This window comes from Coregonus clupeaformis, chromosome 21, assembly GCF_020615455.1.
Source record: "Coregonus clupeaformis isolate EN_2021a chromosome 21, ASM2061545v1, whole genome shotgun sequence".
In the NCBI taxonomy this organism is placed as follows: Eukaryota; Metazoa; Chordata; class Actinopteri; order Salmoniformes; family Salmonidae; genus Coregonus; species Coregonus clupeaformis.
Genome location: NC_059212.1, coordinates 36,655,181 through 36,798,096, shown reverse-complemented (window position 1 = coordinate 36,798,096; position 142,916 = coordinate 36,655,181). Strand labels below are relative to the sequence as shown.

The 142,916-nt window shown below is 42.8% G+C and overlaps 5 protein-coding genes across 14 annotated transcripts; 2 read left to right on the top strand and 3 right to left on the bottom strand.

Annotated features, from left to right (window-relative positions):
• Positions 1–24,049: 24,049 nt before the first annotated feature.
• On the bottom strand, positions 24,050–38,450 carry LOC121535333 (serine/arginine-rich splicing factor 11). 6 transcript variants are annotated; one of them, XM_041842294.2, is made up of 12 exons: positions 38,163–38,450; positions 37,710–37,843; positions 34,827–34,984; positions 31,512–31,604; positions 30,119–30,168; positions 29,360–29,493; positions 29,160–29,238; positions 28,915–29,040; positions 25,975–26,064; positions 25,775–25,858; positions 25,283–25,451; positions 24,050–25,090 (listed from the first exon to the last, which is right to left on the bottom strand). In XM_041842294.2, exons 1-12 carry the CDS (start codon positions 38,282–38,284, stop codon positions 24,887–24,889), a joined length of 1,443 nt encoding a protein of 480 aa, XP_041698228.1. In that variant the 5' UTR covers positions 38,285–38,450; the 3' UTR covers positions 24,050–24,886. The 6 variants fall into 6 exon arrangements, with proteins under 6 accessions (XP_041698228.1, XP_041698229.1, XP_041698231.1 ...); XM_041842295.2 differs by having other exon boundaries at positions 34,869–34,984; positions 38,163–38,449; XM_041842297.1 differs by lacking the exon at positions 38,163–38,450 and adding an exon at positions 35,132–35,387 and having other exon boundaries at positions 37,710–37,779.
• Positions 38,451–45,681: 7,231 nt separating this feature from the next.
• Positions 45,682–53,322, top strand: LOC121534650 (retinoid isomerohydrolase). Its single transcript, XM_041841231.1, has 13 exons — positions 45,682–45,773; positions 46,281–46,363; positions 47,834–47,984; positions 48,088–48,195; positions 49,777–49,918; positions 50,173–50,320; positions 50,495–50,576; positions 50,737–50,869; positions 51,058–51,209; positions 51,475–51,604; positions 51,780–51,989; positions 52,181–52,292; positions 52,726–53,322. The coding sequence occupies exons 1-13, from the start codon at positions 45,763–45,765 to the stop codon at positions 52,869–52,871; spliced, it is 1,608 nt and encodes a 535-aa protein (XP_041697165.1). The 5' UTR covers positions 45,682–45,762; the 3' UTR covers positions 52,872–53,322.
• A 2,767-nt stretch (positions 53,323–56,089) lies between these two features.
• LOC121535335 (RING finger protein 11) lies at positions 56,090–64,374 on the bottom strand. The gene is made up of 3 exons (XM_041842300.2): positions 63,745–64,374; positions 58,515–58,684; positions 56,090–58,276 (listed from the first exon to the last, which is right to left on the bottom strand). Exons 1-3 carry the CDS (start codon positions 63,862–63,864, stop codon positions 58,105–58,107), a joined length of 462 nt encoding a protein of 153 aa, XP_041698234.1. The 5' UTR covers positions 63,865–64,374; the 3' UTR covers positions 56,090–58,104.
• Positions 64,375–64,760: 386 nt separating this feature from the next.
• On the bottom strand, positions 64,761–128,753 carry LOC121535336 (voltage-dependent R-type calcium channel subunit alpha-1E). Of its 5 annotated transcripts, XM_041842301.2 has the most exons (50): positions 128,574–128,753; positions 125,415–125,892; positions 118,815–119,078; positions 115,275–115,380; positions 112,462–112,601; positions 104,508–104,611; positions 104,207–104,365; positions 101,524–101,714; positions 99,836–99,939; positions 99,603–99,718; positions 98,721–98,774; positions 97,860–97,931; positions 97,413–97,616; positions 96,988–97,100; positions 96,448–96,560; positions 96,072–96,203; positions 95,618–95,687; positions 95,014–95,131; positions 93,126–93,193; positions 91,098–91,165; positions 90,409–90,414; positions 88,480–89,274; positions 88,001–88,344; positions 87,676–87,829; positions 87,211–87,340; positions 87,057–87,116; positions 86,631–86,737; positions 85,305–85,316; positions 84,807–84,903; positions 84,240–84,400; positions 83,819–83,956; positions 83,296–83,497; positions 82,746–82,910; positions 82,392–82,502; positions 82,170–82,250; positions 81,406–81,525; positions 81,150–81,215; positions 80,959–81,050; positions 80,606–80,780; positions 78,597–78,724; positions 78,290–78,386; positions 76,342–76,459; positions 75,972–76,079; positions 75,776–75,876; positions 73,903–74,012; positions 70,711–70,813; positions 68,931–69,041; positions 68,202–68,337; positions 67,324–67,493; positions 64,761–67,090 (listed from the first exon to the last, which is right to left on the bottom strand). In XM_041842301.2, exons 2-50 carry the CDS (start codon positions 125,855–125,857, stop codon positions 66,545–66,547), a joined length of 7,383 nt encoding a protein of 2,460 aa, XP_041698235.1. In that variant the 5' UTR covers positions 125,858–125,892; positions 128,574–128,753; the 3' UTR covers positions 64,761–66,544. The 5 variants fall into 5 exon arrangements, with proteins under 5 accessions (XP_041698235.1, XP_041698237.1, XP_041698236.1 ...); XM_041842303.2 differs by lacking the exon at positions 85,305–85,316; XM_041842302.2 differs by lacking the exon at positions 90,409–90,414.
• An 878-nt stretch (positions 128,754–129,631) lies between these two features.
• LOC121534651 (centrosome-associated protein 350-like) lies at positions 129,632–140,646 on the top strand. The gene is made up of 8 exons (XM_041841232.1): positions 129,632–129,708; positions 130,968–131,023; positions 131,156–131,414; positions 131,522–131,686; positions 131,816–132,271; positions 139,877–140,017; positions 140,138–140,269; positions 140,367–140,646. Exons 1-8 carry the CDS (start codon positions 129,691–129,693, stop codon positions 140,523–140,525), a joined length of 1,386 nt encoding a protein of 461 aa, XP_041697166.1. The 5' UTR covers positions 129,632–129,690; the 3' UTR covers positions 140,526–140,646.
• Positions 140,647–142,916: the final 2,270 nt, after the last annotated feature.

Genomic DNA, 142,916 nt, shown 5'->3' with positions numbered 1-142,916 from the left:
CGTGTTCGTCATGTTGTGATTTACTTTGTTTATCTTATAGTTTACTGGATAACCCTCATCATATCCCCCCTTTGGGACTTAATAGTCCCATATCAATACAGCCAAATACTTCAAATGTATATAGTGATTAATATATGAATACTGTGACATAGAAATCAACATGTTCATGATATAAGGCACAATCCTTGCATTAACATTATATTTTTCAAACAGTAAGATTCAAAAGTTTCTACTCGAAATAAACCATATATGTGTATCCTAACACGTTAAAACTAACGTAGCGTTGTTTTAACCTTAATATCTATTTAAGGCAGTTATCTTGCGATTGTATACGCAATACCAGAGCATGTTGAGAAGTGTCAACATCTTTAGCTCACATAACTGTAGCAACTAAATATATTTCAACGGAACGATTTGATTAGTGTAAAGTTAGCTAGCTACATAGTTGCCTTGGTATCAAAGACAAAGGTGTAGAATAGAGAAACTATCGAGGTTAGCTAGCCAGCTACATTTTCAAACAGTCAACACCGCAGCCACTGCTATCTAGCCAACATTACCAGCTAGCAGTACTGTATCATTTTAGTCAATGAGAATTTTGCAACGTAAGCTTCACTTTCTGAAACATTCGAGATGTGTAGTCCACTTGTGTAGCTAGCATGACTGACTTTGTGCTAGCTAGCCAACGTTTAATAACTTCTGCGTTATGAAAGGAACTAGACACAGACATGAATGATCCATTGGTAGTTTGTTGTAACCAAGTATTGGTGCTAAACCGTGTGTTATTGGACGCTAGCATGCTAGTTAGCTATGGCGTCATAGGGTACAGTGCCCTGGGCGGTTTTCACAGAAGAATACTGTACCAAGTTAGCTAGCTGAATAAACAAAGTTAGTCTATTCCTGGAAACATTGAACTACTGTAGATTACAGCAATTATAATTTCTAAAGTGGAAGTTGGAAGAGTTGTATTTGAGTGTTTCAGTGAAAGGTTAGTGAGGGAGGCCTCGTTTCCCCAGATGTTTAGTTAATTTCATTCCGATCTCCTTTGCATTAGTGTAGCCTTTTCTGTTGCCTGTCAACTATGTGTCTGTCTATCCCTGTTCTCTCCTCTCCGCACAGGCCATACAAACACCTCACACCGCGTGGCTGCTGCCTCTAACCTGGTGGCCCCTGCACGCACGACCCACGTGGAGTTCCAGGTCTCCGGCAGCCTCTGGAACTGCCGTTCTGCGGCCAACAAGGCAGAGTTCATCTCAGCCTATGCTACCCTCCAGTCCCTCGACTTCTTGGCACTGACGGAAACATGGATTACCACAGAAAACACTCCTACTCCTACTGCTCTCTCCTCGTCTGACCATGTGTTCTTGCATACCCCGAGAGCATCTGGTCAGCGGGGCAGTGGCACAGGAATCCTCATCTCTCCCAAGTGGACATTCTCTCTTTCTCCCCTGACCCATCCGTCTTTCTCCTCATTTGAATTCCATGCTGTCACAGTCACTAGCCCATTCAAGCTTAACATCCTTATCATTTATCGCCCTCCAGGTTCCCTTGGAGAGTTCATCAATGAGCTTGACGCCTTGATAAGTTCCTTTCCTGAGGATGGCTCACCCCTCACAGTTCTGGGTGACTTTAACCTCCCTACGTCTACCTTTGACTAATTTCTCTCTGCCTCCTTCTTTCCACTCCTCTCCTCTTTTGACCTCACCCTCTCACCGTCTCCCCCTACCTACAAGGCAGGCAATACGCTTGAGCTCATCTTTACTAGATGCTGTTCTTCTACTAATCTCACTGCAACTCCCCTCCAAGTCTCCGACCACTACTTTGTATCCTTTTCTCTCTCGCTCTCCTCCAACACTACTCACTCTGCCTCTACTCAGATGTTAATGCGCCGTCGCAACCTTCGCTCTCTCTCTCCCGCTACTCTCTCCTCTTCCATCCTATCATCTCTTCCCTCTGCTCAATCCTTCTCCCTCCAATCTCCTGATTCTGCCTCCTCAACCCTCCTCTCCTCCCTTTCTGCATCTTTTGACACTCTATGTCCCCTATCCTCCCGGCCGGCTCGGTCCTCCACTCCTGCTCCGTGGCTTGACGACTCATTGTGAGCTCACAGAACAGGGCTCCGGGCAGCCGAGCGGAAATGGAGGAAAACTAGACTCCCTGCCGACTTGTCATCTTTTCACTCCCTCCTCTCTACATTTTCTTCCTCTGTTTCTGCTGCTAAAGCCACTTTCTACCACTCTAAATGTCCCTAGGAAGCTCTTTGCCACCTTCTCCTCCCTGCTGAATCCTCCTCCCCCTCCCTCCTCCCTCTCTGTGGATGACTTCGTCAACCATTTTGAAAAGAAGGTTGACGACATCCGATCCTCATTTATTAAGTCAAATGACACCGCTGGTCCTGCTCACACTGCCCTACCCTATGCTTTGACTTCTTTCTCCCCTCTCTCTCCAGATGAAATCTTGCGACTTGTGACGGCCGGCCGCCCAACAACCTGCCCTCTTGACCCTATCCCCTCCTCTCTTCTCCAGACCATTTCCGGAGACCTTCTCCCTTACCTCACCTCGCTCATCAACTCATCCTTGACCACTGGCTATGTCCCTTCCATCTTCAAGAGAGCGAGAGTTGCACCCCTTCTCAAAAAACCTACACTTGATCCCTCCGATGTCAACAACTACAGACCAGTATCCCTTCTTTCTTTTCTCTCCATAACTCTTGAGCGTGCCGTCTTTAGAATGACCTTCTTGATCCAAACCAGTCAGGTTTCAAGACTGGTCATTTAACTGAGACTGCTCTTCTCTGTGTCACGGAGGCTCTCCGCACTGCTAAAGCTAACTCTCTCTCCTCTGCTCTCATCCTTCTAGACCTATCTGCTGCCTTTGATACTGTGAACCATCAGATCTTCCTATCCACCCTCTCCGAGTTGGGCATCTCCGGCGCGGCTCACTCTTGGATTGCGTCCTACCTCACAGGTCGCTCCTACCAGGTGGCGTGGCGAGAATCTGTCTCCGCACCACGTGCTCTCACCACTGGTGTCCCCCAGGGCTCAGTTGTAGGCCCACTCCTATTCTCTCTATACACCAAGTCACTTGGCTCTGTCATATCCTCACATGGTCTCTACTGTCATTGCTACGCAAATAACCAGGTGGCGAATTGCATCTCTGCATGTCTGGCATGTCTGCGTTCATCCACCTCTGGCCTGCTGGCCCCCCTACCTCTGCGGAAGCACAGTTCCCGCTCAGCCCAGTCAAAACTGTTCGCTGCTCTGGCACCCCAATGGTGGAACAAGCTCCCTCACGACGCCAGGACAGCGGAGTCGCTCACCACCTTCCAGAGACACTTGAAACCCCACCTCTTTAAGGAATACCTGGGATAGGATAAAAGTAATCCTTCTACCCCCCCCAAAAAAAAAGGTGAATGCACCAATTTGTAAGTCACTCTGGATAAGAGCGTCTGCTAAATAACGAAAATGTAATGTAATGTTAGGTGAGACACAGTATGCTATTGTACCATGTCTTCTCATCTGTCAGGAGAAGCCCTGAGATTAGGAAGTGCACATTCTTGCAGCTTGTTGTAGTCCACTAGTTTCAGAGACAGGCCCCCTTTGTACTTTGTCTCCTGCCACAAATACATTTGCACATAAAACATTCCATCTAACCTATAACACATTAATTACTACTGCTCATATTCTTAATACAATTTGCATATTTACCAAAAGGCCCCAGGGGACCAGTAATTCCTCCCTTTGGACACATGACTCACATCGTGATTCATGTGTTAAAAAAAACAAAAACAAAAACAAACAAAAAACATTGCCTGTTAAACCAAAACAATAAATGAAATTAGAATGACAACCTTTCAATATATCTTAACTTAATTGTATCCCATAAGGTCATTCAGGGAAATAGTAAAATTGACAAGCGACACGTGTCACTTATTCAGGGCTAGCGCTCTCTCTCTGTCCTTGTCATGGTCCGAATTATATATACGACTATGAACTATAAACTTCTTCATAATTATCAGTATTACAAATGACCCTCAACTCGGTATAATAAATTACCTTAAATTCATCATCACACTAGAAAGTCAGGACAGAGGTCAGAGGTCATTCAAACCCTTCATAGAAGTGTTTCATTCTATAGTAGACTAATCATTAACAACAGTCAAAACATTTCATACATTTCGTATCCCAAGTGTACAGTATGTCCTTAGTACAGTTATTGTCAAAAGAAATCACGTGTTTACTTAAAACTCACTCAGAAAATAAAAACTTCAGAAAATTCCATGTGTGTGCCCCTTTAAGATATATCATTTCTAACCCGTGAAAACCCCCTAAAATAAAAAATGGAAAACCCTATACAACTAACATTTCATAGTAGGTGGGTTGTTTGTGGTTATTTGAAAACCATATAGTAAAAACAAACAAAAATGACCAGGCTTTATTTAATTGACCTAATCCGGATATCTTCATACTTATCAAACTGCTGAATGTAACTAACATCTCTTCCCAAGACAATAGTCTCGGGAAACATTTCAAAGAGAGAGAAAACCACTACCCCCATTCTCCTGGAAGAAAAAGTGCACATTTCGTTAGTTTCCATTTTGCTACCTCTTAACCAGTCCAAACAATTCAAATTAGAAATTCGTACTTCTCATTGAATTTACCAGTCCACATCGCCGCCTCCCCCAACTCAGAAAACCCTCAAGAACATCACTCGTGACTCCTCCCCTCCCCGTCAACTCCACAATCCAGTGCAGAATAAAACGAAATAAAGTCTCATGAGATTAAAACCCCTAGGCTTTTCCTGAGTCGCACTGCTCCCACTCGATCAAGCCCAACATGCTACGTGATTTCGAAAACTCAAACCCCCAAATACAGTGGGGAGAACAAGTATTTGATACACTGCCGATTTTGCAGGTTTTCCTACTTACAAAGCATGTAGAGGTCTATAATTTTTTATCATAGGTACACTTCAACTGTGAGAGACTGAATCTAAAACAAAAATCCAGAAAATCACATTGTATGATTTTTAAGTAATTAATTTGCATTTTATTGCATGACATAAGTATTTGATACATCAGAAAAGCAGAACTTAATATTTAGTACAGAAACCGTTGTTTGCAATTACAGAGATCATACGTTTCCTGTAGGTCTTGACCAGGTTTGCACACACTGCAACAGGGATTTTGGACCACTCCTTCAGGTTTCGGGGCTGTCGCTGGGCAATACGGACTTTCAGCTCCCTCCAAAGATTTTCTTTTGGGTTCAGGTCTGGAGACTGGCTAGGCCACTCCAGGACCTTGAGATGCTTCTTACGGAGCCACTCCTTAGTTGCCCTGGCTGTGTGTTTCGGGTTGTTGTCATGCTGGAAGACCCAGCCACGACCCATCTTCAATGCTCTTACTGAGGGAAGGAGGTTGTTGGCCAAGATCTCGCGATACATGGCCCCATCCATCCTCCCCTCAATACGGTGCAGTCGTCCTGTCCCCTTTGCAGAAAAGCATCCCCAAAGAATGACATTTCCACCTCCATGCTTCACGGTTGGGATGGTGTTCTTGGGGTTGTACTCATCCTTCTTCTTCCTCCAAACACGGCGAGTGGAGTTTAGACCAAAAAGCTCTATTTTTGTCTCATCAGACCACATGATCTTCTCCCATTCCTCCTCTGGATCATCCAGATGGTCATTGGCAAACTTCAGACGGGCCTGGACATGCGCTGGCTTGAGCAGGGGGGACCTTGCGTGCGCTGCAGGATTTTAATCCATGACGGCGTAGTGTGTTACTAATGGTTTTCTTTGAGACTGTGGTCCCAGCTCTCTTCAGGTCATTGACCAGGTCCTGCCGTGTAGTTCTGGGCTGATCCCTCACCTTCCTCATGATCATTGATGCCCCACGAGGTGAGATCTTGCATGGAGGCCCAGACCGAGGGTGATTGACCGTCATCTTGAACTTCTTCCATTTTCTAATAATTGCGCCAACAGTTGTTGCCTTCTCACCAAGCTGCTTGCCTATTGTCCTGTAGCCCATCCCAGCCTTGTGCAGGTCTACAATTTTATCCCTGATGTCCTTACACAGCTCTGGTCTTGGCCATTGTGGAGAGGTTGGAGTCTGTTTGATTGAGTGTGTGGACAGGTGTCTTTTATACAGGTAACGAGTTCAAACAGGTGCAGTTAATACAGTTAATGAGTGGAGAACAGGAGGGCTTCTTAAAGAAGAACTAACAGGTCTGTGAGAGCCGGAATTCTTATGTCATGCAATAAAATGCAAATTAATTACTTAAAAATCCTACAATGTGATTTTCTGGATTTTTGTTTTAGATTCCGCCTCTCACAGTTGAAGTGTACCTATGATAAAAATTACAGACATCTATATGCTTTGTAAGTAGGAAAACCTGCTAAATCGGCAGTGTATCAAATACTTGTTCTCCCCACTATATGCTATCTCTTGCCTCGCTAGTTGTACTTTCCCACATGCCTTTTGGCCCATCTCTACCAAAATAGTTTACTAATGTGATGAAGGTCTGGCCTATCAGTGTTCTCGTCATTCGACACCCATAACAATTCACTACAACACAGAACCCTCAAATTCACACCCTTCAGCGATTGTTTAAATGCATATTTTAATGCCACTTTTTAGAATCCACTGTCTGACACTCGCAAGGGTACTCCTACCCCACTAAATGTTTTTAAAAATCCTGTCGTAAATATAGTCAATTTCTCAGCGTAAGGAATCAGTGATATTTGATCCCAAGAATCTATTCAAAGGTTGTTTGAGACGTGGTCTCCTACGTCTCCCTTAACATACATACTGTAGGGAACTTCCATCAATCCTGGAAGAAAGAATCCTACTCAAGACACATCAGATAATACCGTGTTTAATTAAGGGGAAAAGACACCTTGTAAAATAAACAAACCCATAATCCCTTTCGGTAATCTAATCACCGCAACCTGTTGCATTGATTTAGTTACAAGTATAAACCTGTTGATTAACAAATCTAGAACCTTCAAAAAGTTTGTGCTGCCCCATCAGCATAATAGTCAAAACTACCTGCCATCCACTGTTCCACATAATAGAAACAGATTATCGTTTTAGAATTCATTAACTGTTTGCATAAATTACAGGTGTTACGCAAACTATAGAATTGAGTAATAGTAATTAGAAATTGTCAAAGAACTTATCCAATTCACACCTCTGCTTCAATTATCCCACTGCGTACCTTACATCTCTATATTTACAATTTTTACATTTTAGTCATTTAGCAGACGCTCTTATCCAGAGCGACCTACAGTTAGTGAGTGCATACATTATTAATATTTTTTTTCATACTGGTCCTCCGTGGGAAACGAACCCACAACCCTGGCGTTGCAAACGCCATGCTCTACCAACTGAGCTACACAGGACTATATAGCCCAGCAAGTACGACTCTCTTTCACCTGCGGACTAAATCATGGCATTAGTCAAGTCTATCCACAAACCACCAATAACTAATAACATATTTGCATTCACATTACTAGAAGGAATTGTTTTAATTCCAGTCTACTCAAACAATTCAATTTGACATTTCTCATCTCCCAATTAACCTACTTTCCTTTTAACCCAGAAAGCCCTCTACAATCTCTATCATCCTCCATCTCTGTTTTTCCGTCCAACGTTACTTTACCAGGTGAACAATTATTTTTTAAATTATAGTCAAAACATCTATTCACAGGGAGACCACTTTAATTACTATGTTATCCTAGGCCGCCATGTGTTGGTAGGACAATCCCTTCTTGTATGTCCTGATTGATTGCACCCCAAGCAGACACCTAGAAATCTTCCTGGTCCACCATTTTGGTATGTCTGGTCCTTTCTTGTCAGATCTTCCAGCTGCATCTGTCTCAGTTTTCTCTGAATGTCTCTCCCATGCTCCGCCAGTTTTCGTTCGTCCCTTGCGTGGATAACATGGTCACAGAACTCCTTGCGTGACCTTGACGTTAGTCTCACCACATCTTCCAGTCTGCTTCTGACAGGCGTTGGCATCGCTCCCATCAATGATGTCCTGAACAGTGTTGTCATCAGTGGATCCCCCTCTGGGTCTCTTTCTGTTTCTTGTCGCCACCTTTTCAGCTGGTCGTCCAGGTAACTTGACGGGTTTTCGTTATCCCTCAATGGTCCCCTCTCAGTGCTTTAGGGTCTATTTTGGCTGGATACTCTGTTCTCAGAGTTAACCATAGTCGTGGCCTGTAATTATCAAATGTCTCTCCATCCAGCATCACACTTTGCACCGCCCTTCTAAGGCCACTCATCAGCATCATGTCCTCCATTTTGGCCCCTCCCACCACCCTGGCCAGCAATGCCTTCAAGTCCCCCACTGCCAGTAGTGTCCCCATAGGTTGTTCTTCAAATGTTCTAATCCATTTTCCTGCTCCTTCATGCAGGTTAGGCAGTCTAATCACCAGGCCTTCCAGGTCCTGAGATCCCCAGGGCACATAGTGAACCTGTGTCCCCTTTACCAAAATGGGACATTGAGCTTCGTATTTACCTGGCTTTTTTATTGTCTTTCTGTTTCTCAACTGTCTTTTTGATTTGCCTCCCATAGCCCCTTGCTGTGACTCTTGGTCAGAGTCAGCACCCTGTCTTAGTTCTTCCCTTCCCTCATTACTTGTATCGTCCCACTCACTTCACCTATCATCACTTTGTTCACTTATCGCATAATTTCCTAGGTCTGCTATTATGCCCCTCAGTCCCCCATAGCCGTCCATGTCCAAGTGTGGTTCCCTTCCTTTCTTTGGGGTGGAAGCCTGTGGCCTCATTCTTCCGTCATTTAACTCTACATTCCCTGCTATTGAAACTAGGCCTGTGACCTGAGGATATTGTTCCCCTTGTGTGTATGCTGGAGGTATAGTTGAACCAGCCTTTTCCGGTCTTTCTCTTTTTCTTTTAATATCATTCTAGCTTTGGCCATGCTCTCTCTCCATCCCTTTCCTTCATCCCAGAACATTTTCAAAATGTCTCTCACTTTCCCTCTCTTCTTCCTTCTCTTTTCCCCTTTCTCTCCTGCTCTATAGTTATTTATTATGGTATCCATTTCCTCACACACTGCCACATCAAACATCCCTTCCTTTGGCCATCTAGTTGTATCAAATCTCTAGTAATCGATTACACACACATAAAATTCACCATATCGTCATATATTCACATCAACCAATCAGTTCGCGTTTTTAATGATTCTCCATTGCCGCTACTTTCTAAAATAACATCCCATCCTCGATTCCTCCCCGTGATATTCTATGATGGGCAGCGACGTACGGAACCCCAAGATAATGTTATATCAAAAGTTTATTATCCAAATCCCAATCATTATATTATACATATTTCTATATGTTATTATCCAAACTTCAGATTAAAACTCATTCCCATATTTACCCAACTCTCATATCACATTCACACAATGCTATTTGCATAACCTGCAGGTATATTGTCTTCTATTAACGGGCTCAAACGTGGAATGTCAAATCTATCACATTAAACATTTTACTATAACCAATTTGACCATAATCCTAAATCTCCTCTTAAGGTTTCCAACTATAACGGCCGAACCACATCCTAAAAGATTGGCTGAAATATGTCTAGATGTCATATAACTACACCGGTACAGATGAGCAGCCGCTCGTGCCGACATGAATCGAACAGAATGGCTAGCAGGACGAACAAATGAATCAGACGAATTGAACAAATGTACCAGAGGAACAACCGAGTGACCTTGATTAATTGAATGCCCGAATTGAGTCAGACCAGTTGACCAAGATGAACGGATTGCTTTCGCAAACTCAAACGGGTCCAATAAAACCAGTCTTGTACAAAACGAGTCAGACAAAACAATCGAATCAAGCAGATTGATCAAACTGACCAAATGAGCAACCTGAATGAGACAAATGAACAACCCAACTTAATCAAACTGAATGAATCACATCCGTCCATGCAAACTATCCATCCAACACGGGCTGAGCAGAACTACTACTCCACCTAACGCTCTCGCTATGTAGCACAGCCTCCCTTGCAGCTCTTCTATTTCCTAACTATTCCCCGTTTGTTCAGTCCTCTGGTTCTTACACCAAAGTTGTATCCACGGTCCTTATATACAAATACTATTCCCCTTATCTTACAATAATGCCTACCCGTATAACCCCCTTCCTGATTTACACAGAGACGGCTATATCCATAGGACATCACTTATCTTACAACGCCTAACCATGCAGTCCGCTATCGATACTTCTTCTAACAGAATAGCGCGGTAGCCATAGGACGTAACTCAGTCAACATTGCATGCATGCTTATTTCTCATTCCAACAAAAACTCTGTACTTTTCCTAAATGTAGCCCTTAATACTGGAGAGACCCGGTACCTGACATTCAGAATCAGCTGAGCGAATCACACAATTTCTATGTCTAAAGTAAGAACGTTGCATACCTCTTGTTACAGCGGCCACTGTTGTGTGTGATTCGTTCAGCCTCCTTCCAAATAGCGCAGCACCCCTATGGTCTCTTTTTCCAGTCCCTTCGTGGTCGGCAATTATGTTGTGGCAAATTTGTCCTTATACTGATCAAAGAACCAAAGTATTTCAGAGTTTTTGTTGAATTAAGATAGACTTACATAAGCAATAGAGCCGAGGTGGTTTGCAAAGCATCTCCCTTCCACCTCTCAGCTCTCAGTTTATATAGTCATTTTACATACATTTTAGCTTAACCCCTCCCTCTTGGGTTCCACCACCACTGTCTCCAGTTTCCACCTCTTGACCGCTCCGCCCACTTCCTTAGTTTATGATAGTGGTGAAATCTGACTACTCCTCCTATGTATTCAGTTTGGAAAAAATTGTGGTGTAACCAATCAAGCTTTGTCATGCACAAATAACAGCCCTGTCATGTAAAAATAATAATGTTCAGTTTGAACTTTGTTCAACCCTGGCTCACCCTGGCTTGACCTGGAGATTGATTGTGGACATGGCAGGTCCACAATCAATCTCTCAAACATACCCAAGCCTAACCCCTCTGTCCCACCCTGTCACGCTGTAATTTAATTAGGAAGACGGTCAAGGAGAGACAAAGGGTTCAGCCTGGTTTCAGTCACTGATAAGATAAGACAACCGAAGACAGGTCAGATGACCAGAGAACAAACACATAAACCCAGTGAGAGAAACCAATTACGTTCTTGCCTAGCAAAAGAGATATCAATGTTTAACCCTGGCTCCGTGTTCGTCATGTTGTGATTCACTTTGTTTATATTATACAGTGGGGGGAAAAAAGTATTTAGTCAGCCACCAATTGTGCAAGTTCTCCCACTTAAAAAGATGAGAGAGGCCTGTAAATTTCATCATAGGTACACGTCAACTATGACAGACAAAATGAGAAATAAAATCCAGAAAATCACATTGTAGGATTTTTAATGAATTTATTTGCAAATTATGGTGGAAAATACGTATTTGGTCAATAACAAAAGTTTCTCAATACTTTGTTATATACCCTTTGTTGGCAATGACACAGGTCAAACACTGTTGCTGGTATTTTGGCCCATTCCTCCATGCAGATCTCCTCTAGAGCAGTGATGTTTTGGGGCTGTCGCTGGGCAACACAGACTTTCAACTCCCTCCAAAGATTTTCTATGGGGTTGAGATCTGGAGACTGGCTAGGCCACTTCAGGACCTTGAAATGCTTCTTACGAAGCCACTCCTTCGTTGCCCGGGCGGTGTGTTTGGGATCATTGTCATGCTGAAAGACCCAGCCACGTTTCATCTTCAATGCCCTTGCTGATGGAAGGAGGTTTTCACTCAAAATCTCCCGATACATGGCCCCATTCATTCTTTCCTTTACACAGATCAGTCGTCCTGGTCCCTTTGCAGAAAAACAGCCCCAAAGCATGATGTTTCCACCCCCATGCTTCACAGTAGGTATGGTGTTCTTTGGATGCAACTCAGCATTCTTTGTCCTCCAAACACGACGAGTTGAGTTTTTACCAAAAAGTTATATTTTGGTTTCATCTGACCATATGACATTCTCCCAATCCTCTTCTGGATCATCCAAATGCACTCTAGCAAACTTCAGACGGGCCTGGACATGTACTGGCTTAAGCAGGGGGACACGTCTGGCACTGCAGGATTTGAGTCCCTGGCGGCGTAGTGTGTTACTGATGGTAGGCTTTGTTACTTTGGTCCCAGCTCTCTGCAGGTCATTCACTAGGTCCCCCTGTGTGGTTCTGGGATTTTTGCTCACCGTTCTTGTGATCATTTTGACCACACGGGGTGAGATCTTGCGTGGAGCCCCAGATCGAGGGAGATTATCAGTGGTCTCGTATGTCTTCCATTTCCTAATAATTGCTCCCACAGTTGATTTCTTCAAACCAAGCTGCTTACCTATTGCAGATTCAGTCTTCCCAGCCTGGTGCAGGTCTACAATTTTGTTTCTGGTGTCCTTTGACAGCTCTTTGGTCTTGGCCATAGTGGAGTTTGGAGTGTGACTGTTTGAGGTTGTGGACAGGTGTCTTTTATACTGATAACAAGTACAAACAGGTGCCATTAATACAGGTAACGAGTGGAGGACAGAGGAGCCTCTTAAAGAAGAAGTTACAGGTCTGTGAGAGCCAGAAATCTTGCTTGTTTGTAGGTGACCAAATACTTATTTTCCACCATAATTTGCAAATAAATTCATTAAAAATCCTACAATGTGATTTTCTGGATTTTTTTTCCTCGTTTTGTCTGTCATAGTTGACGTGTACCTATGATGAAAATTACAGGCCTCTCTCATCTTTTTAAGTGGGAGAACTTACTTTTTTCCCCCACTGTATTTATATACTTTATATCTGGTTTTAAGTTGAACGTTTTTAATGTCACATGCACAAGTACAGTGAAATGCCTAACTTGCAAGCTCTAAACCCAACAATGCATTAATAACAGTGTAATATTAAAAATAACATAAGGTAGAACAAAAACACACAATAAATAAAAATGAGAAAGTAAGTAAGCATACTATATACAGGGTCAATCAGTTACAGTATCATATTTACAATGTGCAGGGAAACTGGAGTGATAGAGATACAGTGCATTCAGAAAGTATTCAGACCCCTTTCCTTTTTCCACATTTCAACAGTTACAGCCATATTCTAAAATTGATTTCTTCACATCAATCTACACAACATACCTCATAATGACAAAGAGAAAACAGGTCTTTAGATTTCTATTTAGAAAATAGAAATACCTTATTTACATAACTATTCAGACGCTTTGCTATGACACTTGCAATTGAGCTCAGGTGCATTCTGTTTCCATTGATCATCCTTGAGATGTGTCTACAACTTCATTGGAGTCCACCTGTGGTGTATTCAATTGATTGGACATGATTTGGCACACACCTGTCTATATAAGGTCCCACAGTTGACAATGCATGTCAGAGCAAAAACCAAGCCATGAGGTCGAAGGAATTGTCCGTAGAGCTCCGAGACAGGATTGTGTTGAGGCACAGATCTGGGGAAGGGTACCAAAAAATGTCTGCAGCATTGAAGGTCCCCAAGAACACAGTGGCCTCCATCATTCTTAAATGGAGGAAGTTTGGAACCACCAAGACTCTTCCAAAAGCTGGCCAAACTGAGCAATCTGGGGAGAAGGGCCTTGGTCAGGAAGGTGACCAAGAACCCAATGGTCACTTTGATAGAGCTCCAGAGTTCCTATGTGGAGATGGGAGAACCTTACAGAACGACAACCATCTCTTCAGCACTCCACCAATCAGACCTTTATGGTAGAGTGGCCAGACGGAAGCCACTCCTCAGTAAAAGACACATGACAACCCGCTTGGAGTTTGCCAAAAGCCTCATAAAAACTCTCAGACCATGAGAAACAAGATTCTTTGGTCTGATGAAACCAAGATTGAACTCTTTGGCCTGAATGCCAAGTGTCACGTCTGGAGGAAACCTGGCACCATCCCTACGGTGAAGCATGGTGGTGGCAGCATCATGCTGTGGGGATGTTTTTCAGCATCAGGGACTGGGAGACTAGTCAGGATTGAGGGAAAGATGAACGGAGCAAAGTACGGAGAGATCCTTGATGAAAACCTGCTCCAGAGCGCTCAGGACCTCAGACTGGGGCGAAGGTTCACCTTCCAAACAGGACAACAACCCTAAGCACATAGCCAAGACAACACAGGAGTGGCTTCAGGACAAGTCTGAATGTCCTTGAGTGGCCCAGCCAGAGCCCGGTCTTCAACCCGATCGAATATCTCTGGAGAGACCTGCAAATAGCTGTGCAGTGATGCTCCCCATCCAACCTGACAGCGCTTGAGAGAATCTGCAGAGAATAATGGGAGAAACTCCCCAAATACAGGTGTGCCAAGCTTGTAGCGTCATACCCAAGAAGACTCAAGGTTGTAATCGCTGCCAAAGGTGCTTCAACAAAGTACTGAGTAAAGGGTCTGAATACTTATGTAAATGTGATATTTCAGTTTTTTTTATTTGTTATAAATTTGCAAACAATTTCTAAAAACCTGTTTTTGCTTTGTCACTATTGGGTATTGTGTGTAGGTTGATAATGAAAAAAACCAATGTAATACATTTTTGAATAAGGCTGTAATGTAACAAAATTTGGAAAAGGTCAAGGGGTCTGAATACTTTCCGAATGCACTGTATGTATAGGGGTAAGTTGACTAGACATCAGGATATATGATAAGCAGAGTAGCAACAAAGTATGATGATTGCATGTGAGTGGGTGTGTGTGTCTGTAGAGTCAGTATAAATGTACAGTATGTGTATATTATGTGTGTGTTAGCAAATAATGGAGTGTTTGTGGGTACTGGAGTGTTAGTGTGTAGGGCCCTGTGAGTGTGCATATAAATATAAATGAATACAAAAGTCAACTTTGTTAGCGACACTGAACAAAAATATAAACGCAACATGAAAAAAAAAGATTTTACTGAGTTACAGTTCATATAAGGAAAATCAGTAAATTGAAATAAAGACCCTAATCTTTGGATTTAACATGACTGGGAATACAGATATGCATCTGTTGGTCACGATACCTTTAAAAAAAGAGTAGGGGTGTGGATCAGAAAACCAGTCATTATCTGGTGTGACCACCATTTGCCTCACGCAGCACAACACATCTCCTTCGCATAGAGTTGATCAGGCTGTTGACTGTGGCCTGTGGAATGTTGTCCCACTGCTCTTCAATGGCTGTGCGAATTTGCTGGATATTGGCAGGAACTGGAACACGCTGTCATACAGTGAGGGAAAAAAGTATTTGATCCCCTGCTGATTTTTTTATGTTTGCCCACTGACAAAGAAATGCTCAGTCTATAATTTTAATGGTAGGTTTATTTGAACAGTGAGAGACAGAATAACAACAACAAAATCCTGAAAAACGCATGTCAAAAATGTTATAAATTGATTTGCATTTTAATGAGGGAAATAAGTATTTGACCCCCTCTCAATCAGAAAGATTTCTGGCTCCCAGGTGTCTTTTATACAGGTAACGAGCTGAGATTAGGAGCACACTCTTAAAGGGAGTGCTCATAATCTCAGCTTGTTACCTGTAGAAAAGCACCTGTCCACAGAAGCAATCAATCAATCAGATTCCAAACTCTCCACCATGGCCATGACCAAAGAGCTCTCCAAGGATGTCAGGGACAAGATTGTAAACCTACACAAGGCTGGAATGGGCTACAAGACCATCGCCAAGCAGCTTGGTGAGAAGGTGACAACAGTTGGTGCGATTATTCGCAAATGGAAGAAACACAAAAGACCTGTCAATCTCCCTCGGCCTGGGGCTCCATGCAAGATCTCACCTCGTGGAGTTGCAATGATCATGAGAACGGTGAGGAATCAGCCCAGAACTACACAGGAGGATCGTGTCAATGATCTCAAGGCAGCTGGGACCATAGTCACCAAGGAAACAATTGGTAACACTCTACGCCGTGAAGGACTGAAATCCTGCAGCGCCCGCAAGGTCCCCCTGCTCAAGAAAGCACATATACATACCCGTCTGAAGTTTGCCAATGAACATCTGAATGATTCAGAGAAGAACTGGGTGAAAGTGTTGTGGTCAGATGAGACCAAAATCGAGCTCTTTTGCATCAACTCAACTCGCCATGTTTGGAGGAGGAGGAATGCTGCCTATGACCCCAAGAACACCATCCCCACCGTCAAACATGGAGGTGGAAACATTATGCTTTGGGGGTGTTTTTCTGCTAAGGGGACAGGACAACTTCACTGCATCAAAGGGACGATGGACGGGGCCATGTACCGTCAAATCTTGGGTGAGAACCTCCTTCCCTCAGCCAGGGCATTGAAAATGGGTCGTGGATGGGTATTCCAGCATGACAATGACCCAAAACACACGGCCAAGGCAACAAAGGAGTGGCTCAAGAAGAAGCACATGAAGGTTCTGGAGTGGCCTAGCCAGTCTCCAGACCTTAATCCCATATAAAATCTGTGGAGGGACCTGAAGGTTCGTGTTGCCAAACGTCAGGCTCGAAACCTTAATGACTTGGAGAAGATCTGCAAAGAGGAGTGGGACAAAATCCCTCCTGAGATGTGTGCAAACCTGGTGGCCAACTACAAGAAACGTCTGACCTCTGTGATTGCCAACAAGGGTTTTATCACCAAGTACTAAGTCATGTTTTGCAGAGGGATCAAATACTTATTTCCCTCATTAAAATGCAAATCAATTTATAACATTTTTAACATGCTTTTTTCTGGATTTTTTATTGTTATTCTGTCTCTCACTGTTCAAATAAACCTACCATTAAAATGATAGACTGATCATGTCTTTGTCAGTGGGTAAACGTACAAAATCAGCAGGGGATCAAATACTTTTTTCCCTCACTGTACATGTTGATCCAGAGCATCTCAAACATGCTCAATGGGTGACATGTCTGGTGAGTATGCAGGCCCTGGAAGAACTGGGACATTTTCATCCCCCAGGACTGGTGTACAGATCCTTGGAACATGGGGCCGTGCATTATCATGCTGAAACATGAGGTGATGATGGCGGATGAATGGCACGACACTGGGCCACAGAATTGCCATCGATATAATGCAATTGTGTTCGTTGTCCATAGCTTATGCCTGCCCATACCATAAACCTACCGCTACCATGGGGCACTCTGTTCACAACGTTGACGTCAGCAAACCGCTTGTCCACACGATGCCATCTGACCGGTACAGTTGAAACTGGGATTCATCCATGAAGAGCACACTTCTCCAGCGTGCCAGTTGCCATCGAAGGTGTTACTACGCCGAACTGCAGTCAGGTTAAGACCCTGGTGAGGACGACAAGCACGCAGATGAGCTTCCCTGAGACCGTTTCTGACAGTTTGTGCAGAAATTCTTCGGTTGTGCAAACTCACAGTTTCATCAGCTGTCCAGGTGGCTGGTCTCAGACGATCCCGCAGGTGAAGAAGCCAGATGTGGAGGTCCTGGGCTGGCGTGGTTACACGTGGTCTGCGGTTGTGAGGCTGGTTGGAAATACTGCCAAATTGTCTAAAACGACATTGGAGGCGGATTATGGTAGAGAAATTAGCATTCAATTCCCTGTTAACAGCTCTGGTGGACATTCCTGCAGTCAGCATGCCAATTGCACGCTCCCTCAAAACTTGAGACATCTGTGGCATTGTGTGTGACAAACTTCACATTTTAGAGTGGCATTTTATTGTCCCCAGCACAAGGTGCACCTGTGTAAAGATCATGCTGTTTAATCAGCTTCTTGATATGCCACACCTGTCAGGTGGATGGATTATCTTGGGAAAGGAGAAATACTCACTAACAGGGATGTAAACAAGATTCACATTTTGTATAATCTTTTAATTATTTTTTTTGCAGTGGTGGCTACGATTTATCAGTGGCAGTGCCCCGCTGCTAAATGCATATAGGGGAAACACTGTCTCAGTTTGTCTTTTATGCAGTGTCAAGCCTTCGAGACTTTGGCCATAAGCCCCCCATATACCATATACTTACTTTTAGTACCAGCCTATGTCCTTGACTTAAATGTCATTTTATTTGTCACATACGCCGAATACAACAGGTGTAGACTTTACTGTGAAATGCTTGCTTACAAGCCTTTTCCCAACAATGCAAAGTTAAAAAGTAAGAAAATGTTGCTAAATCAAAAAGGAAATAGTAACACAATATAACAATAAGGAGGCTATATATAAGGAGTACCAGTACCGAGCCAATGTGCAAGAGTATGAGGTAGTTGAGGTAATATGTACTGTACATATACTGTAGGTAGGGGTAAAATGGACTAGGCAATTAGGATAGATAATAAACAGAGTAGCAGTAGCATATGTGAAGAGTGTGAAAGCATGTCTGTGTGTGTGTGTGTTTTTTGTGTGTGAGCGTATGTAGTGTGTGTGTGTGCTGGAGTGTAAGTGCAGTATGCGTGAGTGTGTGGGTAGAGTCCAGTGAGTGTGCATAGAGCCAGTGCAAGAGAGTCAATGCAAATAGTCCGGGTAGCCATTTGATTAACTATTCAGCAGTCTTATGGCTTGGGGGCAGAAGCTGCTCAGGAGACCCTTGGTCCCAGACTAATGCCGCGTTCACGTCATGTCGGAAACCCGGAAATGTCTGACTTGCTAACCTAGGCGGAAGAGTCGGATCTCGAGATTCCCACTTGGGAGGTATCAGAATCAACCAATAGGAAGCTCTGAACAATAACTTGTGTTAATTTTAACTCAGCGGTCCCAAGTTTCTGATTCCTATTGAGCCAACACATGAAGCGTTTACCGTGAATGCATGCGGTCTAATAATATATATGCGGAAACTGTTTAGACTGGAAACCATAAGCCTTAAGGTGTCCGCATACTAGGTTTGGTTTGCTCCTAGCAGAACTCGGCTAGGCAGCGAACGTCTGTGCCTCACATACTCCCTTAATCAAAGACATTCGCTTGAAAAACTAGAAAGAAAGCAGCAATATTACTGTTTTTCCCTCTTGAGATGCCATAGCAACAACAGACAGTAACACCTCCTCAAAATAGTCAATCTATGATAAATTAAGAAATCTGTCATTAATTTAGACATTTTTGCAGAGGAAGTCTTAGTCGCGCAATTTTACATCTAACAAAGATGTTTGGTGCAGTATTTCTCAAGTGAAAAAATTTGAAATAAAACTAGTAATCTCTCATTGAATGACAACACTTAATTGAAAGAATCCCTACTGTTGACCAATCACCGACAAAGGGACGTAGACTTCAGCGACCAAACTGTTTTCCACTAGATAGCACAGCCAAAGTCAAAATTGGCTATATTGTAAAAATAAATAACAAAAATTCACTTTTTTGTCTTAATTTAAGGTTAGGGTTAGAGACCTACAGAACTTCGGCTTGCCTCAAGAAAACATTTACTCTGCTCAAACAGCCTGAAAAAAACCTGCCGAAAACCAAAACGTCACAGAATGTCGTCATAATATAAACTTTAGAAGTGTACAACGAGACACTCTAGGCTATGGCTATAGAAATATGACACTCAAATTGAAAATCATTTAACAAAATGACTTACACTGAACAATAAAATAAACATGTAAAGTGTTGGTCTCATGAGCTGAAATAAAATATCCCATACGCACAAAAAGCTTATTTCTCTCAAATGTTGTGAACAAATGTGTTTACATCCCTGTTAGAGAGCATTTCTTCTTTGCCAAGATAATCCATCCACCTGACAGGTGTGGCATATCAAAAAACTGATTAAACAGCATGATCATTACACAGGTGCATCTTATGCTGGGGACAATAAAAGGCCACTCTAAAATGTGCAGTTTTGTCACACACAATGCCACAGATGTCTCAAGTTTTGAGGTAGCGTGCAATTGGCATGCTGACTGCAGGATTGTCCACCAGATCTGTTTCCAGATAATTTAATGTTAATTTATCTACCATAAGCCACCTCCAACATTATTTTGGAGAACTTGGCAGTATATCCAACCGGCCTACAACCACAGACCATGTGTAACCACGCCTGCCCAGGACCTCCACATCCAGCTTCTTCACCTGCGGGATCGTCTGAGACCAGTCATCCGGACAGCAGATTAAACTGTGAGTTTGCACAACCGAATAATTTCTGCACAAACTGTCAGAAACCGTCTCGGGGAAGCTCATCTGCTTGTGCGTCATCCTCACCGGGGTCTTGACCTGACTGCAGTTCGGCATCAGCATTTGCTCATCGAAGGGCACACCAGATACTGACTTGTTTTCTGATTCACGCCCCTACCTTTTTTTTCTGTGCCAACAGATGCATATCTGTATTCCTAGTCATGTGAAATCCATAGATTAGGGCCTGATTAATTGATTTAAATTGACTGATTTCCTTATATGAACTATAACTCAGTAAAATCTATATTTTTGTTGAGTGTATATCAGCCTAATGGAGGTGTAAATTACATCACACATTTGTGTTCGAACACAGCTACTTGGGATTTATACTGTGACTCAGTGCATCCAATGGCAATGTCCTAGATAGGTATAACACCGGGAGCGTCTTGTGGATTTGCCAGCACCAATGCAGTTGCACCTCCAACACTGCCTAAACAAAAGCAATGATAAGCTATGCGTATGTCGGTTACCACGGATTAACGCTACTCTGATTGAATCCTGGCCTAATTCTCTATTGATCAACCATACTATTCAGGCCACCAACAGAGTTCAGCATTTGCTACTGGGTCAAATACAGCACATTCGGAAAGTATTAAGACCCCTTGACGTTTTCCACATTTTGTTACAGCTTTATTCTAAACTGGATGAAATTGTTTATATCCCCCTCATGAACCTACACACAATACCCCATAATGACAAAGCAAAAACTGGTTTATAGAAATGTTACAAATAAAACTGAAATAAGTATTCAGACCCTTTACTCAGTACTTTGTTGAAGCATCTTGGCAGCGATTACACCCTTGAGTCTTCTTGGGTATGAAGCTACAAGCTTGGCACACCTGTATTTGGGGAGTTTCTTCCATTCTTATCTGCAGATCCTCTCAAGCTCTGTCACTGCACAGCTATTTTCAGGTTTCTCCAGAGATGTTCGATCGGGTTCAAGTCCCGTCTCTGGCTGGGCCACTCAGAGACTTGTCCCGAAGCCACTCCTGCGTTGTCTTGGCTGTGTGCTTAGGGTCTTTGTCCTTTGTCTGAAGTCCTAAGCGCTCTGGAGCAGGTTTTCATCAAGGATCTCTCTGTACTTTGCTCCATTCATCTTTCCCTCGATCCTGACTAGTCTCCCAGTCCCTGCCGCTGAAAAACATTCCCACAGCATGACGCTGCCACCACCATGCTTCACCGTAGAGATGGTGCCAGGTTTCCTCCAGACGTGATGCTTGGCATTCAGGCCAAAGAGTTCAATCTTGGTTTCATCAGACCAAATAATCTTGTTTCTCATGGCCTAAGAGTCCTTTAGGTGCCTTTTGGCAAACTCCAAGCGGGCTGTCATGTGCCTTTTACTGAGGAGTGGCTTCCGTCTGGCCACTCTACCATAAAGGCCTGATTGGTGGAGTGCTGCAGACTTGATTGTCCTTCTGTAAGGTTCTCCCATCTCCACAGAGGAACTCTTGAGCTCTGTCAGAGTGACCATTGAATTCTTGGTCACCTCCCTGACCAAGGCCCTTTTCCCCCGATTGCTCAGTTTGGCTGGGCAGCCAGCTCTAGGAAGAGTCTAGGTGGTTCCAAACTTCTTCCATGTAAGAATGATGGTGGCCACTGTGTTCTTGGGGACCTTCAATGCTGCAGAAATGTTTTGGTACCCTTCGCCAGATCTTTGCCTCAACAAAATCCTGTCTTGGCGCCAGGGGCGGTGTGTTCATTAGGGCGATATGGGCGACGCACTGCCAAACGGGAAAAGGAAGGGATTTTTTTCTAATCAATTATATCACGGCAACAGTAGTTATCAGTGTTCTAATCTAGACGTCTGATCTGCCACTAAATGTCCAATCAGGCTAAAGTCGTGCTTCAAATGCCCCCCCCCCCCCTTTTGGGGCGATTTCAGTCAGGTTGAAAATCGCCCCAGAAGTCTCATGTAAAAAATTTTTTTTTCAAATATCAGAGCTTTCAATACAATCTCTATGGGTTTCTGAGGGCTTGCACTTACGCGCTTTCGTCATACGTAACATAACCATGAACGTAACTAAGAAAAGAGCGGGTAGCAGCGTCAATCAATTCACGTACTACTATCAAGATGGCTAACGTTCAGTGCAACTCGATTGTCTCTTTGAAAGAAGTTCACATCAAAGACCATTCAAAACGAGCTACTGGAGTGTATGCTAGCGGTCATGAGGGAACATATTGTGGAGGAAGTGAAGTCGGCGAACTTCGTAGCTATCCAAGCTGACGAGACCACGGACGTTTCTACACAGACACAGCTGGTGCTTGTGCTGAGGTACATAGATAGCAACCACAAAGTGCAGGAGCGCTTTTTTGAGTTCCTTCCCATCTCGGAATCAACCTCAGTCTCAATCGCCAGTGTGCTTTTGGAGAGACTGAACGGTATTTTTGCAGATGACGAGAAAGTCAAACTGTGGTGCACTGGCACTGTACCAGGTTCTCATGAGCTACAACCTCCAGGAGACGTTCTCTGAGACTGTGACTCTGTTGAACATCCTCATAACTACTCCAATGACAACAGCTGAAGCTGAGAGATGTTTCTCAACTTTGACACGAGTTAAGACATTCCCGCGAAATTCAATGGGCCAGGAACGTCTGAATGCACTGGCCATGCTTTCCATGGAGAGGGAACTAGTCCTCAGCATGCCTGATTTCAATGAGAAAGTCATTGACCGCTTTGCTGCATTGAAAGAGAGAAGAGAACAGTTTCAGTACAAGTAATGTAGCCTCTCTCTCTCTTTGTCCCTCCCTGTCTGTCTCTTTAACACACACACGCCCAAATCAGTTCACAGTTGATGTTGTTTAAAATAGTTATTTTTCATTTTTAAAAAATAATAATAATCTGTTCATGTTCATTTTTACAAATCTATACAATTGGCCAGAATATGGTTGTTCATATTTACAAATCTATACAATTGGCCAGAATATGGTTGTTCATTTTTACAAAGCCATACAGATAGCTGTGTTTACCTTTTCTATAAATTATTTTCAAATTCTGTTTTCAGGCAAAATGTCTATCACTGTTCATTTTCACAAATATATACAAGAGGGCAGAATATGGAAGTCTATAAAAATTTCTTATTACCAATAACTTGCATCAATGTTTTCAGTAGCCTCTATCAAAAGCTCCTGCTTGCTTGTTGTGAATTATGCTCAGGTGCACATATTTCCAATTCAACCATGAGGCAAAAAATGTGGTAAAAGCTCTTGTTGATCCTGCAATCTGAACAAATACCAAGATGCTGTATTTTCAGCTGATATTTCATTTGTTTATGGAAATGCATATTGTTTATGCAGTGTTGAGGAATGTGAAAGAACACCCTTGATTATTTTTACTGTGATAACTTATTTTGCTTTTGTAAGCCAACACTTTTGAGATCAGTCAATAAATGCTTCTGGCATTGACTTATATGCTGCCCCTGTCTTCGTGTTGTTGCTGGACATATCTTTTTGAAAATGTGTGTAGGTCACCTAAATCATCAGAAAAATTGCCCCCCCTGAGAATTTTTTCAGGAGCCGCCACTGCTTGGCGCTCTACGGCCAATTCCTTCGACCTCATGGCTTGGTTTTTGCTCTGACAGGCACTGTCAACTGTGGGACCTTATATAGACAGGTGTGTGCCTTTCCAAATCATGTCCCATCAATTGAATTTACCACAGGTGAACTCCAATCAAGTTGTAGAAACATCTCAAGGATGATCAATGGAAAGAATGCACCTGAGCTCAATTTCGTGTCTCATAGCAAAGGGTCTGAATACTTATGTAAAGGTATTTCTGTTTTATATTTTTTATACATTTTCTCAAAAAAAACTGTTTTCACTTTGTCAATATAGGATATTGTGTATAGTTAAGAGTTTTTTTTCGAAGAGTACTTTCCGAATGCACTACAAGGGTACGTTAAACTTTGTCCTAAACCTTAAATGGACAGAGCACCTGATGTTAAAAACAAAATAAATCTGAAATCTTTACCCAGATAGGTTTTTATTGTATATAAAAGAATCACTAATAAAACACAATACAAACTTATAAGAATAACAACAAGCATTAGATCTAATGGGTATTGCGAGTAGGTGAGCTATAAGGAGTGGTTATTATAGCACCACAAGACTCACTATACATCTTCCGTATCATAACGGATGGGATATGAACACCATATACCACATACAGGAGTGACAGAAAATAGTAAATGGTGAATTATTGCGGTGACAATACAGAAAGAAGCTCAAGAATGAAAATCTAAGTCCACAGCAAACTGCTCCATCTAGCAGCCATGTCTGATGAAATGGACATACAGTGAATTTGTTAAGCAGTGCAACTGGCTGCTTCTGCTCCCAGCAATGTGTAGAAACTAGATAAAACACAAAAGTAAGATACACAAATGCAATTATCATAATTTAAGCAACAAAAAAAATCAAAGAATAAAAATCACGAGTTGCACACTTGCCAGAGTATCCACTTTTAAAATTACAGAAATAAACCTTTCAATCAACCACACCTTTTCACATTTTCACCACCGAAATAGGACAAAATAATGAATCATGTACACACACACACCGTACAAACAGAAAATGGACAAAACTGTGAAAAATCTTAAGGTTCATATTTTCAGTTAATCTTCTAATTGATCTTATTTTGTCTAGTCAGTCCAAAAGGAAGCTAACAATTCAACTGTGATAAAGAGGGATGGAGTTGAGTTGATTGAAGCCTGTATACAGTAAGGTCAGTGGGGCATGGAGGGTTGGGTACAATGGAGGGTGGGTACATAGAGATCTATGCAGCCGTCTCTATAATTGGGTGACTCAATCACTGACATCCATGTCATCCTCTTCGCGGTGGTCGTCACCATTGACTTTGGGAGTCCCAGTGCCATTGCCTTCCACCGAGTGAGGAGACTGGGCTCCGGAGTCCTGGTCGGAATCCTTCTTGTCCAGCCTCTCCCTCTCCTTCTCACTGTCGTAGCCCTGCTCTTCCTCATCATAGTCTCTGGTGACCTGCAAAGATGTCTAGGACATTTGAAATGATTAAGTTTGATATTTCTGAAACTCATTTCATATTACTTGTTTTTCATTTAAATAATGCGAGTAACACTAGATCTCTGGGGTCAAAAGCCGGAAGGAAGAATAAGCGTGGACATCCTACACATCTTACATAACTTATATAACATAAGACAAATAGTTTCAGTCATTGCTGCTTACCTTCACGTCGCCTTTCTCTCCATCAGTTTTCTTTTCCCGTTCCCGTTCCTTATCTTTACTCCTTTCTTTCTTTTCCTTCCGTTCCTCCCGACTGCGGTCTTTATCGCCCCTGCGCTCACGATCCCGGTCATTCTCTCTTTCCTTGTCCCTCTTCTTCTCCTTCTTATGTCTGTAGGGAGGAGAGGTTAAAGCGTATGAAACAAAGTCTCCAAATCTAAAGATGTGTGTTGACAGTCTAAAAATGGTTTATTTTCAGGTCACTTTCAAGAAACCTTGACATTTGAATCTAAATAAATTGAGTGCATGATTTGAGGGCACTCACACTGTAAACAAAATGTCTAGAAGATTTTGTCTCATTCACACTCTCAAAATAGCCACCAATACCACTGGCATCATATCGAAAACATGTCCACTTAGGAAATGATCTTCATTCTATGAGAAGCAATCAATAATATAAATGGCAATAACAAGACCATAGGCCAAAACACCCACCTTCTAGGAGAGGGAGTCCTGGAGACTTTCCTCTTGGGGGATTTCTTAGGAGATCGGCTGGCGCTGCGACTCTTCCTCCGCCTTCTGTCCTCAACAGCAACAGAATGAAAAAATTATATGTTACAAGTAGTAAATATCTGGGCAGCATGGAGAAACAGACAAGTCAGACGTGTGGCTCTGACCAAACAAGCTGCACTCACCGATCTATACTGCGGGACCTCCTGGTAGTACTGTAGCTTTTCGGAGGGGTTTTAGAGCGTTTTTTATCCCGCTCCTCTTTCTTCCTATCTCTGTGGATCAGAGACACAAGTTAGTTACATCTGATCAATATTTGGTATTTTGTGTGTGTGTGTGTGTGTGTGTGTGTATATACAGTGAGCTCCATAATTCACTGGACAGTGACCATTCTTTTGTTATTTTGGTTCTGTACTCTAGCACTTTGAGTTTGAAAGGATACAATGACAATGAGGGTGAAGTGCAGACTGTCAGCTTTAATTTGAGGGTATTTTCATACATATCGGATGAACCGTTTACGAATTATAGAAGCTTTTGTACATGGTCCCCCCCATTTTCGGGCATCAAAAATCATTGGACAGTTTAACATAATGTAGAATAAAGTAATCATTGTTAATATTTGGTCGCATATCCTTTGCATGCAATGACTGCTTGAAGTCTGCGATGCATCGCCATCACCAGACGCTGGGTATCTTCCCTGGTGATGCTCTGCCAGGCCTGTACTGCAGCCATCTTCAGTTCCTGCTTGTTTCGGGGACTTATTGCCTTAAGTCTCCTCTTCAGCATGTAAAATGCATGTTCAATTGGATTCAGATCTGGTGATTGACTCGGCCAGTCAAGGTTTTTCCACTTTTTGGCCATCAAAAACCCCTTTGTTGCTCTAGCAGTATGTTTAGGGTCATTGTCTTGTTGCGTGATTAAGTGCCGTCCAATGAGTTTGGAGGCATTTGGTTTTATCTGAGCAGATAAAATATTTCTGTAGACTTCAGAATTCATTGTTCTACTTCTGTCTGCAGTCACATCATCGATGAAGACAAGTGAGCCTGTTCCACTGGCAGCCATACAGGCCCAAGCCATAACACCCCCTCCACCATGTTTCATGGATGAGGTGGTATGCTTTGGATCATGGGCATTTCTTTTTTTCTCCACACTTTTGTCTTTCCATCACTCTGGTACATGTTAATCTTTGTCTCATCTGTCCACAATATTTTTTTCCAGAACTCTTGGGGTTCTTTTAGGTGCTTTTTAGCAAACTGTAATCTTGCCTTTCTGTTCTTCAGGCTTATCAGTGGTTTGCATCTTGTAGTGTACCCTCTGTAGTCCTGCTGGTGTAGTCTTCTGCGTATGGTAGACTTTGACACATCTACACCTGCATCCAGGAGAGTGTTTTTGATCTGTTGGGCTGTTATCAGGGGTTTTTTCTTCACCATAGAGAGTATTCTCCGGTCATCCACTACAGTGGTCTTCCTCTGTCTACCGGGTCTTTTGACATAATTGAGTTCACCGGTTGTTTTTTTCTTGTTAATGATGAACAAAACTGTTGACTTGGGCATGGCCAGGGTTTTTGCAATGTTCCTGAATGATTGATTTTCATTTCTGAGCCTTATGACGGCCACTTCATTTGCATCGACACTGCTGTCTTCCTCATGTTGTCACACCCCAATAACAACCTCCAAAGGCAATAGCAACGTCTAGAATCATTACTATTCATCAACAGCTCTCCTGCATTCACTAACGACACAAATGAATACACCTGCCTAACGACACACATCTGTGAAGCCAATTTAACAAATACTTGTAGTACCTTAAAATGGGGGGACCATGTACAAAAGGTGCTGTCATTTCTAAACGGTTCATCCGATATGTATGAAAATACCCTCAAATTAAAGCTGACAGTCTGCACTTCACCCTCATTGTCATTGTATCCTTTCAAACTCAAAGTGCTAGAGTACAGAACCAAAATAACAAAACAATGGTCACTGTCCAATGAATTATGGAGCTCACTGTATATATATATATATATAGGATTAGAGTTGTGGTTAGGAGGTAGACAGTAACCTCTCAACCACCGCATTCTTATTGGCAGACTAAATAGCCTTGATTTGTCAAATGACTGCCTCGCCTGGTTCACCAACTACTTCTCAGATAGAGTTCAATGTGTCAAATCGGAGGGCCTGTTTTCTGGACCTCTGGCAGTCTCTATGGGGGTGCCACAGGGTTCAATTCTCGGGCCGACTCTCGGTGTATATCAATGATGTCGCTCTTACTGCTGGTGATGCTCGGATCCACCTCTATGCGGACGACACCATTTTGTATACATCTGGCCCTTCATTGGACACTGTGTTAACAAACCTCCAAACGAGCTTCAATGCCATACAACACTCCTTCCGTAGCCTCCAACTGCTCTTAAACACTAGTAAAACTAAATGCATGCTCTTCAACCGAACTCTGCTTGCACCCGCCCACCCGACTAGAATCACTACTCTTGGCGGGTCTGACCTAGAGTATGTGGACAACTACAAATACATAGGTGTCTGGTTAGACTGTAAACTCTCCTTACAGACTCACATTAAGCATCTCCAATCAAAAGTTAGATCTAGAATCGGCTTCCTACAGGTGCAGACTTATCTCCCTCACTAACTTTAAGCGTCAGTTGTCAGAGCAGCTTACCGATCACTGCACCTGTACACAGCCATTCTGAAATTAGCCCACCCAACTACTTCATCCCCATATTGTTATTTATTTTGCTAATTTGCACCCCAGTATCTCTATTTGCACATCTATCATTCCAGTGTTAATACGAAATGGTAACTATTTTGCACTATGGCCTATTTATTGCCTTACCTCCATAACTTACTACATTCACATACACTGTATATATAATTTATGTTGTATTTTTGACTTTGTTTTGTTTACCCCATATGTAACACTGTGTTGTTGTTTTTAATCGCACTGCTTTGCTTTATCTTGGCCAGGTCGCAGTTGTAAATGAGAACTTGTTCTCAACTGGCTTACCTGGTTAAATAAAGGTGAAATAAAATTAAAAAACCTCAGGGCTGTCTTGGAAGTTATCAGTGTGCAGCTTGAGGATTAAGAATGGGTCAAGTCTGTGCTCTTTGGCTCACCTGGATTTGCTTGGTGACGGTCTGCTCCTGTCTTTGGAGTGGGACCTCCCACTCCTCCTTCGGGGGCTCTTGGAGCGTCTCCTGCTCCTGGAGTGCGAGCGTCGCTTAGACCTGCTCTTTGAACGCCTGCAGATCACACAGACACGACATCAATCTCTACCCTCAATATGAATTTTTAAAAATCTTTACTTTATTTTTAACACAATCCAAATGATTTCTGTCTGGAGAATAGAGTTTGTGTTCACCTGTGTCTGGAGCGAGAGCGGGACCTTCTGCGTCTGGACCTGGACCTGGAACGCGAGTGCTTCCTCTTGCTCTCCTTGTCTGCATAAACAAAACGTTAAAATTACTTTGGTACAGCAAATAATAGCTTTTAGCTAGGGCTAACAGTAATTTATCTGAGATGTAATATATGTTTTGGAGATGCAATGCTTTCACTACTCACTGCCAGGCTCGATGGCAGCAGAGATTAGGGACTGGGCCTCTCTGACCCTCTTCATGGCCACTTCTATCTCTTTGTTGGAGGAGTCTGTCTTCAGGCCCGGATTCATGTTCATCCCTACACCCATGTGGTTCATTCTGAAGAAGAGGACATTATTTATTGGTGATTATAAACCGGGTAGTTTGGGTCCTGGATGCTGAGTGGCTGAAACAACCACAGCATTCCAGTCGTGTGTGTATCAGAAAATATACCACGGGTATGACGCAAAACTACTCGTTTACTGTTACATTTACATTAGTAACCGGTTTATAATAGCAATAAGGTACCTCTGGGGTTTGTGGTATATGGCTAATATACCACGGTTAAGGGCTGTTCTGGCCATTATAAACCGGGTTGTTCGAGCCCTGAATGCTGACTAGCTGAAAGCCGTGGTATATCAGACCGTATACAATGGGTATGACAAAAAAGTACTATTTACTGGTCTAATTACATTCGCAACTAGTTTATAATAGGCACCTCGGGTTTGTGGTATATGGCCAATATACCACGGCTAAGGGCTGTATCCAGGCACTCTGCATTGCATCGTGCATAAGATCATCCCTTAGATGTGGTATATTGGCCATATACCACACCTCCTCAAGCCTCATTGCTTAATTAGAACACACTGGAGTGCAATCCAACAAATGAATGCTCATAGGTGTTACTGGAGGTGAGCTTGTTTGATGTCTTAAAATGGGAATTTCTAGAGACATGATGACTTACTTTGGATCCACCTGAGTCATAAACTTCAGAAGCTGCTCAGTGGGAAAAGACTGGGGAAGAAGTGTAAAATATATAATATACAAGTTAGAAATATAATACAATTTCAACATTTCCCTTTAACACCAGCATTTGTGTGTGCACACAGAACTACACTAGATATACAAAAGTATATGGACACCCCTTCATATTAGTGGATTTGGCTATTTCAGCCACAACCGTTGCTGAAAAGGTGTATAACATCGAGCACACAGCCATGCAATTTCCATAGACAAACATTGGCAGTAGAATGGCCTTTCTGAAGAGCTCAGTTCCTTTCAACGTGGCACCGTCATAGGATGCCACCTACAACACATTTCTGCCCTGCTAGAGCTGCCCCGGTCAACTGTAAGTGCTGTTATTGTGAAGTGGAAACGTCTAGGAGCAACAACGGCTCAGCCACGAAGTGGTAGGCCACACAAGTTCACAGAATGGGACCACTGAGTGCTGAAGCTTGTAGCGCGTAAAAATCGTCTGTCCTCGGTTGCAACACTCACTACCAAGTTCCAAATTGCCTCTGGAAGCAACGTCAGCACAATAACTGTTCGCCGGGAGCTTCATGAAATGGGTTTCCATGGCCGAGCAGCCGCACACAAGCCTAAAATCACCATGCGCAATGCCAAGCATCGGTTGGAGTGGTGTAAATCTTGCAGCCATTGGACTCTGGAGCAGTGGAAACGCGTTCGCTGGAGTGATGAATCACGCTTCACCATCTGGCAGTCCGACAGACGAATCTGAGTTTGGCGGATGCCAGGAGAACGCTACCTGCCCGAATGCATAGTGCCAACTGCAATGTTTGGTGGACGAGGAATAATAGTCTGGTGTCGTTTTTTATGATTCGGGCTAGGTCCCTTAGTTCCAGTGAAGGGAAATCTTAACGCTACAGCATACAATGACAATGTAGACGAGTCTGTGCTTCCAACTTTGTGGCAACAGTTTGGGGAAGGCCCTTTCCTGTTTCAGCATGGCAATGCCCCCGTGCACAAAGTGAGGTCCATACAGAAATGGTTTGTTGAGACTGGTGTGGAAGAACTTGACTGGCCTGCACAGAGCCCTGACCTCAACCCCTTCAAACACCTTTGGGATTAATTGGAACGCCGACTGCGAGCCAGGCCTAATCGCCCAACATCAGTGCCCGACCTCAATAATGCTCTTGCGGCTGAATGGAAGCAAGTCCCCACAGCAATGTTCCAACATCTAGTGGAAAGCCTTCCCAGAAGAGTGGAGGCTGTTACAGCAGCAAAGGGGGGACCAACCCCATATTAATGCACATGATCTTGGAATGAGATGTTCGACGAGCAGGTGTCCACATACTTTTGGCATATAGTGTATCTCCAGGTTGCAAGCAAACACTCACCTGGGGATTCATATTCATATTCATATTGGGGTTTGAAAACCCGAACGCTGCCATCGCATCCATGGTGGGACCACCGAAAGGATTGCCTCCCATCTAAAAAGCGACACATCATTAACCCTTTCATTGTCTATTACTCTATTTTACAGACCATTGTCCCCGTGGGGAAAATTTGTTGCAGTATCATGTACACCAGGGATCATCAACTACATTTTTCTTGAGCGGATGGTCACATCTCTTTATTATGCATGGGAATACTTGGGAACAGATTTCCAAAATTAAAATCAATTGGAGCTGATTTCCTGATGTTTTTACAGTCTTATGGCCAACAACAAAAATGTAAAATAAAAACTAATTTATTTTGCTCAGAAAACTTGGGGAGACAAATAAAACGAACCATGGGCCAAATTCGGCCGGCGGGCCGCCAGTTGGGGAACCCTGATGTACACGTAAAAAATATATACCTATATATACCCGTGGTCATGTATATGCCTGTGTTCATGTGAGAGCCGACTATTATCAGGGCATTAAGACGGATGTTTCATTTCATTAACCTAAGAACCAACATTGTCTTATGTCAGATGGCGTCAATCCAACGCAACGCTCGTCCCTTAAACAATCTGTCTTGTAGGTAGTGGAACTCATATGTAAATATGAATATTACAGAGCATCCACCATTCAACAATAAAAACATAGTTCCTAATTGTTTATATCACTGCGCTCTTGTATCCATGAAATAGGCAAAATAACTACCTAAATTGTTTTTTAAATGTTGTGACAGTAATTTATTGGTTTGCAATTGTGAGAAAATAAATAAAACTGTGGCTATCTCGTGCACAAATAATGTGCAAGGACGTTGGTCGCCAGTGCAGTGAATTGATCAGCAGCTTAGCTACAGTGGGGAGAACAAGTATTTGATACACTGCCGATTTTGCAGGTTTTCCTACTTACAAAGCATGTAGAGGTCTGTAATTTTTAATCCAGAAAATCACATTGTATGATTAAGTAATTAATTTGCATTTTATTGCATGACATAAGTATTTCATACATCAGAAAAGCAGAACTTAATATTTGGTACAGAAACATTTGTTTGCAATTACAGAGATCATACGTTTCCTGTAGGTCTTGACCAGGTTTGCACACACTGCAGCAGGGATTTTGGCCCACTCCTCCATACAGACCTTCTCCAGATCCTTCAGGTTTCGGGGCTGTCGCTGGGCAATACGGACTTTCAGCTCCCTCCAAAGATTTTCTATTGGGTTCAGGTCTGGAGACTGGCTAGGCCACTCCAGGACCTTGAGATGCTATTTACGGAGCCACTCCTTAGTTGCCCTGGCTGTGTGTTTCGGGTCGTTGTCATGCTGGAAGACCCAGCCACGACCCATCTTCAATGCTCTTACTGAGGGAAGGAGGTTGTTGGCCAAGATCTCGCAATACATGGCCCCATCCATCCTCCCCTCAATATGGTGCAGTCGTCCTGTCCCCTTTGCAGAAAAGCATCCCCAAAGAATGACGTTTCCACCTCCATGCTTCACGGTTGGGATGGTGTTCTTGGGGTTGTACTCTTCCTCCAAACACGGCGAGTGGAGTTTAGACCAAAAAGCACTATTTTTGTCTCATCAGACCACATGACCTTCTCCCATTCCTCCTCTGGATCATCCAGATGGTCATTGGCAAACTTCAGACGGGCCTGGACATGCGCTGGCTTGAGCAGGGGGACCTTGCGTGCGCTGCAGGATTTTAATCCATGACGGCGTAGTGTGTTACTAATGGTTTTCTTTGAGACTGTGGTCCCAGCTCTCTTCAGGTCATTGACCAGGTCCTGCTGTGTAGTTCTGGGCTGATCCCTCACCTTCCTCATGATCATTGATGCCCCACGAGGTGAGATCCTGCATGGAGCCCCAGACCGAGGGTGATTGACCGTCATCTTGAACTTCTTCCATTTTCTAATAATTGCGCCAACAGTTGTTGCCTTCTCACCAAGCTGCTTGTCTATTGTCCTGTAGCCCATCCCAGCCTTGTGCAGGTCTACAATTTTATCCCTGATGTCCTTACACAGCTCTCTGGTCTTGGCCATTGTGGAGAGGTTGGAGTCTGTTTGATTGAGTGTGTGGACAGGTGTCTTTTATACAGGTAACGAGTTCAAACAGGTGCAGTTAATACAGGTAATGAGTGGAGAACAGGAGGGCTTCTTAAAGAAAAACTAACAGGTCTGTGAGAGCCGGAATTCTTACTGGTTGGTAGGTGATCAAATACTTATGTCATGCAATAAAATGCAAATTAATTACTTAAAAATCATACAATGTGATTTTCTGGATTTTTGTTTTAGATTCCGTCTCTCACAGTTGAAGTGTACCTATGATAAAAATTACAGACCTCTACATGCTTTGTAAGTAGGAAAACCTGCAAAATCGGCAGTGTATCAAATACGTGTTCTCCCCACTGTAACTGTTGTAGCTAGCTTACTGACATAGCTAGCTAGCTCTACCTTTACTGACATTAAAAGCTTGCTTATTCTGGTTAAATTGCCCTGAAGTTGTAGACATGCAGCCTCAAAATTAGGAGGAACCGTTATCAGAAATCAGTCCGTAAATCAGCATATTTCTCAGCAATCTCTAATGTGTAACTTGTATAATTGGCTCAGCTGATTACAGCAGCTGCCTCGGGAGGCTACTGCAATGACTCGCGGCAGAACAGCTGCTTCATGAAAACTCATAATAATGTTAGTATCTGTAAACCCCACTACCCCCCACCGAAAAAATAAATACAAATTTGGTCACAACATTTTTAAATGATGTTAAAATTAGCACTACTAAAGTTGTTTGCAAGCTAGCTTTTGTTTGAAGCATTCAACATTGTGTATGCAGGACTAAGTAGGTAGCTTGCTGGTTAGCAGCATCGTTTCAGTGACTTCAGTAATATCGGTCAAATTTATGCTAGCTTTTGTGCCCATTGTCAACCTTCAGGAACACCACTCATTGAAGCACAAAAATCCATAGCTAAATGTAAAATGGAGTGACTAGAACTTCCTCACCAAAGAAACTTCAACATTATTGACCGATGTATTGTTTTAGCGTAGATTAAAACAGACAGTTTTGAGGCAGAAATGTGATTCAGCAGACTATGTTACCTAGGTAATATTTTCAAATGTTAGACAGCACATTGTAGCCAAACTACTTTTGATCTATCCCATACCCATTGCAAGATACGAGACAGATCAGTGCAGGCAGAATTGTTGCGCTATCTGACGTAAGACAATGAAGGACCACAGAATTAAATGTAACAATAAAATATTGTATATCTATGCTGAGGACCTACCTGTGTATAGGACATGGGGTTTGGTGTTGGGAGAAGTCCTACCTGTGGATTGGACATGGGGTTAGGTGTTGGAAGGAGACCTCCTCCGGACATAATCCCTGCAACAGCATTTGCTGGCGCCAGCAGTGACAAAGCTTTAGCCTCCTCTGGGATAACGCCTACAGAAAAACAAAAAAGGCATTAGGGGAAGAAGAGAACGTCTACGTCTAGAATCTACTAAAGAGGAGAGACATTTTGAAAAACAAAAAGATGACTTGCTCAAGTATACTTCAAACAAACATTTGTACAGGTTTCAATACTGTTACCTTTGATAGCTGCTAGATTTGAGAAGGTTTGTTCCCTTTATTCTTTTAATCATTGTAGATAGAAGAATAACTAAGGTTGGAGAAAAAAGTATATCACAATACACACTACTCCAGTGAACACTGCCAAGATTGTATCACCTGAACGTGTATTTTAAGTCATGAACCAAACGTTAGCTAGCACAGCGGCTTCTCCAGTGGGGTGTGCTCTCAATTTTCATATAGATTGAACAAGCGACTCACGTTGGCGGCTTCACTACTAAGGAGCACACAGAGAAAAAAAAAAATCGAGATACACAAAACAAAAATAATTTCATAGAGTCGGAGGTCAACAGTAAATACTGTACAGTCACAGTTTCTACTACTTACCAGCAACACGTAGAAAATAATAAACTAGCTAGCAATCAAATTCTAGGTAGGTGATATCTACGCTCCCAAGAACCTTACTTGTCACCGCATCAAATCTGCAAAAAATTTACCAATGCTTTTTGATTTAGTTTAATAATCAACTTGGCAACATTAGATTAGCTTGTTGTTTTTTTTATGTCTGTTTGACTAATATAGGGCAAAAAATGTAATGGTTTCAAATCTCAATGTTGCCATTGCTACCTAAAAAAGGAAACATACAAATATCTTAATCAAGATGCAATGAAAAAAAGAAACAATTGTCTTTTTTACAGAAGACGCACAAACATACACACACCCAGACAGACACACATACAAAAAAAAACATTTTAAAAGGGCACATAGGAGAGAGAATTTAGCTGCAGGAGACAAAACGGTTGGGTGGTATTTTCAGCGGGGCCTGGTTTACAGGACTGGCTGAGCCAGGAAAAAGAACTGTAAAACACAACAACAAAAAAGAAAGACCACTGTTAAAGAGAGAGCACTGAACCAATTGCCATTGTCATGTGGGTGGATATCTAAAACAATTAATGACAACTAGATAGTCAGCAACCTTAAAGTACAGTATCACTGGTCAACATAGAAAACACAGCCTAGCTATTTGAATCTGCCAATTTGAGGGACAGCGAATGTTGAGTGAGTGCATCTAATTTTTAGCTAAATTAAAATTGGATAGTATATTGTGACAAGGGTTCACCCAACTCCCAAAACCAGGAAGTGCCTTAACGCTAAAGGTGAAAAAAGTATGAAATGCAGGTGTAGCAATAGCTGTGTCATTGAGACATATGTGTATTGTTCACTGTTCAGTGACTCTGCTATGTTTTTTTTCTTACCATTTGGATCCAATGAGAAAACCAGATTGGATGTTACACAGGTCAGATTATTAAAATACCTATTTTGATAAATAGACTTGTGAGTAGTCAAATAACGTGTTATACATGTGATATGCCTTATGGTAATATCTAAACTACTGCAATCCACTTAAACTCAAATACATAGAGAATAGAAAATGAGAGAGAAAGAAAGAAACGACACAGAAAAAAGAGAAAGAGAAGGGGTTGGGGGGGCTGCTTGAACGCTTGCTGGCCTTTTGTAATTGTCTACAATCCCCTGTTGGCAGGCAGAGGACCACTTTCAGCCATCAAGGAGGGGGCTCTGCTTTTGCCTTCTCCACTACAACAAATCACACACACAAATAACAGAGACAAGTTTAATAGAGGATAGTCCAATATGGGGGAGAAAATAAAAAGCATGGTTAAGTTTTCATATACATGTCAGTTCCTCTCTGCTTTCTTTTTGTCTGCTCGTGCATGGTCTGAGCTTGATCAGCTCCCTCAGTCGAAGCACGTGCCGGTCCCTTTAGCAGATCTTGGTACACTGTGCTTACTGGTGAAGCGGGGGGGGGACCACTTCAGACTCAAAGTTGTCTGTGTTGTTTAGTGTCTATCAAGTCCAATGCATCATGCATGGGTGGCATTATGACCTTACAGTGTGGCAGTAGCTTTACATAAGACATCATTATGTGTATGGTGGTTATAGGTTTGGTATAACTCCTGAGTGGCGCAGTGGTCTAAGGCACTGCATCGCAGTGCTAACTGTGCCACTAGAGATCCTGGTTCGAATCCAGGCTCTGTCGCCGCCGGCCGCGACCGGGAGACTCATGGACGGTGCACAATTGGCCCAGCGTCGTCCAGGGTAGGGGAGGGAATGGCCGGCAGGGATGTAGCTCAGTTGATAGAGCATGGCGTTTGCAACGCCAGGGTTGTGGGTTCGATTCCCACGGGGGGCCAGTATAAAAAAATTTATATATGTATTCACTAACTGTAAGTCGCTCTGGATAAGAGCGTCTGCTAAATGACTAAAATGTAAAAGGTATTTAATTCCACAGTATACCAAGGGTCTGGGTTGAGAGATCTGATATAGACATCTCTAGGGGATTGTACAAGACAAGACACTGGCAGAGTGGCATGGCATCATTTATCACAGAATCAGATAGGCTTGTCAGATCGAGAATGGATACTAGGATCTGAAATAGCTAGGGCACATGCTTAAATAGTATCTCAAACCACATGATCATAGAACTCCATCCTGAAATCAATGGGTGCGTCACACTCCCATAACTTCGTCATACAATCAAGGATCATTCATACAGAAGAGGGGAGAACAAAGCACCAACCTTCGGCAAAAGGGACGACGATCAGCGCTCTGTCCACGAAGACTGTGTTGGTCAGATGCTGAGACACCCCCACGGACTCGGACTCTTGGAACTTCACAAAACACACACGCGACGTAACTGGCAGAGGCGATTCACTGCAATAAGTTAGTTTGTAAGTTAGTTAGATAGCAACAACATAGTAGTAGACTGTATCCAACAAAACATCCCTGAAGTAGTTAACTAAGCAACATATTATGCTACCTAGCTAATGTTTCGTCTAAGGTTTTGGGGATGGCCAGCTGGGGCCTCCGATGCTAACGTTAGCAAGCGTTAGCTAAATTAAAGTTAATAATACTACTAACTACATTGAAATCAACTAAATCACAAATTGGTAGGAAATGAATGGTCAAATAAACAATAACGATGTCTAATTTGCGACAACTGTTCAACAAATAACAAATATGAGTTACTTACTCTGGTGGAAACAATTTGAGTTCTTCAATGGTTCCAAGAAACCCGAACAGCATTCGCATCTGCTCGGATGTTGTGCTTGGCGACACGTTCGTCACTTGCACTACGTTCGTGGTACAATTCATTTTTTCACAATACAATTTTAAAAACAAATATATAAACAATTACCCCTCGATTTGAGAATGATTTTAAAAAATATATACTTCGTTGCAATCCTAGTCAAAGGCGTTTTATAAACTCAAACGGTCATCCCAATGCGTTTCGTCGCCATGTTGTAAGCGTGAATACACATAAAAAGCGGCATGCGCACTGTGAAAATCCTGCAGTCTTCTTCTTCTTCTGCAGTGGGGGGTTATCGGCGGTTGGCATCCAACGTTATGGTGCATTACCGCCACCTACCGTACTGGAGTGTGGGCCAGAGGCAGGGATAAACTAAATCCTACCTGCCAACCCCGTTTCTCTTAAAAAATATAACAAAATATTTGAGACTATATCTAATGACGCTCTACTCAATATACTCTTTCAACTAATTTCCTGTATCCCCTTCTCCCTCATACTAAATCTCATCCTCTCTTTTTCCCTCTGATACTGCCCACACTGTAGCAATACATGCTCCACAGTCTATTTCCTGACAATAATCACACTTTCCTGATGGATGCTCTCCTATCACGTTTAATGTCTTATTCAACTGGCTGTGTCCCACCCTTAATCTTGTAAAAATAACCTCATTTCTTCTTGATCAACTCCCTCCCTATCTTTCTGTAGTCTCTCCAACACTTCTAGATCAACTACTGGAGACGAGAGTAGCCATGGTGGATTTACAGGAATAACTACCGTTGGACTAAACTCCCTTCCATATAGTCTCATCTCCTTCGCCTGGGTATTACCCACCCACCCAAAGCTTGTGTTCGGTCTTCGCTCATGAACACAGGTGAGAGTGTTGTTCATGTTCCCAGCCTGCCTGTAAAACCCCTTTCGCAGGATGAGACACCCCATGCCCTTGTAGGTTGACCCAGTAATTCATTGCCAGCTGCTGTCTCCTAATCTCCAACGGCATATCCCCCATCTCTACCTGTAATGCAGCCACTGGAGACGTCCGACATCTAGCCTTTCCAGTGTGGTCCGAGCTGCCGAACCATATGCTATACGTCGATAGTCTATTACAGATCGGATCAATGCAACATACATGGTCTTCATTGAGGAACGCCCAGCCCCCCACTCCTTGGCCTTCAGACAGCGCATCACATTTAGCACCTTCTTACACTTTCCCACCACTCTCTCAATGTGTTCTGCCCAGGTCAGTCTAGTATCAAAGTACACCCCAAGGAACCTGAAGGCCCCCACCTCTCCAAGTTTCTCCCATATAACCTCAAGCATACCTAATCTCCCACCTTCCTCCTGGTAAAGAACACTGTTTGAGTTTTCTCTACAGAGAACCTGAATCCCCACATTAATGCCCACCGCTCTACCTCATCAATTGCTTTCTGTACCTTCCTGACTATGTATGGCACATTTCTTCCCCTCTTCCATAAGGCCCCATCATCTGCAGATAACGACCTCCCTATATCCGGCTGTACCTGAGAGTAAACATCATTGATCATGATTGAAAACAACAGAGGACTAATCACGCTCCCCTGCGGTGTACCATTATCCACCAAGTAGCTGCCTGATAAAGACTTCCCCACCCTCACCTGGATAGACCTTCCAAACAGGAAATCCTTTATCCAGTTGTACATTCATCCTCCTACCCCCATAATATCAAGCTTGATTAACAACCGCTCCTTCCACATCATATCATACGCCTTCTCCACATCAAAAAAAGACAGCTACAACAGTCTACTTGTTCACCTGAGCCTTCCTGACCTCTGCTTCTAAGCAGAGCACTGGATCCATAGTTCCCCTACCCTTCCTGAACCCACTCTGATGTGGCGTTACTAGCCCTCTGCTCTCCAGGAAGTAAGTTAGCCGCTCCATGATCATACGTTCCATAATCTTACATACATGTGATGTTAAAGCTATTGGCCGATAGCTTGTTGGCTTCGTTGGATCATTCCCGGGCTTTCGGATTGGTACCACTACTGCCTCCTTCCAACTACCTGGTGGTTTCCCCTCCTCCCACACTCTGTTGTACAACACCAATACTTTATCCAGTGCCTCATCACTAAGATAGGCCAACATAACATAGCACACCTCTACTTTCCCAGGTGAAGTTAACCCACCCTTACCTATTTGCTCTTTTCACCTCTGCCCTGGTAAATGGTGCACTCAACGCATCATTTACAGTCATGGTCAAAAGTATTGAGAATGACACAAATACTAATTTTCACAAAGTCTGCTGCCTCAGTTTTGATGATGGCAATTTGCATATACTCCAGAATGTCATGAAGAGTGATCAGATGAATTGCAATTAATTGCAAAGTCCCTCTTTGCCATTAAAATGAACTTAATCCCCAAAAAACATTTCCACTGCATTTCAGCCCTGCCACAAAAGGACCAGCTGACATCATGTCAGTGATTCTCTCGTTAACACAGGTGAGAGTGTTGACGAGGACAAGGCTGGAGATCACTCTGTCATGCTGATTGAGTTAGAATAACAGACTGGAAGCTTTAAAAGGAGGGTGGTGCTTGAAATCATTGTTCTTCCTCTGTTAACCATGGTTACCTGCAAGGAAAACATGCCGTCATCATTGCTTTGCACAAAAAGGTTTCACAGGCAAGGATATTGCTGCTAGTAAGATTGCACCGAAATCAAACATTTATCGGATCATCAAGAACTTCAAGGAGAGAGGTTCAATTGTTGTGTAGAAGGCGTCAGGGCACCCAAGAAAGTCCAGCAAGCGCCAGGACCATCTCCTAAAGTTGATTCAGCTGCGGGATTAGGGCACCACCAGTGCAGAGCTTGCTCAGGAATGGCAGCAGGCAGGTGTGAGTGCATCTGCACGCACAGTGAGGCGAAGACTTTTAGAGGATGGCCTGGTGTCAAGAAGGGCAGCAAAGAAGCCACTTCTCTCCAGGAAAAACATCAGGGACAGACTGATATTCTGCAAAAGGTACAGGGATTGGACTGCTGAGGACTGGGGTAAAGTCATTTTCTCTGATGAATCCCCTTTCCGATTGTTTGGGGCATCCGGAAAATACCTTGTCTGGAGAAGACAAGGTGAGCGCTACCATCAGTCCTGTGTCATGCCAACAGCAAAGCATCCTGAGACCATTCATGTGTGGGGTTGCTTCTCAGCCAAGGGAGTGGGCTCACTCACAATTTTGCCTAAGAACACAGCCATGAATAAAGAATGGTACCAACACATCCTCCGAGAGCAACTTCTCCCAGCCATCCAAGAACAGTTTGGTGACGACCAATGCCTTTTCCAGCATGATGGAGCACCTTGCCATAAGGCAAAAGTGATAACTAAGTGGCTCGGGAACAAAACATCAACATTTTGGGTCCATGGCCAGGAAACTCCCCAGACCTTAATCCCATTGAGAAATTGTGGTCGATCCTCAAGAGGCGGGTGGACAAACAAAACCCCACAAATTCTGACAAACTCCAAGCATTGATTATGTAAGAATGGGCTGCCATCAGTCAGGATGTGGCCCAGAAGTTAATTGACAGCATGCCAGGGCGGATTGCAGAGGTCTTGAAAAAGAAGAGTCAACACTGCAAATATTGATTCTTTGCATAAACTTAATGTAATTATCAATAAAAGCCTTTGACACTTATGGAATGCTTGTAATTATACTTCAGTATACCATAGTAACATCTGACAAAAATATCTCCCAGCATCTTTCACTATTAGTTTAATCCTCTCCGTTTTAGACTGTACTTTAACAGTGCTATTGATAGCTCCTGCTATGAACGTCACCAGCTTTCTCTTTTCTATGTATACCATATCGCTTCCCACCTGCCCCGTAATCCCAGTTCTAGAAGCTCCTACCCATCTCTCCCTTGAACCTGTATCTCCCTGGACCTGGACCACCCTCACTGCCTCAGCATATGACACCCTTCTCTCCTGGACCACCCTCACTGCCTCAGCATATGACACCCTTCTCTCCACTCTTACTTGTTGCACCTCTACTGCCTTCTTCATAGCCTCACACCCACTATATGCCACACTATGAGCACCCCCACAGTTGCAGCACTTTGGTTGTACACCATCTCCACACTTCCCATACTCATGCTCCCCTCCACACCTGGCACACCTCTTTTTCTCTTTACAGACTGTTGGCACATGCCCAAACCTATGGCATTTATAACATCTTAAAGGCTTCGGTACATAAGCTCTCACATAATAACTCATATATCCTATTGTTACCTTATTTGGCAGTACCCGGTCCTTGAAATGTAACAGAATAGACGTGCTATCTACCCTATCTCCACCCCTTGTTGCTTGCAATCTTTGTACATTCACTAGAACGCCTCCTCTCAAATTGTCCCTCCTCTCAAATTGTCCCTGTTTTTTAGATTTTTAAATTAGTTCAGCAGCCAGCTGATTTTGTTAGTCAGTCTCACTCAGATATCATATTAAAAGCTGCAAACATTTCTCTCTACCCTATGGAAAAATTTGTAGAATTGCAGGAACTTAGTTGTTAAACAGCACAGGTTCCTCTCCGCCCCATGGCAAAATGAGTAGAATTGCAGCAAAGTCGCTTTAAAACTGCAACATTGTCTCTACCTAAGCCCCAAGGCAAAATGTATAGAATTGCACAAAATAAAAAATGTTCTCTTCACTGTTGAGAGGGGGGCTGCTAAAATGTTTTGCTCGCAATGTGGTGGTGAGGGGGTATGCAAATGAGGGTACGCAGAGTAACTGTAGCCCCTCATGATGAGTTCAGATTTTTTGGGGCCACCACCCCCATCAAAGTTGCCCATCCCTGAGCTAGCTAGTAGTGTTTTGTTAATATATCTATTTTTTATTACAAGTATAAATTACAAATATAAGGCTCAAACAACTTACATCACTATTAGTGTTAACGTGTGCCAGTACAGGTCTCTCTCCCCCAGGAATCAAATTGTGAAATTTCTCACATTTCTGTGGCATGTAATAAACAGTGAAATATATTTCTAGGCAAATTGAAATAGATGGTGCAAGGCCAAGAGATATCTTGATCCCCCTGTTCAGATGGAAGTCAAGATTGGTCCTCTGTAGCTCAGCTGGTAGAGCACGGCGCTTGTAATGCCAAGGTAGTGGGTTCGATCCCCGGGACCACCCATACACAAAAAAAAATTATGACTGTAAGTCGCTTTGGATAAAAGCGTCTGCTAAATGGCATATTATTATTATTATTATTATTGATAACAGACATTGACTATTTGAATATGTTATGTCACAAAAGTCAAACAAACAAGCAAGAGCAATAATTGTATAAAAATATTTTCAACTGTTTTAGTGGTCTGTTGTTAGGACTTTACATCAGTAGGAAATAATAGCACATGGATTTATTCATGATTTTATTACAATATTACAGTAGGGCTAATCACTGTTCATGTGAGAGGTGTTGGGAACCAATGGATTTATTGTTGACGTCATTGACTTGAAAGTCATTAGGCTGCCAAGTGTTATGTGGATATTGGCTATGTTTTCAACTAGAATGGGCACACTAGCATGTGTCAACTGAGACTTAGATGGTTTATACAAATCTTTGCAGGAATGCAGTGTAGAAAATCAAAGCTCTCCTTTTATGCCCGTCAACAACAATAGGCCTTATATTCCCCCCCAAAGCTTCACTCTGACGTTCAGTGTTTGTGTTTGGTACAAAACTGCCACAGCAACGTAACAATGGATTATGTATCCATCTACACGAGAGTGAGTGTCCCTCTGTTCACAGAGCAGACAGGCCTGAGATTTTCATGATCAGCTATGGGGACCATGTAGTTTGATGAAAAATGTATACTTTTACATAGATGCATGCTTACTTGTAGTCTATGTGAAAATATGTTAGGTATATTTATCCCCTGAAACCTGCCCCTTTGATCTGTGAATTATACTTTTAGTGATTTATAATTTGTTAGTGATGTAATTGGATGCTAATGATAATTTATTCATCATTGAGGCTACTTGCTTATTGTTCTTTGGTCCGAGTTTGAGGTTGCCTGTGTCTATCTAAAAAAGCAACCAGCTGTAATCCAGGTAGCTAGGGGCTTACTACTCTGGACATGTGCAGAGGACAATCACCACATTGTTCTTTAGTCTCCTGGGAAAAAGCAACCCGCTCATATGAGGACAGCAAATTGTGTGCCCCTGACAAAGTTCTGATGGCTACCTCTGTTCGTTACAAAACAACTGTCAAAACAGTTTGTTTGCCATGATGCTATCGATTACATTATTCACACTACACAAAATAGTACCCGATATTTTAATATGAACATGATTAGATGTATGCAAAAACAGTTTGACCTCTACAGTGTTTAGTTACTGATGTGGTGCAAAACAATAACATGGTCATTTGTTGTATTTTTTAGACACATTTCCCGACTTTAAAATCATGACTAATGTCACTTGACCAATACTCTTAAAAAAGGTTTGGCAAGGGATTATGGCACTTGAGTGGTTCTGAGACCCTCAAAGTCCTTAACAGTAAAATGTAATGTCAAAATGTAGACATACCCAAAAGCAGTTATTTATCATGAGAGGGCCATTAACAATAACTAGTAATGCTTATACTGCCAAAAAGGGGAACAAAATTGACACCCAGTACAACATTGACACCCAGAAAATGTGACGTGTTGCTCCTTATGCAAATAAGGTGTCGGATTTCACATACTGCATTTCAGATGAGAGCGGAGAGTGTGAAGCGGGACAACCAGAGCTTTCACAGAGTGCACAGCAATTGATGTTGTGTCGTTCACAGAGTGCTCTGTACACAAAAATGTTGGTCAGAACCAGTCCAGAACCGCTCAAAGACCCCTACATAGGGGACTTAACGTTTATAGACCCCAATGTACACAAAGTACTGTATGACTCAGTACTCTGTAGAAATGTACATTTAAATAAGCAAAAGTCACCCTAGATAAGCATTTACACAGTAACTCTGAATCACACATGCATATATACAAGTCAAGAGTATAAGGCCCATTTGAAATAGGTGCCTTTTGACAATTGTTAATGTTCTGCCAAATAGTCAATTGAGCAGGAGGTTAAGGTAAATCAATCCCAGTTACATAATGTAGTCTACAGGAAAGTAGAAAAGAATTACATTAATTGAGTGAAGTGCCATGAAGTGTACCTATAGGCTCTCTCTGCTAATGTAGTTTAGTAAATATATAAATGATTGAACAATCACATCTTACGTTATTGCAACACATTTGCCAGACAAACACAGGCCTACTGATTTTGTGAAATATTCAGGCAAAATAAATCCGGTTTTAGAGGGCCACCATTGTGCAACCAAGCTAAGGATATTGGCACAATGGCATTCTTTCTCACGGTGCAACCTGATTGGTCAGGAGAAAGGTTCCAGTCACTCAAGGTCGGGACAGAGAGAGGGGCTCTATGTATAAAGACCCTAAACCCACTGGGAGCACCAAGACTTCCAGTTCAGAAGTGATCTGAAGCCACCTGTGTGTGAGTGAGTGTGTATCTCTGTGCTCCCACAACAAGGAGGAACCATGGTCAGCCGGTGAGTGATGGTTAATTTATTTATGTCTGGATTCATGTCTGAACTCTCACGCTGTCAATGGTCAACCATAGGGATAGAGTGGAAAATGTAAACTTTGAAAAACCTTACATTTTTCAAGCAAGTAGACCATATTTTATTTGGAATAATGTGTGTTGCTTTAGTCAATAAATAGAAAATATGTATGAATGCATGCATTTTGAATTATGTTTGAGAAATTCCTCCTTACGCAAAGCTTTTCCTATAAACTAGCTTCAGGACAGGGTTGGTTTGACCTTTTATAGGTTACAGTGGGGCTCTCCAACCCTATTCCTGAAGAGCTACCTTCCTCTACGTTTTCACTCTAACCTTAATCTAGTGCACCTGATTCTAATAATTAGCTGGTTGATAACCTGAACCAGGTTAGTTAGAACTGGGGTTGGATTGAAAACCTACAGGAGGGTAGCTCTTCAGGAACAGGGTTGGAGAGCCCTGGGCTTCAGTGACTTTAATATTTTTTCACGATAACAGATTTGAGCACCCTGCTGGTGGATACAAGAAGATCTTTGAGACAGTTGAGGAGTTATCGGAGCCTGTCCCTGCAACAGTCACAGGTTTGTTAACTACATATTTATGTGGTCGTATGAAGCAGGTTATGTTAATTAATAGATACACTACATGACCAAAAGTATATGGACACCTGCTCATCGAACATCTAATTCCAAAATCATGAGCATTAATATGGAGTTGGTCCCCCCTTTGCTGCTATAACAGCCTCCACTCTTCTGGGAAGGCTTTCCACTAGATGTTGGAACATTGCTGAGGGGACTTGCTTCCATTCAGCCACAATAACATTTGTGAGGTCGGGCACTGATGTTGGGTGAATAGGCCTGGCTCGCAGTCGGCGTTCCAATTCATCCCAATGGTGTTTGATGGGGTTGAGGTCAGGGCTCTGTGCAGGCCAGTCAAGTTCTTCCACACCGATCTCGACAAACCATTTCTGTATGGACCTCGCTTTGTGCACAGGGACATCATCATGCTGAAACAGGAAAGGGCCTTCCCCAAACTGTTGCCACAAAGTTGGAAGCACAGAATAGTCTAGAATGTCTAGAATTTCCCTTCACTGGAACTAAGGGGCCTAGCCCGAACCATGAAAAACAGCCCCAGACCATTAATCCTCCTCCCCCAAACTTTACAGTTGCCACCATGCATTTGGGCAGGTAGCGTTCTCCTGGCATCCGCCAAACACAGATTCGTCCGCCGGACTGCCAGATGGTGAAGTGTGATTCATCACTCCAGAGAACGCGTTTCCACTGCTCCAGAGTCCAATGGCAGTGAGCTTTACACCACTCCAGCCGACGCTTGGCATTGCACATGTTGATCTTAGGCTTGTGTGCGGCTGCTCTACCATGGAAACCCATTTCATGAAGCTCCCGACGAACAGTTCTTGTGCTGACGTTGTTTACAGAGGCAGTTTGGAACTCGGTAGTGAGTGTTGAAGTAGCTACGCACTTCACTCGGTGGTCCCGTTCTGTGAGCTTGTGTGTTCTACCACTTCGCGGCTGAGCCGTTGTTGCTGCTAGACGTTTCCATTTCATAATAACAGCACTTACAGTTGACCGGGGCAGCTCTAGCAGGACAGAAATTTTACTAACTGACTTGTTGGAAAGGTGTCATCCTATGACAGTGCCACTTTGAAAGTCACTGAGCTCTTCAGTAAGGCCATTCTACTGCCAATGTTTGTCTATGGTAATTGCATGGCTGTGTGCTCGATTTTATACACCTGTCAGCAAAGGGTGTGGCTGAAATAGCCGAATCCATGTATTTAAAGGGTTGTCCACATACTTTGTATATATAGTGTAGATTTCTGGTCCATTCAATCTGCACACCATCCTAAAATGATAACACAGAAAAATACACTGCATCTGCAAATAAAACACTGTTATCTTGGAAATTCATGTGAAAACAGTGCTGTATCTATGATAAACATTCCCTAATTGACCTGTTACCTGCTCTAGATACAATCACATTGAACAGTTCATTGATCAATTGTTTGACAAAGGTATTTTCTCTCACATTTACAGGTAGGATTCCTTCATTTCTGAAGGGAAGTCTTCTTCGTCTGGGCCCTGGCCTGTTTGAGGTTGGAGATGAGCCTTTCTACCACCTCTTCGATGGCCAGGCCCTCATGCACAAATTTGACTTCAAGAATGGCCAAGTCACCTACTTCAACAAGTAAGAATGGATTAAGAATGTCAGTTAGAGATCAGTGGTTATATTGCATTTGAGTCTAATTAACCTAATGGAATTGACATCCATCTCTACCTTTATCCTTTAGGTATATTAAAACAGATGCCTATGTGCGTGCCATTACAGAGAAGCGCGTGGTGATCACTGAATTTGGCACCTTTGCCTACCCAGATCCCTGCAAAAACATATTCTCCAGGTTGGTAGCTAACCTCCTAATCATATATGGGTGTATCATTACTTTATCTGTCATCACTTTTCATTATTTGCCTTTATATTAGATGAGTAACATAGCCGCAGGTTGGCATTTATTGGGATTACTTATGTACTGGAGGCAGATCTGTAGGGTAGTCACTAGTTGGCACAGCCACAAAGTCATACAATGTGATTTTAAACCTAAGCCTAAACTTAACCACACTGCTAACCTTATGCCTAACCCTAACCTTAAATTAAGACCAACATTTATTTTTGCTTTCATGAATTTTTACGATATATAGGCAATTTTGACTTTGCAGCTGGCCTATCTACTGGAAATCACCCAGCCCTGCCTCCAGGACAATATTCATCCCAATAAACATCAACCTGCAACATTTTACATTTGACATTTTAGTCATTTAGCAGACACTCTTATTCAGAGCGACTTACAGTTAGTGAGTGCATACATTTTCCATACTGCCCCCCCGTGGGAATCGAACCCACAACCCTGGCGTTGCAAGCGCCATGCTCTACCAACTGAGCTACAGGAGCTACAACATATCCTGTAAATGGTTATATTTTCTAGCCATACAGTGCCTTCCGAAAGTATTCATACCCCTTGACTTATTCCAATTTTTTTGTGTTCAAAATTGATTAATATTACATTTATATATTTTTCCACACATGTACACACAATACCCCATAATGACAAAGTGAAAACATGTTTTTAGAATTGTTTGCAAATTTATTGAAAATGAAATACAGAAATATCTCATTTACATAAGTATTCATACCCCTGAGTGTTAGAATCACATTTGGCAGCGTTTACAGCTGTGAGTCTTTCTGGTTAAGTGTCTAAGAGCTTTGCACACCTGGATTGTACAATATTTGCACATTATTATTTTAATAATTCTTCAAGCTCTGTCAAGTTGGTTGTTTATCATTACTAGACAGCCATTTCCAAGTCTTTCAAGTCATTAAACTCTGTAACTGTTTTATTGATACACCATCCAAAGTGTAAGTCTGCTTTTCATTTTGACCCATCTACCAATAGGTGCCCTTCTTTGCGAGGCATTGGAAAACCTCCCTGGTCTTTGTGGTTGAATCTGTGTTTGAAATTCACTGCTCGACTGAAGGACCTTACAGATAATTGTATTTGTGGGGTACAGATATGTTAAACAGTATTTCTGCATGCAATGTATTATATGACTTGTTCAGCACATTTTTACTCCTGAACTTATTTAGGCTTGCCAAAATAAAGGGGTTGAATACTTATTGACTCAAGACATTTCAGCTTTTCATTTTTAATTAATTAGTAAAAATGTCTAAAAACATAATTCCACTTTGACATTATGGGGTATTGTGTGTAGGCCAGTGACACAAAATCTCAATTTAATTAATTTTCAATTCAGGCTGTAACACAACAAAATGTGGAATAAGTAAAGGGGTGTGAATACTTTCTGAAGGTACTGATCCTTCATATCAATCAATGTGTATATTTTGACTGTTGTTGCCCTGATCGTCGTTTTAATGACTCTTGGATCAATTTCAAAACTGGTCTGTGGGTGTATGTTTCTCTGTGCAGGTTTTTCACTTACTTCAAGGGTGTTGAGGTGACAGACAACTGCCTGGTGAACGTTTACCCCATTGGTGAAGATTACTACGCCGTCACAGAAACCAATTACATCACTAAAGTCAACACTGACACGCTGGATACGCTGAAGAAGGTATTACTCTCCTCTTTTCCCCCAGGCTGAAATTCCATCCCCCTTTATTACAGTATTCACAATATACTGTACTAGAAACCACAGTGTATGTCTATATCCTTTGGCCTAATTCAGAAAAGAACCAGAAGTGTTACATACTGGTCCACTGATTATAGACAGAAGTCTCACTTCTCAATAACAGTTATAACATATGCTTAATGCATAACATGATAATGAGCAACACATGAATAACACTATGACTTCACTTCCCTCAGGTGGACTTGTGCAACTACGTCAACATCAATGGAGTGACAGCCCACCCACACATTGAGAAAGACGGAACAGTGTTCAACATCGGAAACTGCATGGGGAAAGGAGCATCGCTGGCCTACAACGTTGTCAGAATCCCACCCACACAGAAAGGTTGGTCTTGTGTCCAAATTGATTCAAGAAAATAAGATATTCATTCAGAATTTATGCACATGTTCCAACTCCTAAGATAGGACATGTAGGTAACTTGTCCTTAACTTGTTCTGGATAGGATAACTTGTAATAGTAAGGCTTATGCCCTGATTGCATCTTGTGTTCTCTCCTCAGACAAGTCAGACCCCATTGAAAAGTCCAAGGTGGTGGTGCAGTTCCCCAGTGCCGAGAGGTTCAAGCCCTCCTATGTGCACAGGTGGGTCATAATAACATCTCCATCATGTTCATAGTCAAACTTGAGGTCCCCAAAACAGCAAGGAGTCTATCATGGACATGCCTCCTTCTGTGTTATTGGACTAAGCCATATAACAACTTACATTGCATGCCAACTTAAATGGTCTACATATCACCCTTAGCTTTGGCATGTCGGAGAACTACTTTGTCTTTGTGGAGACCCCTGTGAAAATCAACCTGCTGAAGTTCCTCAGTGCCTGGAGCATCCGAGGCTCCAACTACATGGACTGCTTTGAGTCCAATGAGGTTCTTGGGGTACGGAGGCAAACACTCAGTCGACTTTGGTTTAAAGTGACATATTTATATTCAGGACCATTATGTACGGTAACATCATACCTAGTCTCGACACCCAGAACCAAATCACACGTGTGCTGTCACAACAGACTTCAGCATACCACACATTATCGTCAAACCTAATAACCTTTTTACCATACATTTCACAGACATTGTTCCACATCGCCAGAAAGGACATTGGAGGAGGACAAGGAGAATACATTGACCATAAGTTCAGAGCCGCTCCCATCAACCTGTTCCATCACATCAACACTTATGAGGACAATGGCTTCATCGTGGCTGACGTGTGTACATGGAAAGGGTAATGGAACAGCTAAACGTTGTCTCTGTCATAAGATGGCAATGTCAATACAGTGGCAGATTTAAGCGTATATAAAAAGTGATGACACATCATAACTGACTGGATCAATTGTGGACTGAGGGATCTCAGGAGTGGCATTCATTTGAAGTGAGTTGCCTTAGCAATGTCCTTTTTCAGAATAATTGATGAATGATTCCTAGCCCTTGGTCTTTAAACACTGTCTGTTTAAAGGATCAGGAAACTCATTCTTTATGTTTCCTGGTAGGTTTGAGTTTGTGTACAACTACCTTTGGCTGGCCAACCTGCGCTCCAACTGGGAGGAGGTGAAGAAGGCAGCCATGATGGCACCTCAGCCAGAGGTCAGGAGATACGTCATCCCACTGGACATCCACAGGGTAAGTCATTTCTTTGTCTTTAAAAAAATATGTTTTTTTAATTTACAATTTTTTTCAAAATGTTTGGACAATAAAGTGCGTATGTTTTACCCTGTATTATAATTTTTGGGGATAGCAATGTGTATATCTGCCCTAACTTATTCAAACCTTCTCTCATACTGATTGTGTGTTTCAGGAGGAGCAGGGAAAGAACCTGATCTGCCTGCCGTACACCACAGCCACAGCAGTGATGCGTACTGACGGGACCATCTGGCTGGAGCCAGAGGTGCTGTTCTCTGGGCCCCGCCAAGCCTTTGAGTTCCCTCAGATCAACTATGAGAAGCACGGTGGGAAGAACTACACATATGCCTACGCCCTGGGCCTCAATCACTTCATTCCTGACAGGGTGAGTAGTCTTGTTGTTTGCCACAAATCTGTCTTCAAAATCTCCAAACTCTGAGTAGTGAATGGCAGGGGCCATAGCATGTTACGTGAGTGGCCATGAGTTTCTGTCTATATGTGGTGGTATATCATCAAGTTGAATGTGAAGACCAAGATGTGTATGTTAGACTTTGATGAATCTCTGTGTGGCTGTAGATCATCAAGCTGAACGTGAAGACCAAGGAGACCTGGGTGTGGCAGGAGCCGGACTCCTACCCCTCAGAGCCCCTCTTTGTGCAGACCCCCGATGGCGTGGATGAGGATGATGGTATGTACTGTATTGTACTGTACTCTTAGTATACTATACTGTCACTGTTATAGGCATGGTGCAGGGCAAACACTGATACACCGCATTGTTTTTGTGTTAGTGTTTGGAAGAGAGTTTAAGAGACTTTGGGCTCTATTCAATCCATGATAGAAATGTAGAGGTAATTTCCGATTGAACTGACATATGCAGCGTTTACCGTGAATGCTGTCTCCGATAAAGCAGGAACATTGCCTTTAAACTTCAATCATGCTGTAAAGCTGAACTTCCGCGATGCGGATTGAATAGAGCCCTTTAGCTATTTCTCCAGGGAAAAGGCACTTACATTTAGTAGAAAAATGCACTCAGCAAAATTCATAAAAATACGAGTTACAGTTACAATGTGGTGGGCACTGTGTTTTTCTAACAACCAGTGTGTTTTTCCAATGACCCACAGGAGTTCTGTTGACCGTTGTAATATCCCCCGGGGCCCAGAAGTCAGGGTACATGCTGATCCTCAATGCCAAGGACATGTCAGAGATCGCCAGGGCAGAGGTGGACTGCCCTATGCCCGTCACCTTCCACGGAATGTACAAGAAATAACATGTCAACAATCCTCAAGGCACAAAGACTAGTAGTCACCATTCCAGGCTATTCAAACTAACTAAGCATCAAATTTAACTCAGCATTAGAACAAATAAATAAACAATGACAAAGTATAGGCTACAAATAACTTGCCTTGTTGTGTCAGCAAAATGATTTGAAGTCATTCAACTTTCTGCAACCTATGATTCAGTATGGTTGAGCATCCATTTTGGTGAAAATGTGCCATTTCGTTGTATGAATGGAACCTGCTGGTATCAGGGCATTAGTAGGCTTCCTACAATTATTTCTCAGTGAGCCCACAGCATAACAAGATCAGCGGCACCTCAGTGACAACACCCTGATTGGTTAATACCATTTTTGTGTCAGTGCTGGAAATCAATGAGTTTGTTCAAAGTACCATGTCTCTTGAGTACTTCAGGGTTGGAATAATTAAAATATAATCAAAATACTGGCCTTTTTATTGTATGTCAGTTATTTTGGGAAAGAAAGTTGAATGTTGTGTGTAACTAATAACTTGACTATTCTATATTGTATAAAAAACTAATTTCCTAGATGCACATGTAATAAAGGTACATACATGAAAGAACTAGCCCCAAAGGACAACAATACAGTCCCTTTGCTCCATGGCTATTCTATTCAATCAGATCTAGCGGTTGTTTTGGCTGTGTTGAAGGTTGAACTAAGTTATAGCTGTCAAATCCACAAGTGGCTCCTGGCATTATACCTAAAGCGGACATTGCCATTGGCTGCACAGAGGTACATCAAGATAAATCCCATGCAGCCTTGTTTACAAGTTCGACCACTGGAATGTGAGATGTAATCTACACCTCGATTAGGATAATAGAAATCCTAATTATTTAATGTAATGATTTTTTAATTTGAGTGTATTTATTTCTATATTGCCTCCTTCTGAACTTCTAACAGGAGTGGGCGGTGTGGCTTCGTGACAATGATCACAAGAGCAGCTGTTCACCGATTTGAAGGCTCCAACACAGTTCCACCTCCGACACCGGCAAAATATCCACTATGTGGGTGTCTGCTAATGCCGGCTAACTCTTGATCTGACTGAATCTAGGCCAAAGTCCCTCCACTCCATGTGAATCAGTGGTGGTCGGTGCCGTTTAAGATGAGGGAGGACGATTTATTTTTATTTTTATGAGCATGGCCTTATTTCTAGTACAGCATATTGGATGACTGTCATTCATATTCCATTCACCCAGCTCAATGTAGCATCGATAGGTTTAGGCTACTACATGATACTCACATTTTCTCTACATCCATCATGAGGTTGCTACAACCTAGCCTAGTTTGCAATGTAGGTGCACAGGTCAAGAGAAAAATTAAAGTAATCAAGATGACAGACAGTGACACATTCAATTCCGCCTTGCACACTTTTGCTGCATCTAGCTGATCTAGGGTGTAATCATTAGTCAGACAGTTGCAAACAAGAGTTTCTATTAGACAAATTCAGGTATGTTTATCACCGTTTCGTTCCGTTTGCTTCCGTTTAAGAAACGGCGGAATGAATACACCCCTGATTACACGTAAACACAGTTCACTTTCATAGCAGCCACGTACAAACAGCATGATCACTTTTCTCGTTGTATAATTCCTTCTCGCATCTACGCGCTCTCCTCCTTTCACCTTTTCCCTTCGCTTGTGGACTTCAGTGCACAACATATCAGCTGTCTGTGACCAGGCAAAAAAAACTTTCCAAGCCAAACCTTCATACATAACCACAGCCTACAACGTTGTCACCATATTAGCTAAAGTCATAGTCATAGTCAACATAGCTACTAGAACTAATGCATTAGTAAACCCGCTACAATCACGCAGTACAGTGTACAGTTAGCAAGCAGGTGGGCCCAGGTGGCAATAAATTAATCAAACCAAAAGCTTACCTTGACTTGGAAGAGTTCCAGTGTTGGATAGCCATCGCCAGCTAGCTAACATAGAATTCCTCTCTGTTTGAGCCGGGTGTTTGAGTAGGCTAAATTAGCAAGCTGCATTTGCTAGCTAAGTAAGTGAAAGTAAAAGTGAAAAAAAACAACGAAACATAGCTAGCTCACTCTCTCTTGCTTCTCCTTCATTTTTGAAGAAATTAATTTGTTCAAAACTGTTCAACTATAGTCTTTCTCTCTCTTTGAGTCAACTACTCACCACATTTTATGCATTGCAGTGCTAGCTAGCTGTAGCTTATGCTTTCAGTACTAGATTCATTCTCTGATCCTTTGATTGGGTGGACAACATGTTCATGCTGCAAGAGCTCTGATAGGTTGGAGGACGTCCTCCAGAAGTTGTCATAATTACTGTGTAAGTCTATGGAAGGGGGTGAGAACCATGAGCCTCCTAGGTTTTGTATTGAAGTCAATGTAGCCAGAGGAGGATGGAAACTAGCTGTCCTCCGGCTACACCATGGTGCTACCCTACAGAGTGTTGTTGAGGCTATTGTAGACCTTCATTGCAAAACAGTGTTTTAATCAATTATTTGGTGACGTGAATATATTTAGTATATTTGTATCTAAAAATTATAACTTTTAAAAGTTTCACCATTTTTATTTTTATGAAATTCGCTGAGGATGGCCCTCCCCTTCCTCCTCTGAGGAACCTCCACTGACCAATGCTCCATCATGAAAAAAGGATCTGAATACATTCTGAGGCCTTGCACCCAAACGCGTTTCTCATACTGAGTGTAACTACTAGTGAAAGAGCCACAAAGATTAGTTATGTTGCCAAAGAAAATCAGATTAGGTGTATTTAGTTTAAAGGAAAAGTACAAGCAATTTAGCATGTTGCAACTAGAGTCATTTTTTTGACAGAGCCCATGTTTTGTACAATGTTGCCTCCGTACCATGGCATTAACCCCGCTAGTCTAAGCTGGTCAGGCGATTGCATTGCAGCATTGCTAAACTAAGCTGATCATACCGATTAATTGGGTCAAACGTCTAATCTGAGAAACAAACAGGCATGTCGCAACTAATCACTTCTGTAAAAGCACAGATCATGATGGCCATAAAAGCCTGGCTTGTACAATACCGTATGTGGCAAGAGACTTTGAAACACCATTGCCATGATTATAGCAGCTAAAAAACTAATCAGAAATAATGATGTACTGTGCTGATAGGATAAAAGGGGAAATGTAACATTTGACTAACATCTGGTGTAAGAAGATACTACAATCTCAGAACACTAATAAGTCAAGCATGACAAAAATGTGTGCTTTCTTGTTTATTTTTATTTTGTTACAGCTTCAATATGAGGGATGGTTGGCCTTTCAAAGACCAAGATTACAGGAGATTACATTTATTTTCAGAGTCCTGAAAAACACTGCAAAACAAAGCTAAAAATTGAAAAACGTGTGTTGTCTTTTAATGTCACTGTGAAACTATGAGAGAAAACTTCTCCCTCTTACAAATATCTTTGGGACAGAGGTTTGCAGATGCATACTCAAGGCAGTGTAAACTCTAATAGGAAAGACGTATCTCCCACAAACACAATGACAAACAATATATCTAAAAGGTAGGAGATATACAAACATCAATACAGAAAAGGGTATCAATATAATATAAACAAAAAATGTAATGGGAATAATTCACCGCAACGCTACAAACATATATAAAAAGCAAAAAACAAAACAAACATTTTTGGGCGCAATGACGACTGTGGGAGAAGATTGAAAATACAGGTAAGTAAGCTAAATAAGGGAATAAATATTATCCTATTCCTTATTGTCTCATCCGAGACAAAGCAAACCTCTGTCCCCTTCCCTCAGTCACTTCCACACAAAAACACACACTAGAATCAAGACAAGCAAAACAAAGCAGATGCACACTACTGAATCACACAATTCATGAATACATATTCAGCTATTCAACTTTACTTCAACGTGATAAGTGACCAATGGTAGCATTGACAGCATTATCAATATCAATCTTAACTTCTGTGCTGTGAAAAGAAGAAATAATATTGAAAAGTGCAAGGTTATAGGTATATATATTAATATAATGCTTCCGTTATTGTCCTATAAGTAAAGTGCAAATCTCGGGATCAGATTAATGTGTGTGCAAGCATTCCTAACTTTTAGACTGATCATCCTGCACATGCACAAATGAGCCCTTTACATTGGCTGACAGCTATGTTACTCCTCTTATTGTAAAACCTATAAACCTTACACAGGATGACTGACATACAGCTCATACACTTCTTCAGGCCATTTGGAATGGCAGTGGAGCCATTTAGAATGGTAAATCTGAATGACAAAACAAAAGCTAAGTATGTGTTTCTCCATTAAACATATCATAGTCTAATAGAGGATGGGCTTTGGGTGATTTCTGCACTGTGTATGTGCATACTAGTTGTTGTTTTTGTAATCCTAAAGGAGGCTATGCTCTGTAACTTCTTTTATTTTGAAACTCTAACACTAAAACAGGGTATGCTTCAGTCCGTAGAGAGATAACCATTATGTGCCACCATGCCGGCTTCCTGGGGCTGTTTTGCCATTACTAAATCATATTCAGAGTGCAGGATTTTGAGACTTTAGAAGACCGATGAGTAATGTTATCGTCTTGTTGTTGCCAGCTTTGGCTTCTAAAGGAATCTGATAGGATACCTCCTGGTGGCCAAATTCAGATTACAGAAAATGATCCAATCCCATTCCCAGATACTAATCATGGTGAATAATGATTGGCTGGGATGGGATGCCACCGAGACCTGCTCAAGTGGCAATGCAGTGAGCCATCACTACGGTAACAGCCCCCTCCCCCCTCTTCTGACCATAACATCACCAACCCAGTTCAAGTACTGTATTAAACAGTTGACTCAGGAACCCAGTCCACCACAGACACACACATTATGCATGCTTGTCCTCCTATGTAGACAGTTGTCTAATGTTGCCTTCTTTCAGTCAGACCATGACTCAGCCAGTTCAGTTCAGAGCCAGTTCCAGTTCAGAGCCAGTTTCAGTTCCAGTTCAGAGCCAGTTCCAGGTGATGGGTGGATGGGTCAAAGTATTTTCATTGTTAATCACTAGTGTTTACATAGTCTCTCTCTCGTATGTCATCACCGACCAAGACACTGTGCTGCTCCTTATCCCAAGGTAAAAAGCAGAGGGGAGGGGGGCAGCATGTGTGTGTTTGTTGGGGCTAGTGGAAGTGTGTGTGTATGTGTGCGCATGTTTATAGGGGGGTAGCAAGGCAGAGCTCGGCAGCAGGGGGTAGGGTTGTGTTAGGGGTCAGTTGGTCTCGTAAGTGGAGAGCAGGGCGGCATCCACAGGCTCCATGCAGGAGGGACAGGTGAAGGACCTCATCAGCCAGTCGTCTATACAGTCCATGTGGTAGATGTGCATGCAGGGCAGGAACCGGATGGGGTCCCCGTACACAAAGTCCATCATACATATCACACACCTAGAAAATTATGAATAGTGGTTTTGATAACTTTTTCCTCAGCACTTTAACTGACCAGGAAAAACTCTGGGCACTAGTTATGTTATACAAACAGAGTTACATGCTACAACTAGGGCCAGAGTTTTACCCGCTCAGGTCACATGAGCAGTGACCTTTATCAATTACATCAGAGAATAAAAACAGTGGTAAACTAATAATATTAATATATTAATAAAAACAACGGTAAGCAGATGCTTACTCTCTGATTTTCTTCTCGGAGCCGTCCCGTCCTCCGTCGTAGACACCCCGGGGGAGGTGCTGGATGAGGCCGATACGCTGGGCGATACGGACCTGCTCCTCCTCAGTCAGCTGGCTGGCCAGGCGGGCCTGGCTGGGGGTGGGGTGGTACACCGGCATGTGGGCCTCCTCCTGGAAAAAAACACACATACAGAGAGTCAATCCACAGGCCAACTAAACTGAACTGATCCCTTGTATAAGCCGGGTGGGGTGGTCTGTTCCACCTAAGGCTGTTCCACCCAATGACATATACAGTGGGGAGAACAAGTATTTGATACACTGCCGATTTTGCAGGTTTTCCTACTTACAAAGCATGTAGAGGTCTGTAATTTTTATCATAGGTACACTTCAACTGTGAGAGACGGAATCTAAAACAAAAATCCAGAAAATCACATTGTATGATATTTAAGTAATTAATTTGCATTTTATTGCATGACATAAGTATTTGATCACCTACCAACCAGTAAGAATTCCAGCTCTCACAGACCTGTTAGTTTTTCTTTAAGAAGCCCTCCTGTTCTCCACTCATTACCTGTATTAACTGCACCTGTTTGAACTTGTTACCTGTATAAAAGACACCTGTCCACACACTCAATCAAACAGACTCCAACCTCTCCACAATGGCCAAGACCAGAGAGCTGTGTAAGGACATCAGGGATAAAATTGTAGACCTGCACAAGGCTGGGATGGGCTACAGGACAATAGGCAAGCAGCTTGGTGAGAAGGCAACAACTGTTGGCGCAATTATTAGAAAATGGAAGAAGTTCAAGATGACGGTCATTCACCCTCGGTCTGGGGCTCCATGCAAGATCTCACCTCGTGGGGCATCAATGATCATGAGGAAGGTGAGGGATCAGCCCAGAACTACACGGCAGGACCTGGTCAATGACCTGAAGAGAGCTGGGACCACAGTCTCAAAGAAAACCATTAGTAACACACTACGCCGTCATGGATTAAAATACTGCAGTGCACGCAAGGTCCCCCTGCTCAAGCCAGGACATGTCCAGGCCCGTCTGAAGTTTGCCAATGACCATCTGGATGATCCAGAGGAGGAATGGGAGAAGGTCGTGTGGTCTGATGAGACAAAAATAGAGCTTTTTGGTCTAAACTCCACTCACCGTGTTTGGAGGAAGAAGAAGGATGAGTACAACCACAAGAACACCATCCCAACCGTGAAGCATGGAGGTGGAAACATAATTCTTTGGGGATGCTTTTCTGCAAAGGGGACAGGACGACTGCACCGTATTGAGGGGAGGATGGATGGGGCCATGTATCGCGAGATCTTGGCCAACAACCTCCTTCCCTCAGTAAGAGCATTGAAGATGGGTCGTGGCTGGGTCTTCCAGCATGACAACGACCAGAAACACACAGCCAGGGAAACTAAGGAGTGGCTCCGTAAGAAGCATCTCAAGGTCCTGGAGTGGCCTAGCCAGTCTCCAGACCTGAACCCAATAGAAAATCTTTGGAGGGAGCTGAAAGTCCGTATTGCCCAGCGACAGCCCCGAAACCTGAAGGATCTGGAGAAGGTCTGTATGGAGGAGTGGGCCAAAATCCCTGCTGCAGTGTGTGCAAACCTGGTCAAGACCTACAGGAAACGTATGATCTCTGTAATTGCAAACAAAAAAGGTTTCTGTACCAAATATTAAGTTCTGCTTTTCTGATGTATCAAATACTTATGTCATGCAATAAAATGCAAATTAATTACTTAAAAATCATACAATGTGATTTTCTGGATTTCTGTTTTAGATTCCGTCTCTCACAGTTGAAGTGTACCTATGATAAAAATTACAGACTTCTACATGCCTTGTAAGTAGGAAACCCTGCAAAATCTGCAGTGTATCAAATACTTGTTCTCCCCACTGTATAAACCCTGGATTGCTGACGCTATGTATTGGCCATTGAGAGGCTATGAAGCCACCATATTGGCATTCCCTAGTAGGAGCAGTCCTCCATAGGAATGAATGGAATTCTACAGTATCTCAATTAAATGGTTCAATGACAAAATTACATGTATTTAAGTATTTTTGTTGTTGTAGTGGGAACAGTAACATTAGTAATCCAAAAAAAAATATCCTTCAAGGAAAATGTTTTTATATTTTTGTTAATTTTCTTTTTCATGTTTAGCTCACATAATATAATTTAAAAGTATGCACTAAAGTGTCTGTAATAGAATAAATGTGTCAAAAACATATATAGACATTAATAAATGCATTTCTAAATCTTCCAAAATAATTTGTATAATTGAGGAGGAATACCAAGTTGGATGTGCGGTGGCTTCAACACAGCGCCACCTGTCAGTCATCCAGGGTTTATACACATACATCATCAGTTCCACCCCGCCCATAAGAGTGTGTCTTGTAATGGTTTCAATTGACAATGTTGTTGCCAGAGGGAACCTGGAAATTAAAGTAGCAGAAACACTGGCACGGCAAATCCAATACATCAACAGACATTCAATACATCAACAATTACACTACTTTTGGGCAGCCAGCGTATGACTCGGCAGCTATCTAGTTTTGGGTGATTTGAGGTGGAGTTGTGTGTGAGGCCTACATGAAAGTGTGATACAACAAGGAGAAAGTAGGAGTCTATCATGCTGTGTGTTCTACGCTGTGACGAGCCAAAACACACACCCTGCCATGGATAAAGCAGCCAGAAAAAACTGCCCAGTCTGGACATTCTTGGCAAGCCTGTTTAGAACACTTTTGTGAGATTGAAAAGCATTTGGGCAACAAAAGTGCTGTGTGTTTTTTTCTCTTTGTGTGACTGGGTATGTTCAACTATTGATATGTGAAAACTCAGACCCATAACAATCAGTTGCAAATAGGCCTACCTATGAAAACAAGAATTTCAGTGCAACCCTATTCCTTTTCCCTTTAAATATTTTATTGTGGCTCATCTGAAGTAGCCTAGCTGTTAAAACTACACATTTGACTGCAACTATTACACTACCGTTCAAAAGTTTGAGGTCACTTAGAAATGTCCTTGTTTTTGAAAGAAAACCAATTTTTTTGTCCATTAAAATAACATAAAATTGATCAGAAATACATATATATACAAATGGAATATCTACATAGGCCCATTATCAGCAACCATCAGTCCTTGTCACGGTTTCGGCCGAGGCGGCTCCTTGTTCGGGCAGGCTTCGGCGGTCGTCGTCTCCGGAGTACTAGCTGCCACCGTTCGATGTTTCTTGTTAGATTGGTTTTGTCTGTTTGTTACACCTGTTCATTGTTAAGTGTTCATTAGGCACCCTATTTAGTTCTCTTGTGTTTGGTCAGGTGTTGTGTGTAATTGTTCGATGTCACGTGTTGTTGTTGGTCCGCTGTTCTGTGCTCTCTGTATTTCGTTTTGTTTAAGAGAGTCCTGCACGTTGTGCGCATTTGCTTTGGACATTCCAGTGTGCGTATGTTTCGCCTGTGGCCTGTTGCCGTGTTGGCTTGTACTGTCGGACTTCACTAAAGACATCTGTTTTTTGAATCTCTGTGTCCTGCGTGTGATTCCACGTTCCCTCTACACTCAACCCTGACAGTCCTGTGTTCCAATGGCACGTTATGTTTGCTAATCCATGTTTATCATTTTGAAAGGCTAATTGATCATTAGAAAACCCTTTTGCAATTATGTTAGCACAGCTGAAAACAGTTGTGCTGATTAAAGAAGTAATAAAACTGGCCTTCTTGAGGCTAGTTGAGTATCTGGAGCATCAGCAATTGTGGGTTCGATTACAGGCTCAAAATGGCCAGAAACAAATAACTTTCTTCTGAAACTCGTCAGTCTATTCTTGTTCTGAGAAATGATGCCTATTCCATGCGAGAAATTGCCAAGAAACTGAAGATCTCGTACAACGCTGTGTACTACTCCCTTCACAGAACAGTGCAAACTGTCTCTAACCAGAATAGAAAGAGGAGTGGGAGGCCCCAGTGCACAACTGAGCAAGAGGACAAATACATTAGAGTGTCTAGTTTGAGAAACAGACGCCTCACAGGTCCTCAACTGGCAGCTTCATTAAATAGTACCCACAAAACACCAGTCTCAACATCAACAGTGACGAGGCGACTCCGGGATGCTGACCTTCTAGGCCTTGTTGCAAAGAAAAAGCCATATCTCAGACTGGCCAATAAAAAGAAAAGATTAAGATGGGCAAAAGAACAGACACTGGACAGAAGAAGATTGGAAAAAAGTGTTATGGACAGACGAATCGAAGTTTGAGGTGTTCGGATCACAAAGAAGAACATTTGTGAGACGCAGACCAAATGAAAAGATGCTGGAGGAGTGCTTGATGCCATCTGTCAAGCATGGTGGACGAAAGCAAAGTTTGAAGAACACAATTATTATTTCTATTACAAATCATTATTTCTAACCTTGTCAATGACTACATTTCCTATTCATTTTGCTATATTTAGTATTCTAACTCATTTCATGTATGTTTTCATGGAAAACAAGGAAATTCCTAAGTGACCCCAAACTTTTGAACGGTAGTGTAACTTGAAACTATCCCTAGATGAATGAGTCAGAAATGGTATGCAATCATATAAAATAAAATAAATAATCTAGCTAAATAATTAGGACATATTTGACCAGGTTTTCTAAAGATGTTCAATGCACTTGACCCCCAGGGGCGGCAGGTAGCTTAGTGGTTAAGAGCGTTGTGCCAGTAACCGAAAGGTCGCTGGTTCTAATCCCCAAGCCGACTAGGTGACGATGTGCCCTTGAGCAAGGCACTTAACCCTAATTGCTCCTGTAAATCGCTCTGGATAAGAGCGTCTGCTAAATGACTAAAATGTAAATGTCTTGCATGATTCTGTCAATTCGCATAGCAATACTTAAAGCTAGAGTCCTTAATTGAAACAATAACAAAGTGTTACCACGCCTCCGTTTTGGTAAAAATCTGAGGGATGGGCCTGGAGAAATGGAACCCCTCTCAAATGAATTGACAGAGCTATGGATACAATAAGGACTGACCCTCCACGATATCAAAATTATAATTATAACCATGTTTAGAGGCTATACAGTGTTTGTTTACATTTAGCTACATTGTTTATAAACAAAACAAGAGTATATTTTGGGTTCTAAGCTCATGAGGCATTTATAAGTTATATTCTTTAAGAATCAGTGTATAGCTACATAATAAGTCCCAAAATGTATGTAGCAACTAAAGATTCTAGCTTTAACACCAGTAGCTAAAGTCTGACCTGGTAAGGCGGAGGTGGCTCCAAATCCGGGTCTGCCTCCCCATAACTTGCTCTGTCGGACTGGGATTCGTGAAGCAAAGATATATCGTCCGACGTCGGCGATTTCAGACAATTGCCCATGTCCACTTCTCAGTCCCTCGTTGTTTAGCTAGCTTGTAAACTTGCTATTGTTCGTTTACAACCAAATGTCTCCTCCCCTCGTCGCAGAAGTAATGTTATTACACATTAAATACTGTTTAACAACCTATTAAAACATCATATACATGTTCATACGAACACTAGCTCGAGACCCATCAGCTGTCCAAGCTATTCAACATCATCAGACCATCACAGTCAAAACAAAGAGCTAGCAAGCGAGATACTTCTGCTAGCTAACGCTTTTGGCTAACCAGCAAGCGACTTCCTTGATTAATATCACTCATTCCTCGGCCTAAGATTTGAAATTAAAAACGTTCAATCAAATAGGAACTATCATAACAATATTAAGCGATAGAAAAACTATATTTTTCACAAATATAGACCACTGACTTCACGAATAAAGTAAGTGTCTGGCTAGCTTGCAATATTATTCTCTTTTTCAACCTGAGCTGAGGACAACTCGGCGTCCATTGGATATGACGTAACGGTTTTAGTGTTGTTGTCTTTGTCAGAAGGGGAGTGAGAGGAGTATGCGTTTGCACTTTCATTAAATGGTTGCAATGCAACCTTACACGAGGAAAATAAAAGTGGTGGTTGGCACAAGACCCAAATAGTGAATTATTTCAGGGGTTATGAATTATATACCATTTTGTTCTTCAACAAAGGTCACAATTGTTGGTTTCATCTCATAATTCATGTATTGTTATTCCCTGAAGTGGTCTACTGTAAAGTGTAAACAACATTCAGACAAATGTTTACCTTACCCAGTCTTCAGAGCCTTATAGAGAGTTGTATAAGGATTGGAGTTGACCATTGGTCTACATCAGATACCGAGAGGAGCAGCCACATAACTGCAATTGTGGACACTTTTCTTGGAATTTAGGAAACTTTATTCATACTGTATATACAACTATTTTACACATATAAACCAAACAGCTATTTGCATTCCAGGAACGTATGATACAATTCTCTATGTTTTTTGGTTAAGTGAGTTTCACAGAATCATTACCCTTTTTCAGGCAAATAAAACAAATACAAATACCTTAAATTAACATTCCAGAGATATCCTATTCCATCCTCCAAGCATGTTGTGAGGAGAAAGGGATATGTTCTCTCACAATCCTACAGAAAGCATGATATAAATGTACTGTACATTATTAGTAAACCATTCTAAATAACGGGTGAAATCAGGTGTGTTGAAAACATCTTCCTACGTGTGTCCTCTGTAATGGTTCAAACAGTATTCATGTAAACCAATCTAGGAAGAAGATATACAGTTGCAGGGGGTCTTTGACACGTACTGATTACGTGGTAGGCTAATGAAGAAGAGGAGAACCTGGATGGCTACATTGATGAAGAAGAAAATACTAAAGTTCATGATTGTTTCTGTGCCAGTTATTGATTCCGGAAGATGACAAGGAATTAATCAGTCAAATGTCAAAAAATATTGTAACAACTGAAGAAAAACAGATATAGTACAGTACATCAAGAAGATAAAGGTTGGTTCAAGACAGCCACAGGATCTGCTGGTTTTCCTATTGGCTTAATAAAGGTTTGTATTGAAGCCATGTTCTGGGTATAGTTCTAGTCATTTGGTTCTCTAGAGTCCTGTTCATAACAAAGCACTGTCTTTCAAATCACACTGGATATTTAGGCATTCCTTTTCTGAAAATTAATGTATCATTTTATTGAAAGCAATCACATTTCATGACATTGTTGGTTGCTGTCCATTGTCCTGCAAGTTGGTAAAAAAAGAAAAAGAAATCATACAGATTTCCAACAGAAGACAATGTGCCATGTACTTTTCTGCTTGTATTGATCATTGTTTTATTCCTTAAAAAAATTACAACAGGAGTTACATGGTTTACGTATGAATAGATTCTTATTAAAGAAGTGTGTTCCCTTCGTAGACAGTAAAGGGATAGGAAATCTAATGGTGGAGGGTGCAAAAGGTCAAAAACGAACTCAGCTCTACTAAAATTTGAAAACACACGCTTGATCAATTATTGTTTGGGTGTATTTTGTTACATAGACATGACTACATTACATTAATTTATAAAGTACATTGACAGTTACCCTTCTTTATGGCCATGTATCCTACTCAGACAATCAAGTGGTACTGGTGGCATATTTATATGAAAAAACCCCACATGTATTTACAAAAACCATGCCTTTCAAAGATATGGTTACTCCTTATTTTGCACATAGTTTCATATTCACACCCCACACACACTGTTAAGAGCAACACTGAATCAATGCCAGAGAAACACCTTCAGATATGACAATACCTATTGACACAAATTACAATTCTATTCATTTAATCTCTTTTCTGTACATCCAAGGCTATTTGAGGTTTATTATTACGATCTTTCTTTTGATAGTCAGAATATAAATGAACCACAGTCAAATATTTGTGGGTAGATATTTATTGTACATTTTCTGTGTGACTTTCAAAGGATTCCACTTGCAGGAAGTGAAAAACAATGTTCTTATTTTTGTTCTCCTCTCGCATTTGAGAAAACATACTACAATCACACAGGTATGCAGTAGTAATGCAAGAGAGTGACAAATGTCCCTTTTCCTTTATAATGTAGTACATCTTTTACTCTTTACTCCCTACGCTCCTTCTTCACCTCTCCTACGCCTCCACTTCTTCCTCCTCCTAGCAGCGGTCGTCCTCTTCTGTGTCGCTGAGTGGCTCACAGCCCGCAACAGAGACGGTCTGAGCCAGGCGTTTCCGGAAGTGTCCATTGGGGACCTGCCAGCCGCTCCTGGAGCCCCGTCGAGCGGAACTGAAGGTGGAGCTGGATGTGGAGCTGACCGTGTTAGCACGTCCCAGGCTGGTGGCCACTGCCGCCTCGAAAGTCAGCGTCTCCATGAACCCGGTGGGGTCCAGACTGTGCTCATCCTCCTGCAGGGCCAGGTAGGGCTCCGACGGGTAGCGACGCGGAGGGGAGCCCTGCTGGTGGCGACGGCCCCTCGCCCCGCTCTGTCCCTCTCCCCCTGCCCCCTCTCTGGAGGCCTCCCCCCGCCTTTGAGTCTCTGGGCTGCCCCTGTCGTCATCATCGTCCCCTGAGGGAAGGTGCGTGCGACACACCAGAGGGGAGTAGGAGATGTGGGGATGGGAGCGCGTTGGGGTCTGGGACAGGGGGCGGCGGCTAGGTGTACTAGATTCAGAGGTGGGGATGGGGCTGTCGGAGCTGTTGCCCTGGACACAGGAGTGGAAACACATTTAATACAGATGTCTGACTGCCTTTTTTAAAAGTGTGTATGTGGCCTACCAGTTCTTCAAATGTGGGTATGTGTTTGTGGTCTAGATGGTCTAAACAAGTGTTTGTGGCTTCAGCGGTGACTAATGGTGTATGGGTCTTTAATATGTTCCCTTGGTAAAGCATCCTGTGTGTGTGTGTGTGTGTGTGTGTGTGTGTGTGTGTGGCCTACCTGTTTGTCCATGTGATGTGTGCGCGCCCGGCTAGGGGAGCGTGAGGGCTGCAGGCTCCTCTCCTCGGAGGTACAGCGGGACGTGTCTGGGGAGAGGAGGTGGCGGCGCTCTTTAGACCTTCCGCGCTCCTTCTCCGTGTCCAACTGCCTCTTCCTTTCTGACCGCGACACTGGATGAGGAAGAGGAAGACCATGGCAAGGAGCACAGAGAGAGGAGGACAGAGAGGGACAGCAACAGATAAAGAGAGAGGGGGACAGAGAGGGACAGCAACAGATAAAGAGAGAGGGGGACAGAGAGGAACAGCAACAGATAAAGAGAGAGGGGGACAGAGAGGGACAGCAACAGATAAAGAGAGAGGGGGACAGAGAGGGACAGCAACAGATAAAGAGAGAGGGGGACAGAGAGGGACAGCAACAGATAAAGAGAGAGGGGGATAGAGAGGGACAGCAACAGATAAAGAGAGAGGGGGATAGAGAGGGACAGCAACAGATAAAGAGAGTGGGTATGATCAAAGGACAGGATTGAGGCTACATGCTTACGCCCATAAATCGAACAATTAGCCTACAGTAATCACTGTAGATCAGTAAATAGTAACGTTATCAGTACACTGTAGATCAGTAAACAGTAACGTTATCAGTACACTGTAGATCAGTAAAAGGTAACGTTATCAGTACACTGTAGATCAGTAAATAGTATGTTGACAAGTGGATCATCATTGATGCACTTAGGATAAAGACATAAAAAAGAAATGGAAAATGTAGGGAAGAATAACTCTTTAAGCATACAATAACCACACACTAATAACACCCCTCATCACTCATCATGCCAGTGGGACTGATAAGAAGAGAGGTCACGTGAGTGGAGAGTGGAGACTGACCGGCAGCCTTGTAGCTCTTGTGGCGTGGTCTGTACAGTCTATCAGGACTCTTCTTCTCCTCCTGCCACAGGCCATTCACCCTCTGGTCAGCCACAGTGGACGAGGACCGCTTCATAGAGCCACTGGCCATCTCGGTCTGCACATGCACATGCACGCACGCACACACACACACACACACACACACACACACACACACACAGCACACACGCACGCACACACACACACACGCACACGCACACGTGCACATGGACATACACACAGAGGAGGAGACAACCAAATACCCACAAATACCATAAAATATGTTTTATTACTTTAGAACAAATCCATTGATCTGGCGATCCATGTAGCGTTCCCTGTTTTTAATTCATATCCATGCTCACTATTCCAGGAAATTAACAGGTCAACTAGTACGCTTGGACCACCTAATTTTCCTCCTCATCTCATTGTGGATAGAAAGACAGAGAGAGAGGTCAGGCAAAACATACCAGTAACCCAGGATCAATCAAACACCATTCTGAACCACTAGCATTCCTTAGAAAAACATCCATGTTGATTATCCCGCTCCAGACACGCCAGCAGTAAACGGAAGACACATAAAACCCCTTTTTCTCTCTAAACGGCACAACCATTGTCTTCTGTCACACAGACATGCATGTCACACTCTGGAGCCCCCTTGCTGCCCGGGCCCTTCTGGCCCCTGGAGGAGTCAGTGTGGTCAGAGGGCAGTACCTGTGGCTCTACAGCCAGACGAGGCATGGAGGAGGCCCGTACACACAGCCCCCTGCCAAACGGGAGCGCCAGTGGGTCAGGAATCAACCCACTGCACTCCCCTGCACTCACCTATATGAGACCAGAGACAGAGAGAGAGTGAGGGGCGAGATAGAGTACAGTAGATCAGGCTGGTCAATTCAATACAGGGACTAACTGTATTTTGGGGTTCCAGCCAAGGAGGGCTTCAGACAATGTTACATGGTAAGAATTCACAAGGCCTTTCTGCAATTGGGTAGAGCAAACCTAGGCCATTCCATTATAACCAACCAATCAGAAGCCATTCCAGCCAAAGAGCCACAGATTAGCAACCAATGACAACAAGGAGACTGACCCCAGAAAGATTGGGCAAAGCAGGAGGAGAAAGTCAGCGAGCAAGAGGAGACGGAAGCACAAGCACATCGCTAAAACAATAAATGAGAAGAGAAAGAGAATTGAACAACTATTGGGTCTATTGTTAAACACACTCATGCAAGTTCAGATCTGGATGCACCAAACACACTGAGCCAGACAAGTTCACCTTTCCTTAAAGCTTGTCATGACTCATGTTACTCCCTAGTGAATAATACATAGAACATAGAAGAAGGCACACACTAACAGATATCCAGGGTCAAAGTCATGACATTCCTATAGGGCAAACAGAACACTGCAGACCAGTTCAACCAAACAGCCTAGAAACAGCACAATGAACAGTGAGAATGCCTGCATCTCCTTTAAACCTTCACTAATCAGACTACAATTTAGGCAAGGACAGAAACACATAGAAACATGAATGCCGTGCTCTGCTATCCACTACTAGTATCTTCATTCAACCATTACTATTAGATAAGTGTCATTGATTCATTGTTGTCTATGTGTGGGTTGATATTTTGCACTTTACCGCAAGAGGTTAGGTTTTCAACGCGCTGTATTTTATATTTTGCCCTTAGCAGACTTTTTCCTTTTGGCTCCTAGCAAAGGGCCTTATAGAGCTATCATTGTACGCTTACTAAATGTAATAAAGGCTTCTTTGTGTGTGTACTTTGTGTAGTTGGTGTTTGTGCTAGATTAGTGTGGTGTACAGTACTCCTCAGTGGTGTAAAGTACTTAAGTAAAAATACTTGAAAGTACTACTTAAGTAGTTTTTTAGGGTATCTGTACTTTACTTTACTATTTATATTTCTGACTATTTTTACTTTTACTTCACTACATTCCTAAAGAAAATTATGTACTTTTTACTCCATACATTTTCCCTGACACCCAAAAGTACTCGTTACATTTTGAATGCTTAGCAGGACAGAAAAATTGCCTAATTCAAACACTTATCGAGAGAACATCCCTGGTAATCCCTACTGCCTCTGATCTGGTGGACTCACTAAACACATGCTTCGTTTGTAAATGATGTCTGAGTGTTGGAGCATGCCCCTGGCTATCCGTAAATTTAAAAAACAAGACAATTATGACAACTGGTTTGCTTTATATAAGGAATTAGAAAATATTTATACTGTTACTTTTACCTTTTTGATACTTAAGTATATTTTAGCAATTACATTTACTTTTGATACTTAAGCATATTTAAAACCAAATACTTTTAGACTTTTACTCAAGTAGTATTTTACTAGGTGACTTTCACTTTTACTTGAGTCACTTTCTATTAAGGTATCTTTACTTTTACTCAAGTATGACTATTAGGTACTTTTTCCACCACTGGTACTCTTGTGATGTGTTTCTACAGTACATAGGACTTGGTCCTTGTCGTTACCCTGGAGTGTTGGCTTCTGGTGTCCGTGTCAGAGGTCATGGGCTGCACGTTGAACAGGTCCTGGGGGGAGAGAGGACTCAATGCCACCAGGCCTCCTCTGGTCCTACATAGGGAGGCAAGTCACACAGGAAATACTGTCAAACACAAATGTGACTCGTTTCAGGGAACTAGGCGTATGTCGCACGTCACTACTTCACAGGAGAGGCATTTGAACGTAAACATGTATTTTTTATAAAATCTGTTTTTTGGCAGAAAAGCCTTCTGGAACATGTGAACTTTCATGTGCCTTAATAACAAACTTGTATTCCATCCATAAATACTAATAAAATGGTTAAATTACGAGCCTAGTTGGTTTAGCCATGGGAAAAGACAGGAACCTTCCTGCTAGCCATGATTGTCTGAGATAATGGATGGGCTGGACATGCCGAGAGATTAGTTTGGATTGGTCTGCCATGTAGCATGCTTCTGTCTATAACCTGAGCTGTTCAGTATGTGTTGACACTCAGTCCTTTCTACCGCACCGTTTTTGAAAGATATAACGTTAGCCATCGAGAACTACAAAAGTTTTGCTATTTTTCTCAAAAACATTGATGCCCTGAATTTAGCAGGCGCTATCGACAGATCAGTTGGGGAAAAGTGATGGGCTACTTTCTGCACACGCCACGGTCAGTGTGAACCGGAGTGACTTGACACAATGCTGGCCAAACAAGATGTACAGTGAGGGAAAAAAGTATTTGATCCCCTGCTGATTTTGTAAGTTTGCCCACTGACAAAGAAATTATCAGTCTATAATTTTAATGGTAGGTTTATTTGAACAGTGAGAGACAGAATAACAACAAAAAAATCCAAAAAAACGCATGTCAAAAATGTTATAAATTGATTTCCATTTTAATGAGGGAAATAAGTATTTGACCCCCTCTCAATCAGAAAGATTTCTGGCTCCCAGGTGTCTTTTATACAGGTAACAATCTGAGATTAGGAGCACACTCTTAAAGGGAGTGCTCCTAATCTCAGCTTGTTACCTGTATAAAAGACACCTGTCCACAGAAGCAATCAATCAATCAGATTCCAAACTCTCCACCATGGCCAAGACCAAAGAGCTCTCCAAGGATGTCAGGGACAAGATTGTAGACCTACACAAGGTTGGAATGGGCTACAAGACCATCGCCAAGCAGCTTGGTGAGAAGGTGACAGCAGTTGGTGCGATTATTCGCAAATGGAAGAAACACAAAAGAACTGTCAATCTCCCTCGGCCTGGGGCTCCATGCAAGATCTCACCTCGTGGAGTTGCAATGATCATGAGAATGGTTAGGAATCAGCCCAGAACTACACGGGAGGATCTTGTCAATGATCTCAAGGCAGCTGGGACCATAGTCACCAAGAAAACAATTGGTTACACTCTACGCCGTGAAGGACTGAAATCCTGCAGCGCCCGCAAGGTCCCCCTGCTCAAGAAAGCACATATACAGGCCTGTCTGAAGTTTGCCAATTGTAGCTCAATTGGTAGAGCATGGCGCTTGTAACGCCAGGGTAGTGGGTTTGAACCCCGGGACCACCCATACGTAAAAAATGTATGCACGCATGACTGTAAGTCGCTTTGGATAAAAGCGTCTGCTAAATGGCATATTATATTATAACATCTGAATGATTTAGAGGAGAACTGGGTGAAAGTGTTGTGGTCAGATGAGACCAAAATCGAGCTCTTTGGCATCAACTCAACTCGTCGTGTTTGGAGGAGGAGGAATGCTGCCTATGACCCCAAGAACACCATCCCCACCGTCAAACATGGAGGTGGAAACATTATGCTTTGGGGGTGTTTTTCTGCTAAGGGGACAGGACAACTTCCCCGCATCAAAAGGACGATTGACCGTCAAATCTTGGGTGAGAACCTCCTTCCCTCAGCCAGGGCATTGAAAATGGGTCGTTGATGGGTATTCCAGCATGACAATGACCCAAAACACACGGCCAAGGCAACAAAGGAGTGGCTCAAGAAGAAGCACATTAAGGTCCTGGAGTGGCCTAGCCAGTCTCCAGACCTTAATCCCATAGAAAATCTGTGGAGGGAGCTGAAGGTTCGAGTTGCCAAACGTCAGGCTCGAAACCTTAATGACTTGGAGAAGATCTGCAAAGAGGAGTGGGACAAAATCCCTCCTGAGATGTGTGCAAACCCGGTGGTCAACTACAAGAAACGTCTGACCTCTGTGATTGCCAACAAGGGTTTTGCCACCAAGTACTAAGTCATGTTTTGCAGAGGGGTCAAATACTTATTTCCCTCATTAAAATGCAAATCAATTTATCAGAAATCCATTTGCATTGCTAGTTATAGCCTAATGTTAGCTAGCTAACATTGAACCTAGTTTGTTAGCTACCTGCAGATTCATACTACAGCTATGACAATGTTTGTATTGGTAGTAGTATGAGTTGGGATTATGCCGGTTCATTGTTTTGCTAGCTAGCTACCTAGCTAGCTACATGTCTAAACAAAAGACCCCACTTCGGCCGGATTATTACATGACCCATCAAATTAGCCAGCCGTGTCTGGGGGTGATTACAGCCATCTATTGTATTTCATGAACATGTGTACATGTCTAGACAATAGTGACCCATCCACTTAGCTAGATGTGACTGGGGGGTGGTTAAAGCATTTCCTTCACATGACCCATCAACTTAGACAAGCGTGTCGGGTAAGCGTAATCTAATAATGATAAAATATTTATAAAATATTTTTATCTGGACACTTTCTGTTTTTGATATTGCTAGTAACCACTTCACTGTACCGTTTACACTTTCTGTATCCTGTGCATGTGACAAATAAACTTATATTTTATTTGATATAGCATGTGTTTACCACATGGCCTCACATGTGAATCCTTAAAAAGATGGGTGGTTCTAAGGCTTAAGAGGGTGTGAACGATGCTGAATGGGTGTAGACAAAGAAGAGCTCTTCAGTAGGTGTACCAAAACATTCAAGGGCCATTTCTCAAAACAGAATTACTTTCCCATTGTTTCTCAACTGCAGTGTATGATATACCATTTTCTAGCTCTGAGTCTCTACTTTTATTCAATGTAAAAAAAATTGAGGCGGTCGCTCACAAATACTTACTAAAGGCACAAGGCACACACACATACACGAATGCAAGCAAGCCTGCACGCACGCACGGATGCACACACACTGAGTGAGGACTGACTCACAGGGCGGAGCCGGCACTGTGGGGCATGCAGGGCAGGGGCTGGGCATTGGACAGAATGTCTTCAGAGAGGGTCGAGGTATCCAGCCGCTGGAACGGCATCAGACTGGCCTTCTGTAGAGGAGACCACACCAAGCAATAGATCACTACAGGCACTGGGTTGTGTCAACAGATGCCAGATGCCATGATAATGTTATACAGAAGAGGACTGAGGTATATACACTGAGTGTACAAAACATTAAGAACACCTTCCTAATATTGAGTTGTACTCCCTTTTGCCCTCAGAACAGCCTCAATTCGTCGGGGCATGAAATCTAGAGGGTGTCGAAAGCGTTCCACATGGATGCTGGCCCATGTTGACTCCAATGCTTCCCACAGTTGTGTCAAGCTGGCTGGATGTCCTTTGGGTGGTGGACCATTCTTGATACACATGGGAAACTGTTGAGCGTGAAAAACCCAGCAGTGTTGCAGTTGACACAAACTGGTGCGCCTGGCACCTACTACCATACCCTGTTTAAAGGCACATAAATCCTTTGACTTGCCCATTCACCCTCTGAATGGCACACATACACAATCCATGTCTCAATTGTCTCAAGGCTTTAAAATCCTTCTTTAACCTGTCTCCTCCCCTTCATCTACACTGATTGAAGTGGATTTAACAAGTGACATCAATAAGTGATCATAGCTTTCACCTGGATTTACCTGGTCAGTCTATGTCATGGAAAGAGCAGGTGTTCATAATGTTTATAGGGCTGTCAAATGATTAAAAATTTTAATCAAATTAATCAGAATTTTCAGTGGATTAATCATGATTAATCACTATTTGCAATTACACCTGAATCCTAACCATTTTTTTTTCTGAAATGCATACGATGTCCCGCTCACGTGCAACAGACAGGAACTGTTCTTTACAAGCCTCCGCAAAATGACGCTCCTCAGTTTTTAATATAGTCAGAGCAAAAGACTTCAGTTCCCACGTGTCACTGATTAAATGTGCAGTTACTCCGAGGTAATTGTTGTTACTCACTGATGTCCAATGGTCTCCTGTCAGGGCGATATGATTTACTTGAGCCAAGACCTCTTTCCTTTTTTCTTTTTCGTTTTCATAGAGCTCGTGGATTTTCTTCATAACTGTGGCTCTTGACGGTGGCTTATAGAATGAGTCTTGAGACGCCACTTGCAAAACATCAAGGAAACCTGAGTCTTCTACAATGCTAATGGGTCTACAATCCTTTGCAATCCATTTTGCTATTGTGTTGGTCAAATTATCTGAGGTTGATTTTGTTAATTGCCTGCAAACATTCAGCGTGGTCTGGCGCAAACCACTTGCTGAATCTGACGGCCCAGCAAACGCATGTTTGGCGTTGACATGGTACTTCAAGCTTGAACAGCTCCGGTGAAATTGAAACTCCTTCTTACAAATCTTGCAAATAACCTTGTACTTGTTAACTGTACCATCATCATTCTTTTTATATTTGAATCCGTCAATAGGCCCACTTTGCTCACCTTGCTCCATCTCGCCTCTAGCTCCCAACCACTTTCCTGACCTGAATAATTTGTCACACTGCGCATGCGTGAAATGCGTTAAAAAAATTGACGTAATTAACAGCAAACAACTAATTAACGTCGTTAACGCGCTATTTTTGACAGCCCTAAATGTTTAGTACACTCATTTACATTACATTTTACATTTACGTCATTTAGCAGATGCTCTTATCCAGATCGACTTACAGTAGTGAGTGCATACATTTTCATACCAGTCCCCCGTGGGAATCGAACCCACAACCCTGGCGTTACAACCGCCATGCTCTACCAACTGAGCTACAGGGGTAAACTCACTCAGTGTATATAATGTTCATATAGTGCGTATAGCTGACCTGTGCTTCCAGCTGTGCTCTCAGCTTCTTGGCTTTGTTCTGTTTGAAGTAGTCCATGATCATCATGGAGGCATATATCTTACCTACTGTCATGTCGGAATCTATAAAACACAGATTAGATTAGATTGCTAGTCATTGACTGACTGACTGCCCCCCAGGTCTACCTCTCCATGTCTCTCTCCAGTGTGGGTCTGACCTTTGTTGATGGGTACTAGTACATCCAGGGTCTTCTGGGGGAGGTATGGCCATATCACACTGATCTCCTTCTGTAGCTCAGTGTCCAGAGCTACTCGGTCCTCCCCACCTGGACCACATTACAATAGATCTTTATTCATCCATTATACACAGACAGGGGAAATGGTTAACGTTGCTGTATTTCCTGATTCAACTACTCAACCAATGATCAAGCCATTTATATGTTGAATAAGGTATATTACCAGTACTGGGCTGGACCAAAAGCCAGCATGCCCTAGGCTGTGTGGATCTCCAGGCTCAAGATGGAAGACCAAGTCTAAACTGGAAAAACGCATGCAGATGCAGTGATGCGTGGTGGTTTTAAACTCAACTCATTCCCTGACCTCGTGCGATCTTGATCTCCAGAGCGGTGCGGATGAGAGACATCAAGGTGGAGGTGAAGTGGACTGACATGTCCTCATCCACTGGCATGTTCATCAACACCAGCCTCTGTGGAGAGAGAGAGGGAAGGAGGGATGGGTGGAGAGAGAGTGAGGGAGGGAGGGAGGGAGGGAGGAAGAGAGAGAGAGTGAGGGAGGGCAGGAGAAAGGGAGGGAGGGAGGGAGGGAGGGAGGGAGGGAGGGAGAATTCCACATGCTTTACAGTAAAACAACTGTAAAAAAATTTCTCTATCCTACAGTGAGGGAAAAAGAATTTGATACCCAGCTGATTTTGTACATTTGCCCACTGGCAAAGACATGATCAGTCTATAATTTTAATGGTAGGTTTATTTGAACAGTGAGAGACAGAATAACAACAAAAAAATCCAGAAAAACGCATGTCAAAAATGTTATAAATTGATTTGCATTTTAATGAGGGAAATAAGTATTTGACCCCTCTGCAAAACATGACTTAGTACTTGCTGGCAAAACACTTGTTGGCAATCACAGAGGTCAGACGTTTTTTGTAGTTGGCCACCAGGTTTGCACACATCTCAGGATGGATTTTGTCCCACTCCTCTTTGCAGATCTTCTCCAAGTCATTAAGGTTTCGAGGCTGACGTTTGGCAACTCGAACCTTCAGCTCCCTCCACAGATTTTCTATGGGATTAAGGTCTGGAGACTGGCTAGGCCACTCCAGGACCTTAATGTGCTTCTTCTTGAGCCACTCCTTTGATGCCTTGGTCGTGTGTTTTGGGTCATTGTCATGCTGGAATACCCATCAACGACCCATTTTCAATGCCCTAGCTGAGGGAAGGAGGTTCTCACCCAATATTTGACGGTACATGGCGCCATCCATCGTCCCTTTGATGCTGTGAAGTTGTCCTGTCCCCTTAGCAGAAAAACACCCCCAAAGCATAATGTTTCCACCTCCATGTTTGACGGTGGGGATGGTGTTCTTGGGGTCATAGGCAGCATTCCTCCTCCTCCAAACACGGCGAGTTGAGTTGATGCCAATGAGCTCGATTTTGGTCTCATCTGACCACAACACTTTCACCCAGTTCTCCTCTGAATCATTCAGATGTTCATTGGCAAACTTCAGACGGGCATGTATATGTGCTTTCTTGAGCAGGGGGACCTTGCGGGCGCTGCAGGATTTCAGTCCTTCACGGCGTAGTGTGTTACCAATTGTTTTCTTGGTGACTATGGTCCCAGCTGCCTTGAGATCATTGACAAGATCCTCCCGTGTAGTTCTGGGCTGATTCCTCACCGTTCTCATGATCATTGCAACTCCACGAGGTGAGATCTTGCATGGAGCCCCAGGCCGAGGGAGATTGACAGTTCTTTTGTGTTTCTTCCATTTGCGAATAATCGCACCAACTGTTGTCACCTTCTCACCAAGCTGTTTGGCGATGGTCTTGTAGCCCATTCCAGCCTTGTGTAGGTCTACAATCTTGTCCCTGACATCTTTGGAGAGCTCTTTGGTCTTGGTCATGGTGGAGAGTTTGGAATCTGATTGATTGCTTCTGTGGACAGGTGTCTTTTATACAGGTAACAAACTGAGATTAGGAGCACTCCCTTTAAGAGTGTGCTCCTAATCTCAGCTCGTTACCTGTGTAAAAGACACCTGGGAGCCAGAAATCTTTCTGATTGAGAGGGGGTCAAATACTTATTTCCTTCATTAAAATGCAAATCAATTTATAACATTTTTGACATGCGTTTTTCTGGATTTTTTAGTGGTTATTCTGTCTCTCACTGTTCAAATAAACCTACCATTAAAATTATAGACTGATCATTTCTTTGTCAGTGGGCAAACGTACAAAATCAGCAGGGGATCAAATACTTTTTTCCCTCACTGTAAATTAAAAATAAGAAAATAAAAGAAGTGTTTCTCTCATACCTTGTAGGCCATACCTCTGGGGCATTTCTTCCCCAGACCCAGGGGTGGAGACATGTGGGTCAACATCTCATACATGGCGGTGTAGTGTATACGCCCACTACAGAAGAAACAGGAAAAATGAGGAAGGAGAAAGAGAGAGTTGAGGAGAAAAGGAAAGGGTTAAGTCATTCATTTCGAGTTTGAAACGGAAGAGGTTGGCAAATCTTGCACAGGAATTAAGGCAGTTCAGGCCTTTTCACTTATAGAGAGTCAATACACTGCCCTCTGCTGGGAAGAGTTGAGACATGGTGGGGTTCTTCTCTCTCACCATGCTGCGCGGTCGTACTCTCCCCAGACACGGACAAACTCATCCAGGTGATGAGGACCCAGGATGGAAGAGTCTCTGGTCAGATACTCAAAGTTATCCATGATCACAGCCACAAAAAGATTCAGCATCTACAGAGTCACACAAGAGGAGAGGACGTGTGAGAGACAGCATGTGTGTGTACAAATATACAGTACCAGTCAAAAGTTTGGACACACCTACTCATTCAAGGGTTTTTCTTTATTTGTACTATTTTTACATTGTAGAATAATAATGAAGACATCAAAACTATGAAATAACACATATGGAATCATGTAGTAACCAAGAAAGTGTTAAACAAATTTAGATAGATTTGAGATTCTTCAAATAGCCACCCTTTGCCTTGATGACAGCTTTGCACACTCTTGGCATTCTCTCAACCAGCTTCAACTGGAATGCTTTTCCAACAGTCTTGAAGGAGTTCCCACATATGCTGAGCACTCGTTGGCTGCTTTTCCTTCACTCTGCCGTCCGACTCATCCCAAACCATCTCAATGGGTTGACGTCGGGGGATTGTGGAGGCCAGGTCATCTGATGCAGCACTCCATCACTCTGCTTCTTGGTAAAATAGCCCTTACACAGCCTGGAGGTGTGTTGGGTCATTGTCCTGTTGAAAAACAAATGATAGTCCCACTAAGCCCAAACCAGATGGGATGGCATATCGCTGCAGAATGCTATGGTAGCCATGCTGGTTAAGTGTGCCTTGAATTCTAAATAAATCACAGACAGTGTCACCAGCAAAGCACCCCCACACCATAACAGCTCCTCCTCCATGCTTTACGGTGGGAAATACACATGCAGAGATCATCCATTCACCCACACCGCGTCTCACAAAGACACAGCGTTTGGAACCAAAAATCTCAAATTTGGACTCCAGACCAAAGGACAGATTTCCACCGGTCTAATGTCCATTGCTCGTGTTTCTTGGCCCAAGCAGGTCTCTTCTTCTTATTGGTGTCCTTTAGTAGTGGTTTCTTTGCAGCACTTTGACCATGAAAGCCTGATTCACACAGTCCCCTCTGAACAGTTGATGTTGAGATGTGTCTGTTACTTGAACTCTGTGAAGCATTTATTTGGGCTGCAATTTCTGAGGCTGGTAACTCTAATGAATGTATCCTCTGCAGCAGAGGTAACTCTGGGTCTTCCATTCCTGTGGCGGTCCTCATGAGAGCCAGTTTCATCATAGCGCTTGATGGTTTTTGCGACTGCACATGAAGAAACTTCGAAGGTTCTTGACATTTTCCGGATTGACTGACCTTCATGTCTTAAAGTAATGATGGACTGTCGTTTCTCTTTGCTTATTTGAGCTGTTCTTGCCATAATATGGACTTGGTCTTTTACCAAATAGGGCTATATTCTGTATACCCCCCTACCTTGTCACAACACAACTGATTGGCTCAAACGCATTAAGAAGGAAAGAAATTCCACAAATTAACTTTTAAGAAGGCACACCTGTTAATTGAAATGCATTCCAGGTAACTACCTCATGAAGCTGGTTGAGAGAATGCCAAGAGTCTGCAAAGCTTTCATCAAGGCAAAGGGTTGCTATTTGAAGAATCTCAAATATAAAATATATTTTGATTTGTTTAACACTTTTTTGGTTACTACATGATTCCATATGTGTTATTTCATAGTTTTGATGTCTTCACTATTATTCTACAATGTAAAAAATATAAGAAATAAAGAAAAACCCTTGAATGAGTAGGTGTGTCCAAACTTTTGACTGGTAGTGTATGTGCTATACTGATGTCCATGCATAAAATAGAAAAAATGATTTTGCGTATGAGAATGGGAAAGATGGACATAGAGAGAGAAAGTGCCGACAAAGAATGGAGATATGGAGAGAAAGTGTATCTGTGTAGCACTATAAAAAATTGCTCTTGTGTATCAGAAAAATGGACAGTGAGGGAGAGAAAGAGTGCTGAGAAAGAGTGGAGGAAAGGAGAAAACGTTTATTCCTGTAGCATCCTCACCAGGAAGGAGCTGAAGAAGATGAAGGAGACAAAGTAGCAGTAGGCGAAGTCAGTACCACAGCCTCCCTCGTGGTCAGGGGACATGGTCATGGGTGCCATGGAGGAGTCTGGCTCACACTCCTGCCCCCCCAAACACGATAGCATGATCTCCTGCCAAGACTCCCCCGTCGCACTCCTGTCAATCAATTAGTCAATTAATGAGTCAATTAATCAATCAAGCAATTGATCAATTGATCAAACAATTAGTCTATTAAACATTAACCAATATATGTATTCATCAGTCAGCATAATAATCTACTTACAGTTTTGAATATGTCTCAGTTCAGCTTGTGATTCCTTCTCAATGCACCCACCTGAAGAGAAGCATCAGTGCACCGGAGAAGGTCTTGAAGTTGTTGTGCTGGTTGATGTGGTTTTCATCGTTCAGTTTGATGTTTCCAAACACCTTGTGTGGATCAAGTGAGAAAAACATGAAGCCGCTATACAACATCCTTTTTGCGGCTGAAGTTACCATTGTAAAGCATATAAGCTTTGGAGGTCTTACCTGCATCCCAATGATGGCATAGATGAAGAACAGCATGGCGATGAGCAGACAAACATAAGGAAGAGCCTAGAGCGAAGAAGAGATACAAATAGAGAAATCATTATTTGGTTTTCCCAAGAACACACACTAGCAGCCTAGTCCCATCTGTGTGTGCTATGGCCAGCTGGGGCCAGGGACATACAAAATAAAGACAGAATACTAGTTCTATTATAAGTGGACATGACAGGTGGTAAAAGCAGGGGAGAACATGGCTGACCTTGAAGGATTGTACAAAGGTCCAGAGTAGGATTCGTATGGTGTAGCCCTGCCTCAACAGTTTGATCAGTCTGGCAGCCCGGAACAGCTTCAGGAAACTCATATTGAATGTGTTTATTGACTGAGATAGACAGACCACAGGAAATATAGAGAGGTCAGAATCAGAATCATTTTATTCACCAAGTACATTAACACATACCCAGAATTTGACTTAGTGAATAGGTGCTGCCAACAACAGCCCGCAGGAGGTTGGCAGCACCTTATTTGGGGAGGACAGGCTCGTGGTAATGGCTGGAGCGGAATTGGTGGAATGGTATCAGATACATCAAACACATGGTTTCCACGTGTTTGATGCCATTTCATTTGCGCCGTTCCAACCATTATTATGAGCCGTCCTCCCCTCAGCAGCCTCCACTGCAATAGACAAATGTATAGATAGAATACAGACAGGGGAATTTACACAAAGTCAACATACAGAATGTTAAATATAAATACAGTAAATATAAAACTGGTGTAAGACGGCAAGGTGGAGATGGCAAGGAGTATACGGAACAGAGAAGTGTCCGGGGACAGAGAAGACAGAACATACCCATAGGCAGATAGGGATATACAGAGATCCATTTTATTGAAAGGCGATTAAATGAACAAGTATGTTTACAACTTTAATAGCCTATTTTTACTGCGGGAAAAAGCTTTACAGCATTAGCAGCTCATGAATCACAGTGGTTATGAAGTAAAGGTTAAAGAGCTAGAGTGAAACATTACCTGTAAATCCACAATGATCTCAGTGATGCTGCCGAGCACAGTGATGAAGTCAAAAATGTTCCAAGTGTCTCGAAAATAGTTCTGTCAGGGGGCAAATGAGCACCATTATACAAAAGCAAGCCTCCTTTCTTGAATGGAAACGATTCTACCATAACATGCTACCATGTCTACCATAACATTAATTTTCCCAGTTGGACAGTTCAGTCCTGTTGTCTTGCTCACCACAAAACCAAAGGCCATGATCTTGAGGATACACTCCAGGGAGAAGAGAACAGTGAAGGCTGTGTTCAGGTGCTTCAGTACCGTGTCGTACGCTGCTGGAGCGGAGTAGTACTGCGGACAAACAGTACACAGTCAGGGTGAGACCGGGATGTATCGAACAGTGATGGCAAAGAAGAGGGTTACATATTTAATACAAAGAGACAGATGTGTCATATTCAACTGTTATCAGACAAAGAGGGTTACACTAGGCTTGCTCCTATGGATTTGAGACTTTGAGAGTGAAACTACATTCTAACAAAGGCCTGCACATATGTAATGTTTATAAGCTGTGTTGCAAAGATATAGGTTCCATACCTTCATCATGAGCACCACAGTGTTGAGGGCGATCATGACCATCACTGTGTACTCAAACGATGGTGACGCCACAAAGTGCCACAGCCGGTACTGGAAGGTCTGTCTGTTCTGGGGCATGTAGCGCGTCAGGGGCTTGGCACTGATGGTAAAGTCAATGCATGCCCTCTGACGGAGAGAGAATAAAAAGAAGAAGAAGAAATCAGGAATGAAACGGTGAGATTATTGTGATCAATCAAATGTGTATATCTGATCAAGATAGCAAGATGGTTATTGTAGGTGAATCAATTTAATTAAATCCTGTGTTTATATTTGTGTTGTAAGAATGTGTGTACAAGTTGAGTATTTGTATTTATTATGTATCTCCATTAGCTGTTGCCAAGGCAGTAGCTACTCTTCCTGGGGTCCAGCAGTAAGGTGCCACCAACCTCCTGTGGTCTATTGCTGGCAGCACCTATTCACTAAGTCAAATTCTGGGGTGCTGGGGACCAGCAGTATGTTTAAGCTATAATAGAATGGGAGTGCATTTGTGTGCTGCTTTTCTGTAATGTACCTCATTCTTCTCCAAGCTACACTCCTCCATCATCTTATCACCCTGTTCCTGGAAGGTGATGATGATGAGAGCGACGAAGATGTTGACAAAGAAGAAAGGGAAGACCACGAAGTAGACGACGTAGAAGATGGACATCTCCATCCTGTTGCCACGACTTGGACCCATGTCCTCCTCTGTCACGTCCACAGAGTGCTGCAGAACCCTGTAGGTAAGGAGGGAGATAAAAAAAAAGTAGAGGGAGGGAGAGAGAGAGAAAGAGAAAGAGAAAGAGAAAGAGAAAGAGAAAGAGAAAGAGAAAGAGAAAGAGAAAGAGAAAGAGAAAGAGAAAGAAAGAGAAAGAGAGAGAAAGAGAGAGAGAGAGAGCCAGAGAGAGAGAGAGAGAGAGAGAGAGAGAGAGAGAGAGAGAGAGAGGGAGAGAGAGAGAGAGGAATAGTAACAGGCAAATGTTAAGTCTCTCTGAATCCCATATCAAATTGCATTCATGTGGTGTTAGAGCATAGTGCAGGGAACATCAGGGACTTACTGCGGCCAGCCCTCTCCAGTTGAAACAGTGAAGAGAGTGAGCAGAGCCCAGCACACATTGTCATAGTGGAACTCATGCCTCTTCCACTCCCTCTTCTTCACTTCCTTCTTGTCTCTAGCGTAGTCAATGTAGTAACCTCTGTGAAGGGTTAAGGGACAGAGACAGAAGAGGTTAGGATTCCTTTGATCACTCACCAATTGGAAATGGGTGTTGTGTGGACTAAATAACTAAACGAGTAAGATCCATGTGTTGTCTTTGTTTGTTCCAGTGTGTGTACTGTAAGTGGGGGGCAGCAGGCACAATGTGTACTGCAGTTGAGGCTACTGAGGGGAGAACTGCACTCCATTCCAGCCATTATTATGAGCCGTCCTCCCCTCAGCAGCCTCCACTGGTGTACTGTACATCTGTGTGTTGGACTCACTGGCATTCCTTCTCTGTGTCCATGGAGCTGTCAGTGCAGTAAAAGAACTTTCCCTTGAAGAGCTGAACGGCGATGACAGCAAAGATGAACATGAAGAGCTGGTAGACGATGAGGATGTTGAAGACGTTCTTCAAAGATGTCACCACACAGTCAAACACCGCCTGTATAGGAGGAGGAGAGGAGGAGAGGATACCTTAATGACATGGTTGCACGGATAGAAGGTAAAAGCCCACATTCACTGGAAATTACCTGAAAGATTTCATTCATTTTAATGAAGGACCTTTATGGAAAAACCACATGAATTTCACATGTGATCTTATGCAAAGTTAATTTGATAACATGTGACAACATGTAAAGCAACATGTGATAACATGAAACTACACGTGAAATCATGTGATTTTCCACATGTGAAATCATGTGTTTTTTCTGTAAGGGGAGCCAAGGTCAATAAAACATTGGCATTGGTAGACAGGGTTGGGGTCAATTCCATTTCAATTCAGTCAATTCAGGAAGTAAACTGAAATTCCCCAACCCTGTTGGTATATGAACATAAACACAGTATGGTACCTTGAGTTTGGGCAGTCTCTTGATGGTCTTCAGAGGTCGTAGGACTCTCAGGACCCTGAGGGACTTGATGGTTTTGATGTCTCTGCCTTTGTTGTTCCTGTTGATGCAGACATGTGTTTTAGTGTACTGTGGGGTCACAGGGAAGAAACACAAACACACATGCACGCATGCATGCACACACATATGCACGAGCGAGAGCACACACACACACAAATCTCACAAACACACAAGTGTTCACACAAATTAACAAAGAAGATCTTAATTTATTTTTTGTAATTTGAATTCAGTAAAAAAACGTATTTGTAGCTGAGTGAGAAATATCAGAAAATAGACATGGTGAATCGTGTACAAGAAGTATGGGAAGTGTATGATAATTCTATGAGAAGTGCAACAGGGACTTGTATGAGAAGTACATGAGAGTTCTATGGGAAGTGCATGAGAATTCGATGAGAAGTGCATGAGAATTCGATGAGAATTGTCTGAGAATGTGTGCTTTACCCAATCACATTCCTGGAAGGCCCAACAGTGATAAATTCCACAGGAACAACAGAGAAATAGAAACATAAAGAGAGATCCACAACGAGCACCGCTCAGAGGATCACAGCTAAATCAACACACAGTCATATCTACATACAAGGCAGGGGAGAAGCACATTTTCATTAACCTCGCAACCCAGAACTAAATCTTGTGTGCGCTAGCTACTTGATTATGTTATTAGCCTACAAGAGACTGAAAGTTCATTAACATGTCCACTTACATTTCAGTCATTTAGCAGATGCTCTTATGCAGTGCAATTAGGGTTAAGTGCCTTGCTCAAGGGCACATCCACAGATTTTTAACATGGTCGGCTCAGGGATTCAAACCAGTGACCTTTTGGTTACTGACCCAACACTATTAACCGCTAGGCTACCTGCTGTCCCTTGTCAGAGGGGAAAAGTTATTACAAAGACATAGGAAATGCAATATTTCCATCACTGCATGAGGCATCAACTAGAAGACGCATAAAAATATGTTGAGATATGCTACAGTGCAGTATATAATATAAGTTCTGCTACTCTGCTACAGTGAGTCAGTGTGATTACTCATCCAGCAGCAGAAGCATTGTGAGTGTGACTCATGTCTAGGGTTGCAGAGGAAGGGTATATTACTGGAAAAGTTTACCAGTAAACTACCAGAATTTTGCTAACTTTCATTTTGGGGGGAATTTTATCAGATTACATCCAGTGGCCTTTTTGGGTACTTCAGATTATCACAGGTATCTGTAATTATCTCTGTCCCTCTCTGTGGCCTTATCACGTGTACTGTAACATACATAAAATAATTAAATACTGTTAAGAATTTTTTTTTTTTATAGAATGACAAAACTGTAAAACATTATCCTAAATATAAACCATAAACTTAGTGAATACCATTGGTGTTTAATATGAGGGTTTCAGAATTAAATATACTTTACATATTACACACTTGCATTATTTATTTTACTATGTCAATATGTATTTGTTGTAAATGTTTTGGCGGAAAACTGGTGGCAGTTGTAAAAAAAGTAAATAGTCGGAAGAGTTGCAGTGTCAATTGAAAATAACGCCATTGTTGATAAGATACTTTTTTCATTATTTAGGCTATCTTGAACCGTATGGTCTATCCACTAGAAACTCAACGACAATATGGACACAGATATCATTTAAAAAAAAAGTGTTCTAAAGTTATTCAACTATAAAAGACCAAAGTTACCATAGATTGCCATTGATTACCTGTTAATGACCAAAATTACAGAAGACTCCGGTAACTTTGGTAAATTACCGGTAACTTTGTAACCCTACTCACGTCAGAGCGAAGGCGATCAGAGCTCCCACCACCACGATGAAGTCCAGAATGTTCCACAGGTCACGGAAATAGGAGCCGTCATGAAGAAGCAGTCCCAGGTCAGTCATCTGGAGGACACCCCACACACACACACCCACACCCACACACACAACAACATAGACACACACACAGAACCGCCCACACACACACACACACACACACACACACACACACACACACACACACACACACACACACACACACACACACACACACAATACAACATAGATACACACACACAAGCGCCCACACACACGACAACATAGATACACACACACACATACATATGACAACATAAGTTACTACACTGAAAACATTGTTACATGTGTATTTTTCTGCATAGTTTTAGGAGGCTCATAATTGATCATTTCTCTTTGAGTATATCACCTTTATGATCATTTCAAATGTGAAGACTCCAGTAAAGACGTAATCAAAGTAACGGAGAACCTAGAAAAGCAAAAAAACGTCCAATAATTATGTGAAAGGACATTCACATATTCATATGACTGATACCAACATTCCAGATTCAAATTGAACTCACCCTGTTTCTGTCAGAGTTGGTGCACACAGGGTCTTCAGCAGCCAGAGCAATGCTGCTAGCCACGATCACCAGCAAGATGGTCATCTCAAAGTAGCGCATGGTCACCACATAGTGACAGATCCTCCTGATCCTACAGATCAATAAAGTGGAGAGAGGGTCAACAGTATCAGATACACACGTGCTCGGTCATGACGACAATGATGATAAATATAATGACTACTATATTGTATCCACAAACATGGTCACAAAAAAGATTACTGATAGAGAGCTGTAAAGCTACAATGTATGAGAGAGTATGTGAATGTGAATTTGTGCAGTAAGAATACACTGACTGATGCATAAACGCAGTAGCCTGTTCTAACAGGGTTCAGATTTTGAACTTCAGTCCTTTCATAGAACTGAACTGAATAGACTAGTACTGCACTAGAATGCATGCCAAGATATGGGCAGGAAGGAGAGTCTTACGGGTTGGAGGCCTTGAAGAGGAACATGCTGCCAGGAGGTTCAGGTTTGGGCGGGCTAGCCTCCTCCTCCTCCTCCTTCTCCAACTGCGACTCCTCCTCCTTCTTCTCCTTCCTCTCAGGCTGGTACACCTCCACCTCCTTGTTGCTGTGTAAAGCTAAAAGTAAATTGAAGATAAAACCTGTTATTTGACCTGGCTCCTCCCGAGCATGACAAAACAAGTCCATCGTTATCGTTACCCTCCTTGTTCCATCAGGAAACAGAACAGAATAGTCAATGGCCCTTACATTGCTTTCAATGAACTACTGTAAAATGTTGAGGACCATACCTGTCATGGGGGTGACCTCCAGCAGTGGCTGCGCTCCAGACATCTCTATGATCACGCTGGTCTGGCTGTCTGGGCCTTGTTCTGGCTCCTTACCCTCCTCAAGGTTCAGGGAGGCTTGGATGTTCTCAGAGTCACTGACTCCTGCTGCTGCCTGGAGCTCTGAGGGGTCTGCGAACTGCTCTGGGGCTGGCTCCACTGGAGGGTCCTGAGACAAGGGCTCACACTGCCCAGTCTCCCCCCCCTCGCCCTCCTCCATCTGGGGTGGAGTGTCCAGCAGGGGTGGGGGTAGGTACTCAGGGAAGTTATCACATAGGGGAGGCTCAGGGATGTCTGCAATACACACCCTGCAGAGGAGGTGTATGGAAGAGAATGTGTACATGTGTTTAGACACTCCCAATTTGGGCCTGAAGTCTAATCTCACAAATCACAATGCCTTAACCCTTATAATAAAATAATGGAACCTAGCACCACCGTCTTACCTCAGATGCTCTTCTTCACTCTCTAAGTTGATAATAATGGCTCCTCCTTCATTCTTGCCTGACATTCCTCCCTCCACCTCAGCAAACTCTCCTTTGTCCTCCTTCTCCTCTTTCTCCTTCTCCTCCCTCTCTTCCAGTATCTTCCTCTCGCGGCTGCCTGATTCGCTGACCTCCTCATGTGGGGACTCTCTGCTCTTGGTCTCAGCCCGGGCCTCACGGTGACGGTGCCTCCTATGCCGTGCCGCCCCTCCCTCCTCCGCCCCCCCAGGGCCAGGCCTGGATTTCCGGGCCACCCTGTGCCTCCTTTCCCCACCGGGGCGATGGTTCACCACTCTCTCCTCAGCTAATGTAAACAGAGGCATAGGCTCCGAGTCTGGGGGTTCCGGTAGCGGGATGGCGATGGACATCGGGGGTTCAGGCATGGGCATGATCCCGGACATGGGCGACTCGGGCAGGTGACCGGGGCTGGCGTCTGGGGAGAGGGTGGGGGCGCGGTAGGCGGTTGTAGGGGTGTCAGTGGTGTCCTCGGTGGGGCTGCCTCCGAACAGGACCTCCTGGCTCTCCATCTGGCGCCGCTTGCGTAGCTGGTTGGCCCTCTGCTCCCACACAGACCTTCCTCCTCTTCCTCCTCCCCCCCCCCTCCTCCGTCGATCACGGCGGTTGGAGAAGGCGTTGGTGCCGTTGGGGGGTTGGTCGGCTCCGCCCCCAGCAGCGCTCTCCTCCTCCTCCTCGGGTAAGGCCATACGGCCCCTGTGGATGGCCTGCTTCCTGCGGAGGTAGGGCCGCCTCCTCCTCCTACAGAGCACAACACAAAGCCTGTCACTAGAGGGCAGCGTCACGCACAAGTCACATGTACACTTCCTAATGATAGGTTACACCTCACACTAAATAGAGTCTAGACATATAACATATTATATAACATAGTATCTATGTATGTAAATATGTCAATAATGATGTAGGAAAATTGCATGACAGAGCAATTTGCCATTAACATTTTTAATCAGAGATATTGTATGTTTTATGGCTTAAGATGAATTCAATTCAATTTTTGAATTATCATCTAAATAAAGCAAACATCCAGAAATTCGATTGAAATTCAAATGATGAAAATACCTGGGAAGAAAGCACAGAAAATCAAAAAGCCACAAAAACAAAAAGGAAAAGTGCAGGATTAAAATAGGGAAATATATATAGATATATAGAAATCAACTTCTTCTACTAAGATAAAGGAAACTGAATTAGGTGTGACAGGGGTACAGACAGACAGACAACTTTACTTACGGTATTCAGACTCTTTTGTAATCCATGTATTCAATGAGTGATTGGTTGAAAACAAGACATTAGTGTTTTTGGAACAGACAGAATAGAACAATCCTTGTGACACAGTCCAAAACCAGGTCAAGGGTCATGCCAGTAATGCCAGTCTAGTATATTTGGTTATATCTTATTTTCTTTTTATTATTATTATTATTATATTTAGTATATTTGGCATGGGGATTTGGCTTTGACAGCTTGATAAATGGATCCATAAATGGATCCTGTTCACTTAGAAAAAGTAGTATTTCTAAGTAGTGAAAGTGGATGTTTATAAATCCTATCAAATAACAGTGGATATCCAAGTGTTATTACAAATTGTTTCAACTTGATCCTACAGGGGCAGCACAGTAATCTTTACTTATATTTTGTAGTATTTATTTTGGTTAGTGCCACATTACAGGCATAGAGTAACAAGACAACATGATGGAAGCAGCATAACATAGCATTACACCATAGTACAGTATACGTATCAAAAGCAGCGGCATCTTGATAGCTCTGAAACACATAGGACTGACACTCAAATATGTTGTAACAGACAAATGACACAGTCAGTGTAACGTGCCTGGAGAAGATCAGAGGACAGTACAATCCATGCATCCTTTTCCCCCCTACCTGTACCTGTTACAGAGGGAGCAGAATGGTTGGTGGTACTTATACACTAAGCATTATACTATGCTTATACTCTATAATTGCCCTGTCATTTGGTTTAATTTATCTGTTAACTGATATGCACAAATAAACAAATCCTAAATAAATAAAAACATGCTTGTATGACTGGCCTGATCTTTCTTAATTTACCAGTTGACTGACATGCTCAAATAAACAAAAAACGTATATTCTAACTAAAATCATGCATTATCCTACATTAGCATTTTAGCATTTTCATTAGCAAGTCCCAAGAACAACATCCGACTCAAAGCGAAGATGCTTGTCTTAACTAGGACGTATGCCTCATCCCTAATTTCCCTAATGCATTTTCCATTACACATGCTATGTAACAGGCAGGTACACATTCATTTTCCACACACAGCCCACAGAACATGCCTCTCTAACCCTAAAGATTCATCATGCAGCTGTATGCAAAGAAAATAAACATTCTGCCTACGCCTACACCAGATTTTCAAAGAGAATAGTAGATCAGTATTTTCCTGTGGGTGTTATGGCTGTGTAATCGATAGATATTGAGACCGCATCATGATCACCTCTCAGTTTCTAATCTCCTCCTAATCTTCACCAAGACTAGGCCAAAGTATGTGCCTGACCAACTACCATTGTAATAAAAGTATAAACAGAACACTTACTCAGACATCGGACCATCTGTGCCTCTGGCGTATCTTGCATTGAAAAACTCCTCTTCCTCTTCTTCGTCCTAACAAAGGTAAAATAAACACAAAAAGTAATGTAAGTCCCACAAATAGTTTTGGATATAGGGCAGCTAACAATTTTTGGGACACTGAGCAAATTTCAGGTCTGCTGAGCGCAAACTTGAACGTTATGTAAATTCTGTGCAACTTCCAGCGAGCGTTTACTGTCAACACTGAGGCTGTACCCGCTTTAAGTTAGTTTCAGACAGTGGTCAAGTAGGCTGCTGTGGCTATTTGATCATAATGTAAGCCTACCAGAGCAGCCTAACATCAAAAACAATGGAAAAAATGGATCCCATAACATTTTACCATGGAAATGGTTGTTCTATCATTCAGCCTACAGTAGCAGCCAATGCGTGGTGTTCAATGTAGGCCTAAATTCCATGAGACTTTTGAAAAAAACCATGCAGGGCTTAACATTAACCTGTTTTTTTCCACTTGTCCTTAAGACAAGGAGGTGACTGAAAATGTTGTTGTGTCATTTGATGCAAAAAAACACTTTACAAAATAAAATGCATTATTATTCCCATACCATTATTACAGAGAATCAGACAAATTATGCTACCCTCTGCGTATTGGCTACTTAGCTTATTCAAGCCTGTCTCAAAATACAACACTGCCCCTTTAAGACAAAAAAAGCTCTTTACCTTACTCACTTTTCAAAGATGTCTAGAAATGTAAAAGTTTTGTGCTCTTGTAGGAAGCAATCACTCACCCATTGCTGACTACAAATGATCTATAACTGGGCTAATAACTCACTAACTAGCAAAGGATATGAACAAATGTGCACATGTGGCTACATGCAGCTCTCGCTTTGATCTCAAAACAAGCGCATCCAGTGGTCGAAAAAGTACCCAACTGTCATACTTGAGTAAAAGTAAAGATACCTTAATAGAAAATCACTCAAGTAAAAGTCTTGAGTAAAAGTCTAAAAGTATTTGGTTTTAAATATACTTAAATATCAAAAGTAAATATAACTGCTAAAATATACTTAGTATCAAAAGTAAAAGTATAAATCATTTAACATTTCTTATATTTAGTAAACCAGACAGCACAATGTTGTTGTTTTTTACGGATAGCTAGGGGCACACTCCAACACTCAGACATCATTTACAAATGAAGCATTTTTGTTTAGTGAGTCCGCCAGATTAGAGGCAGTAGGGATGACCAAGGATGTTCTCTTGAGTGTGTGAATTGGACCATTTTCCTGTCCTACTAAGCATTCAAAATGTAAAATGTAACAAGTACTTTTGGGTGTCAGGGAAAATGTACGGCGTAAAAAGTACATAATTTTCTTCAGGAATGTAGTGAAGTAAAAGTTGTCCAAAATATAAATAGTAAAGTAAAGTACAGATACCCAAAAAAAACGACTTAAGTAGTACTTTCAAGTATTTTTACTTAAGTACTTTACACCACTGAGCGCATCTACTCACGACCGCTCATGCTGTAAACACAGTCCAGTTCAAAGTGAATGCCACAGATCCATATATGGCAATGGTCAATTTGCATATAGGCCTACTGCAGCTCTGATTGGTTATGGAGCACTGGTCTGTGTAGAGTATGGACTGAGTCATGCGTGTCAATGCAACAGAATCCTGATGCGTTCTGCCTACAACAAAATCTCTTGCAAAGTTAGTTTTGCATACTAAGTCTTGCATAGTTTGTTTTGTTTCGGTAGGTTGCATTGAAAGTGGCTAATATTGCGTTGATTCGATCACAATTCCCACAGTAAAGGTAAATGTTGATAGTGTTAATTAACTAACGGGGAAAACTCTAGAAAATCTTGTACTTCTCTGCACGGGCTGATATTTCTTCTGCTCTGCAGTGCGGCCTGAGCACATACGCATATTAGAGGGAACATTGGCTATGCCCATAGGTCAAGACCCTTACACATTTCTTTGAAAATCCTTATTTAAATTTCAAGATAACCCATTCCGTAGAAACTCTTAAAATAGTACTACACACCTTGGTGAGTTCCTGTGCGTTGGCAAGGTTATCCACTGCGATGGCCAAGAAGACGTTGAGCAGTGTATCTGATCACAGTATGGTCAAGAATGCTTACAGGGGTGGATGAAACTGAAATACATGAACTTCTTTCGAACAGTTCCACACAACATCAGAACCCATGACCCCTACTTTAGGACTATGCTATAACTTTCACAGGAGGAGAAAGATATACAGTGGGGGAAAAAAGTATTTAGTCAGCCAACAATTGTGCAAGTTCTCCCACTTAAAAAGATGAGAGAGGCCTGTAATTTTCATCATAGGTACACGTCAACTATGACAGACAAATTGAGATTTTTTTTCCCAGAACATCACATTGTAGGATTTTTAATGAATTTATTTGCAAATTATGGTGGAAAATAAGTATTTGGTCAACTACAAACAAGCAAGATTTCTGGCTCTCACAGACCTGTAACTTCTTCTTTAAGAGGCTCCTCTGTCCTCCACTCGTTACCTGTATTAATGGCACCTGTTTGAACTTGTTATCAGTATAAAAGACACCTGTCCACAACCTCAAACAGTCACACTCCAAACTCCACTATGGCCAAGACCAAAGAGCTGTCAAAGGACGCCAGAAACAAAATTGTAGACCTGCACCAGGCTGGGAAGACTGAATCTGCAATAGGTAAGCAGCTTGGTTTGAAGAAATCAACTGTGGGAGCAATTATTAGGAAATGGAAGACATACAAGACCACTGATAATCTCCCTCGATCTGGGGCTCCACGCAAGATCTCACCCCGTGGGGTCAAAATGATCACAAGAACGGTGAGCAAAAATCCCAGAACCACACGGGTGGACCTAGTGAATGACCTGCAGAGAGCTGGGACCAAAGTAACAAAGCCTACCATCAGTAACACACTACGCCGCCAGGGACTCAAATCCTGCAGTGCCAGACGTGTCCCCCTGCTTAAGCCAGTACATGTCCAGGCCCGTCTGAAGTTTGCTAGAGTGCATTTGGATGATCCAGAAGAGGATTGGGAGAATGTCATATGGTCAGATGAAACCAAAATATAACTTTTTGGTAAAAACTCAACTCGTCGTGTTTGGAGGACAAAGAATGCTGAGTTGCATCCAAAGAACACCATACCTACTGTGAAGCATGGGGGTGGAAACATCATGCTTTGGGGCTGTTTTTCTGCAAAGGGACCAGGACGACTGATCCGTGTAAAGGAAAGAATGAATGGGGCCATGTATCGTGAGATTTTGAGTGAAAATCTCCTTCCATCAGCAAGGGCATTGAGGATGAAACGTGGCTGGGTCTTTCAGCATGACAATGATCCCAAACACACCGCCCGGGCAACGAAGGAGTGGCTTCGTAAGAAGCATTTCAAGGTCCTGGAGTGGCCTAGCCAGTCTCCAGATCTCAACCCCATAGAAAATCTTTGGAGGGAGTTGAAAGTCCGTGTTGCCCAGTGACAGCCCCAAAACATCACTGCTCTAGAGGAGATCTGCATGGAGGAATGGGCCAAAATACCAGCAACAGTGTGTGAAAACCTTGTGAAGACTTACAGAAAACGTTTGACCTGTGTCATTGCCAACAAAGGGTATATAACAAAGTATTGAGAAACTTTTGTTATTGACCAAATACTTATTTTCCACCATAATTTGCAAATAAATTCATTAAAAATCCTACAATGTGATTTTCTGGATTTTTTTCCCTCATTTTGTCTGTCATAGTTGACGTGTACCTATGATGAAAATTACAGGCCTCTCTCATCTTTTTAAGTGGGAGAACTTGCACAATTGGTGGCTGACTAAATACTTTTTTTTCCCCACTGTACATGTAAACCTATCTACAATGTGAGAATAATCAGTAGATTGTGGTTAGTAGGAAGTTGAAGAAGGATACAGTTCCCAAACAGGGTGAGCACTATGAAGTATATGGAGGACCACATGCCGTACTGCACTCCTCCTTGGGAGCGTATCCCATTGTACATCACCTCATTCCAGTCCTCACCGGTCAGGATCTAGAGTCACAATTACAAGATCAATAATGAGCAGCCCAATTGAAAATAATACAAAAACGCAAAGTATATCATACAGAATGCTGACACACAAATACCACACACCAATACATAAGAAGACTCAAAATGGCAGGAACCTTGTCTGAAGTGTTAGCCAACGGTATAGTTTGGTTATTTTTGGGCCATAATTTAATCATATCGGTAACAGTGTTCTTTCTCCCTGCAGAGTTAAAAATGTCAGGCCTACTATTAATTGATTTATCTCGTAAAAACCCAGTTTACGGTTTTGATCAAACATTCTTCCATATTTCACTGCTCTGACATTTATGTGTATATGTGTGTGTATGTGTGGGTTGCTAGTAAATGGAAGGGGCGGTGAGCAGAGTTGTTTAATCTTGGCCCTGGGGGGATGTGGGAGATATCCCTGGGTTCTGTGTCATCATGGGGAAGTCAGAGTGAGAGGGAGGGTCTAGAGTGAAGGAGCCAAACCTGGAAAACTGTCATGATGGCAGCTGGAAATGTGTCAAAGTTGGTAGGAGTGTAATCTTCAAAGATGAACCTAGAGGGAGAGAAAGAATGGATAGGCAGATATGACCGGGGAAGAAGAGGAGGAAGAAGAGGTAAGAAGAGGAGGAGGTGGAAGTTGCTATTTTCAGCCAGAAGTGTCATTTCAGAACTATCATCCCATTTCCGATGCAGCACAACAAAACATGGAACAGCTTCAGGCTGCTCCTGAATTTATATTTGGAATAATATCCGGTGATATGATCATGGCCCATCCACATCAATAGTCAATGAACAGATCAACTGAAAATACATTCATGGAACCTGAGACCTGTCTATACAAGACATTCTTAATATCCTGATTTTGGAGAACTACTGAATAACTATCCTGAGATCAGTGACTCTAATAACTGAACCCAAACCCTATGGTTCTGCTCACCGGCCCCCAAAGAGCTGCATGCCCAGCAGGGCGAAGACGACGATGAAGAGGAAGAGGAGGAAGAGCAGACTGATGATGGACTTCATGGAACTCATGAGAGACACCACCAGGTTCCTCAGTGATGCCCAGTACCTGGTCAAGAAAAAGGAGAGTAGGTTGGCACACAAAATAGACAGACCTCAATATCTTCCTTTTGCCATTTTGACTGCCTTTTAGAGTTGTAATACATTGTACTTACAGCAGTAACACCAATACTGACCCTAACCCTAACATTAACCCTAACCTTAACCCTAGAGTGGTAATAGTAATACATTGTACTTACAGCAGTAACAATAATGCTGACCCTAACCCTCATTCTGGTTGATGTCCCACTCACTTGGTGATCTTAAAAATCCTCAGGAGTCTCAGTGCCCTCAGGACGCTGATGCCAAAGGACATGCCAGGCCGGAAGAAGCCCCACACCACCTCAAAGATGCTGCCAACTATCACCTGCACAAGAGACACCAAGCAACATTCAAAAACTGTAAGAGAAGTTAAGTTTAGACAAACCTCTATCACTAAGAACACACATTAGTCTGCAATATAGGACAGTATCACATAGTCCCCTGTAGCTCAGTTGGTAGAGCATGGCGCTTACAACGCCAGGGTTGTGGGTTCGTTTCCCACGGGGGGCCAGTATGAAAATGTATGCACTAACTGTAAGTCGCTCTGGATAAGAGTGTCTGCTAAATGACTAAAATGTAAAATAGCACTTAATTGTCCATATTGTTAGAAATGTAATGCCTCTTGATCCACCTGTATAACAATAAGCAAATATTTTGTTGCCACACTTGTAAGTCTTGATTCCACTTAGCTGTGGTAATCAAGGTTCACCATAAACTATCAGGGATTAAATGTAAAGGATGAATGAACTCACTCCGCAGTCAAAGCAGTTGAATGAGGAGTGGAAATAGAGGCGGAAACCCAGGCCGTACATCTTTAAGAACATCTCTGCCAAGAAGAGCCCCAGGAAAACAAATTCTGCATAGTCTGAAGAAAGAATAAATCATTATGAATTAAAGGCTGGGCAGATGTTCAGAGTTTTTCTCTGTTCAAACCAAGCTTTTTTTCAGGCTATGTTATAAACTCTGTACTATGGAAGAACCACATCTTAATAGTCTGGAGAGATATTGAAAGTTGTTCAGAATGCATTAAACATTTTCTACTGTAAGTTCTACTGTAAATACAATTCATAGCCTATGCTTAGGTCCAGGAGTTTTTTTCTGAATGTGAATTATTGTTGTAAAATTGGCTATATAAATACAATGTTATTGATTCAATAAATTGATCGATCAACCGTACACAGGAAGGTGGAGAGCCAGTCTGGCTGGTTATGGTGGACGATGGCCACACAGATGGTGTTGAGAAACACCAGGCTGAGGACAGTCCAGTAGAAGGTGTCTGTCTTCACCATGCGCCGCAGGGAGATCCGCAGCATACGCTCCTTACGACGCATGTACGCCACCGGGCCACGCCGCACTGTACGGATCCGCATACGAGGTGCTCCTGTGGGAGGAGGAATGAGAGGAGAGGAGGATAGTTTGAGAAAATAGAAAGAAAGAGAGGGAGGGAGAGAAAGGATATGGAGAGAGAAAAAGGTCAGGGTTGGAGAGGAGAGAGAAAAGGTGTAGAAAATATTAAAGAGGTCAAATAGAGGTCAAACAGATATGGGGGAAAGAGATCAGAAGTGGAGAGAAAGACAACAAGAAGCCTTAATATGAGGGTCTCGGTTGTGTGTTCCTCACTCACCTATAGTGGAGATCTCTGCATCCCCAGGACCTCCTCTACGCTTTGCATTTTTACTGGTGGCCCGCTTCAGCACTGAATACACACACAACAAATTAGAACAAACAGAGAATGTCTCTAATAGCATAGACAGTCTGTCATGAAACAACAGATGCTTTATGACACAACACATTTCACTAGCCAGCCCTTTCGTGGATGGTCAATGACAAACTAGTTATAAATAAAGATAATGATATGGAAATGGTTGGAAATGGCACATATTCACGCTGACATACTAGCTTTCAGGGCAAACTGACTGAAATCCTCTGAACATGAGAGGAAGGAGGCAGAGACAAATATATTTTGAAAGGTAGATATTAGATAAGGTGTAAATGAAAGTGTCATATGAATCATATTCGTCTTCTGAAAAGGAGTGAGAAACAAAAACAGGCTAAAAACAAGACCTTGTTGACAGATGGTATATCACTACAGGCGCACGCCAAGCCTTTTTCACTTTGCTGTTACCAAGACAATCACAATGTCCACACAGTAAACAAAGCAAATGAACTTCTTGAGGGGTTTTACAGTATATTTTCCTCTGAAAGAGGTTTGACCTTTTCACTGCCATTTTCAATTGTCTACAGCAGCTCTCTGCTAACGGAGGTCAAAGAGAAACAAAATGTTGCCTTTGTTTACACCTGGAGTTGTCGTGTAGTGGATGGAGAGAGGCAGGTCGTGAAAAGGTGAAGTGGTTAATGTATCGTCAAAAACATTGTACTGTATTGTAATGGACTGTAAGGATTACTGTAGTAAGGGTAGTGAATGTGGAAGGACATTGATAGGACATTTCGGTGATGACTCCTCTCAATGTCTTCTGGTTCTTACCATCTAAAGCAGATCTCCCTGACTTCTTGTTCTCCTCAGCCAGCATCACCTCCTCTGTAACATTGGGATGAACATATTTCAAGGTCATCCACACTAAGTGAATTCAAGGTCAATCATAAAGTGCTCCTGAAACAGAAATAGGTCTCTCTCTCTCTTAGCACTCTCGGAAGATTGTGAGCAAATCATAGGGCTAACCTGTTGAAATGTAATATTGAAATGATTGTTTTAGCATTACCAAGGTTAGTATTGGGGCTGAATGTATAGTGTTGCATAGTGTTGATGCTCAGAGAGGGGGAGAAACTCAACATCAGGTAAGAGCTCATCTAGCGCTCGCCTGGCAGCCAACGTTTCTCTTTCAGGGCCCTGATAACCCCCTCCAGAGATGGAACACTTATTGATTTCTATGACTAACGCATACATTTCAAACACACACAAGGACGGGCACACACAAACACAGATGTGCACACACACACACACACACACACACAGATGTGCACACACACATGGATGAGCACATGCACACAAACACGGACGCGCACACACACATGGATGCGCACAGACTCGCATTCACACATACACACTTGAGTCAGTGAGTCAGTCTCACCTTCCTCTCAACCTCAACTTGCGTGGGAGAAAGATACTGTAGATTGCCATTATAGCACTGCAGCTTCACAAAGTCACCCTACATCCACATATTCACCAGGTATCTCCATCAGGGCAGAGCCATTTCAAAAGCAACACAGCAGCTGGCAAAATTAACATTATCTACTTCAACCAAACCATAGCATCCAAATCACCACTTGGATCTTATAATATATAAATGTTTCCATCTTACTTAGTTATCTCTCGGTTAGTGGCGGTTCTAAGGTGACAGTACAGTACCTGCTCGGTCTATCCAGGCTCTGTATCCGTTGAGTTCTCTCTCCACCTGCTGTTGGCGTCTCAGCTTCATGAAGGCTCTCCTGTTCTCCACCCGCTCCCTCTCTTTGGCAAACTCCCTATACATGCAGGACATGGGCCAATCCATTGATACCCCTTCCAAAACCCTCATAAAATCACACACAAACTTGTACATCCGCACACACGCGCACACACACACACTTTTATTTACTCACCCAGAGAGGACTCCCAACACCAGGTTGAGTACGAAGAATGAGCCGATGATGATGAGAGGAATAAAGTAGATCCAATTCCACATAAAGCCCAAGGCATCGTTGGTCTAACACACATAGACGTGTATGTAAATACAAGTACAAGAACAGATACAAGATAGAGAGGCACCTATCAAACCGCCTATGCATTCAGGAATCCTCCACGAATCCACGAACCTTAGAGATACCCAACATTCATGCAAAGCTCCCATTGACATCGATAAATAATTCACTGTATGTGAAACGTTGAATTACAGGATTTGACCCTCAATCAGTGGCGACTCGTCATTCAGTTGTTTTCATTTTTTTTTTTTTGGGGGGGGGGCTGTTTTGCGTGTTATTTTGGCATTAATATTTGTCACAGTTAGCAAACAATGTAAAAAAATATATAATAATTTGATGGTCCAACTAGTCTTTTTTCCAAGCTTAAAAGGATAAACATTCAACATTGGCCATGCTGGCAATCCAGCATGACTTCTGCCGTGCTTAAAACAGCTGGAAACTCGGAACTGGGAACGAGCTCTGACAGGGAAAATACGTTTTGAACGGTCATCCAACTCAGAATTGCAAGTTGGGAACTCTGGCCTCTTTTTAGAGCTCCGACCTGAAGATCACTGACTTCATGATTCGACCTTGTTTTTTTCAGAGTCCTCAGTTGTCTTGAAAGCACCATAAATCCAGAGAACGACAGACTTTGATGACAAAGTTTGATGACATAATTTGCCCACTAAGGACCGCCGTGCCACCGTCCGGTTCAAGTGAGCACAGCACAACAAGGTGAGTCCAAAAATGTATTGTATGCTGCTGCATAAATTATGCAATATGCCAGGGAGATATGTATACTGTAGCTAAGAAAGTAATACTAAGTGTATGTTGTGTAGTAAGCTGTTAGTAGCCCATATACCTCACCCTAATAATTTGGTCCCTTTTACCCTCATAACTTAGCCTACTGTTCTGACTTGGTGGTGCATATGTAGCCTATAGCCTGTTTTAGAGAAATGTAATCATCGAATATTGTAAGAGCTTTCATTGTCTGTTTATATGTCCCCTTTATTTATCCTATGGTTCTGACTTGGTGTACAGGGAGAATACTGTAAGAACGGCCCATGTTCTGAATTCTGTCGCTGTACATTTCAAAAGTTCTGAACAAATAGTTATTGACTACGTCCGTCCTAGCTCGCTCATTAATGTCTTAATCGAAATTACAGATTGCCTCTTATCCGCTCGTCGTCCCCTTATGCCATAGTTTGTACTTTACATCTCAATTGCCAGTAGAAACCACATTTGTTTAAGCAAGTCAGCCATATCAGCTATGTTTTTTTTTAAAGGCAGTACATTTTTTCGCTGCCAGACAAGGCTCCGCTGATAGCCAGGTGTAGCAGTGGTAAGGTGTTGGGACCGCTGTTGGGACAGCTTTATGTAGGCCCTAACAGTTTGTGGGCACCGTATGTCACCGTTATAGTGCAATGAATGAATTGTTTAGTGTTGTGTTGTGTTGTGTTGTGTAGTGGCTTTGCTGGCTTTGCTGGCATGCATTTCATTTTTTAATATGTTTTTTCCCCACCAAGATTTACATGCTAAAATCGCCACTGCCCTCAATGTGTCTGCACGAAAAAAGTAGCCTTAAAGTAGTTGGAGTGTACGGCACTCACATTGTAGAGTACAGCTGTCCATCCCTCCATGGTGATGCACTGGAAGACAGTGAGCACAGCGAACAGGATGTTGTCAAACTGGGTGATGCCGTCATTGGGGCCGATCCACGACCCAACACAGTCGTACTTCTCCGGACACTTCCTCACGCCGCACGCAAACTCCACCTCGGTCATATCCATCGTCTCATTTTCTAACACAGGACAATGCAGAGGTGGTTAAAGTGTAAGTAGCACGCCCCTTTCTTCACTAAACTAACAACACAGTGTCGCAGTATTCCACCTAACAGAATAGGGAGTCTGACCACCGCTGTCTATGGCGCTGAATTTCCAATCACAGCTTTTTCGTTGTTTCAAATCAAATTGTATTGGTCACATGCGCCGAATACACAGGTGTAGACTTTACCGTGAAATGCTTACTTACGAGCCCATTCCCAACAACGCAGTGTTAAAAAGTAAGAAAAATATTTGCACAAAAAATACAAGGAAATAGTAACACAATCAAATAACAATACCAAGGCTATATACAAGAAGTACCGGTACTGAGTCAATGTGCAGGGGTACGAGGTACTTGAGGTAATTGAGGTAATATAGTATCTACATATACAGTACCAGTCAAATGTTTGGACACACCTACTCATTCAAGGGTTTTTCTTTATTTTCTACTATTTTCTACATTGTAGAATAATAGTGAAGACATCAAAACTATGAAATAACACATATGGAATCATGTACAGTTGTGGTCAAAAGTTTTGAGAATGACACAAGTATTGGTCTTCACAAAGTTCGCTGCTTCAGTGTTATGAAATATTTTTTTCAGATGTTACTATAGTATACTGAAGTATAATTACAAGCATTCCATAAGTGTCAAAGGCTTTTATTGACAATTACATTAAGTTTATGCAAAGAGTCAATATTTGCAGTGTTGACCCTTCTTTTTCAAGACCTCTGCAATCCGCCCTGGCATGCTGTCAATTAACTTCTGGGCCACATCCTGACTGATGGCAGCCCATTCTTGCATAATCAATGCTTGGAGTTTTTCAGAATTTGTGGGTATTTGTTTGTCCACCCGCCTCTTGAGGATCGACCACGTTATCAATGGGATTAAGGTCTGGGGAGTTTCCTGGCCATGGACCTAAAAGTTTGATGTTTTGTTCTCCGAGCCACTTAGTTATCACTTTTGCCTTATGGCAAGGTGCTCCATCATGCTGGAAAAGGCATTGGTCGTCACCAAACTGTTCTTGGATGGTTGGGAGAAGTTGCTCTCGGAGGATGTGTTGATACCATTCTTTATTCATGGCTGTGTTCTTAGGCAAAATTGTGAGTGAGCCCACTCCCTTGGCTGAGAAGCAACCCCACACATGAATGGTCTCAGGATGCTTTACTGTTGGCATGACACAGGACTGATGGTAGTGCTCACCTTGTCTTCTCCGGACAAGGTGCTTTCCGGAAGTCCCAAACAATCAGAAAGGGGATTCATCAGAGAAAATGACGTTACCCCAGTCCTCAGCAGTCCAATCCCTGTACCTTTTCCAGAATATCAGTCTGTCCCTGATGTTTTTCCTGGAGAGAAGTGGCTTCTTTGCTGCCCTTCTTGACACCAGTGGGTCAAACCATTTGTTTTCCATGTTAGAGTAAATAAAATACTATTTTTGGCTTGTGTGATTACAGAGTAATCATTGTTGGCTAATTGAAATGTAGCTTGGCAGCTCAGTTGGGCGTACTAACATTAATAATATGTTTGCCCCATGTCATCATCTAACAAAGGAATTGTCCACCCTTTGTGCAAATTAGAAGCCTGTAAGTACAGTAAACAAGTCAGACAAAGCCGTTTGAAACATGACTGTGTAAATAAAAACAAAACAACAATACACTCTTAGAAAAATAGGTGCTATCTAGAACCTAAAATTGTTATTTGGCTGTCCCCATATGAGAACCCTTTGAATAACTCTTTTTGGTTCCAGGTAGAGCCCTTTTGGTTCCAGGTAGAACCCTTTTCAGTTCCATGTAGAACCCTTTCCACAGAGGGTTCTACATGCAACCCAAAATAGTTCTACCTGTAACCAAAAAGGGTTCTACCTGGAACCAAAAAGGGTTCTCCTGAAAAACCCGTTTGGAACCCTTTTTTCTAAGAGTACTTATTCTTATAGAGTAGGGTTAGATGGGACCGAATGGTCCTCATGAAGCTGCCAGGTATAAGAGTAGCATTATATAAAGATGTTCTTAATAACAGTGCATGGGGGAGAGAGAGAGTGAGAGCGAGAGAGAGAGAGTTAAATACAGTTTGTTAAAGTTAAATACAGTATAATAGGGAGAAAATGGAGCACATAGGGTAAGGGGACCTCCTCCAGGGATAGAGGTAGACGTTGGCAAAGAGGTTTTGCTAGAGAGAGAGTGTGAGGGAGTGTGGGGTAGTGTGTGAAATACAGAGAGTGTGGGGTAGTGCAATGGTTCCCCACCTTTTCCGGTTACTATACTGCCAACTGAATTTTGCTCTGCCCAGATTACCCCTGAAGTACCCCTCTCATGTGCATTTTACCAGTAGGCCTATGGTCTAATGAGTCTTCTCAAGTGCCCCCTGTGGATAGGCCAAGTAACCCCAGGGGTCCTAACACCCCAGGTTGGGAACCACTGGGGTAGTGTATGAAATACAGGGAGTGTGAGCGAGAGTGGAGTATGTTCCTACCCAGGATGTCAGCAGTAGGTAGACAGGTGTGGTGTAGCTTCCCGCTGTAGAACTCCAGGCCAATGATGGCGAACATCAGAATGGCGAAGAACAAGAGCAGGCCGATCTGGAGCAGAGGCACCATGGCCTTCATGATGGACTTCAGCACGATCTGCAAGCCTGGTGACACCACACACGTGTATGAATAGTTAATGCCTGATTGCCTCTGAGAATAAGACATTGTAGTAAAGTACAGATTGTGGTATTATGATAATGTAACTGGTTGATATTTCAGCTGGTGATTGATATGCAGTGTACTTACTAGGGATCCCAGAGACCAGTTTGAGAGGCCTCAGGACTCGCACCGCCCTCAGGGTCCGCAGGTCCACGGGGATGTTCATGTGGGCCCCTGCTGTGGCCAGAATTCTGCCGACACATGTTTTCCAATGGAATAAATGGTTAATAAGCAGTGTGGTTTATGAATAAGGGACTTTGGGGGACAGCAGCGTTCTACGTTGAGGAAATCAAATTAACCCACAATTATCATCTGATAACTTATCACATTCAGAGCGATACAATCAGTTTGACAGAACATTGCCATCATTCAGTATGGATCTATAGTTTTGTGTACGAACCAAATACACCTTACAGGCATCTATCCATCTACATAGCTACTGAGTCATTCCACCTCAAAAAGCATAAGAAATAGGATTTCTCCACCCACCATTTTAGATTGTTCTGAAATCGTTTCTGTAGTTCGAAACAGATAAGATGAGCATTCCTGAAACAATATTTTGTTGAAATTAGTTAGACATGAGGAATCCAATAAAATTGTCAAAAGCCACCCACGGACCCCACAAGCCAATTCCACCCCAACAACCAGTATACAGTATCAGTTTGACAAGTAGTATGGAGCTACTGCTTGGAGTATTGCTTCTCCATACTATGTAATGTATTCCTTGTGAATCTGGTGATGTTTATTTTCATTATTTACCATAAATCAGTGTGGAAGTACCACGTTTTGCCCACTAGATGCCACTGTTCCTGATACTTATATCCATTTAGCTGGTCTCTTGTGTTTATTAAATGGATTACAACATTTTCTTTGCAACTTTGGGTAGAAAACCAATAGCTTTTGTTCATGATGGAAATAAATTGTGCGGTCATCCTCACAATTCAAGCCAGTCCTGAAAGCAATTCAGTTTGTCCTTCTCTTAGGCTTAATTTGTGTCTAGGAAACGGCCCCTCTGTGTGTGGTTTATTCCCTTAAAATAATTGACTAGTTAGACCATTCCTGGTGAACAAGCAAACCCTTAGGCTACAGCAGTTCTAATGGTTTCAATGTTATGTTCTCTAGTGGTTTTCAATGGTACAAGTCCCCAACACACACTGTATAGTGTTTTGCAAGGCTAACGGTATTGGGCTGGGTTGGGTTTAATGGTAAATCACACTACATATAGAGATGTTTTCTAATAATTGTATTGTAAAACATACGACTGCCATGCAATGGTTTACATTTGTATTATTTTATTAGGGTCGTCACAACATTTTAATCACTCGCCCATTTGTCCATCAAAGTTTTGGGCTTGTAGGAAAAGTCTTCATATAAGAATTGCACCATACGGATAGCCCTCTCAGAGAGCTGCCATAGTTGGGTTGAAGCATTAGGTTGCTAAGAGAAGGACAATCTGAATTGCTTCCATAGAGGACTGGCTTGACCACACAATTGACCACACAATGTATTTTCATCATGAGCAAAAGCTATTGGTTTTCTGCTCAAAGTTGCAAAGAAAATATTGTGATCCATTTAATAAACACAAAAAGGGTGTGGTGGCAGTAGCAGGAACAGCGGCACCTAGTGGGCAAAACCTGGTACTTTCACACTAATTTATGGTAAACATTATTTACCATAAATTAGTGTGAAAGTACCAGGTTTTGCCCACTAGGTGCCGCTGTTCCTGCTACTGCCACCACACCCTTTTGACCACGACTAATTTCTCTAAATGGGTGGGGGGAGACCATCACCAGAGTCACAGGAAATACATTACAAAGGATGAAAAAGCATACTCCAAACCACATCTTTATACTACTTGTCAAACATAGGGAACTGATACTGTACACTGGTTGTTTGGGTGGGATTGGCGTGGGTTGTGTAGGGGGGTGCCGTGGGTGGCTTTTGAAATTGTATTGGATTCCTCATGTCTTACTCATTGTTAAGAAGAATTATGGTCCAAATCGGATGTTAGCTACTATATTTATTGAAGATTATATGAATCCTATAAATTAAAATAGCCAATTTGGGTGCAGTCAATTAGATTAATTTCTCAGAGATAAAATTCTATTTCACCAAAATAATGTTTTAGGAATACTAATCTTATCTGTTTCTAACTACAGAAATGAGTTAAGAACAATCTGAGATGGTGGGTGTCATGGCTTGCTGAAATGACATGGAACGACCCTATTCACATCCCTCAACAACCCACGCACGTATTGACATCCCTCCACCCACGCACACAAACATTGAAAACATTTACAGCAACCAACAGGAAGTAAAGAAAGGCAAATCAGTCTCTGTATTAACTGTACTTCCTGTACATTGTGCTGAACGCTGCATTGCTGACGCCATACATGTATGACTTTGAACAGGCATTCATTCTATTCTACGTATAGATTAATCAATTCACTTCTGATAGTAAGTGCTGCGGATTGTGGGGGAGGGTGTGTTTGAGGAGGGTGGGCAGAAAGCACATGGCAGAAACTCAAGTGTGAGCCCACACAATAGAGAGAGGGATGGAGAGAGAGAGAGAGAGAGAAGGAGAGAGAGAGAGAAGGCGAGAGAGAGAGAGAGAGAGAGAGAGAGAGAGAGAGAGAGAGAGAGAGAGAGAGAGAGAGAGAGAGAGAGAGAGAGCAGAGAGAGAGCGTGGAGAGGTGTGGGAGTCTACAGCCATCAAACACATTGAACAAAAGCTGCTCCTTCATGGCTGATTTTGGAAGATAATTTCTTCTGACCACAGAACACTAGTTTCATGCTACTGAATCCCTTCTGTCCAAACAAATCACCAGAACAACAATAATAATACAATCAATGCAAGGGAAAACCTTTAAAAAATGTTTTCTCCAAGTGTTGTTTTCTTTTTACCACAAATGAGAGACTGGTTTGGTTTGCTCTCAGAGCCACAAGACCAATAGCCTGGTCCCAGATCTGTTTGTGCTCTTGCCAACTCAATGACATTGCTGTCATTGTTAAGCCAAACACGATAATTAGTGCCAGTTGACATGATAGCACAAACAGACTGGCACTCAGGCTACTCAGACCAACTGTCACATCTACACAGTCTAAATCCACCATGACCTGAACTGGAGAAATACATTAGCTATTAGAGTGAATGTTCAGTACAATCTGAGAATAAAGGGTTCCCAAAGGGTTGTTCGGCTGTCCCCATAGGATAACCCTTTTTGGTTACATTAGTGTTCTACATGGAACCCAAAAGGGTTCTACCTGGAACCAAAAAGGGTTCTTCAAAGGGTTCTCCTATGGGGACAGCCGAAGAACCCTTTAAGGTTCTAGATAGCACCTTTTTTTCTAAGAATGTAGATGTTAATGTAATGTACAGATATGAATAGCTGAGCCAGATTTCTGGAATTGATTTATGCTGTTTCCGTGTTGGTTTGTCGTCGTTCGTTCACGTTACACTGAGTGGTTGCGCTGCCTTCCCGGTCGCCTCATAGTGTAACACTGTATTGTACTGAAACTGACTTTTAAGTGCTTGAATTCATTACATGAACAGAATGTGGCCTGCCGGTCTCTCCCACACACCTCCACCTACACAGAGAACAACCACTGAACACTGGGAGGGAAATATAAGAAAAAAGGAGAGAGAAACTCTATTTGAACATCACGTTGCTGCCATTTTAAGAAGACTGCTTACAGCGAATGACAAGACAAACAGAGGAGTCCTGTGTGTACGCCTATAGATGACTGTACTAGTCTTAAGTGCATTATCTTCCATTTAACTTCATAAACATAATGTTTTATAAAACGTTCCGCATGCTTCCATTGGGATTAGAAAAGTAGGCGGCTTAATCCATTATTAGTCACAGAATAAATAGCTGGGTCTGTGTTTTCACAACGACTACCCACATGGGACTAGAAACAATTGTTTATACAGTTCAATTAGCAAAACACGATTGGAAATGAGACCCCTACACACACTCTCTTTTTAAACTCAAGGTTACCACCCATGGTGAGTACAAGTACTTCTAATGCAATATAACATATCAATTCATTTCTTGAGTTCACTATCAAGGGCACAATGGGATTATGTGACTGAATGATGCACGATTGATTGGTTGAGTGATTATTTGGTTAATGGATTAATTTGTTGAGTGATTAATTTGTTAATTGATTAATTGATTGGTTTAGGGGATAACTGCTGTATAAAAGAGCCATTGCTGTATACAGACTGAGAAGGAAAACAAAGGGGAATAAAGAGGTGGACTGAATATATGCTGAGGAGCAGGGTCTGTGTTCTGTATACAGTATAGCTGTGTGTGAGTTGTGAGGCAATACTGAGTACAGGTCATCCACTCCCACACACACACACATGCAAGCACGCACACACACACACACACACACACACCACACACACACGCGCGCCACACACACACACACACACACACACACACACACACACACACACACACACACACACACACACACACAGCATGGAGTAGCTGTCTCTGTGCTAGATGGCTATTGAATCATTCAGAACACCCACCCAAATCTATTATGCATTACAGCTAAGTGTCACACACACTCTCCAACAGGGACAGCAGAGAGGGGCACAAGGGGCGGGGTGCGAAGGGTGGAGGATCGGGCTGGCGGGTGAGGGGAGCAGGGAGCAGGAACGATGAGTTGGTCTGACACATACAGTAGAGAGAGAGGGGCGAGGAGCGGGAATGATGAATTGGTCTGTAGTCTGTCATTTCAGGCTGTCACATACAGTAGATAGAGGGATGAGTAGTACAATGGGATGCAGTGTGGCATAGAGGGTTGAGACACAGCGGGACATGTGACTGAATGACGCATGATTGATTGATTGATTGATTGATTGGTGAGTAGTACATTGATTGGTGAGTAGTACAATGGGATGCAGTGTGGCAAAGAGGGTAGAGACGTGGAGAGACATGGACTAGAGACTAAAGGGTTGCATGTTCAAATCCAAGCAACAAGAAACTCCTAAACATACATAGTACTGTATAAGTGCATAATATACTGTAGCTATCCAGTTCTACTAATGCATAATTGGGGTACCGACATATGCAATACAATTCACCTGGCATACAAGTCTACGCTAATCAATGACATCTAATCCACCTGTACCAAACTTGTTGCCGGGGGAGCTACTGTAATTGACCACGTTCAGAATCGCTGCAAATCTGGGGTTTTCTACACACGCTCCCCATCAAAAAATTAAGAATTCTTAATTGAGCTCTGAGTCCCTGTAGATTAGGTTCCAACAATTTCATTAATTTCAGACGGAATGAAAGCCGCCAGCTACTGGCCCACTGGCCTTGTTTCATTTCCCAGTCGGCCGCAGCCGTGACACGTTCCTTTTATGTCTGACTTACTTCCTAGATGGGAGGGGAGAGGAGAGGAGAGGAGAGGAGAGGAGAGGAGAGGAGAGGAGAGGAGAGGAGAGGAGAGGAGAGGGAGAGGAGAGGAGAGAGAGAGAGAGGAGAGGAGAGGGAGAGGAGAGGAGAGGAGGAGAGGAGAGGAGAGGAGAGGAGAGGAGGGGAGGGGAGGGGAGGAGAGGGGAGGGGAGGGGAGGGGAGGGGGAACATGCCTTCCACCAGAAAGTATGTCAGATAAGTGCAGTAAGGTCTTTTGGAACTTTTGGAGAAAGATTTTGGGGAAGATTTTTATGAATAGTATTAATTTTGTATGACAATTGAGTACTTTTTCCACCACTGTACTTAAGTATGTTTAAAACAAAGATACTTTTAGACTTTTACTCAAGAAGTATTTTACTGGGTAACTTTCACATTTTAGTAATTTAGCAGACGATCTAATCCAGAGCGATTTATAGGAGCAATTAGGGTTAAGTGCCTTGCTCAAGGGCACATCGACAGATTATTCACTTAGTCAGCTCAGGGGCTCAAACCACCAACCTTTCGGTTACTGGCTCAACACTCTTAACCGCTCGGGTACCTGAGTCATTTTCTATTAAGGTATCTTTAATTTTACTCAAGTATGACAATTAAGTATTTTTTCCACCACTGTTATCGCTCACAGTAATATACAGTGCACAGCATGCAATATACTGAGCATGAGTAGCAATGAGTAGCAGGAAAAAACATGACACATCTCTCATTTGAAATAGTGACACTTGTCAGGGGATGAAGCATCGAACTGAAACAGCTCTGATTCACCCAGGTCCTGACCTGACCTAGAGGCCTCCACAGGCATAGTGCATTAACAACTCTCTCTCTCTCTATCTCTCTCTCTCTCTCTCTCTCTCTCTCTCTCTCTCTCTCTCTCTCTCTCTCTCTCTCTCTCTCTCTCTCTCTCTCTCTCTCTCTCTCTCTCTCTCTCTCTCTCTCTCTCTCTCTCTCTCTCTCTCTCTCTCTCTCTCTCTCTCTCTCTCTCTCTCTCTCTCTCTCTCTCTCTCTCTCTCTCTCTCTCTCTCTCTCTCTCTCTCTCTCTCTCTCTCTCTCTCTCTCTCTCTCTCTCTCTCTCTCTCTTTCTCTCTCTCTCACACACACACACTACACATACAGTACACATACTGTACACTTTTTGACCACCCAGCAGGAGACTGTTCTACTTGATAATAAAGTGCTGGCTCTGTAGTCGAGAGCCATTATCCACCTCTCTTTTCAACATTAACTAGATGACTGCTCATGACACAATAAGAGAACAGCATGGATGTTTTCTCTTTTACTCATTACTGGCTCAGACAAAAGGACACACTATACAAACGCCTCTATAAACTACAGTATATGACCGCGCCAGACAGTTTGTCTGTCCTCATAATACTTGAATCCAGAGGCTGTACGGACATGGAGTGGTCTCTCTGACCTTCCGTGACCCCCCCACTGATTATTATGGTTGAGTAACCAAAATGTTTGTCTCTGTAGCTTTTCTGCAGATTGCACTTTTTGGGTATTGTGTCCTAGAGAAAACATTTATAATATATATTTTACACCTAGAGGCTCTGTTTTAGATTCTTCCATATTTTTTAGACAGTATCTACTAAATGGTGATAGAACAGCTGTTGAGTTTGGCTCTGTTCTAAACGGTGTGTTAACGTGATGCAGGTCCTTTTATGTAAGTGCATTCAGCGAGAGAAAGTGAAGAGAGAGAGAGAGAGAGAGATGTGGGCGTTGAGGTGAGCTGTGATGTCAACATGCCGACAGCTATCTTCCCTGAATACTGTATGCTGTATGCTGCTTCCCTCCATACAACAGAACACACCCAATATGGATGCCAATAATGTTGACTTAGAGCATTATGAATAAGTAAAGTGTTAGATAAACATAAAGCATAAATTAACCCAAGCTCTCTCTCTCTCTGTCTCTCTCTCTCTCTCTCTCTCTCTCTCTCTCTCTCTCTCTATGCTCTCTCTCTCTCTCTCTCTCTCTCTCTCTCTCTCTCTCTCTCTCTCTCTATGCTCTCTCTCTCTCTCTATGCTCTCTCTCTCTCTCTCTCTCCCTCTCTCTCTCTCTCTCTCTCTCTATCTCTCTCTCTCTCTCTCTTTCTGACTACATTTACATGTAATTCACAGAGGCCCTGGGGGGCAAAACTAAACAGGTTTTCGACACGACAGCCAATCCACTTATCCACCCACCTATCTGCTGGCTGCATAGCCACACTGTGCAGGGGAATCACACACTTCACCTTGTTATGCATAAGCACACATGAGTGAACACACATTTTCATTTTGTAATAATGAACAGCTATCTAACCAATCATTAATAGTAACTGCCTAACTGCAGAAGACAAGATCCATATGGATCTGTTTGCATTGTCCACAAGGAAAAACCACTGTGGACACATAGCCACAGGTTTGGAGGTCACGGAGAGGAGACGTAAGAGGCCCATGCTGTCCCTCACCAGCTGAGCTCCAAGAAAATGTTCTGACTAAGGCCTTGAAGCCAAAACATTGGCACAAAATAAACAAGTGATATTTGTCAATCGTAAGTGTGCCAGAGCTTCTAGTCCAAATGTCCCACACAAATGCATAGCAATCCATATTTCACTAGTTGTAACTCACCCGCTGACCACCACGATGAAGTCCATGATATTCCATCCGTTCCTCAGGTAGGAGCCTTTATGGAACACAAAGCCCAGGGCCACCAGCTTGATGCCAAACTCAAAACAGAAGATCCCGATGAAGTAAGGCTCAGTACACTCCTGTAGGGGGAAGATACAGTATGGATGCATTAGAACATCAGAGGGACACAAACCATATAGTACATTTACACAGGTATGTTTGTGAGGGTATGCATGCATGAGAATGTGCAGTTTAATGCCGTGTTCAAGTGCTAGTCTGAACTAGGAAACTCTGACATTTCCGACTTGCTAACTCGTAAAAATATGATCCCGAGTTTCCCACTTGGGAAGTATCAGAATCCACAAATCGGAAGCTCTACGCAAATTCATTATTTATTTTTTTATCGCTTTTGTACTATTTTCACAAGTATGTGGTAAAATTTCACACAACTCTTAGTACAAAACTCAAAACAGATAATCAAAAAAGGCAGTTCTTTCAAAACTTTAAGCACATTTTCAATTGACTATGTACAACACACAAAATCACACAGTAACTTTTTCACCAAACCTAATCAGTGTTTCATCTAGAAATACCTTTCATATAAAGTAATTGCCGTTCACAATGCAATGCTTACAATACTTTTCATATGATTCTCTTCTCATTTATTTAAATACATTTGACCATCACTTAATCCAACTGTGCTTAATGGTTAATAATTTAACCGTTTGGTAAACCTATAGATTTTAAACTGGTTTGTCTACTATATATGGAATTTGAGAACTACAGAAATAATATGTGTGTTTGTAAAGTATAAACATCTAAATTACATGTATGATACATGCTAACCATACATAATGACTACTCATTATTGCTATTTGATTTCCCATAGTAGTAACCACAATTGGTCACCATATAAAATGGTGTGTGAACATGGAGCAGGATAGACAGCAAGAGAGAGGAAGAAATCAAAGAGTTTTTGGACAAGAGGCCCATCAGAGAGGTCAAACTAGGTGGGCATGGTCCCCGTCAAAGAGGTAAACTAGGTGGGCATGGACCCCGTCAAAGAGGGTGGGCATGGTCCCCGTCAAAGAGGTGGACATCAGAGAGAGGGAGGCAGACGGCAGGGAACTGTCAATTCGATCAAGAGAACATTTTGCCAAGAAAACCGGTAAGTCTGCAGGATATGCACTATGCTTTACCATTACATTTACAGTAAATTACATGTAGTAATGCATGTAAATTCACAAAACATGTTAGTAGTCTTACAGTATGATCTATTGACAGTATACTCTGTTCTACCCTCAGAATTGACAGAAGACCACATGGTGGTGGCCATGGCTGTGTGCTGACCGACCAGCAGGAATGGGCAGTGGTGGAAATGGTGTGGGCCAGGAATGACATACTGCTGTCTGAAATAAAGCAGACCGTGGAGGAAAACGATGACACCTTTGCCAATGTGGCATCCATCAGCCTACTAACAATCGCCCGCCTTTTGAAGAGGCACCAGGTATCTATGAAACACATTTACCTGGTGCCTTTTGAGAGAAACATTGACCGGGTGAAACAACTGTGGGCCGAGTATGTTCAGGCACAGCACAGTTACTATTTAATGCACATGCTACTTCACAATACCATATTGGAATTATACTGTAAAAATAAGTAACCAAAATAGATTTTTAGAGGGTGATGGTGCTTGATGCTGCTGTGAACCATCACAAGTATATATTTTTTGATGAAGCGGGCTTCAACCTGGCCAAAACTCAGCCAACGGGCGACCGTCCAAGTGCCTGGACAACGTGGGGGAAACATCTCCATGTGCGCAGCTATCTCTGAAGATGGTGAGGTAGGACGTAGGCCTTTACTTGGATCCTACAACGCTGCACACCTCATTGTGATTCTCAACAAAATTGAGCATGCAGAGGTGGTCCAGGCATGGTTTTGGGCCCATCCCTGATTCATGACCCTATACCTGCCCCATACTCTCCTTTCCTCAACCCTATTGAGGATTATTTTTCAGCATGGAGGTGGAAGGTGTACGATTGCCATCACCATGAGCGTGCCACCCTCCTTCTGGCCATGGATGAGGCATGCGACAACATCAATACAACACATACTTGTGAAAATACCAAAACCATTAAGAAAAACTGTAAGTTAGGTTCCGAGTTTCTGATAGCACGTGAACGCAGCATATCACAGCCAACATAAAAAAATAAAAAAATAAAAAATAAAACAGAAACCATAGGTCCGAATGGCAATTAGACTTGTTAACCTGGAAATGGGCAGCTAGGCATATTGTTTACTGTAAAGTAACATACATTTACATTTTAGTCATTTAGCAGACGCTCTTATCCAGAGCCACTTACAGTTAGCGCATACATTATTTTATCGAACCCACAACCCTGGCAACATGCATCCCAAATGGCACCCTATTCCCTAATTATAGTGCACTACTTTACTTTTTAGTTATGAGATGAAAGGTTCTTTGAGTGAATTAAATCGTTCACGTTACATTTTACCACTTTAGACTGTACAAAACATATTGTTTTCACTTCCTGCCTCAAGACATTATGGTACTTGCAGTTTTCAACCAATACAACAGAAAGATTAAAATAGTTCTGTCACATGTATTGCAATAAAATACAATGACCTCACTTGTAAACTGTAATCCATATCTGCAAATAATTATGTCTGGCTATGAAATAAACTGTAAACTCTGTAACCCATTTAAGTTACAACACTATATAGTGAATATGGTGCCATTTGAGATGTAGCCTAAATGCCTAATATTAACCGATCAAGGCCTGTAGTCTCACCAGTCTTTTGGCCATGGGGGTCTTGTCCTCCCCAGGAAGATGTTGCTCCAGGGCCAGGACGATGCAGTTGGCCGTGATGGTCGCCAGGATCACCCACTCAAACGGTGTAAGGGCCACAAGGTTAAGGAAAGGGCTTTTTTACATTACCATATACAGTTCAAGACAATCATGTGACAAACCGATGATAATGACAATGCTGATTACATTGGTGTTGGGGGGGGGGAGCATATCATTACAATGGAAACTATTATATATACACTGAGTTTACAAAACATTAAGAACACCTGCTCTTTCCATGACATAGACTGACCAGGTGAATCCAGGTGAAAGCTATGATCCCTTATTGATGTCACTTGTTAAATCCACTTCAATCAATGTAGATGAACTGGAGGAGACAGGTTAAAGACAATTGAGACATGGATTGTGTATATGTGCCATTCAGAAAGTGAATGGGCAAGACAAAATATTTAAGTGCCTTTGAACGGGGTATGGTAGTAGGTGCCAGGTACACTGGTTTGTGTCAAGAACTGCACCGCTGCTGGGTTTTTCACGCTCAACAGTTTCCCATGTGTATCAAGAATGGTCCACCACCCAAAGGACATCCAGCCAACTTGACACAACTGTGGGAAGCATTGGAGTCAACATGGGCCAGCATCCCCGTGGAACACTTTCAACACCTTGTAGAGTCCATGCCCCAACGAATTGAGGCTGTTCTGAGGGGGGGTTGCAACTCAATATTAGGAAGGTGTTCCTAATGTTTGGTATACTCAGGTAATACAGAATGGCTGTGGATGTCGGTAGTTACAGTAAAATTAGAATTGTATGGATGAATTATCAGATGACAGATGGATGGACGACGGAATGGTTCAAATAGAGACTGGCATCGAAGCAGTCAGAGCTAATGTAGTATCCATGGCAACATCCTTTTACCGTAACATTTCTCTGAGTGTGCTCAAAAGTCCCTTTGGCCTGAGAGCCTCTTTCCCACAGAGCAACACTTCGAGGGACCTGTGTATGTAAACTGTGATACCCACAGCTTTGCTGCTGCATCACTCTGTTAATGTGTGTGTGTGTGTGTGTGTGTTTGTTTGTGTGTGTGTGTGTGTGTGTGTGTGTGTGTGTGTGTGTGTGTGTGTGTGTGTGTGTGTGTGTGTGTGTGTGTGTGTGTGTGTGTGTGTGTGTGTGTGTGTGTGTGTGCAGCCGTACATGTGTGCATGAGAGACTGTGTTTGTCTTGGCTATCGTAAGAGGCGCCACATGACACACTTTCTCCTTCATTATTCATTTCTAGCCTTGAGTGAAAATGGTGTCATTAACTGACTGAGGAGGGCTGTGGCGGGGGCCTCTGGGAGCTACTGTGGCGGGGGCCTCTGGGAGCTACTGTGAATCACATTGATGAGTCTGCGTCATGTCAGCACGACTCAAACTAGTTAAAAATAGCCAATCTAAATAACAAAATAATATTCCTCAACAAAATAATACTTCTAAAAATAAATAATACTCCTCAACAAAATAATACTCCTCAACAAAATAGTACTCCTCAACAAAATAATACTTCTCAACAAAATAATACTTCTCAACAAAATAATACTCCTCAACAAAATAATACTCTCCAGAGACATGACTCCCATTAGTCACTCACAGCCACTTGAATTAATATTCACCACCAACAACTAGACCTGGTTTTAAAAAGTATTGTTTTCATTCAAATACGTTTGATTGAACGTGCCTTGAAGTACCAGGTGGGCGGGACTTGCACTTTTGGGACTTTTCTATTAGTTCCATTGCCTCACACAAGCTCAATCAAGTGCAGAAAACGAAATACTATCTGTTCCTGAACAATGACAGTCTCACACTCACACTCAGCATGACTCCTTTTCAAAATAAAGGTGAAATAAAAAAAGATTTAGAAAATACCTCCAACCATCTGTGTTCAGTTTGCCTTGACCACTCTGGTTGCACACCCACACAACAACTGGGATGGTGGTTAAATAACAGCAAGCAGTAGAGTGGCACAATGTATGAGTATGATGATACATCTCAAAAGAGCAGTGTATTGCACTATGGAATCAATGCATTATCTGTAAAGCACAATAACGTATTAGTGTAAGCATTATACTATAAGTATTAGCATGACAAAACTCAGCAGTCTCTGTAGTCTTTGGTTGATATTGATAGATTTAGCATAGAAAAAGGCAACAACAAAAACATATGTATTTCCATGGTTAAACACAACACTGTAGCAATAGCTCATTTTCCTAAACTCTGAGAGTATATGTGATGAGGTACAAGGACTGATGGTAATGTAGAAAAAAGTAAAAGTGAATTAATATTTAATTTGTCCTGACACCTATTTATAGACAGGTTTATATTCCACCGTGCAACAAGGCAGCACAGATATGCCTACAACCTACGCCCACAGTATGCAGAGCTAATTATCACACTCATGACCTGTTGACTACAGTGAGCACAGCCAGCTCACATTCACACAGCAACCATAGCCAGACAGAACTCCACGTTCTTGATCATTTTCTATTATTTCTCTATTTTCTTTCTCTCTGCATTGTTGGGAAGGGCCTGTAACTAAGCATTTCACTGTTAGTCTAGACCTGTTGTTTACCAAGCATGTGACAAATACAATTTGATTTGATTTGTTTTCCTCATTTGCTGAGCATTTTATAGCATTTGAGATAAATCTATGGGTTTGAGGGAGATGGATAACGGAAAAGAAGGAAGACCAGGAATTATAAGTAGTTGTCATTACAAATGATAGATTGACAGACAGGCAGACAGGCAGACAGACAGACAGACAGACAGACAGGCAGGCAGGCAGGCAGGCAGGCAGGCAGGCAGACAGACAGACAGACAGACAGACAGACAGACAGACAGACAGACAGACAGACAGACAGACAGACAGACAGACAGACAGACAGACAGACAGACAGACAGACAGACAGACAGACAGGCAGGCAGGCAGGCAGGCAGGCAGGCAGACATACAGCAGGACAGACAGCAGGACAGACATACAGGCAGACAGCAGGACAGACAGACATACAGGCAGACAGCAGGACAGACAGCAGGACGGACAGACAGGCAGACAGACAGGCAGGCAGACAGACAGTAGCCTAACATTTGACTGACTAACAGACAAATGTGCTGTACCTCAAAACAATGAAGAAGAAAAATTAAAAAAAGAATAAGAAACTGAAGGCTTACTATCACAGTCCAAACAAATCTAAAGAAATACATAACAAATGATGACTGAGGACAGCCATTATATTATAAACTACAAACCCAGTCAAAGTGAAGTCAAAACAATCAACTAATTGAGTCAATTTCAATAGTGAATAATATTGTGGGATAGCGCGCTAGATAAGTATGGGCGCTGTCCATGGTGCTGATATGCACCAGTCAATGTAGCAGGTAGCAATACTGTTTGACAACGGACGGACAACACAAAACGAATCTAGAGTGCTGTGATATTCAGGTAAGCATAAAGTGTGTGTGTGTGAGTGAGTATGTATAGTATAAGGAAGGATATGGCCATTCTATGAACCTCTTGGCGGTTTTCCGAATTAAATTGTCCTCGGCGAATATGAAGAGCGACCTGTTGACAGTGAGGCAGTTCTGCCGGTGGGGTATAGGGTTGTAGAGAGCCATGGTGCGCGCCCTCGCCGCTTTGGTTTGTTTTAGCGTCCCTGACCCTGTACCTGACGCAGTGTCCCCACCGTCCTCCCCGCGCTCTGGGTCCCCGGAGTCACGGGAATCCATCGTCATCTGTACCTCATCTCCAAACCGAGCCATTCTATGGAGGGAAAAACGAGAATAAAACTTGCTAAATGTTGTTGCCTTGGATATCAAAACAAATGAAAAAGCAAATGTGTTGGTAGAGTAATAAAATATCCATTGACAGACGACCTGTTGAGGCGCAAAGATCCAACTCCCCCCCCCCCACCCCCATGCATGTCATTCCATGCTGAAGTAAACTACAAAAGGTACATTTCGTGCTGAGTTTTAATAATAATAATTTATAACGATTCGATTACACGGATTGTAACATCTTTCCATCTATATCACCCCATCTGTCTGGGCGAGTGAACGGTGATGGTCAGCTACGCTCCAGACAAGTTTCAACATAAGCGCATCACTGGATAAACTCGGAACAGGAACAACATCCACCGACTTTTCACTTAAAACTTTCTAAAAACATATACATTCAGTAACGTAAGCGCATCACTGGATAAACTCGGAACAGGAACAACATCCACCGACTTTTCACTTAAAACTTTATAAAAACATATACATTCAGTAACGTACACTATAGAATGCATGTTTAGCCTAAACCCAGTTGATCTTCGTTAGACAATGGAATCCACGGGACATGTATCCTGGTCTCCAAAAACTTTACGCATCTCCTCTCATCCAGTCAAAATAGATCTTGGTAACTTTCCGAAGCGACCAATTTGTGTAGTCTAAAACATTTTCGAATTCCTTTATCCGTTTAACAATGAGAAATGTAATTGTTTCAACAGAAAGAAACATTTGGCGCTAGAATACTGGTTTGATCCGCGAACGATTATCTTTCAATGTGTTTACCTGCCTCCAAATGACCATGAAACAGAGTGAGCGCGAGCTCCCGCACACTTGCGCAACCCCTCCCACGTCTTTCAGTAGCCTATGGCAATTTTCAACACACTGTACATCTGAATGAGAATTGTCATGAGATAGAAAAAACATATTTCCGTTTCCATGGCAATATATATTTCAGTGTTCAAGGATGAACACTGACATTTTGTCAAAATTGTCACTTTCCAAAAATACATATTTACATTTACATTTGAGTAATTTAGCAGACGCTCTTATCCAGAGCGACTTACAGTTAGTGAGTGCATACATTCTTTTTTATTTTTTAAAAATATATACAGTGGGGAGAACAAGTATTTGATACACTGCCGATTTTGCAGGTTTTCCTACTTACAAAGCATGTAGAGGTCTGTAATTTTTATCATAGGTACACTTCAACTGTGAGAGACGGAATCTAAAACAAAAATCCAGAAAATCACATTGTATGATTTTTAAGTAATTAATTTGCATTTTATTGCATGACATAAGTATTTGATCACCTACCAACCAGTAAGAATTCCGGCTCTCACAGACCTGTTAGTTTTTCTTTAAGAAGCCCTCCTGTTCTCCACTCATTACCTGTATTAACTGCACCTGTTTGAACTCGTTACCTGTATAAAAGACACCTGTCCACACACTCAATCAAACAGACTCCAACCTCTCCATAATGGCCAAGACCAGAGAGCTGTGTAAGGACATCAGGGATAAAATTGTAGACCTGCACAAGGCTGGGATGGGCTACAGGACAATAGGCAAGCAGCTTGGTGAGAAGGCAACAACTGTTGGCGCAATTATTAGAAAATGGAAGAAGTTCAAGATGACGGTCAATCACCCTCGGTCTGGGGCTCCATGTAAGATCTCACCTCGTGGGGCATCAATGATCATGAGGAAGGTGAGGGAGCTGAAAGTCCGTATTGCCCAGCGACAGCCCCGAAACCTGAAGGATCTGGAGAAGGTCTGTATGGAGGAGTGGGCCAAAATCCCTGCTGCAGTGTGTGCAAACCTGGTCAAGACCTACAGGAAACGTATGATCTCTGTAATTGCAAACAAAGGTTTCTGTACCAAATATTAAGTTCTGCTTTTCTGATGTATCAAATACTTATGTCATGCAATAAAATGCAAATTAATTACTTAAAAATCATACAATGTGATTTTCTGGATTTTTGTTTTAGATTCCGTCTCTCGCAGTTGAAGTGTACCTATGATAAAAATTACAGACCTCTACCTGCTTTGTAAGTAGGAAAACCTGCAAAATCGGCAGTGTATCAAATAATTGTTCTCCCCACTGTATATATATTATTTTTTTCATACTGCCCCCCCGTGGGAATCGAACCCACAACCCTGGCGTTGTAAGTTCTAAATTTAAAACAACAACCAAAATTCCTAAGGGGGTAGGGTTAGAGGGGTGGAGGTAAAATCACCTTTGAAAGTAAAGGAACACATTAGTGATCCTATGTGTTGGCATTATGTTATAGTAAAATACAGCTAGAAAATAAGGTGACAGACAATCTGCCCACACGAATAGGCCTATTTCTCTGCAATGCATTTAAACAAAAATGTCTGCAAAACATGACCTGTGTCATTGGTACCACTAGGTCACAGTCCTTGCATTAGTGAACACACTATCAACATAAACTGTGTTTCTGTAGAGCCACCACCATAACACTAAAACAAAGACTTGAGACAAAGATAACTTATTGGAACCAAGAAAACTACTGAAAGCCTCCCCAATCGAAAGGTAAACCTTATCACACAAAGAAGTCTGATAATAACTTATTGGCCAATTGAAGTTTCCTCTGGTGTTATGAACAGATTTCCACGTGTCCACCTTAAATGTTACATATTAGCTTTAGGCTACACAGTGAGAGCTTTGAGATACAGTATGTTCATTAATGAAGACAGACTTGTAGGCTACTATTAAAAACATTTAACCAATCCAGGTCATTGTGCTAATATTGGAATATCATGTCTGAAATAAAAATAGATCATGAAATAGATCTTGAGGCACTGCCCCCCTTTATGTGGGAGAGAGAGGAGAAGAAAGCAGGGACTTTCACACCCGCTCAGAGTGTGATGGAGACCTAATTTGGCAACATGGAGCTCTCTCATTCCATCTGCCGCTGTTCTTCCCTTCCCAATGGGGATGGAGGGAGATGTGGAGATAGGACCACTTCATCCCAAATCCCCCCCCATCCCTACCTCCCTCTATCCCTATGGGGGGGATTTGGGATGAAGTGGTCCTATCTCTACATTTGTCAATTTCTATAAACATTAAATTCATTTTTCTCTCTCTTAACAGTTGTTTCCATAGCGACACAGCTCTCTTGAATTTCTGCTCTGTTCTTTTCATTTAGCCAACAAAAGCCATGTTGCACAATAGAGCAACCACTTCCTACAGAAATCGGTTTCTCCCCCAGGGCAACTCAACTTCTGGTACACCATGTCAAGGTTTCAGTCCCTCTAGATAAACGGAGGGGCCAATACCGCCTTCAAACAATATTTCATTCCAGTGAAAGAAGTGAAATGAATGACTATGAGCACTGCTCATATGTTGAAAGCATAGAATTAGGAATTAGAACACTAGAATGGACATTAACCTTCTTATGATTGGATAAAGGTCAGCCATTTTGGTCAGGGAGTTGGTGAACCATGGTTTGCCAGTGCTGTGATAAGATATTGTGTAAAGTAATGAATTTGAAGAATGTATCTGCACTGTATGTGTGTTAGCTAGCTAGCCAGCCAGTTTTAGAGGAATGATTCCATAAATGTTTTAAGTAAGTAACTGCCAATATACCAACATTCCATTCAAACAATGCAGTCAATCCACAGCCATACACTGGCTGAAATCAGTTGATGATAGAGATTAGACAAGTTGTAAATGCAACAAGTACTGATATTGTATCATATAATAGCACAGCTTTCCAAGAAAACAAACATTTAGACATTTATGGTCTGTTTACATATATTTTAGAGGCTATTTATACAGAAAATGTGTATAAAACCATATATACTGTATTTATAATTATATGACAATATTTTAGGTTGACAATAATTCTATTAGACAATGTCTGATATATCACGTCTTACTTTTATTGTCCTGCATAAGTAAAATCAGGATTCTGCCTCTACTGCCATTCATTCCAATTAGACTGGTTTGGATTTATCCATGGCCAATATAGCTGCCATTTTCAGCCCATTCTGGACCTTTGAAGGTTTATGAAATAGCCCATCTAGTAATTTAATAGGATATCTACGGTTGAATGCAACAACAATCATATTCCAATATCTAATCATCAAAGTATTGATAGCTTAATCATGCAATCATCATTAGTTCAGCTCATCATCATCATCATCATCATTCTCATGCCTTCAGATGTCACTTTATAATACAAAGCATCAAAAGGGTTAGCATGGTTGTTCCTATGATGACATCATCAGGAACAACTGAATAACCTACAGTCTGTACTGGTGGGGTAACCGGATATAGTAGGTGGGGTCCAAATCTGCACTACATCTCTACTATTATGCGTTTCAGAAAGACTTTCTGTATTGGAGCTACAAAGAGGAAAATAGCATTTCCGGTGCCATCTCTTGTGTCTTTAGACATGGCGGAAAAACTCATGATGTATTTATCTCTTTACAACACTTAGGAGGAGGAAATTCTAATAAATAAGCACAGCCCATTTGAAACATATTCCTTTGAAAGGGGGAGAAATGTATGCCGGTGACATGCACCATGAGTTAAAACATTAATGGGTGTACTTATTGGCAGAACTCTGAAGAGCATTTATGTAATTGTCAACTGAGGATTTCACCCCGACCAACGCTGATTGGAGTGGCTTTAAGAGTTTTTCTTTATCTCCGTTACCTAGCAACAGACACTCTCTATTCCTGAGTTATGTCGGTCTGGTCTTACCAATAACTGAAGCTTATATAAACAGACATATTATTAATAACGTAACTGTACACCACACCCCACCCTCTCAATCAAAGTTGCATTATGATAATGGAAAAACGTTGTTTATGTCTCCTACAGTAATCCCTATCCTGTACCGTATTTCTAATAGACACACACTCGTATTTCATTAAAAGTTATTTGTTACCTTTTGTAAGATACTTAGAATTACTTCAAAGTTGACTGAAAACAGTCATACACTACATGTATAGCCTAATCATCTCTCCTGCTATTTGGATGTTAATTGTGAATATTTACAGTAGCAACCATTCATATTTAGCAAATACCCAAACTCTTTTGTGTACAGCTGGGAAGAACAAGAACTTTTCTTTCCATTATCATTGCCACTATCTATTTGATTTTCCACGGTATACTTTGTTTGATTCTGTGGCATCCTCTAATGGTCAGATATGCACACTACACTAAGATAAACCCTATTGTCTGGCCTTTCTGCTGGACTTTCTACTGCACAAACACTAGAGGTGGGATTAAGGGGGAATGAGTGGGAATAACTGTGTGAGTTCCCAAAGTGAATATCATTTTGACAAGTAAAAACTGTTGTTGAGGTGAATTCCCAGTGATTCCCAGACTGATCTTTTAAATGATTCCAAACCTGATAGATACCATAGTGCAAGACTGACAGAGTCGACCCGTTGCGTTGAATGTTGCACATTGGAACATTGGGTTGCAACCAGAAATAAACAACTCTCCCAATTATGTTTGGCTGTATATGATGAATGAGTGAGGGGGCGGTGGGGAGATGTGAAGCGAGAGAGAGTGTGCGAGTGTAGTAGGGATACAAAAGAGTAATTACGTAAGTGTGTATGACAGAGTGAGAGAGAGAGAGTGGAAAAGAGAAAATGAGAGAGAAAGCATAAGAGAGAAATCGAAAGAGAGAGGAAGCATGAGAGAGAGAGAGAGAGAGAGAGAGAGAGAGAGAGAGAGAGAGAGAGAGAGAGAGAGAGAGAGAGAGAGAGAAAGCATTAGAGAGACAAAGACAAAGAGAGAATTACAACAAGAGAACCCAGTAAATACCAGTATGTGCAGTATGTACTGTATGATAAAGAGGATGTGCTGGGGGAGGAGGGGGGAGAGAGGGGGTGGGGTTACCGTGATGGAGTGGCACTCCACAGTTGAGTGATGCTAAGGAGGTAATCAGAGCTCCAGAGCTCAAAGTTCCACAAGCAAGCTACGCATACAGTAGATAGAACCCAACCACCAATAATATTGTAACACAGCATCAGATTCAATCTACAGATGTGTACAGCCAGTCAGACAGGACACTGTACGGTCTGAAGGGACACTGTACAGCCCAATGAACTTGCAGCCAGGTGAGGCGAGCCCATTGACTATTGACCACTTTGGTAATTCTGTCTTGTTATCACAGCATAACATGAGAATCTGCCACACCTCAACCAAAGGCTGATTATTATGTGCATTCTTATAAATGATTGTATCCATTCTATTCCTGGATACATTCTGTACATTTATGCTTCTTTTCATCTTGACACATGCCAGAGATGTGAAGACAGAACCCCTCCCCCCTCCATCTTGTGTACTTACTCCCAGTCTTTCCTGCGGGCCTGTGGTGTGCTCTGCATCTTGTGCGACTCGTGGGCCCTGATCACATCCCTCTGATCCACGATGCCACCACGTCTCCTCTGCATACTACAGGGGCTCACAGACCCTGAGCCTGTGTCCGACCCTGCCTCTTCCACCCTGTAAGGGACGTCGAAGCTGGCCACCCGCGGGGGTAGATCCAGGGTCTCCAGGCCGGAGTGGGGAACCTGCAAGGAGCAGGAGCGGGACCCCTGGACTAGGCCTCCTTGACGGGTGGTTCCCGGGCTGGAGGTCCGGCGCCATGCCTCGGGCTCAGGGAGAGAGAGGGAGGAGCGAATGCTGTGCATCCCCCTACTGGATGTGCTGCCTTTGGGACCGGAAGCCAAACCCTCTGGGGCACAGTGGTCGGCCATCAGAGAGAGAGATTTGTCTGAGCTGGTGAGCATCTCTGGATAGGAGGGCTGCTGGGATCAACATAGTGCTAGGGAAAGATACATAGAGAGAGAGAATAGATTAAAACAATTCTGAAATCGTTAATGGTGAAACAGCCATGTCCGTTTGTGATTACAACAGCATAGAAGTTACTGCAAACAACGAACACAGTTTTCCCCCCTCTGACATCATTGCACGTGCGATAGAAGAGCACAATATGTACTGCACATTTGTTTTACCATGCTGCTCAGCTCAGCAACAAAAACAATAACAATGGTGGTGGGGCGGCCAGTGGCGCTGTTTCTCCCTACTGCGGATTCCATCTAACCTTTTACTGCAGTGGGCTAAATCAGGGTCACACAGAGTGTTTCTTGGTAGTCTTAAACAAATGTACTTTGAAACAAAAGTCTACACCTCACACACATGGTTATGGTCTTAAAACAAAGAAGACACCTGTACCATGTCAGATATGGAGTTGAAATGTATAACGTTTTGAGTTTGTATCCCAATATTAGACTTTATATACATCACAGAAGACTGAAATATAACAAAAACGTTTGACATAGAAACACCGGATTTTCAGCGTTTTTTTGTTGTTGTATGTTTATTAATGATTAAATTATGAAAAATATTAATAACATTCCACCCATGAGGCCACTATAGGGCAATTTGGTCATTTGACTGCAGCTACTGATGATCTGCAAATATGTATACTGGTCATATTTGTCTGTGCCTAGTCCTAGAAAACAGACTTTTTTTCTGTAACTCAATCTGATAACCTGAAGCTAATAACAAGCTGAAAAATCCACTGTTCAGTCTTGTTTTATGCAGACTACAGTCTTAGAAAACTGATTTGTTTCTCTCAGACAGTAAGTCCACCTGCCTCGAGCTTCGCTGTTTTAACCTGTCCTCCGATGTAGGAACACACCAGAGTCACCTTTATCTGACCGTAGGTCCTTTCCTTTTAGTGATGATGTTGCCAAATCAAAGGGGTCTGATCCTTGTGGAGGCGTACGGCTCTATTGATATTTGACTGCTGAGTAATTGGGTGTATCTTGCCATTTCACACAGATGGATGAAAAGAAAAGCAAAATAACCTCCCTGGATGAGGTGCCATTTTCTTTTAGCTTTAACAGCTGTTTGCGTGAAGTGAACTACTAATAACTTATATATACCAATGAACCAAGCACTTATAGAGGGATGTAAGGAGAATGATAGATGGCTTTCTTTTTACACTTTTATTTCTAGGAAACACAATCATCTCCAAAATGGGGATGCTGAAAACTGAATGCCTTAGTTACAAAGTACCAATAGGACAACATGTATTTATATTGAGTAAAATAATGACCCGATCCTCTCTAACCTCACCTTTCCTGATTGCAATTTGATTACTGAACAAATCTACCCAATGCGCTATATTAAAATGCCCTGAATATGAGCACATAATTGGATGATAAAGTAAATGCCAGGGGTTCATCACACCATTATCAAACCCATTGCTCCATTGGACCTCACATGATAAACCTGGCTGCTTCCTCAAGCTGTTGTTCTATGGGGCTATTAAAGCACTGTATGTTGGCAATGGCAGAACAGAACAGCGGTTAGCTGCGACACTGTCTGAGACAGAGAAGAGACAAGGCCGTTTCCACTGAGCAGGAGCTGAAAGGAGCATTCTGGAGTGTGAGAGAGCTGAGGCACAGAGCAAAGAGAGAGAGTGAGTCACTCATCAGCAGCTCTTCAGACCTGTACAGCCACAGGAGACATGACTGCAGCGCTGCCTCTGCCCTAACCTAGGCTACAGTAGAGGGACAGCCAGTGACAGGCAGTACACTGAGAAAGACCGATGTATTATATTCTATTGTGCTTTGTGTGTTGGCATAACTGAAACTGGACCTTGGCCTCATAGTACATAATATCATATAAGCAACATGATGTAAATCATATCAGTCTGGACTTTAATTAGGTTGAAGATATAGATGAGCTGACCATTACTAGTACTTTTAATTCTGCCATATGAAATATGTCATAGTAGCCAACAATACATCAATGACATCCAATAACAAAAAAACTTATTAGGACCGCATAAACCATGAGCATCTTCCTTTGCAAACACTGTAAGGGCATGGGGTAGCTAGAATAAAATATATGTTTTCCTTCAGCTAGCTAACTGTTATTTCCTTGTTTCTTTTTTGTTTGTACTGTTATTCCGCTTTTAGCTGCGAATGAGTAAAAGACAGCCTAACCAATAATAAAATCCTTGATATATAATATAATATCAGAATGTTCACATGCTTTTCAATCTTCATTATCAAGTTAACCACTCCATTGAGATTCTCTGTGACATTTTTAATTAGCTAATATTCCCATGGCTGTTATCTTGCACAACACTTAATTAATGCATACTGGAATTGTTTGCATCAAGATCTGCCAAGTTATACTCCCTTTCGCCTAATTTGTGCGTGTCATACATGGGTCGCCCGCGAATCAATGAAATAAAAGATAATAAAAACTGAGCTTCCAACAGGTATATGTGGAATAATAGGATATTTTCATGAACACAGCATATTAACGACAACAACCATTTCAGCGCATTATAGTATAATCAGAGCACATAATGAACGACTAGAAACAACACGTTACAATGGGCTCTAGGGAATACAGTAATGGATCGTTCGGGAAAACACCAATTAACTCATCTGTAAAATATTCATCTGTAAAAACAACATTTACCTTGAAGTGACGTCTCTTTCTCCATACTACCAGTTACCAGGGCACCTGCTATCAAAATGACACAACATTCGTCTAATTCTCCTCTTATTCCTCAAATTGTCTGAGATTATGATTAAAAACGAATTCGCGTGGTTTCCTTGAGTGATGATGATTAGTGCTGTGCAGCTAAATCCAGAAGAGAGGCTGGGAGCCAAGGAGTCTAGCTGAGATTAACGTAGGCTACACAGGCTGCCTGGGGAAGGAAGGGAGGGAAAGGGGTTGGTTATGCATGGAAATCATCCCAATAATCAGTCAGTGTTAGATCAAGTACAGTAGGCCTATGTTATATAGAAACTAGTATATTGCTAACATATATTAATTGATCATCTTAATTCATGTTTACTGTCAACCATGTACCATTGAAAATGCCTGATGTCACACCTGATTTAATTTATTTGCGAAATACTTTTTTTCAGTTAAAGCATCATACAATGAATGGCTTGGACATCCTTCTGGAGTGGAAGTTTTTAACCTATCAATAATAACATGAGTCAAAACTGCTGTAGGCCTAAGGAACTGAATAAGAACATTACACTATAAATATCAATGCAATTGTTGAAAGGGCCATAGGCTATTTGAAACTATGGTGTAGTATAACTACAGTATATCATACATTTTCCACTAGATGGTGGCCTAATCTTAAATGTATAGAACGAATCACTCAATGTCAGTCAGAGATGGAGATGGGACTGCTCAATTTGTTTCATCTTCAGCGTTATCAACTTTTATTTTGAAATACAATTGGCAAGAGTCGCAAGGAAAGTAACTGAATATTTGATTTTAAGTTATAGTTATATGAAAAAGTTAAAAATAACAAGTTTAATACACGTGAATTCAATTATTTCATGGTTTGAAAACATGTTCCATTACGACATCACACATTTGACCACATTGAGTGCTCTATAGAATGTTCAAATGGATTACTTCATCCTCCGTGTTCTGTCCCTTATTACATGTACCATGCACTGTATTATTACATCATTAAGGCAGCATTCTGTTTTAGAGTGTCACTAGCAGTTTGTCAGTCTATGCTCAATCTTTGAACAGAGTGGTCGCTTCTTTGACTGGCTATTTCAGAATGGAGACCCCTGGCACGGTAAATGTGCTGATTAATTAATTACAGTCTATTGTCTCCAATGGCTCATATGTGTAATAGGCATGATCTGACATTATGTATTGTTTTTTTCCTGAGAATAAACTCACTGTGTATTGTATGTACTGTAAAACTTCCATTATTGGCCAGGCGTTTATTTGCTTCAATCACTGAACCCAACTGCCGCTTATTAGAGACAGGCTTTTATTGGAGCCAGGCATCTACTGTATTTACTTAATGCACACAGATTTTGCTCAAAACTTTGGTTTACTTTAATGTAGCTAGCTGTAAGCTAGGTGTTGATAACAACTGGTTTACTCATTCCGTGCTAACATAGCGTTAGCAGGCATATAGGGCTAACATTAGCAGGCTAGTTGGCTAGCAACCTTGCAAGTTGATTTGTAACAATAAATTCATCAAGTATTTGCTTGTAAATTGGTTGAAAATTTAATTGAAACCAGTAGTCATGAGTGCAAACGATTGGGTTTAATTTGAAGTTATACGGTTGAAGTTATTTTCTGTTGGAGTTTACATTATAGGGAATAGGACCGGGAAAACATTTTACGACATTCTTCGGAATTGGTTTTATGTAATAACTAAAAAATTGAAAAGTGAGGTGTAACTTTGCATTGGGTCTTTTGAAATATTTATGCAAATCCATATATATGTGGTTAGGTTTATGCTACCTATGCTTTAAAAGGGACAGACAGCTATTTGAGACAGCATTTTAATTTAAGTTTTAGGGTACTTTAGTAACACCGCTATGATTTTATATGTACTTAGTAACACCATTACGGTATTATGTACTTAGTAACACCATTATTGTATGTACTTAGTAACACCATTATTGTATTATGTACTTAGTAACACCATTATTGTATGTACTTTGTAACACCAGTATTGTATGTACTTAGTAACACCATTATTGTATGTACTTAGTAACACCATTATTGTATGTACTTAGTAACACCATTATTGTATGTACTTAGTAACACCATTATTGTATGTACCTAGTAACACCATTATTGTATGTACTTAGTAACACCATTATTGTATGTACTTAGTAACACCATTATTGTATGTACTTAGTAACACCATTATTGTATGTACTTAGTAACACCATTATTGTATGTACTTAGTGACACCATTATTGTATGTACTTAGTAACACCATTATTATTTTGTATGTACTGTACTTAGTAGCATAACCATGATTTTGTATAAGTAACTAACTACATGTACTGTAATATATGGTCCCCATAGGAGGAGGTTCAGTCATGGGGAAGAAGGAGTCGTAAGGTGGCCAACAAGGTTTCAAAGTAACTCCATTTTGATGTCCTTCTATCTAGTTTAAATTGTACCCCTACAACACACTTTGTCATCAGATATGGATTTATGTAATCTCACATGTTCATCTGTGGGGGAAATAATTGATATGTCTCATCTGCTAGGTACCTGACAAGGTGTGAGCATGTGCTCCGTCAGCGTCGCTGCCAGGCGGAGAAGCTGCTAGAATGGAAACGCCAGCTGGACGCCGTGGAGGAAGCCGTGCTCTGCCTGAAGAAGGAGGTTCTGGCCGTGTGGATCACCCAAGCCTCCCAGGGGGAACAAGAACCCCCCAAGGCCTCCGATGGCAATGTGGTCCACTCCAGCTCTGGCACTGAGGAGAAGGAGGAGAAGGTGTCCTCGGATGAGGAGAAAGAGGAAGAGGTAAGGGAGTAACTTTTATTATTTATTTGGAATATACATGTAGTACCTAGTCATTGGCTATAGGTAATGTCCTATTGTGGGTCGCTGAATGTGTCTTTCACCTTTAGGCTGAGGCTGACTATAAGGAGGATTTTGAGTCCTTTGGGAAGAGTGAAATTGAGGAGAGCAACTCGAGCTCCAGTTCCAGCCACAGCTCCAGCAGTGGCCGAAGCAGCAGCACCAGCAGCACTGGCAGGTGCTCACCCTACCCTCCTGAGCAGAGCAACAGCCAGGTGAGTTACCCCAATATATTGGTTGATGTTTTCGATGCTTTTGTATTGTCCATGTCTTGAGAAGTTTCTTTTTGAAGTCTCCAGTACAGTCTCCTAGTATAACTATTCTCTATTCCACACTCTGTCCAGACACAGGCTAGCCGCACCACCGTCGCCAAAGTCATCGGTCCAGCCAAAGAGGTGAAAAAGACCAAACCTCGAGATGAGCTGGATGAGCTGCTGGATGAGCTCGGGGATGAGTGGTTCGACAATGATTTGGGCCACAGTGGGGCAAAGAGGAAGCAGCCCCATGCCAAGGCAGGTGGAAATCAGCAGCCCCAGGCTAAATCAGGTGACAAAGAGCCTGCCAAAGACCCAGTCAAGCCCAAGCCTAAGCCACAGAAGGCTAAGATCCTTATGGTGGTGCCCCACACAGTGCCTGTGGTGACCAGGTTGGTGCACCTGGCCATTGGGCACATTTGGACCCAAAACAAGCTGGCCCAGGGGCCACGCATCCTGGCTGACGAGGACAAGCCAGGCATCCCTCTGGGGATATATGCAGAGGGAGATGATCTGGAGACCCGTAGCAAGCGTAGCTACAGGATGGTAAGCCTTGGTGTAAAATAATAGATTCACACTATTCACTGTCACAAACCGTGCTAGAACTCCGGTCTCAGATGTGGAGAGCTGGGGGTAATACCCCTTAGCCACAGAGGAGGTGTAGTAGGACCCAAATGAAACACCCAAGGCAATACTCCAGGCCAGTAGATTTAATGTAAAAACAAAGGTTCTTCGCCATTCACAAATAGTCCAACAAAAGTTCTTCTCAGAAAGAGGTATGTTAACAAAACAGGAGGCAAAACAAAATAACTCCACGAGGGGAGAAAAACAAACTAAAGATAACTTAGAAAACCTTACTTGGAAAGACACGGTGGAACAAAGCAGGAGACACATAGCCAGGACTCAAATAACCAAGTGAGAAACAAGGGGAAAACACACAGCTAAAATACACAAGGGGAAACAAGGCACAGGTGACCTGGATCAAGCTAATTAGGACACACGAGGAAGAACTAAGGCAGAGGGGAACACAGATGACCTCTAGAGGCCCGGAGACCAACAGGAGGCAGGAAGCTGACAGGACCCCCTCCTCTAGGAACGACTCCTGACGTTCCTTCCAGAACACCCTGGCCTCAGGGTGCGAAAATCTCGGATCAAACCTGGGTCCAGGATGTCCCTGGCTGGAACCCAGGAGCGCTCCTCTGGCCCGTAGCCCTCCCAGTCCACCAGATACTGCAGAGAGTTCTGGACCCTCCGGGAGTCCAGTATCCGGCGGACTGTGTAGGCTGGCTGGCCGTCAATGATCCTGGGAGGTGGCGGGGGTCTGCGTGGGGGGGCAAAAGGAGAAGACAAGACAGGTTTAAGGAGTGAAACATGGAAAGTGGGGTTAACTCTAAGGGAGCGAGGCAGAACCAAACGATACGAAACAGGGTTAACCTTTCTAGCAATGCGGAAAGGGCCGATGTATCTCTGGGAAAGCTTCTTGGATTCGACCCGGAGGGGCAGGTTCTTAGTGGCCAACCAAACTCTCTGACCAGCTCGGAAACTAGGGGCCGTCCGGCGGTGTCGATTAGCCTGACTTTGGTATCTCTGGGAGGTCCGAAGGAGGATACACCTGGCCTTCTTCCAGGTCCGCCTACAGCGTTGGACAAAGCGCTGGGCCGAGGGAACACCAACTTGCGCCTCTTCCTCTGGAAATAATGGAGGGTTGTAACCGAACTGGCATTCGAAGGGGGACAATCCGGTGGCTGAAGACTGGAGGGTGTTGTGGGCATATTCAGCCCAAATGATATAGGTGGCCCAAGACGTGGGATTACTGGCCGCCATACACCGCAGGGTGGTCTCCAGATCCTGATTAATCCGTTCCGTTTGGCCATTAGACTCTGGATGGAACCCTGACGATAGGCTGGCTGTGGCCCCAATAAGCCTGCAGAAGGCCCCCCAAAACCGGGACGAGAATTGGGGACCTCGGTCAGAGACCACGTCCAGGGGAATGCCAAATATCCGGAAGACATGGTTCATGAGGAGCTCAGCAGTCTCCTTAGCCGAGGGCAGCTTGGGCAGGGGAATAAACCGGGCAGCCTTAGAGAACCGGTCAACGATCACTAGGATGACGGTGTTGCCCTGGGATGGAGGAAGTCCCGTAACAAAGTCCAGAGAAAGGTGTGACCATGGCCTTCGAGGAATAGGTAAGGGATGGAGCAGTCCCTGGGGTCGCTGGCGCGTCGACTTTCCCTGGTTGCACACTGGGCAGGCCTCAACATAGACCTGCACGTCCTTCTTGATGGACGGCCACCAAAACCGCCGTCGGAGGAATTCCAGTGTGCGAGCACTGCCTGGATGGCATGTCAAGGGCGACTCATGACCCCACTGCAAGACGCGGGCCCGAACAGAGAGAGGAACGTACAGGCGACCGGCAGGACCACCGCCTGGATCGGGCTCATGGACAAGGGCTTCTCGTACCCCTCTTTCTAGTTCCCACTGAAGAGGTGCGACGATCCTAGACCTCGGAATAATCGATGGCAAGGGCTTCTCTTGTACCTCGGGAGAATAGGCTCGAGACAGGGCATCCGGCTTGACGTTCTTGGTGCCAGGTCGGTAAGACAGGAGGAACTGGAACCGATTAAAGAAAAGGGACCATCGTGCTTGCCGAGGGTTCATCCGCTTAGCCTGTTAGAGATATTCCAGGTTCTTGTGGTCTGTGAGAACCTGGAACGGGTGCTGAGCCCCCTCAAGCCAATGGCGCCACTCTTCCAAGGCCAGTTTTACTGCAAGCAACTCTAGATCCCCCACGTGGTAGTTGCGCTCGGCCTCAGACAGGCGGCGAGACATGAAGGCACAAGGGTGTAATCTCCCATCCTCACCCCTCTGTGACAGGACGGCTCCCACCCCCCACCTCTGAGGCGTCCACCTCCACCACGAAAGGTCTTTCTGGGTCAGGAGTCACCAGAATCGGAGCAGACGTGAAGCGGCGCTTGAGATCCTCGAAGGCCCCTGCTGCTTCCGGACCCCAGTGAACCTTGGTCCCTCCTCCCTTGGTAAGCGTCGTCAAGGGGGCTACCACTGAGCTGAAATTCTTGATGAACTTCCGATAGAAGTTAGAAAAGCCAATGAACCGTTGAACCTCCTTGACCGTGGCAGGTGTGGGCCAGCTGCGGACCGCTTCGACCTTCTTGGGATCCATCTCTAAGTGCCCGGGAGTGACAATAAACCCGAGAAACTGAGTCTGAGAAACATGAAATTCACACTTCTCAGGTTTAACATAGAGGTGATTGTCAAGGAGCCTCTGGAGAACCCGGCTAACATGCCCCTCATGCTCCTTCAGTGACCTCGAGAAGATGAGGATATCGTCCAGGTACACGAAGACGAACAGATTAAGCATATCCCGGAGAACATCATTAATCAGGGCTTGGAATACTGCGGGGGCATTGGTGAGCCCAAACGGCATCACCCGATATTCATAGTGCCCCGTGGGCGTGTTGAACGCCGTCTTCCATTCGTCACCTTGCCGGATCCGCACGAGATGGTAAGCATTGCGGAGATCCAGTTTAGAAAAAATGGAAGCCCCTTGAAGCAGCTCAAAAGCAGTGGCCATGAGAGGAAGAGGATATCGATTCCGAACCGTGATCTTGTTGAGTCCCCGGTAATCAATACAAGGCCTAAGACCCCCGTCCTTCTTTTCAACAAAAAAGAAGCCCGCCCCAGCCGGGGAAGTAGAGGCATGGATGAGGCCGGGCTGCCAAGGACTCCTTAATGTAGGTGTCCATAGCTGCGTGCTCGGGGAGGACAAGGAAAAGATCCGACCTCTAGGAGGGCAGCACCCAGGGAGTAGATCAATGGCACAGTCATACGTGCGATGAGGCGGTAAGGAAGTAGCCCGGGCCTTGCTGAACACAGCCTTGAACCGATGGTAAACACTGGGGACTAGGGAGACGTCAACAGACTCTTGAAACTGGGTACTAGGGGCTGAGGGACTCTGAAGCATGCAGGTGAGTTGGCAAGTGGAACCCCAGCTTAGAATGGTGCCAGTAGGCCAGTCGATCTGGGGATTATGTCTGCATAGCCAAGGGTGACCCAGGATAATAGGATACTCGGGAGAGTCAATGAGATAGAAGGTCTCCTCCTGCTGGTGTTGAGAGATGGTAAGTCGCAGGGACTGAGTCGCCTCAGTAACCTTTCCTGGTTCCAGAGGTCTGCCATCTAAGGCTGTAACTGCCTGGGGTTGAGGAAGTAGTTGGGTAGGGATCTTAAGTTCCTTAGCCAAGGTTACATCCATGAAATCACCTGCGGCACCGGAATCGATCATAGCCTGGACCCGATGCTGGTGGCCCTCCCAGGACAGAGTGGCTGGAATAGCTAGGACAGCGTTAGTAGGAGGAGCTCTAATTTTCCCCATCACAACCCTCCTGTAGCTGGGGCGGGGACAGGCGTTTCCCGAAAGCTCGGGGCAAGTGGAGCGGAAGTGGCCGGCAACCCCGCAGTAGAGGCACCGACGCTCCCTCATGCGACGTTCCCTTTCATTGGGAGAAAGCCTGGAACGGCCTAACTGCATGCTCTCCGGGGAATCCTGGAGCAGTTCAGGAGCCGGGGAAGCTCTGAATGACGGAGTCCAAACAGGAGAAACAGAGCTGCTCCGAGGAACTTGGGACTGAGACACCTGGCGGCGAGCCGTTCTCCGCTCTCTTAGACGATTGTCCAGGCGGATGGCCAAGGCTATGAGGGACTCGAGATCTCCAGCTGGTTCTCGGGTGGCTAACTCATCTTGAAGGGGCTCAGATAACCCTCCCTGAAAGCAGACCCTCAGCGCTTCATCATTCCATCCGCTCCTTGCTGCTATGGTCCGAAAATCAATGGCGAAATCTGCCGTGCTTCGGGAGCCCTGACGGAGAGACAGTAGGCGCTTGGAAGCCTCCCGCCCACTGACAGGATGATCGAACACCCGCTTGAACTCTTCTACAAATGCAGCGTGGGAATCACAACAGGCCTCCTGGGACTGCCACACCGCAGAGGCCCAGGCGAGCGCCTTGTCTGAAAGAAGGGTAATGATGTAGGCAATCTTGGAACGGTCTGTGGGAAAACTTGAGGATTGGAGCTCGAAGGTGAGGGAGCATTGGGTGAGGAAACCCTGGCAAGAGCTAGGATCCCCAGAAAAGGGGCTTGGGAGGTGGTAGTCGGGGCTCCGCCAACCGAGAAGGCCTGTCGTCACTGGGAGGTGACCTGGGGGAAGGGAGAGGACCAAGGAGGCGTTCAAAGAGCTGGTGAAGGGAACTCATCATTTCGGCCAGGAGTTGAGAATGTCTAGCCATCAGCTCCTCTTGTCGGCTGAGAACGGCTTCATGGCGCTGGAAAGAAGCCTCATGTCGAGTGATCACCGCCAACAGGTCCTGGGAACTGAGTGTTTCTGGGTCCATGATGGACTTGGTTATTCTGTCACAAACCGTGCTAGAACTCCGGTCTCAGATGTGGAGAGCTGGGGGTAATACCCCTTAGCCACAGAGGAGGTGTAGTAGGACCCAAATGAAACACCCAAGGCAATACTCCAGGCCAGTAGATTTAATGTAAAAACAAAGGTTCTTCGCCATTCACAAATAGTCCAACAAAAGTTCTTCTCAGAAAGAGGTATGTTAACAAAACAGGAGGCAAAACAAAATAACTCCACGAGGGGAGAAAAACAAACTAAAGATAACTTAGAAAACCTTACTTGGAAAGACACGGTGGAACAAAGCAGGAGACACATAGCCAGGACTCAAATAACCAAGTGAGAAACAAGGGGAAAACACACAGCTAAAATACACAAGGGGAAACAAGGCACAGGTGACCTGGATCAAGCTAATTAGGACACACGAGGAAGAACTAAGGCAGAGGGGAACACAGATGACCTCTAGAGGCCCGGAGACCAACAGGAGGCAGGAAGCTGACAATTCACATATTGATTCACACAATCAGCTATTTCACTCAATTAGTGTGAATTAGTTAACATGGTGGAATAGTAGGGGACGAAAACCTCCTGACCCGCCGTTCTTTTTTACAGGATTTCTCTAAGTGGTTGCTCATTGTTTGTGTGGTTTTGATTGACCCTCCTTCAGAAAGTATTCAGACCGTTTGACTTTTTCCCCATTTTGTTAGGTTACAGCCTTATTCTAAAATCGATTAAATCGTTTTTTTCCCTCATCAATCTACACACAATACCCCATAATCACGAAGCAAAAACAGGTTTTAATAAAGTTTGGCAAATTTATTACAAATAAAAAACTGAAATATCAAATTTACATAAGTATTCAGACCCTTTACTCAGTACTTTGTTGAAGCACCTTTGGCAGCGATTACAGAATCGAGTCTTATTGGGTACGACGCTACAAGCTTGGCACACCTGTATTTGGGGAGTTTCTCCCATTCTTCTCTGTAGATCCTCTCAAGCGCTCTCAGGTTGCTGCACAGCTATTTTCAGGTCTTTCCAGAGATGTTAGATCGGGTTCAAGTCCGGGCTCTTGCTGGGCCACTCAAGAACATTCAGAGACTTGTCCCGAAGCCACTCCTGCGTTGTCTTGGCTGTGTGCTAAAGGTCGTTGTCCTTTTGGAAGGTGAACCTTTGCCCCAGTCTGAGGTCCTGAGCACTCTGGAGTATGTTTTCATCAAGGATCTCTCTGTATTTTGCTCTGTTCACCTTTGCCTCGATCCTGACTAGTACCCCAGTCCTTGCCGCTGAAAAATATCCCCACAGCATGATGCTGCCACCACCATGATTCACCGTAGGGATGGTGCCAGGTTTCCTCCAGATGTGACACTTGGCATTCAGGCCAAAGAGTTCAATCTTGGTTTCATCAGACCAGAGAATCTTGTTTCTCATGGTTTGAGAGTCTTAAGGTGGCTTTTGGCAAACTCCAAGCGGGCTGTCATGTGCAAATTAACTTCCGTCTGACCAATCTGCCATAAAGCCCTGATAGGTGGAGTGCTGCAGAGATGGTTGTCCTTCTGGAAGGTTCTCCCATCTCCACAGAGGACCTATTTTTTATTTTTTTATTTCACCTTTATTTAATCAGGTAAGCCAGTTGAGAACAAGTTCTCATTTACAACTGCGACCTGGCCAAGATAAAGCAAAGCAGTGCGATAAAAAACAACAACACAGAGTTACATATGGGGTAAACAAAACATAAAGTAAAAAATACAACAGAAAATATATATACAGTGTGTGCAAATGTAGCAAGTTATGGAGGTAAGGCAATAAATAGGCCATAGTGCAAAATAATTACAATTTAGTATTAACACTGGACTGATATATGTGCAAGAGATGATGTGCAAATAGAGATACTGGGGTGCAAATGAGCAAAATAAATAACAATATGGGGATGAGGTAGTTGGGTGGGCAAATTTCAGATGGGCTGTGTACAGGTGCAGTGATCGGTAAGGTGCTCTGACAACTGATGCTTAAAGTTAGTGAGGGAGATAAGAGTCTCCAGCTTCAGAGATTTACTATGGAGCTCCGTCAGAGTGACCATTGGGTTCTTGGTCACCTCCCTGACCAAGGCCCTTCTCCCCCGATTGCTCAGTTTGGCCGGGCGGCCAGCTCTAGGAAGAGTCTTGGTGGTTCCAAACTTCTTCCATTTAAGAATGATGGAGGCCACTGTGTTCTTGGGGACCTTCAATGCTGTAGACATTTTTTGGTACCCTTGCCCAGATCGGTACCTCGACACAATCCTGTCTCGGAGCTCTACGGACAATTCCTTCGACCTCATGGCTAGGTTTTTGCGCTGACATGCACTGTCAACTGTGGGACCTTATATAGACAGGTGTGTGCCTTTCCAAATCATGTCCAATCAATTGAATTTACCACAGGTGGACTCCAATCAAGTTGTAGAAACATCTCACGGATGATCAATGGAAACAGGATGCACCTGAGCTCAATTTCGAGTCTCATAGCAAAGGGTCTGAATACTTATGTAAATAAGGTATCTGTTCTTTATGTTTAATACATTTACTAAAATGTCTAAAAAACTGTTTTAACTTTGTCATTATGGGGTATTGTGTTTAGATTGCTGAGGATAAAAAAATAATGTAATCCATTTTAGAATAGGGCTGTAATGTAACATAATGTGGAAAAAGTCAAGGGGTCTGAATACTTTCCGAAGGCACTGTATGTCTCTAATTTTCCTAAAGGCTGTTTTTGACCTCAGCTGGGACATCCTAAAGGACATCTTCCCAGAAGGAGAAGTTAAGAGGCTGTCATGGGAGAAGCCTGAGGTCAGACACTGCACCTACAAGTGCAAACTCAGCTTTGATAATGTGGCAGAGGTTCAGGTGAGACAAAAGTAGGATTTGTGGAGTCAACTCTTGCGCTGTGTGTGTGTGATTGTGTGTCTGTGGGTGTGCGGTCGTGCATGCATTATTGTGTAGTAACGCTGTTTGTGTCTGTCATAGGCATTCATAACAAATGAGGTTTTAAAGGCTTATGGCCTCAAGAAGGTAGAGGTGGACCTGACCAAGAAGTTTGGCCATACCTTCACAACAAGCCTCAAGCGGAAGAAGCTGGACAGGGTGGACCACATTCTGGTAAGCTTTTTACAAGTGTGTTGTCATTGTCCATAATTGACACACGCACACACACACACACGCACACACACTAATGTATCCTGTTGGTCTCGTTCAGCATCAGGAGCTGCCTGGAGAACAGCTCCAGATGCAGAATTGGCAGCAGGAGGAGTTGGCCATCAAGATGAGGATGGTCGACAGCCTCTTTGAATACCTGCTGGAGGACACTGTTGATGTCCTCAACAAGATCCACGAGAGGAAAGCCTCAAATATATGAATACATATTGTTACGGAACCGATTATACAAACTCGGTAAGTCTAGGGGTCTTAGGCTTGCCTACTGTTCTGTAACCTGACTAGCAGTGGTGTGTATTCATGGATGCCAAGGTAAGCCATGCTTCCCCAAATATTTGACAAAAAAAAAAAAACTATACATAAAAACCATTATCTTTCGTCTCTCTGTGTTTTCATAATTTTCTGTCAATTCGCAAGTGGCTGAATCTCACCGGAGAAATATCATCCGGGCGAGGAAAACAGCGCCCCTCTGTCTCAGTATTGTCACACCCTGGCTCTGGGACTCATTATGGTGAGCCAGGGTGTGTGCATTCTATGTGTTCATTTTCTATGTTGGGTGTTCTTGGTTGTCGATGTCTATGTTTGTATTGAGTGACTCCCAATCGGAGGTAACGAGTGTCAGCTGTCGGCTCGTTATCTCTGATTGGGAGCCATATTTAAACTGTCTGTGTTCACCTTGTGGTTGTGGGTTTTTGTTCCGTGTTCAGTCAGTGTTACTGTGGACTTCTCGATCGTGTTTTGTTTTGGTTTTCGTGCTTTAATTAAATAAAGTCATGTTTATTTCACACGCTGCGCCTTGGTCTACTCCTTCTCGTCAAGACGATCGTGACAAGTATGTGTAGCCCATGTATCTGATGCTGTCTGGAACAAAAGAGTATGACATGTTGCCACTGTAGTATTTGATTGATTGATGGCAGCAAGCATTTTGCCTCCCTTGATAATTATTTTTATAAAATACACTACATGACCAATATAATATCCGAAGTAGGTGAGTAAATTTGTTCATATACTTTTTGTAATTTGCAGAATTCAGGGAAGCGGGATTTGTGAGAACCTTTTTATACAACTCGTTTTTTAAAACTGAGGATGTTTTGAGACCGGTTGTAAACCAAGGTTTCCAGAACCCTTCTGCTGCTCTCGTATGTGGTTTAACACAGTGGTGAAACACAGGGTTGAAAGATGTGAGAAAATACTGGTAAGCAGACTCCACATCGGCTTGATTATAAACATGTTTTATCTTAATTATTAATCAGATTCAAAATCAATGTTATTTAAATGTAAGTGCGAGGTCAGATCTAACAAATAATTAAAAACGTTTATGAACAAAAATGGCCACTCCTCCTCCCACTCTTGATGTTCCACAGTGGTGAACAGCATTATAAGGAGACATGTCATAAAGCATGGCTGTCTCTTCAGTCAACCAAGTTTCTGAAAGGGCAACGATGGTCAACAACTAGTCCTGAACATCTCTAAGACTAAGAGCATTGTATTTGGTACAAATCATTCCCTGTTCTAGACCACAGCAGAATCTGATAATGAATAATGTGGATGTTGAGCAAGTTGAGGAAACTAAATTACTTGGTGTTGGGTGTTACCTTGGATTGTAAACTGTCATGGTCAAAACAAATTGATTCAACGGTTGTAAAGATGAGGAGAGGTGACCCATGGGGCAGCGCACAATTGGCCCAGCGTCGTCCAGGGTAGGGGAGGGAATGGCCAGCAGGGATGTAGCTCAGTTGGTAGAGCGTGGCGTTTGCAACGCCAGGGTTGTGGGTTCGATTCCCACGGGGGGCCAGTATGAAAAATAAAATAATGTATGCACTCACTAACTGTAAGTCGCTCTGGATAAGAGCGTCTGCTAAATGACTAAAAATGTAAATGACTGCCCTTGATAAAGAGTTGCTCTGCTTTCTTGACACCACACTCCACAAAGCAAGTCCTGCCATGCTCTAGTTTTATCTTATCTTGATTATTGCCCAGTCATATGGTCAAGTGCTGCAAAGAAGGACCTAGAAAAACTGCACCTGGCCCAGAACAGAGCAGCACGTCTTGCTCTTCACTGTAATCAGAGGGCTAATATTAATACTATGCTAGTCTCTCTTGGCTAAAAGTAGGGGAGAGAATGACTGCATCACTTCTTCTTTTTATAAGAAACATTAATGTGTTGAAAATTCCTAATTGTTTGCATGGTCAACTTACACACAGCTCTGACACACACATGTACCCCACCAGTGTCACGCCCTGACTCAGGGGACGCTTATATGTTGAGTCAGGGTGTGTATATTCCTTGTTGTGCTTTTTCTATGTGGCTTGTCTAGTATGTATAGTTCTATGTTGGCCGGTGTGGTTCCCAATCAGAGGCAGCTGTCGCTCGTTGTCTCTGATTGGGGATCATACTTAGGCAGCCTATTGGCACTGTCTAGTTGTGGGATCTTGTTCCGGTTAAGGTTTGTTGTGTGTCTACCTTAGGACTTCACGTTTAGTTTAGTTTATTGTTTTGTCGTGTGTTTATTAAGTTGAATAAACATGTACGTATATCACGCTGCGCCTTGGTCTGACCCGTCATTCAACGAACGTGACAGAAGATCCCACC

Bases quoted from the DNA above. Each gene is read 5' to 3' on its own strand.
- LOC121535335 (XM_041842300.2), bottom strand. From the start codon at position 63,864: ATGGGCAATTGTCTGAAATCGCCGACGTCGGACGATATATCTTTGCTT. The intron at 58,685-63,744 runs GTCAGACTTTAG...GTTTTTTTCCAG, and splicing joins AGCCACCTCCGCCTTACCAG to GAGGAGGCCCACATGCCGGT. The intron at 58,277-58,514 runs GTAAGCATCTGC...ATAATTTTCTAG, and splicing joins TCCGAGAAGAAAATCAGAGA to GTGTGTGATATGTATGATGG.
- LOC121534651 (XM_041841232.1), top strand. The intron at 132,272-139,876 runs GTAAGCCTTGGT...ATTTTCCTAAAG, and splicing joins GCAAGCGTAGCTACAGGATG to GCTGTTTTTGACCTCAGCTG. The intron at 140,018-140,137 runs GTGAGACAAAAG...TGTCTGTCATAG, and splicing joins ATAATGTGGCAGAGGTTCAG to GCATTCATAACAAATGAGGT.
- LOC121535336 (XM_041842301.2), bottom strand. From the start codon at position 125,857: ATGCTCACCAGCTCAGACAAATCTCTCTCTCTGATGGCCGACCACTGT. The intron at 91,166-93,125 runs GTGTGTAGTACT...TACCTTTGTTAG, and splicing joins ACGCACAGGAACTCACCAAG to GACGAAGAAGAGGAAGAGGA. The intron at 82,503-82,745 runs GTATGGAACCTA...GTTTGTCCGCAG, and splicing joins CTGTGGTGCTCATGATGAAG to TACTACTCCGCTCCAGCAGC.
- LOC121534650 (XM_041841231.1), top strand. The intron at 51,210-51,474 runs GTAATGGAACAG...GTTTCCTGGTAG, and splicing joins GACGTGTGTACATGGAAAGG to GTTTGAGTTTGTGTACAACT. The intron at 51,990-52,180 runs GTGAGTAGTCTT...GTGTGGCTGTAG, and splicing joins ATCACTTCATTCCTGACAGG to ATCATCAAGCTGAACGTGAA.
- LOC121535333 (XM_041842294.2), bottom strand. From the start codon at position 38,284: ATGAATTGTACCACGAACGTAGTGCAAGTGACGAACGTGTCGCCAAGC. The intron at 29,239-29,359 runs GTGAGTAGTGAA...TTGTTTATGCAG, and splicing joins TGCTGCCATCGAGCCTGGCA to ACAAGGAGAGCAAGAGGAAG. The intron at 25,452-25,774 runs GTGGGTGTTTTG...TCCTCCCTACAG, and splicing joins AGGACTCCCTCTCCTAGAAG to ACATAAGAAGGAGAAGAAGA.